General features: G+C 34.6%; 7 protein-coding genes and 1 non-coding gene across 10 annotated transcripts; 3 read left to right on the forward strand and 5 right to left on the reverse strand.

The window, feature by feature from the left end:
• Positions 1-22,128: 22,128 nt before the first annotated feature.
• Positions 22,129-23,005, reverse strand: LOC107934053 (uncharacterized). The gene has a single exon (XM_016866400.2). The coding sequence runs from the start codon at positions 22,922-22,924 to the stop codon at positions 22,406-22,408; it is 519 nt and encodes a 172-aa protein (XP_016721889.2). The 5' UTR covers positions 22,925-23,005; the 3' UTR covers positions 22,129-22,405.
• A 39,568-nt stretch (positions 23,006-62,573) lies between these two features.
• On the reverse strand, positions 62,574-63,127 carry LOC107921891 (uncharacterized). The gene has a single exon (XM_016851714.2). The coding sequence runs from the start codon at positions 63,096-63,098 to the stop codon at positions 62,574-62,576; it is 525 nt and encodes a 174-aa protein (XP_016707203.2). The 5' UTR covers positions 63,099-63,127.
• Positions 63,128-71,114: 7,987 nt separating this feature from the next.
• LOC107939677 (uncharacterized protein At1g28695) lies at positions 71,115-73,061 on the reverse strand. The gene is made up of 3 exons (XM_016873041.2): positions 72,623-73,061; positions 72,147-72,533; positions 71,115-71,829 (listed from the first exon to the last, which is right to left on the reverse strand). Exons 1-3 carry the CDS (start codon positions 72,764-72,766, stop codon positions 71,311-71,313), a joined length of 1,050 nt encoding a protein of 349 aa, XP_016728530.2. The 5' UTR covers positions 72,767-73,061; the 3' UTR covers positions 71,115-71,310.
• An 860-nt stretch (positions 73,062-73,921) lies between these two features.
• On the forward strand, positions 73,922-79,583 carry LOC107934087 (cytochrome c oxidase-assembly factor COX23, mitochondrial). The gene is made up of 3 exons (XM_016866436.2): positions 73,922-74,073; positions 79,047-79,123; positions 79,231-79,583. The coding sequence occupies exons 1-3, from the start codon at positions 73,983-73,985 to the stop codon at positions 79,276-79,278; spliced, it is 216 nt and encodes a 71-aa protein (XP_016721925.2). The 5' UTR covers positions 73,922-73,982; the 3' UTR covers positions 79,279-79,583.
• A 152-nt stretch (positions 79,584-79,735) lies between these two features.
• On the reverse strand, positions 79,736-81,790 carry LOC107934065 (cytochrome P450 714C2). Its single transcript, XM_016866413.2, has 5 exons — positions 81,426-81,790; positions 81,111-81,337; positions 80,789-81,030; positions 80,343-80,706; positions 79,736-80,270 (listed from the first exon to the last, which is right to left on the reverse strand). Exons 1-5 carry the CDS (start codon positions 81,733-81,735, stop codon positions 79,845-79,847), a joined length of 1,569 nt encoding a protein of 522 aa, XP_016721902.2. The 5' UTR covers positions 81,736-81,790; the 3' UTR covers positions 79,736-79,844.
• Positions 81,791-81,913: 123 nt separating this feature from the next.
• LOC107934074 (putative casein kinase II subunit beta-4) lies at positions 81,914-85,904 on the forward strand. Of its 3 annotated transcripts, none has more exons than XM_016866425.2 (5): positions 81,914-82,458; positions 82,861-83,079; positions 84,161-84,270; positions 84,360-84,525; positions 85,381-85,904. In XM_016866425.2, exons 1-5 carry the CDS (start codon positions 82,305-82,307, stop codon positions 85,509-85,511), a joined length of 780 nt encoding a protein of 259 aa, XP_016721914.2. In that variant the 5' UTR covers positions 81,914-82,304; the 3' UTR covers positions 85,512-85,904. The 3 variants fall into 3 exon arrangements, 2 of the variants coding, with proteins under 2 accessions (XP_016721914.2, XP_016721909.2); XR_005906148.1 differs by having other exon boundaries at positions 81,971-82,515; positions 84,360-85,262; positions 85,351-85,904; XM_016866420.2 differs by having other exon boundaries at positions 82,054-82,515.
• A 983-nt stretch (positions 85,905-86,887) lies between these two features.
• Positions 86,888-89,754, forward strand: LOC107934094 (uncharacterized). The gene is made up of 3 exons (XR_005906149.1): positions 86,888-88,208; positions 88,521-88,781; positions 89,126-89,754. It is a non-coding gene; the product is annotated as an uncharacterized protein (transcript).
• Positions 89,755-90,048: 294 nt separating this feature from the next.
• LOC107921903 (uncharacterized) lies at positions 90,049-92,203 on the reverse strand. The gene is made up of 5 exons (XM_016851722.2): positions 92,094-92,203; positions 91,035-91,092; positions 90,918-90,920; positions 90,710-90,817; positions 90,049-90,579 (listed from the first exon to the last, which is right to left on the reverse strand). The coding sequence occupies exons 1-5, from the start codon at positions 92,201-92,203 to the stop codon at positions 90,049-90,051; spliced, it is 810 nt and encodes a 269-aa protein (XP_016707211.2).
• Positions 92,204-110,358: the final 18,155 nt, after the last annotated feature.

Consider the following 110,358-nt stretch of genomic DNA (forward strand, 5'->3'; position numbering starts at 1 on the left):
GAATCAATCATTAGCTTCTGATAATTAAGTTGTACATAGTTTTGAATGTTATAAGAGTTGGTTGGTATTTTTTGAGATACGGAGAACTGTTGAGTTGAAATTAGTTCATAATGTATGGGAATGCAAGATTACTGAGTTGGAGAATGTTTGGGTGAGATGGAGGCTCAATACTCATGATTAACCCTTTGCAGAGTCTAATCCTAAGTTCAACATAATATTACTATTTTTGGGTTGAGTTAAAATCATTAAATGAGATTGAATTTAATATTACTATTATTCTTGATGATATTGTGGTTTTGGGGTGTGCCTCCTATTTTTGGGCAAATCAAAGAAGAAACAAAATTGACATCGCGACAAGGCAATATGCCACATCATGAAGTGATGGCTCTAGTTAAACCCTATTATCTTTTTCCAATTAAACTCTTGTTAGTCTAAGAATAGGTAACAGCCTGTTTTGAGTCAAATCAGAACAGTGGTTTTGAGACCACAGATATGAAGTTGAAATAATTATTTTATTATTATTTTGAGGTCTACAGTATGAAAATATGATTGTGTGAAAATTTCGTTAAGAAATTTTATTGTTTGAGTGTTCGATTTGATAAAAAGGACTAAATCGCGTAAAGTGAAAAACTTGTGTTCTATTAGCCAAAGGTGTTTAATAGCTGTAGATCCTTATGTTGTAATTAGCCCATTTATAAAGTTAGTGGGCAAATATGGACATCTTTTAATGGCTTTAAAGGTTATACATTAAAGGTTAACTATGTAAAATAGTTATAAAATTAAAATTAAGTAAAATAAAACCATATTTTTAGTCCATCTTCTTCCTTAGCTGAAAATTAGAAGAAGAGAGCTCCATTTTTATGTTTGAAGCATTCGGCCATTGACTCTAGTGCATGTAAGTGATTTTTGACTTGGTTTTTAATGATATCTATGTTTTTGATATCGTTGCAGCTTAATCTAGCTAGCCCAGTGACTAATTTGTAAAAATGCTAAAGGTTAAGGTTTTTTCATTGATGAATATAAGTGTATTTTGATGTTTGATCATAGAAAATGTATGCTTGTTGTTAGATAAACAACATTTGTAAAGTGATTTTTGACAAAAATGTCATTTAGGGATTTAATTGAGAAATGTTAAAGTTTTGTGGTTAAATTGTGAAATAAATAAAAAATATGGGCTGCTAGGGACTTAATTAAAATTCAGCTAGCATAGTTATAAGTTAAATTGCATGAATTTGTATTTTTATGAGATAAAGACTAAATTGTAAAAATGTTGAAATATTAGGGGCAAAAGTGTAAAGTTGCCTAAATGTGTATTTTGGACTAAATTGAATAGAGTGATGATTAAATAATTTAATTTTGATTACATTTAGATCAAGAAAAGAGAAATTCAGATTTAGATCGGGTAAAAAACAAAGTATCGGACTAATAGACTTATTTCGTCATTTTTGCAATCGAGGTAAGTTCATATGTTAATAAGCATTTGTATAATTGTGTTTTAAATGCTTTGTTATTGAATTATTTGTGAATACAACTTTGTGGATATGTTCGACAACGATTCAGATATGAGAAATCCCTGTTGAACCTTAGGAATAAATTAGGATACGAATGACATGTCATTAGGGGTTATGTGATTGGGTACTGGTCCGTATGTCCTACTGGTGGCTAAGTTATCCGGCATGTGCTGCGGATTCTCGTCAGCTTATGTGAGCAACACCGTGTAGCTTCGTCATGTACTGGTCCGTATGTCCTACTGGTGGCTGAGTTATCCGGCATGTGCTGCCGATTCTCGTCAGCTTGTGTGAGCAACACCGTGTAGCTTCGTCATGAGTGTCAGCTTGTGTGAGTAGACCCGTTGGTAGCTCGAGAGTGAGCATTATATGTGATATGAGATTGAGATAGCTTCAGCTATATATGCGGCACTTAGGGTGTGAGTTCCTGGGTATCCAATAGTATTTTGAATGGTTCAACAGGTATATCGAAGATATGAAATGATGAGAAATAGATACGTGTTAGTACAGATATGTACGGAAACTATATAAGCATTGAATTTGTAGAAGTTGTGAACTCATGGTTAATTGTGTGATTGAATAGATGTTAACATTGTGATTAAATGTTTTACAGCATGTTATGTACATATTCTTGAATGGTAATTAAATGGTGATCTTTGCTTATTATTTCATATGAGCTTACATTGTTTATTTTTTCGTGTTTTATAGTGAAATCAAAAGCTTTATAGATTACATTGTTTATTTTTCCGTGTTTTATATTGAAAGCAAAGCTAACTCGGATTGGGAGTTGTCGGAGATCGTATAACACTATCGAGCATCTACTTTGGTACTTTTGAACTTGTGTTTTGCTTATATGGTATGTATAAGAATTTGGTCATTTTGGTGTATGGTTTGGTAATGAATTTAGCCATTTATGTTGGCTTGTAAATGTTAAGTGTTTGGTTTTTTATATAGCCATGAGAGTTGGCTTATTTTGGCATATTTGGTTGTGCATATATATGTGTGTGTGTGTGTGTGTGTGTGTGTGTGTGTGTGTAAATGCCCTTTATTATGCATGTGGTATTTACAATATAAATGCTTGTGGTGTGTAACAGCCGAATTTCAGTGAAATTGGAATAGTGGTCTCGGGACCACAAATTCGAACCGAAAAATAAAATGTATTTTATTTTATGGTTCGTATTATTATAGACATGTCATGTGAAAATTTTGATAAGAAATTTTTTTCGATTATGTGCTTAATTACGAGAAGAACCAAATAGCATAAAATGCTAAAGTTAGATTCTAGTAGCTAGAAGGATCAAATAGCTATGGAATTCAAAACTTAAGGTTCTTATATGGTAATTATACCATTAGTAAAAGTATGTAGATATATTGGAATGACTCATCCTTGGAAAATTAAAAAAAGGTAAGAACTAAATTGGAATTCAATTAAATTGATTAATTAAAAAGATGATAAAAGAATTATCATCTTATTTTTCTCATCTTCTTCCCAAAATAGTACATGGAAACCCTAGGAGAGAGAGAAGAAACTTTCATGGCCAAATTGGGTAAAAGCTCCGTTGTACACATGTGTGGCTCGAGAGTGTACTCCCTGAAATAGTACCCCATGGGTACCATTGAATATGAATTGATGAATCTTGATTTGTACATCACGAGTGTACTATCTATGTATCTATCGATATTTCAGATAAATTCAACGAGTAAAAGTTTTTGACATGAGAAGATATGAATAAGAAATGAGTATTACACATATCAGCTTAAAATACGTGAAAATGACGATACATGATAATTGATATATGGAAATATGAAATGACGATATTGTACGTGAAATTTATTTGATGAGTATGTACATCCTTGATTATAGACTTATACACATTGAGTGTACTAATCGTGACCTTGATATTTCGATTAATATGAGTAAAGTTATGATATGAAATTATCTGAACTCGAGATTAATTAGTATGAAATTATACTTGTAATAATGAGATAAATTATGCATGTTGAATGAATACATGTTGTGGAAAGCATATGTGCTTGGAATCTTGATTGTTGTTGAGCTCATATATGTTTTGATGTTATTATGGATTATATGAATAACAAGGGCAATGAGAATGTGTGTAGGGCTTGAGGTCAAATTGATTGAATATGCCTACATAGTTACCTCATAATAGAATGAATGGTAAGTTAAGTACCATGTTATGCAAACTTACTAAGCATTTTATGCTTACTAGGATTAGAAACCACCAAGAATCGTATCCGAAGTCAGAAGCTTTCTAGGATTAGCTGGCTATTATCAGCGTTTTGTTAAAGGATTCTCGATGATTGCTACACCAATGAGTAGATTGTTACAGAAAGATGTGAAATTTGAGTGGTCCGAGAAATGTCAATAGAGTTTTGAACACTTGAAAGCATTATTAACTGAGACACTAGTTTTAGTTCAACCTGAGTCAGGTAAAGAGTTTGTAATCTATAGCGGCGCGTCGTTGAATGGTTTGAGTTGTGTTTTGATGCAAGAGGGAAAAGTGATATCTTACGCTTCCAGACAGTTGAACTGCATAAAAAGAATTATTCGACGCACGATTTAGAGTTGGCCGCTATTGTTTTCGCATAAAAAATTTGGGGACATTATTTATACGGTCAAAAATGTCATATCTTTACCTATCATAAAAGCTTAAAGTATATAATGACTCAGAAAGATTTGAATTTCCGACAACGAAGATGACTCGAGCTGTTAAAAGATTATGAATTAGTAATTGATTATCATTCGAAGAAAGCAAATGTAGTCGCGGATGCTTTGAGTAGAAATCTTTATTTGCGTTGCTAGTGATGAATACACAGTTAACCTTGTCTGATAATGGTTCAATTTTAGCTGAATTAAAAGCTAAACTGTTATTTCTTCAACAATTTTTGTGAAGCTCAAAAGTGTGATAGTGAATTGCAAGCTAAAAGAGTGCAATGCGAGTCGACTACTGATTCAGACTATCAGATCAGATTCGATGATTGTTTGATGTTTCGAGATAGAATATGTGTACCAAAAAATCCTGAGCTTATTCAGAAAATTCTACACGAGGCATACAATGGTTGTTTATCTGTTCATTCTGGGAGTACTAAAATGTATAATGATTTGAAACAATTGTATTGGTGGTCAGGCATGAAATGAGACATTTCAGAGTTTGTGTTGAGATGTTTGGTTTGTCAACAAGTTAAAGCTGAACATCAAGTGCATTCAAGAATACTATAGCCAGTGATGATACCAAAGTGGAAATGGTATAGAGTTATGATGGATTTCGTATAGGGATTACCCTTGTCTCCGAAAAAGAAAGATGTTGTTTGGGTTGTCTTTGATCGACTGACGAAGTCTGTACATTTAATTCCGGTACATACAAACTTTTCACTTGATAAATTAGCTGAATTGTATATTTCTGAGATTTTTAGATTGCAGGAGGTGCCAGTTTCTATTATTTCGGATAGAGATTCGAGGTTTACGTTGCGGTTTTGGAAAAAATTGCAAACAGTTGAATTTTAGTACTGTATTTCATCTGCAAAAGGACAGCCAATCTGAGAGAGTAATTCAGATTCTTGAAAGTATGCTTCGTAGTTGTGTTTTAGAATTTGAAGGTAATTGGAAGAAATATTTACCTTTAGTTGGATTCGTATATAACAACAATTTTCAATCGAGTATAAAGATGGAACCGTATAAAGTTTTGTATGGTCATAAATACCGAACTCCGCTGTACTAAACCAAGATTAGTGAGAAAAAGATTCATGGGGTTGATTTGATTACTAAGACTAAAGATAAAGTGAAAATAATTCGCGATAGTTTGAAAGTAGCTTCAGATTGACAGAAATCTTACGCGGATTTGAAACGTAAAGGCATTGAATTTCAAGTCGGCAACAAAGTATTTTTGAAAGTATCTCTGTGGAAGAAGATTCTTCAATTTGGTCACAAAGGAAAATTGAGTCCGCGATTCATCTGGCCGTATGAGATTATTGAAAGAATAGGGCCAGTGGCATATCGGCTAGCTTTACTGTCAGAATTAGAAAAGATCCAAAATGTATTCCATGTGTCGATGTTATGAAGGTATCGATAAGATCCATCACATTGAATTTCTCCGGAAGAGATTGAAATTCAACCTGATATGACGTATAACAAAGAACCGATCAGAATTTTAGCTCGAGATGTTAAAGAGTTGAGAAAAAAAACATAGCTTTAATGAAAAGTACTTTGGCAACGACATGGTGTTGAAGAAGCCACGTGGGAGCCCAAAGAAGCCATGTGGGAACCTGAAGAAGCTATGAGAAAACAGTACCCAAACCTCTTTTCTGGTAAGATTTTTGGGGACGAAAATTCCTAAGGGGGAGAGAGTTGTAACAGCCTGTTTTGAGTCAAACCGGAATAGTGGTTTTGAGGCCACAAATTCGAAGTTGAAATAGTTATTTTATTACTATTTTGAGGTCCATAGTATGATAACATGATTTTTTGAAAATTTCATTAAGAAATTTTATCGTTTGAGTGTTCGATTTGATAAAAAGGACTAAATCGCGTAAAGTGTAAAACTTGTGTTCTATTAGCTAAAGATGTCTAATAGCTATAGAACCTTGAAGTGGAGATCCTTATGTTGTAATTAGCCCATTTAAAAAGTTATTAGTGGACAAAGATGGACATTTTTTAATGGTTTTAAAGGTTATATATTAAAGGTTAAATAAGTAAAATAGTTATAAAATTAAAATTAGGTAAAATAAAACCATATTTTTAGTCCATCTTCTTCCTTAGCCAAAAATTAGAAGAAGAGAGCTTCATTTTTATTTTTGAAGCATTCGACCATTGATTCTAGTGCATGTAAGTGATTTTTGACTTGGTTTTTAATGATTTTTATGTTTTTGAGATCGTTGCAGCTTAATTTAGCTAGCCCAGGGACTAATTTGTAAAACTATTAAAGGTTTAGGTTTTTTCCATTGATGAATATAAGTGCATTTTGATATTTGATGATAGAAAATGTATGCTTGTTGTTAGATAAACAACATTCGTAAAGTGATTTTTGACAAAATTGTCATTTAGGGATTTAATTGATAAATGTTAAAATTTTGTGGTTAAATTGTGAAATAAACGAAAAATATAGGCTGCTAGGGACTTAATTGAAATTTAGCTAGCATGGGTATAAGTTAAATTGCATGAATTTGTATTTTTATGAGATAAGAACGAAATTGTAAAAATGTTGAAATATTAGGGGCAAAAGTGTAAAGTTACCTTAATGTGTATTTTGGACTAAATTGAATAGAGTGATAATTAAATAAGTTAATTTTGATTACATTTAGATCAAGAAAATCAAAATTCTGATTTAGATTGGGAAAAAATAAAGTATCAGACTAATCGACTTATTTCGTCGTTTTTGCAATCGAGGTAAGTTTGTATGTTAATAAGCATTTGTATAATTGTGTTTTAAATGATTTGTTATTGAATTATTTGTGAATACGACTTTGTGGATATGTTCAACAATGATTCAGCTATGAGAAATCCTGGTTGAACCTAAGGAATAGATTAGGATATGAATAACATGTCATTAGGTGTAACGCCCCCTAACCCTATACCGTCATCGAAACAGGGTTACGAGACATTACCATTCAGTACAGCCCAATTCCGGTCATTAATTAAAATAAATATTCACACACATCCTAGTTTTAAGATGTCATCCCTTTAATGGGCCATCGCGGTCCAATATGAACAGTAAATTCAGTTCGGGACTAATTTAGAATCACTACGAATTTTTAATAAATTTCAAAATTCATACTACATACCGTTGCCAACCATAATTTACTCATTTCATCAATACTTCTACAACCTAAATGACTCTCATAAAACATCCTAGGTACATGCCATTACCAATGCTCAACATACATTACCTCATTGAATTCGGGATCGGCCTGGGATGCTGATTCAACGGTCTAGCCTTAACTTAACCTGTGCACGGAAACAAACCGTACGCTGAGTATACACTCAGTGGTATTTCTATAATCTGAACACTTAAACAATTATAAAACATATTAATTTATATATATATATTGAACTATTCAAACTCAATGAGAATTCAAACATTCACTTCCAACCAATGTTTTGGTCTACTTTAAATTCAAAATAATTTATTATTTTTCAATAGCAATTAATCAATCAGTAATGTTCATTAACTCTCAGAACAATTATTTATTCAGTAACAGTCAGTTATTCAGTAACAATCAAATATTCAATAATAACCAGTTATTCAGTATCGATCAATTGATCGGTTATCCAGTAACAGTCAATTATTCAGTAAAATTAGATATTCAGTAACAATTAAGTTATTTAGTAACAGTCATTCATTCAGTGACAATCAGTTATTTTATACCTTTATTTACCCCTATTAACATGACTCGGACTCAGACGGATACACGGATCCAACCAACACACCAGTACGGCACATAGTGCCTCATCGGCCGAAGCCGGAACAGTAATAGTAACAGTAGCAGTACGGTACACAGAGTACCTCATCGGAACAAATCCGGAACAGTAACAGTAATAGTATAGTAGCAATATTCGACACACAAAGTGCCGAATCGGTAACGGTAACAGTAGCGGTAACAGTAACCAGCACATAAGTGCCTAAAATACGATACATAAAGTGCCTGATCGGTAAAGCCAATAAATCCCGTACTCTTCCAATCCTATGGCATACCAATTATATCCGACTAGCCCGGTAAGTTAATAGGGAATTTAATTCTTATTTCAATTTTACTTAATATTCATATTTATCCCTATTAACAAGACTCGGACTTTGGCGGATATGCGGATTCCAACCAAGCACACCAGTATGGCACTCAGTGCCTGAACACTTCCAAATTCTATGGCATGCCAATTATACCCGACTCAGTCTGACTAGTTAATAGGGTATTTAATTCACTTTTCAGTATAATTTCTATCTTAGTTCAATATCAATTTTAATTCACTTTCTCAATTCAATAATTCTTTCCTTAATATACCATTCCAATAATTACATATATTCACACATTTTCACAATCTCATTCAATTCAATATATATATCTCAATTATTCACATTAATTCATAATTTAATACAATTCATAACCATTAATACATTACTAATTTATATCTTGAGTTACAAAATTCTAAATTAAGATCCGCTAATCTTTCCTAAAACTAGACTTACAAATCTTCTTACCATAAAATTTTCAAAATTTTTCATTTAGCCATTAAATACAGTTTATTCTTTAAATTCACCCCTATTCTGCTGTCTGACAGTTTCGACCCTTCTTCACTAAAAATTAATTATCTCACAGTACAGAACTCGGATAATATTCCCGTTGATTTCTCCTAAAAATAGACTCATTAGGTATTCTAAAAATATAACTTTAAGCCTCTAATTATTTTTCTTCAATTTTTGGTGATTTTCCAAAGTCAGAACAGGGGAACTCGAATTCATTCTGATCTTGTCTCACAAAATTCATTTTATCTCATAATTTACAATTCAATTGCTTATACCGTTTCTTCTATAAGAAACTAGACTCAATAAGATTTAATTCCATATTTTATTCATCCTCTAATTAAATTTATACAATATTTGGTGATTTTCCAAATTTAAACTACTACAGCTGTCCCAAACAGTCATAATACAAAATGTTGATTTTCTACTTTAATTTCAATTTAATCCTAACTAAATTCACTTACTTTTCTATCTTAATTCATACTTTATTTCTACTCTATTTTTAACCAAAATTAGACATAATTATCTATTTTTCATCATAAAACCATAATTTTGAAATTCTTTCAATTTAGTCCTTAAAACATAAAACTTATGAATCAGTTTACAATTCAATCATTATTTCATTTCTAACTTGAATTTCTAACAATTTAGCCCTTAATTCATCTTTTTGTTCAACTTAATCAACACATAAAAATTCATTAACTTCCTAACTTTTGATATAATTCATGTAGTACTCTTCTCTAGAATTCCATAAACATCAAAATTGCAAGAAAAGGGATCAAATTGACTTACCAATTTAACTTTGAACCTTGAAACCCCAAATTTTCCTTTTTCTTGCTTTCTTTCTCCCCCGTTTCTTCTCTGTTTCGTTTCCATTTCATTCTGTTTCTTTAGTTTATATATAATATAATATAATATAATATAATATAATATAAAACATAAAGTATCTTTATTATATAATAATATAATAATATAATAATATACTAAACATAAAAAAAAATTTAGATTTTCTTCACGATAAACCGCCTCAATTTATACCTTTTGTATAATTGCCCTTTTAGTCCTTTTTATTTTCTTTTAATCTATAATTCAACTTTCACACTTTATTCAATTTGGTCCTTTTACTTAATTACTCTTAATTAAATTAAATTCACTTAATTAAACTCTAATTAACCACTCATTTTACTTCGTAAATATTTTTAATATATATTTACGAATTCATTTTTCAGAAACGGAGACCCAAAAATACACTTTTTCGGTAACGGTAAAATTCGGGTCATTACAATTCTCTCCCCCTTTAGAAATTTCGTCCTCGAAATTTTCCTAAAAGAGAGGTGGGGGTTCAGTGATCTCACTGTTTCTTTCGGTTCCCGTATTGTTTCCTCAATATTATGACATTACCGCTCAGGCTAGTATCTCAACCGGCTCTTTCTCATACAATAGATTACATCAAATCTCAATATCCTTTGTCAATATAACATGCAAGAGATTTGATCTCTATAATCTTCTGAGCTTCAAATCATGAAAAATTATCATAAACTTTCTGTAACTTCAGAAGTAAAGCCAAACAATATTTTACCGGTCCGAATTTTCTACAACTTCACATAGCCCAACAGAACAAGAACTTAATTTCTCTTTCAACCTGATCTTCAAAATGTTCTTCCAAGGTGAATCTCTAAGAAATACCATATCACTAACAAAATACTCAATATCCCAACGTTTCAAGTCTATAGATAATTTCTGTTTGTCAAAACTGCTTTCAGTCTATCTCGAATTACTTCCACTTTTCATCAATTTCACGAATCAAACAGCTCCGCATATTCTTTTTCAAAAATAGAGATAATTCCAACTTAGATTCCATAAAAATTCTATCCCATTTCCATTTTGATGTCACCACTGGTTGTAACAGTTCTGAAGATATCTGTACCTAATATAAACATTTATATGCAAATTCAAAGTATTGCTTTTCTTTTCCCAGTCTTCAATACATCTGTCTCAAATCACTGTACATCTTATTCTTCCAGAATGCATAGACATAGTACTACTATAATTTCATGCAAATTCTCCTGTATAAGTTCTAAATCTCTCTGTTCAGCTTTTATTTCTAAATAGCAAACAACAATCATATCCAATCTGAACTGTTTAATCAGAAATCTGTATACTTTATCCATTTAGCCGATAACTCATTATCACATTTCTGAGCTTCGCAGATCTGCTGTAAAGAAGTAAGTTTAACCTTTATCTCAACTAGAATTGAGCAATCATCAGATAATGACAATAGAGTGTTCATAGCTCATAACACAAAGCAAAACTTTCAATTCTGAGTATTCATAACTCCATTTGCTTTTTCCTGGATGATATTCAATTATCAAATCATGATCCTTTAGTGCAAATACAATAGCTATCACTTTCAAATCATGTATCAAATAATTCTTCTCATGTAATTCTAACTCTCCAACACATGATTCATTAGTTTTCTTTCTTGCATCAAAACACTACTATCCCTATAAATCACAAGTTTCTTCACCGGATTTCAGACTAAACCAGAACTAATGCTTCAGTTAACTGAGCTTTCAACTAATCAGAACCTTGCTAACGTCTATCTGATCATTCCAATTCCACATCTTTCTGTAATAACCGACTAGTTTTAGAAAACCTCTTATTTCAAATATATTTTTCATTATCATTTCAGTTACAAAATCTATAGCACATTCAACTTCTTTAATCAACAGTAGTTCGGGCAACTCTTCTGGAAACACATTAGAATTCTCTTGCACTATTGCCACTGATTTAAACCTTAACTTAAATACTTTAATATTCAATACATAAACAAGGTAAATACCATAACCCCTTTCCGGCATATATCTGTGTTGGCATGTTCAATATCACAATAGACAATTAGCTCAATCTTCTCTGATTCAACAAAACATTTCATCATCTTGATCTTGCAACATATTATACTTCTGCTTATAATTTACCACCATATCATGCAGAATTAACCATTCCATTATTGAGATTATATCAAACAGTAAGAACATCAAATCGATCAGAAAACAGTAGTATCATTATCAAACAGCTCCTGCAGATCTTATCAGCCCATAAATACTAATCTGAAAAATTTAATGCTTCAACACAAAAAAATTCAGCAAACTCAACAGGCAAATCTTTAATAGATACTGAACTTATGTAATCATAGGAATAGTCAAACCAAGATCAATTTAAAATAATCATATTAGTGTCGATAAAGAAGAAAGTACCTGTAATGACATCCGGTAGAGATAAATCTTCTCATATACAATTAACATATACCCTGGCTGATGTTGATTCTCCAGATTTTACAGTGAAGTCATTTGTCACACTTCGGCTTCACTCGTATTTTTGGGATTACAGGGTAACCTACCTCTGTTAACTACATTACTCGGTCTTGAACTCTGAATAATGTTTTTTTTTCAATTTTCTTCAAGCAATCACTAAGATAATAATCAGGAGAATCATGTCTAACACATATTCCATTCCTTATTCTATATTCTTCAGCTTCTGTCTTCATTTAAACCATCTTCAAACCATTTGTATCATACAGTTTCTATCGGAATATACCCTCTGATATATTTATTTAATCAAACAAATTCCCTTCATACACAGTTGCAGTTATATGATCCTGTTTAAGCTTCAAGAATTCTGTATGTTTCTGATCAAGAAATCTCTGACTGATATATATATATATTTCAGAACTCATCTCAGAAAATTTCCAAATAACCCTTTCTTAATCACAACATAATCAATTTTTCTACCACTGATAACCTAAATCTTTTAACAGAAATATCATACCCTTCTAACATTTAATCGGTGAACAGAACAATTCATTTACAATCCCGATAATATTCTCTAACCAGATTTCAGTTCTTTCAAGATCATTCTCAACTGTAATTCTCAATTCATCCACACTATATATATACATGTACAGATCATTAACAGCAGATAACTTACCCGTTCAGACAAGATCTATACCTTGAAGCACTTCGGGAACCGAGTAAGAAACAGGAGGGATAGATACTGTAGCAGATACAATTTCTTCTACTCATTGGAGAACATCGGTTATAATTCTAAATAATTATTTATCATTTCTTTTTTTATTATTTCACCAGTCATTATTCAGTAATTAATTACCCATTGAGTTTATAACCAGTGTTGTTGATTCAGTTTTCATCTAATTCAAGAGACTATTCGTCTCCAGTACAAATTTCATAATCAATACCATCGATATTTTCCTCTAACATTTTCACTATAAAACAGTACCAAACAAATATATCAGCATCCGATCCCGACTCAATTTCGACTCAATTATGGCATGTACCTCTAGACTCAATTCCGAGCTCGATTTAGTCCGAGAATCGGCTAAACCTGAATAGCTCTGATACCACTAAATGTAACGCCCCCTAACCCTATACCGTCATCGAAACAGGGTTACGAGACATTACCAGTCAGTACAGTCCAATTTCGGTCATTAATTAAAATAAATATTCATACACATCCTAGTTTTAAGATGTCGTCCCTTTAATGGGCCCTCGCGATCCAATATGAACAGTAAATTCAATTCGGGACTAATTTAGAATCACTACGAATTTTTAGTAAATTTCAAAATTCATACTACATACCGTTGCCAACCATAATTTACTCATTTCATCAATACTTCTACAACCTAAATGACTCTCATAAAACATCCTAGGTACATGCCATTACCAATGTTCAACATACTTTACCTCATTGAATTCGGGATCGGCCTGGGATGCTAATTCAACGGTCTAGCCTTAACTTAACCTGCGCACGGAAACAAACCGTACGCTGAGTATACACTCAGTGGTATTTCTATAATCTGAACACTTAAACAATTATAAAACATATTAATTTATATATATATTGAACTATTCAAACTCAATGAGAATTCAAACATTCACTTTCCAACCAATGTTTTGGTCTACTTTAAATTCAAAATCATTTATTATTTTTCAATAGCAATTAATCAATCAGTAATGTTCATTAACTCTCAGAACAATTATTTATTCAATAACAGTCAGTTATTCGGTAACAATCAAATATTCAATAATAACCAGTTATTCAGTATCGATCAATTGATCGGTTATCCAGTAACAGTCAATTATTCAGTAAAATTAGATATTCAGTAACAATTAAGTTATTTAGTAACAGTCATTCATTCAGTGACAATTAGTTATTTTATACCTTTATTTACCCCTATTAACATGACTCGGACTCAGACGGATACACGGATCCAACCAACACACCAGTACGGCACATAGTGCCTCATCGGCCGAAGCCGAAACAGTAATAGTAACAGTAGCAGTACGGTACACAGAGTACCTCATCGGAACAAATCCAAAACAGTAACAGTAACAGTATAGTAACAATATCCGACACACAAAGTGCCGAATCGACGGTAACAGTAATAATATTCGACACACAAAGTGCCGAATCGGTAACGGTAACAGTAGCGGTAATAGTAACCAGCACATAAGTGCCTAAAATACGACACATAAAGTGCCTGATCGGTAAAGCCAATAAATCCCGTACTCTTCCAATCCTATGGCATACCAATTATATCCGACTAGCCCGGCAAGTTAATAGGGAATTTAATTCTTATTTCAATTTTACTTAATATTCATATTTATCCCTATTAACAAGACTCGGACTTTGGCAGATATGCGGATTCCAACTAAACACACCAGTATGGCACTCAGTGCCTGAACACTTCCAAATCCTATGGCATGCTAATTATATCCGACTCAGTCCGACTAGCTAATAGGGTATTTAATTCACTTTTCAGTATAATTTCTATCTTAGTTCAGTATCAATTATAATTCACTTTCTCAATTCAATAATTCTTTCCTTAATATACCATTCCAATAATTACATATATTCACACATTTTCACAATCTCATTCAATTCAATATATATATCTCAATTATTCACATTAATTCATAATTTAATACAATTCATAACCATTAATACATTACTAATTTATATCTTGAGTTACAGAACTCTAAATTAAGATCCGCTAATTTTTTCTAAAACTAGACTTACAAATCTTCTTACCATAAAATTTTCAGAATTTTTCATTTAGCCATTAAATACAGTTTATTCTTTAAATTCATCCCTATTCTGCTGTCTGACAGTTTCGACCCTTCTTCACTAAAAATTAATTATCTCACAGTACAGAACTCGGATAATATTCCCGTTGATTTCTCCTGAAAATAGACTCATTAGGTATTCTAAAAATATAACTTTAAGCCTCTAATTATTTTTCTTAAATTTTTGGTGATTTTCCAAAGTCAGAACAGGGGAACTCGAATTCATTCTGACCTTGTCTCACAAAATTAATTATATCTCATAATTTACAATTCAATTGCTTATACCGTTTCTTTTATAAGAAACTAGACTCAATAAGATTTAATTCCATATTTTATTAATCCTCTAATTAAATTTATACAATTTTTGGTGATTTTCCAAACTTAAACTACTGCTGCTGTCCCAAACAGTCATAATACAAAATGTTGATTTTCTACTTTAATTTCAATTTAATCCTAACTAAATTCACTTACTTTTCTATCTTAATTCAGACTTTATTTCTACTCTATTTTTAACCAAAATTAGACATAATTATCTATTTTTCATCATAAAACCATAATTTCAAAATTCTTTCAATTTAGTCCTTAAAACATAAAACTTATGAATCACTTTACAATTCAATCATTATTTCATTTCTAACTTGAATTTCTATCAATTTAGCCCTTAATTCGTCTTTTTGTTCAACTTAATCAACACATAAAAATTCATTAACTTCCTAACTTTTGATATAATTCATGTAGTACTCTTCTCTAGAATTCCATAAACATCAAAATTGCAAGAAAATGGATCAAATTGACTTACCAATTTAACTTTGAACCTTGAAACCCCAAATTTTCCTTTTTCTTTTTCTTGCTTTCTTTCTCCCCTGTTTCTTCTCTGTTTCATTTCCATTTCATTCTGTTTCTTTAGTTTATATATAATATAATATAATATAATATAATATAATATAATATAATATAATATAATATAATATAATATAATATAATATAATATAATATAATATAATATAATATAATATAAAACAATCTTTATTATATAATAATATAATAATATAATAATATAATAATATACTAAACATAAAAAAATCTTAGATTTTCTTCACGATAAACCGCCTCAATTTATACTTTTTGTATAATTGCCCTTTTAGTCCTTTTTATTTTCTTTTAAGCTATAATTCAACTTTCACACTTTATTAAATTTGGTCCTTTTACTTAATTACTCTTAATTAAATTAAATTCACTTAATTAAACTCTAATTAACCACTCATTTTACTTCGTAAATATTTTTAATATATATTTACGAATCCATTTTTTAGAAATGGAGACCCAAAAATACACTTTTTCGGTAACGGTAAAATTCGGGTCATTACATTAGGGGTTATATAATTGTGTGCTGGTCTGTACGTCCTGCTAGTGGCTGAGTTATCCGGCATGTGTTGCGGATTCTCGTCAGCTTGTGTGAGCAGTACCGTGTATCTTTTTCATGACCGTCAACTTGTGTAAGTAGACCCATTGATAGCTCAAGAGTGAGCATTATATATGATATGAGATTGAGTTAGCTTCGGCTCTATATGTGGCACTTAGGGCGCGAGTTCCTGGGTATCCGATAGTATTCCGAATGGTTCAACGAGTATATCGAATATAAGAAATGATGAGAAATAGATACGTGTTAGTATAGGTATGTACGAAAACTACATAAGCATTAAATTTATGGAAGTTGTGAATTCATGGTTAATTGTGTGATTGAATAGATGTTAACATTGTGATTAAATGTTTTATAGCATGTTATGTACATATTCTTGAATGGTAATTAAATGGTGACCTTTGCTTATTATTTCATATGAGCTTACTAAGCTTTATAGCTTACATTGTTTATTTTTTCGTGTTTTATAGTGAAATCAAAGCTAACTCAGATTGAGAGTCGTCAGAGATTGTATCACACTATTGAGCATTTAATTTGGTACTTTTGAACTCGTGTTTTGGTTATATGGCATGTATACGAATTTAGTCATTTTGGTGTATGGTCTGGTAATGAATTTAGCCATTTATGTTGGCTTGTAAATGTTAAATGTTTGGTTTTGTATATAGCCATGAAAGTTGGCTTATTTTGGCATATTTGGTTGTACATATATATCTGTTTGTGTGTGTGTGTAAATAGCCTTTATTATGCATGTGGTATTTACAATATAAATGCTTGTGGTGAATGGTAGTTTGTTCACTGGTAATTTGTGTATCATATGTTTGATAAATTGAAATTGATATCCTACTGGTTTTAGGTACAATGATGTTTAATTGAAAGTGACCATTAGAGTGATTTATGAATATGAATTTGGTATGAAAGTGTTTGAATTGTTTTGACACATGAGTGTTTTATGTTTGATGGTAAGGATTTAGCATGAATTAGGCTTGGTTATGCTTGATTTGAATTCCTATTTATGCCTTATTTGGTGTCATTTGGTTTGGTGTAGATGTATGCAAATTTGGGTGGCAAGATGGCTTGGTAAATAGCTTATGACATAGGTGTGTGCCTCAGCTGTGTGTGAGACACGGTCAAGTTACACGGCCGTGTGTGCCCTGGTGTTGAATTAGAAATCAAGTCAACATTCTCCACACGACCCAGCACATAGGCGTGTAACTTAGCCATTTGGCATTAGTCAGTATACCCTACAGGTTTGGAATAGCCTAGCACACGGCCTAGGACACGGCCGTGTGAGGCCATTTCGAAGGGCACACGGGCTGGTAACTTAGACATGTGGTTGGCCGTGTTACCCAAGTCAGTGAGTTACACGGGGAAGGACACGGGCTGGGACACGGCCATGTGATCCCGTTTCGAATGTCCATACGGCCTGTGACACGAGTGTGTCTCTGGCCGTGTGAGACACACGGACGGGCCACACGGGCGTGTGTCCCCTGTATCTTGTAAAAAAAATTTTAAGTGTTCTAGAAATTTCATAAGTTATCGGTTTAGTCCCGAACCAACCCGAATGCATGTTTAGGGCCTCATAAGCTTGTATTAGGGACAATGTGAATGATGTTGAATGATGATTACGTGAAATTTGAAAATGTATGTTTAATTGTGTAATATGTCCGATAATGCTCTATAACCCCATTCCGGCGTTGAATACGAGCGAGGGGTGTTACATAATATTTTAGTCATATTAGTCTATTTAAAAGGTATTTGTAACCCTGTTTAGCGAGTTGACAGAATATCTTTTACGTGAGATTTGATGAAGAGTTTTCAAGAGAGCTTTGTATTCAGGTTTTACGTTTAGTACATTTAGGTTTATTTTCTCCATATTATACTCTCCTTTGTTTACTTATTTAGTGAAAAGTCAAAGCCTCCTTTGCCTGTGGTTTTTATCCTCTTCGAATGAGTTTTACACATAAAATATTTGTGTTTGATCTTCTCTATTTTACTATCTATCTCATTGTTTAGACGGGTCGGTCCCCAACAATGGTGATGGTATCATAGCATTGCTTGTTAAGTATTTATAACCATATAATCGGCTTGGTGAATTATCATGTGTATATATATATATCCTTATTACATTTATTTTTAAAAATTTAAATGATCTATCTATTAATTGGTCGTGTATAAAATTTAAATACAAACTTTAGTATTTATCTTACTTTTATAAAATTAATAATTGAAATTGATATCATGAGTCAAGTAATACCAACTCAATTAAGAAAATATTAAAATCCTATTTCAGTTTAGTCTGACATGGAATGAATTTATAATCATGAAATCAACTCAATTATCATATCATAGATTATAAATTGATAACCCTATTTTTAAAAGAAAAATTATAGGGTAACTATAGAATTTAAAGTTTTATATGATATTTTTATTATGGCATAATGATTTATTTACCCTTCTAACTTTACAAAAAAAAATTATTTTAACTCTCCATTTAATCTTTCGTCTCTTTTAGTTTTTTAAACTTTTTTTTGTCAAATCACTCCAAATGAATGTAAAATAACGTTTGTGAACTTTGTTGATGTGACATACGTGTGAATTGCCATAAGAATGACACGTTAACATTTAATTAATTTTTTAAAATTCAAAAAGAAATTATAAAAAGTTATTTTTAAAAATTAAAATTATTTAAAAAGTAACAAAAATTATAATTTTAAAATTTTTAAAAATTATTTAAATGTTGACTTGTCATCCCCGTGGCTGTCCACATATATGCCACATTACTAAAGTTAACATTCTACTCCATTTTGAAGTGTTTTGACAAAAAAATACAAGTTCAAAAGCCAAAAGAGGAAAAAATTAAATGGAGAATTAAAATAACTTTTTTATAAATTAGAAGTCCAAAAAATCATTATCCATTTTATAATTTATTTCTAAAAAAAATTAACCCATTACTTTAAAACTACAAATTATTATATAATTTCTCAATATGTTGCTCTTTAAATTAGCTTTACTTTTTAAATATAAAATTTATGCTCACATTATAGGTATCACAATTTATAATGTATAACACATACTAGCTTATGATACATTCACTCTCTGAATAACAAAAATATATATTTTTAAAAAATAATATGATGCTTTTTAGAAAAAGTAAATGAGGTATCTAAATATATATATTTGTTTGATTGAAAACTTTTATCTTATAATTAGTTATTTTTCTTAATAGTTGGTGCTAGGTAGAGTTGCTCATGGTCAGGTAGTAAGTTTAGGTTCGAAGGCGAGCCTAAAAAAAGAGAGGACTTGGATAAAAATATTAGGCCCAAAAAATAATCTTGGGTAAAATTAAATCTTGTTTTTTGTATGGGTTGGGTCTTGGGAAAGTTTTTTGGCCCGAACCCAACCAACCCGTCCAGAATATATTATATTATAAAAATCAATTATATTAATTATATTTGTTAAATAATAATTATATATATTTATATTGAATACCTAAATAACCAAACTCAATATATAAAATTTTAAAAACTATATTTAATACAATAAAATATTTATTATATTTATGTTAGTGTTTATTAATATAAATATTTTTTTAATGTGTTAGAAAATATTCATTTTAATATTTTTAGTACATTTAGTGTAGTATATATATTTTAAAATTTATGTCAGCATGGGGTCAAATCCCTCGTAATTTTTCTAACCGAATTGGTGTTTGATTGACTTGTGACACTAACTTAGTCAGGAGCTTAAATAATAATAAGAAATTGTATCACACGTATATGTGTGTGGAAACTACGTATTTACAATACAAAAGTGTATGTAAAAATAACATACAATAAATAATTAAATGTATGGATTGAAACTAATTAACAATAATACATGCAATATGCACATTATTAAAATGAAAAAAAAATGTAACACGCCAAAAATCATAGTGTCATATCAAAATAAAATATACGTGGACTATTGTACAAATTGCCATGCTAACATTGTTTAAAAACTAATGTTTTACTCTTCATTCCCGTTAAAAAAACGAACTCTTTTTGAAAGGTTATTTATCAAGTTTAACTAAAAATGAGTAATAATTAATTTAACAAAAAAAATATAACTAAATTTGAAATTATACCACTATTATTAAACAAAGTATTTCCCTTCACTTTATTATATGATAATCACATGTAAACATCAATTCCATTAAAAAAGGTAAATTCTCAACAACTATATAACTCATTACAACTACCTTAGCAGTATATGGTAAACAACTACAAGACAAAAACTCAAAATTTTTTTAGGATCAAAATTAAGTTATAACTTTTATGGGCAAAAATATAATTTCACCATTATATCTTTATAATTTTAAAAAATTAAATCAAATTTTTATATTTTTTAAGGAGGTGAAATATAATTTTACATTTATTAATTTAAATTTTTTTAAAAAAAAATTAAAGAACTAAATGAAAAAAAAATTATTTTAGGGGGAAACGGGCCCTACCAACTCCTTCTAATTTTATCCCTGGTAATTGAGCTGAGTTAAGCTTAAATACCATCAAGATTGAGCTCAAACTCGACTCATAATTCGAAATTTAATATTTAATTCAATATTAAAATTATATGTTAGTTATTTATTTTTTTGGACAAACACTAAAATAAAATATTACCAAAAAAAGTAATAAAAAAAATCCTTTTATCTTTTTTATTTTATCACAAATTTATTAGTAAGATTCAATATAAAATTTACAATTAAATATATCGTATTAAAACTATTTTAATTTAAGAAAATTCTAAATAAAATGCAACATTTAAAATCATTATAGATTTTATTAGATTAAAACAATTTCATTATGATATATTTGATTGTAGTATTTATTAAATTTCTTACAATTAATAAAATAAAAAAATAACCAGTATTAGTCAGGGGCAGAGCAGGAGTCCTAGGGCCATGATCCCTTAAAATAGAAAATTTTTCATTTAGATCCCTTTATAATTTATAAAATTTTAAATTAATAATAGTAAAATTGCACTTTAGCCCCTCAAAAAAGATAAAAATTTGATTTAATTATTTAAAAATTATAAAGATATAGACTATTAAAATAGTAAAATTGTATTTTTACTATCATAAAAATAAATAATTTAATTTTACCCATTGGAAAAATATCTAACTTCGGGCCCCACCCCTGATATTAATTTTTTTTATTAATAATTATACTCATATTCAATATATATATTATATTTAACAAAATTTTTTAACATATTAATAATTTTATACATAGATTTTAATAAATTGATTCATATATTTCATATTAAACATCTACATTCTTTTATACATATTTGTAATTTTAATTTATTAGCATGTATGATATGGGCATTTATCTACACACAATGATTTACTTGCAGTCGAGAGGAGACTTCAACGATTAATTAAAGCTACCTACCGGTAAGGCTTTCTTTTCTCTTCATTTATTTTGTTGTGTTAGATGATAAGATGAAAGTATATTGAAAGGAGCATTGTACAAGTATTTCATATAATAGAATTTGTAAATATGAGAAATGATTATATGAAATAGGAGCATCATATCATTTTATATATATTTTTAATTATTTAATGATATTTTAATATTTTTTATGTTATTGATATATAATTTAGTAATTTTTTGACATGAACTCTGAACCCTAAACTTTATATCTTAAACTTGGCATTTTAATTTAGGGTTCATGGTTCAGGTTAAAAAATTTACCAAAATTATATACCAATAATATAAAAAAAATTATTGAAGCATCATTAAATAATTAAAAAAGGATACAAGATGACGTAGCACCTTATTTCATACGATTTTTTCTCTAATATAATAATATTATTTTACAAAATAAGTTATGTTTCAACAATATTATAAACTACTAATTATAATTTAATAAAATATTATTACTTACCAACATTATAAACTACACGGCTAAGCAACCCAATGTTAAGATTATGTTTTTTGTTGGGTGCTGTAACTAGATGCAACATGTTTGTTGCTTAGCTTAAAACTACATAGACTACAAGTAGAGGAAGCACACCACAGTGAAACTGAAATACAAGATACTTTCTCATGCTTCAGTAGTCTGTGGTTCAGATTTCTTATTATTAAAGATGACATTGAAGAAATGAATCAAACACCGAAGAAGAATAGGCACGGCAGCGGCGAGAATGACGTAGCGGAACCTCACCGATTCGCTGGGAGTAACAGCGAAAATAGCGGAACCGTAAGTGAAGATCATGGAAATGGTGGCAATAACAATTTCGAGTTGGAAAGGGAAGCCGTGGGTGAGAGAGGTGATGACAAACATGGAGGCAGAGAGAGAAAGGGTGTCGGCGATCAAGAAAACACGGTAGTCTCCAGGCTGGGATGCATAAATGGCTCTGCCTGCACGAACTCCATCTTGCCATACTCCGCCAGGAGGGTTGACACCGGCTTGGAAGGTAACGGAAGCTATGAGGGTTGCTACTATTAACATAATGTTTCGAACATCGCCAGGCTTGTCTACTTTTTCTTTATACCGGAAATTCTTGTACCAGCTCTCGCCTGTGCTTAATCGCTTTAGCACCTTTTTTAAAACGACAGACATTGAAATCCGCTGAGAAGAAGACTGAATTTTTGTTGGTCAGTTTTCTTTTTCTGTTCATCAATTTTAGTCAGTGGTGTATATATAGGACTATCATGCGTCACCTTTATGACGATTGCACAGATGATGTGGTCTGTTATAAATCCTTACATAGATGCCAATGAGCCCATTATGAAGCTCATTGAGGAGGATACTCCTTAACTTATAATTTTTGTTTTACTTGTGGGTTTTATTTTTTTACAAAAATTATGATTAAAATATTTAAACAAAATAATATATATTGTTGGAAAGAAAACGAACAACCGAAACAAAGCGAAAGCATAACCGGTGTTCTTTCTCTCCTTATAACTACTGTCAAAAATTATGGCAAGCACAATAACACAAAATATGTTCTCTAGGAAACTTAATCAACCACAAATCAACTAATGCAACTACAACAAAAATAAATAGAGACACCAATATTTTTACGTGGAAAACCCCTCTAAATCAAGGGTAAAAACCACGGGACTTTAGAGTCTGATAAAGAGCTCCACTATCATCAAATGTTCGAATACAAGATCACAATATCAAGCCTACAACAAGCATTCAACTCCGACAAGGCTAACAATATGTAATCTTTAGCAAAAGAGAGAAAAATGAGAGAACATCACCAAAAACATAGCTGCTGAAAAACGAGTATTTCCGAAGCTACAAGACTCGGATGAAAAATCCGACCGTACAAAGTCAAGAACACCTTATCGCCTAGCTGTTGTCCAAAAATCAGCTCAATCGAACCACAGATGGGCCTTCGATCGAGAGTTGATCACTGCTGCACCAAGCTTGAAAAATTGATTTTTCTTTTCTCTTTTTCTCCAACGAGCTTCAATCTCACTCTCTGTTTTTCTCTTCTTTTAAATTGAGAATTTGACACTCAATAATAATAGAAAGGCTGCCCACATCCCACACATAAAAAGCCAAAAAAAATTGGCTTTTGACAAAATCAAAGAAAGACAAAACATTGTGGCAGAAAATATGGGTTTCCCACATAGTGGGACCCATACCCAACAAATCTCCCCCTCCAACTATGTGGGGAATGCCTCCATGCCGGAGGTCAAACAACATGCTTCAAACTTTCCTCTTGGTAAGGCCTTCGTCAACATATCAGGACCATTATCATTAGTGTGTATCTTCTCAAGCTCTAACAGCTTAGCTTCAAGAACATCTCGTATCCAATGGTACCTCACATCAACATGCTTAGATCTTGAAAAGTTGAGTTCTTACCAAGATGAATAGCACTCTGGCTATCACAATATAGGACATACTTCTCCTGAGTAAAACCAAGCTCATGCACAAACTTCTTCATCCAAAGCATCTCCTTACACGCTTCGGTTGCTGCAATGAACTCTGATTCGGTGGTGGACAATGCAACACACTTTTGCAGTCTCGATTGTCATGCCACAGCTCCTCCTGCATAAGTGATTAAGTAACCTGAAGTAGATCTCCTCGAGTCAATGTCTCCGGCCATGTCTGAATCTGTATACCCAACAAGAACAGGTTTCTCATTGCCGAAACAAAGTTTCATGTTGGAAGTGCCACGAAGATATCTCATAATCCACTTCACTGCATTCCAATGCTCTCTGCCTAGATTAGAAAGAAACCTACTAACTGTACCAACAGCATAAGCCAAGTCTGGTCTCGTGCAAACCATTGCATACATCAGACTACCCACAGCTGCAGAGTAAGGAATTTTCTGCATCTCTTCCTTCTCCTTTTCTGTGGAAGGACAATGCTTAACACTTAATCTAAAGTGCATAGCAAATGGAGTATTCACCGCTTTAGCTTTGTCCATACTAAACCTTTGAAGTACTTTCTCAATGTACCTCTCTTGTGATAACCATAATTTCTTAGCCTTTCTATCACGTGTCAATCTTATGCCAAGAATTTGCTTTGCTGGTCCCAAATCCTTCATTGCAAAGGATTTACTCAACTCTTGTTTCAACTTCTCAATTCTAGAAGCATTCTGACCAACAATAAGCATATCATCAACATAGAGCAAAAGAATAATAAAATCATCACCAGAGAATCTCTTAACAAATACACAATGATCAGAAGTAGTCTTCTTGTAGCCTTGCTCCCCCATAACAGACTCAAACTTCTTGTTCCATTGCCTTGGAGCTTGCTTCAAACCATACAAGCTCTTCTTCAATCTGCACACATAGTCCTCTTTCCCTTGTGTAACAAAACCCTCTGTCTGCTCCATGTAAAGCTCTTCTTCCAAGTCACCATGAAGAAAAGCGATTTTCACATCCATTTGTTCAACCTCTAAGTCATAACAAGCTGCCAAACTCAATATAGTTCTTATAGAGGACATCTTCACAACCGGAGAAAATATTTCTTCAAAATCAACCCCCTTTTTCTGAGTATAACCCTTGACGACCAATCTAGCTTTGTATCGTGGAAATGAATACTTCTCTTCTTGCTTCAACCTGTAAACCCATCAAATCTTCAAAGCTCTTTTACCCTTAGGCAGTTTCACCAATTCAAAGGTATGGTTCTCATGCAAGGATTGAAGTTCGTCTTTCATCGCTTCAACCCACTGATCTTTGCATTCACTCTCCATAGCCTCTTCATAACATTCAGGTTCTCCCCCATCAGTCAAAAGAACATATTCATCAGGAGAATACCTGACAGAAGATCGTCGATCTCTGGAAGACCTTCGAAGTGGAACTGCTGGTGGAGCTATAGGTGCTTGTTGTTGATCATTCACAACATCATCCATAGGAGTATCAAAGTCACCTATAGTCTGATGGTCACATCTAACATCACCATGCACATCATCCTAGATAGGATCTGGTGAAGAGTCTAGGGGAACCGGATTCACATCGATCAAGTCACCACTACCTTGTGAATCCACTTTCTCCGTCTTATCAATGTCATCAATGGTCTGATCCTCAATGAAGACAACATCTCTGCTTTTCACGAGTTTCTTTTGAACTGGATCATAGAGTCTATAACCAAACTCACCATCTAGACCATAACCAATAAAAATGCATTGTCGAGCATTGGCATCCAACTTGGATCTTTCATCCTTTGGAACATGAACAAATGCTTTACAACCGAACACACGTAGGTGATCATATGACACGTCTTTACCAAACCAAACTCTATCTGGCACATCACCTTTCAAAGGAACACTAGGAGACAGATTTATCACATGTGTCACTGTATTCAAAGCTTCAGCCCAAAACGATCTTGGCAACTTTGCATCTGACAACAAACATCTGACTCTCTCAATCAATGTTCGGTTCATTCTTTCAGCTAACTCATTTAACTGTGGAGTCTTTGGTGGTGTTCTCTGATGTCTGATTCCCTGTCGCAGACAATACTCATGAAACGACCCTGTGTATTCGCCACCATTATCAGTACGAATGCACTTCAACTTCTTCCCAGTTTCCCTTTCAACTGATGCTTGAAACTGTTTAAACACCTCAAAGACTTGATTTTTAGACTTCAAAGTGTAAACCCATAGCTTTCTTGAACAATCATCAATGAAAGTTACAAAATAAAGTGCACCACCATGTGATCTTACTTTTATCAGACCACAAATATCTGAATGGACCAACTCTAGCAATTCTGATTTTCTATGAGGAGGATAGCTTCTAAATGAAACTCTTCTCTGTTTTCCTGCTAGACAATAAGCACAATTCTTCAGTGTAGCATTCTTTAAACCCGAAAGTTGATTCTTCTTCGTTAAACAGTTAAGCCCTTTCTCACTCATGTGACTGAGTCGTTTATGCCACAACTCAGTTGAGCTGTCATTCACTGTCACATTCACCGTTTCTCGAGAAGTCAAAGCTTACATCAAGTACAAATTTGAGCTCTTTTTTCCTCGAGCCACAACCAATGAGCCTTTAGTCAGCTTCCACTGCCCCTCACTGAAGGTGTTACAGAATCCCTCATCATCAAGCTTTCCTGCAGAAATCAAATTCAAACGGATATCCGGTGCATGTCTGACATCCTTGAGAGTTAACTTTGTTCCATTGTTACTCACCAAGCTAACATCTCCCATACCAATAACCGAAACCAAACCGTCATTACCCATCTTCAATACCCCAAAATCACCAGGAGTATAAGACGTGAAGAATTCCTTCCTTGACGTGACATGAAGTGATGCACTAATATCAATCACCCAACTAGTCTCGTCGCATGTTAGGTTGACCAAATTCTCATCACAAATAACTAACAGATCTTCACGAGCAACAGTACCAACACGCTCAGATTTTTCATCGTCATTCCGATCGTGTTTATCACCACCACCTTTGTTCTCTTTCTTTCACTTGAAGCAATATTTCTTGATATGACCTTTCTTACCACAATGATGACACTCAAGATTCTTGTATCTCGATCTGACTTGCTTCGACTTTTATATCTTCCCTTTCCATCTTTGTCTCTGTTTCTTCCCCTGTTCTCGATAACCAACACCTCGGACTGTGATGTAGAACCCTGAGATCTTCTTCTAACCTCTTCATTCAACACACCACTCTTAGCCAAATCCAAAGTAATAATACCCTATGGGGCAGAATTAATGAGCGAGACCCGAAAGGTCTCCCAAGAGTCTGGTAGAGTAGCAAGCAACCAAAGTCCTAAAATCTCGTCATCAAATTTGACACCCATACCAAGCAACTGATTCATCACACTCTGAAATTCACTAACATGGTCAGCTATAGACATTCCTTCATTATATTTCAGCACCATCTTTTTCTTCAGCAAAAACAACTTGTTATTGCCTGACCTCGAAGCATACAAGCTTTCAAGGTTCTTCCACAATGTTCGAGCATGTGTCTCCTGATCAATGTGGTTGTAAACATTTTCTTCAACAAATTGCCGAATAAATCCACACACTTGTTGATGCTCAAATTCCCATTCTTCATCACTTTTCAAATCAGGTTTTTGAGTAGTAAAGACCGGAAAATACAAAGCCTTCACAAACAACAGATCCTTTATTTTATTCCGCCAAAGTTGATAATTTGTACCTTTCAACATAATCATCTTACTCGTATTAATTTCCATAATTATCTGACACAATAACCAAGCTCTGATACTAGTTTGTTGGGAAGAAAACGAACAACCGAAACAAAGCGAAAGCACAACCGGTGTTCTTTCTCTCCCTATAACTCCTGTCAAAAATTATGGCAAGCACAATAACACAAAATATGTTCTCTAGGAACCTTAATCAACCACAAATCAACTAATGCAACTGCAACAAAAATAAATAGAGACACCAATATTTTTACGTGAAAAACCCATCTAAATCAAGGGTAAAAACCACGAGACTTTAGAGTCTGATAAAGAGCTCCACTATCATCAAATGTTCGACTAAAAGATCACAATATCAAGCCTACAACAAGCATTCAACTCCGACAAGGCTAACAATATGTAATCTTTAGCAAAAGAGAGAAAAATGAGAGAACATCACCAAAAACGTAGCTACTGAAAAATGGGTATTTCCGACGCTACAAGACTCGGATGAAAAATCCGACCGTACAAAGTCAAGAACACCTTATCGCCTAGCTACTGTCCAAAAATCAGCTCAATCGAACAACAGATGGATCTTCGATCGAGAGTTGATCACTACTGCACCAAGCTTGAAAAACTGATTTTTCTATTCTCTCTTTTTTTCCAACGAGCTTCAATCTCACTCTCTGTTTTTCTCTTCTTTTAAATTGAGAATTTGACACTCAATAATAATAGAAAGGCTGCCCACATCCCACACATAAAAAGCCAAAAAAAATTGGCTTTTGACAAAATCAAAGAAAGACAAAACATTGTGGCAGAAAATATGAGTTTCCCACATAGTGGGACCCATAGCCAACATATATATATGCTCGAATTAAAATATTTTCCGATAGTTTCATCATCATTAAATAGTTTATCTTAAAAAGTTTCGATTGAGTCTTAATTCGATTGGCATGGATATTGTTGATAATGCAGGAGGACAATAAGATTATGCTACATAGAAGTACTTGCCAAAACGGAAAATTCAAATTACTTTAGTACATATATATAGATTATTTTTAGATTTATTTTGATAAAATAAAATTTGTTTATGGTTATTCAATATTATTTGACAAAATTTTAAAGGGGGGCTTTGGAGGCTGAATGAAGCGGATTGCAACTCGCGATGTTGAAGGCGTTTGACAGTCGAAAGCAATTTGTGGCTGCGTGAACTAAGGTTGTGGAAGAATATATATTACAAGTCTGAAGAAAAGTAGATGTTTTTATGCTCAGAAATGTTTTAAGTTTTGTGATTATTAGACAAGTTTAATCATGGGGGTTATGTTTGGGATAATACTGCATGGACAGTGACTTTTTCTTGGTCTGTTAAGCATGTTTAGTTGTTTCATCTTTTATGTTTCTATTTATGAATGTCTGATCTAATTTGTCTTAAGATTACCTACTTGCATTAAAAAAGGAATAATTGTCAAGTTTATTATTAAAATTTTAAAACATGCATGCATGCATGCCTACCTCGATGAATAAGGGGAAAATGTACCGTGAATATGAAGTTATAGCCACGCTTGAGGACATCCAAAAGGAGAGTTCTTCTCCACATCATCTTAATGAAATCCTCGGACATTCCGCATAGGAATTTGTTTACAATATTTTAATTTAACTTATTTTTTAAATTAATCTCGAACAAATTTATTTGATTTAACTTAAATTTTATTTCAATTAAAATAAATTTAAATCGAACTAAGATAATAAAATAAGAACTCAGGAATTTTTTCTTACTCGAGTAAACTTAATTTGATCGAGTACTTACTAGAAGAATTTTCATTCTCTAATTCTCCTATACTAACCATAATAATTAATAACATGCAGTACTCCGATTAAACATTATAATTTAAACTTCCGCAGGATGCTTTTAAAATTGAAAACTTATCTAAATAATTTTTTATAATTTATAAAATTTTAAATTAATAATGATGAAATTGTACTTTTAACTCTCTTAAAAATTATTAAGTATGATTCCTATTTCAGTCAAATTTGAGAAATAATCTTCTAGTTAAACTCTATTTATTTGTTTCAATCAAATACTGATTAGTTTAGATTATTTTATTATTATTTGACCAATGAATTTGGCCTATAAATAGGCTCTTTTACAACCTTAGAAAATACACCCATTAGATATTAGAACTCATAACACATTTAGAGAATTTGGCGTTTACATTTTGAGGGTTCTTTGTTTTCGGGTTTTCAGGGTTTAGTTTTTATCTCATCTTTTGTACTCTTCGTTCTTTTGCCATTATAGTAAAATTATCTTTGCCTGTGATTTTTTATCCTCTTTGGAGGGGTTTTTCCATATTAAATTTGTGTGTTCAATTTCTCAATTTATTCCGCTATTTTTTTTACTTGTTCTTAATCGGGTCAATCCTAATAAGTGGTATCAGAACTAGTTCAATTTTCGTAGATTAGTCCATTCAGATATGGCAGCAACAAGGTTTGAAATTGAGAAGTTCAATGGTGAGACAAATTTTAATCAGTGGCTAGTTCGGATGATGGCAATTCTAGTTCAAACCGGCTTGAAAAAGGTTGTTACTGGGAAAAAGTCTGAGATCTAAATCAAACAGAATGGGAAGAGCTTAATGAAAAGGTATTGTCTGCAATCCAGTTGTGCCTCGCGAATACGGTATTGTAGGAGGTATTGATGGAGAAAACTTTATTCACCTTATGGAAAAGGTTAGAAACTCTTTATGCGACTAAGTCTCTGGCTAACCATTTAGTGTTGAAACAACATCTATTTATGTTTCACATGAATGAAGGTGAGCTTCTTAAAGATCACATCAGTCAATTCATTACTCTTTTAAATGATTTAAAGAATGTTGAGGTTCATATTGACGATGAAGATAAGGCTATGCTATTATTGTGCTCTTTACCCCCTTCATACAAGTCTTCCAGGGAGACCCTGATTTATGGTAGAGACAAACTCTCGTTCGAAAATGTGAAGGGTCATTTGTTGAGTAGAGAAAAACTCGACAATGAGTTTGGTTTGGCTAGAAAGGCAGATAAGCAAGCTTCCGTTTTGGTAGCATCAAAGAAACAAGATAAAAGGTTTCGCTATTGTAAAAAGTTAGGTCACGCCAAAGCAGATTGTTATAAACTGCGAAATAAAAGAGCTACTGAGAGTAACAAGGAAGATGTAGCTGGTGCTAATTTAGCCGATGAAAGCGGTGATGATTTCTTATTAGTGTAACGAGCAATAACTCCAAGCTCACGTCTGAGTGGATCCTAGATTATATTCGAGATATTCTTTCCATATGTGTCCCAATAGAGCATGGTTCTCCACATACAGTTTAGTTGAAGGTGGAGTTGTGCGCATGGGAAACGATTCATCTAGTTTAGGTAATTGGCATTGGTATTGTTAAAATTAGGATACACGATAGGACAATTAGGACACTCTCAGATGTTAGGTATGTACTTGATTTAAGAAAGAATCTCATCTCATTGAGTATTTTACACTTGAAAGGATGCAGAATCAACATCGAGTCGAGCGGCATTAAAGTATCTCGTAGAACTCTCGTTTGGTTAAAAGGTAAAAGAACTGACAGTCTTTATATTCTGAAAGGTTCTACAGTGACCGGTGAAACTGGATGCCCATCGTTCGTTACAGAGTCTAAGTCAACTTGTTTGGAGCGGAAGTAACTTGGTCATATGAGGGAAAAATGTATGACTGTTTCGTTGAAGAGAGGTTCTCTTTTGGATGCAGGTTTTGAAAAGTTAGGGCACTGTGTTCGTGAAAATCAAATTCAGGTTAGTTTTGATTTGGCAGTGTACAAATCAAAGGCTAGAAGTCTTCCAGTTTCTAAGCAAAGATTCGACTCAGTTAATTCCCTGCATGGTTCAAGATAGGCTCGTGGCGGGCTTTGGCAAAGATGGCGTTGTGGAAATATAAATCAAGGAGGAGATTTGTTAAGTATGACTCCTATTTCAGTCAAATTTGAGAAATAATCTTCTAGTTAAACTCTGTTTATTTGTTTCAATCAAACACTGATTAGTTTAGATTATTTTATTATTATTTGACCTATGAATTTAGCCTATAAATAGGCTCTTTTACAACCTTAGAAAAGACACCATTAGATATTAGAACTCATAACACATTTAGAGAATTTTGTGTTTACGTTTTGAGGGTTCTTTGTTTTCAGGTTTTCGGGGTTTAGTTTTTATCTCCATCTTTTGTACTCTTCGTTCTTTTGCCATTATAGTAAAATTATCTTTGCCCGTAGTTTTTTATCCTTTTTGGAGGGATTTTTCCACATTAAATTTGTGTGTTCAATTTCTTAATTTATTCCGCTATTTTTTTACTTATTACTTAATTGGGTCGATCCTAACAAAAATAGTAATAATTTGATTTAATCTTTTAAAAAATATAAAAATATAAACCATTAAAATTATAAAATTATATTTTTACTATCACAAAAATAAAAAATTTAATTTAGAAAAAAAAATTGCCAGCAGGCGGCTATCGTTATTGTCTGATAAGTTTAATTGCTGGTCGTATTGCCCACGTGATTGTACCTCTCTCTTTTTAATGTAATTCAACTCAGCTGGCTTTTATTTCAAAATAAAAGAAATTCGTAATAAATTTTTTTTAATTTTTTTAAGAATAGTTTTTTGAGAAATAAGTAAAATTTTTAAATGATTCGTGAGAAATGGACGTGATTTTTGAAAAATAATAATGATAAATTTTTATTTAATTTATTTTTAAGAAATAAATTATTTACATGACCCTATTAATTTATTATATATATATTTTAATTGAGTTGGTATAACACGAGACACTAAGTCAATAATTTTTTTTATATATAATTAAAATTTTAGATAGTGACTTTGTCGGTGAAAAAAATTAAAAACATAAAAAAATTAAAAGGTGAAGAGTTATTTAGTTGCTAAAAAAGAAGTAATAAAAAAATTAGAAATTCTATTATTATATGAGTACGCGGGTGAAAATAATATATTTAGAAAATAGTGATATATTTAAAATAACATATAATAAATAATAAAATGTATGGTTTGAAATTAATTAATTATAGCATATAAAATATATATGTACAACATTAACATGAAAAAAATAGATTAATTTGTGAGTAAAATAAAATTTAAGCATAAAAACACATCATATTAAGAATACTAAATGGATACAATTGTTTATCACAGTATTGTTATCAATCTTGAGTTAATATCGAGTTGACTTTGACACCAACTCAATCATCTACATTATTAATATATACAATTGATAGAGGTAGTAAAGTATGCATAATACGATAATATAAATATTAAATTAAAATAAAGCTTTAGTTTAGTAGTAAAGTTAATATTTTATTAATGTAAATAGCATGGGCTCAAATCCCACCTAATTTTTCTAACCTAATTGGTGTTTGATTGACTCGTAACACCAACTTAAATAATAATATGAAATTCTATCACACGTGTATGCGTGTGGAAACTACGTATTTACAATACAAGTGTATTTAAAAATAACATACAATAAATAATGAAACATATAGTTTGAAACTAATTAACAATAATACATGCAATATGCACAATATTAAAATGTAATAGTCCAAAAATCATAGTGTCATATCAAAATGAAGTACATGTGGACTATCGCACAAATTGCCATGCTAACATTATTTAAAAATTAATGTTTTAACATACATTCCCATTAAAGAAACAATTGAACTCTTTTGGTAAGATTAATTGTCAACTTTACTAAAAATGAATAATAATTAATTTAACAAAAAATATAACTAAATTTTAAATTATACCATTATTAAAAAAACAATACTTTTCCCTCCACTTTATTCTATGATGATCACATTTAAACATCAATTCCATTAAAAAAGTTAACTACCTTAGTAGTATACAGTAAACAACTACAAAACAAAAACTTAAAATTCTTTTTAAGGGTCAAAATTAAATTGTAACTTTTACGATAGAAAAATATAATTTTATTAATATATCTTTATAATTTTAAAAAATTAACTCCAAATTTTATATTTTTAGAGGGGTAAAGTGCAATTTTATTTTTACTAATTTAAAATTTTTTAAAGGGCCTTAATGGAAAATTTTCTATTTTAGGGGGAGTTGGGGCCCTGCCAACCCCTCCTGATTTCACCCCTAATAATCGAGATGAGTTAAACTTAAATACCATCAAGGTTGATCTCAAGCTCGACTCATAATTCGAAATTTAATATTTAATTCAATATTCCAATTATATGTAAGTCATTTATTTATTTGGACAAAAAAGTAATAACAAAATCCTTTACTTTTTTATTTTATCACAAATTTATTAGTGAGATTCAATATAAAATTTACAATTAAATATATTGTAACACCTCAGACCTGACCCAAACATTATGGCCAAATCTGATGATGTCACATGATAGGGTGTTTGAAAACTAAGTTTCTACAATAAATCCATTTCCGTTTAATTACTTTTCTTATCTCTTATTAAATCCAAAATCCTTACTCGTTTAATCTATTGTTTTAAACATAATTCATTGCGGAAGCTTTTAAAACCGTTTCGAGTAAATCGTGTGTTTAGAGAAAACCTTGTTTTTTTGAAAACTGAGTTTTGCAATGTCTAGCAGTTATAAATCCATAAAAATAGATAAAAAAAACCAAATTTAAGCAAAAGTCTCAAAGAGTCCCCAAATTACATCCAAATAAACCATTATAAATAAAACCATAAATAATAAATTATAAATCGTAAAATTCCAAAAACTGTGATCACCCTCGAGTCCTCCGCCTCACTGACCAGTCTAGGTCTAGGGATTACCTGTGCACATTAAACAGAGGGGGGTGAGTTTACATAGACTCAGTGTGTAATCCCACAGAAAGCAAACAACAGTAAACACAGTGCACAGTCGAAAACAGTATTGGGCCTAAGCCCTTTTCAGTATCAATATTAGTATGCACAAGGGCCTTAGCCCATCACAGTATTAGTAACAGATATACAATATTCAGTAATAAAGTTCTACCCAACCAGCCTCTACACACTATTTCCATCCAACCCTACACTCCATGTGCGGATTAAATCAACCCACCCATCCCTACACTCCAAGTAGTATCGAATACGGCACAAAATAGTATTTTGTAGCTGAGCTACCAGTATATTAGGCTTAAGAGCCTTTCAGTACACTTCCTCTAAGTAAAATCAACCCAACCCCATGCAATACAACATACAATACATGACATGCTAAACCAACCCCATGCAATGCAACATACAATACATGACATGCCATCTCATGATATCAGTACATATAATCAGTAAACGTATACATGCATACTATCATCATGCTCAATATATATCCATCAATCAGTCCCTTCACACAATTAGGGGTCTAAGTAATGCTTACCGACCCTACAGTAGGTTCATAGTTGACTTGGGCGACTCGTGCTACCTTAGCAATTAATTCAGTGAAAATGGGATCACATGCCCATGTGGCCTGTCCGTGTAGGCTCACACTCTCGTGTGGCCCATATGACCCAAATCTGCTTTGGCCCAAAATCCCACACACACGTGAGGTTACCTTTGTGGACCCATACGCCCGTGTAGCCCACACGGCCCAAATTAGTCTAGTCCGTGTGTCGCACACGGCCTGCCTAGCCATCACACGGCTGTGTCATGCACGTAGGGCTTGGCCTCGTATAACACATGCCCGTGTTAGGCACATGGCCTACCACACGGGTGACCAAACGACCGTATAGCATTGATAGTAAGGTGTTCGGCTTTTGTCAAAACCTTGTTTCCTATGCAATCGAGTACACACCTGGTTTCAATTAAAGATAAAACGATCCCCGAGCACTCTAGAGTCTATTTTCGACCATCCAAAAACTAATCTCAATCACTTAAACCAATACCAAACCGAATTGTTAAGAACAGACAATCCCAAATATTTCTAACAATTCATACCTTGAACGCACAATAAAGAAATCGCACTTCCTCGGCACCGATTGAAACCCACAGTCGCCTAAGGGTCTCCTAAACAGATAATTCCATTAATTACCGATTCAAAAATATCAAAACTAAAACACTCTTACCTAACTTATCGAAATAGATGAAATTAATGGCTACACCCAAAAAGACGATTTGAAAAAATAAAGAAAACAAAAAAAGCAGGGGGAAGAGAAGAAAAAATTGGCTGTAGAGAAAAAAGATGGAGGAAAAGAAAAGTAAAGAAAAGAAAAACTGGCAGAGGAGGGAGTTAGGCGTCAGTTACAAAGATGACTTTGGGGAGACTGATTCACTCAATCCCATTACCCACATTATCTTAACCATCCACTATTCAGTTATCAATTACAAAAATAACTCTCCCTTGCCCACATAAAGATTCGAACCCATGACCTCCAGCATACTAACACTCCACCTAACCACCAGACCAGCAGGCCCATTCTGTTGTATACCTACCAACATTTAAATAAAAGCCTATTGGACAAAGTTAAGGCTTTACTCATTAAAATCTAAAATTTTTCCAAAAGAATGGCTTGAACTTGGGACTTCACACACACACCCAGAACATTTAACCACTAAAGTAGATACACAATTGTGTCACACATTCGTAAGAGCAAAAATAAAAATTTTAAGGCGTTACAACTCTACCTCCCTAAAAGAAAATTTCGGCCTCATATTTTACCTAATCATAATAAATAAGGATACTACTAACAAATCGCATCCTCAGACTCTCACGTAGCCTTCTCATTGTTATGATTCCGCCACAGCACCTTCACTAAATGGATAGACTTCTTTCGAAGAACCTTTACATCGCGATCCACAATCTGAACCGGATCTAATTAGTGACCGATCCCACACGCTTTAGAATCTGGTACGGTCTAATAAACCTAGGGTTCAGCTTGCCCTTACGACCAAACGTTAGAATCTTCTTCCATGGAGAGACCTTAATAAAGATCAAGTCCCTCACAGAATACTCAATCTCACGCTTCTTTAGATCAGCATAAGATTTCTGTCTATCAAAAGCTGCCTTTAGATGATTTCGAATCAGTCGAACCTTATCCTCTATCTCAGAAACCAACTCAGGACCCAATATACGACGCTCACTTAATTCAATCCAACATAGTAATGTACGGCACATACAGCTATATAAAGTTTCATAAGGTGCCATCTGAATGCTAGACTGGAAGCTGTTATTATAAACAAATCTGCTAGCGGCAGATAGTCCTCCGAACTGCCTCGGAAATCAATAACATAACTCCTCAATATATCCTCCAGTATCTTAATAACCCTCTCAGACTGACCATCGGTTTGAGGATGGAACGCAGTAGTGAAGTCCAATCTCGAACCTAAAGCCTCATGTAACTTTTTCTAAGACCAGGACGTGAAGCGAGGATCCCTATCAGAGATAATCGAAACTGATACCCTATTCAGTTTCACTATCTTATAAATATAAAACTTCGCCAGCTTTTGCAAAAAATAATCTGTCCTAACTGGGATGAAGTGTGCAGCTTGGTCAATCGATCCACGATGACCCACACTGAATCCTTCTTAGTGGGTGTTAAAGGCAACCCACTAACGAAATCCATCGTTACTCGCTCTCATTTCCATAACAGAATCTTAACCGGCTGCAGCAAACTTGAAGGTAACTGATGCTCAGCCTTAACCTATTGGCATGTCAGACATCTAGCTACAAAATCAGTAACCTATCGCTTTAATCTTGGCCACCAATACAACTCTCGAAGATCTCGGTACATCTTATTCCTACCAGGGTACATACCGTAAGGGCTACTATGCAACTCTCTCAATATAGACTATCTTAAATCAGAATCATTCGGCACACATTTCTGGCCTCAAAAACATAAGACACCCTCAGAGTTCAACCCAAAGTTTGTAATACTACCACTTTCAATTTTTCGAAACCAAATACCCAAAGACTCATCATTTAGTTGTTTACCCTTAATTTGTTCGATCCAAGCTGGTTTAACCTACAGCTTAGCCAACAAACTCCCATCTCGAACAAGCTAAATTGAGCGAACATCACTCTCAAATCTGTCATAGCCCTATGGCTCAATGCATCGGCCACCACATTGGCCTTGCCAGGATGGTACTCAATGGTACAATCATAATCCTTAAGCAGCTCAACCCATCTACACTGCCTAAGATTTAGCTCCTTCTGAGTAAGGAGGTACTTGAGGCTCTTGTGATCAGTGTAAATGACACACTTCTCACTATACAGATAATGCCTCTAGATTTTTAGAGCAAAAACTACGGTGGCCAATTCTAAATCATGTGTCGGATAGTTCGCCTCAAGCGTCTTAAGCTGACATAACGCATATGCTACCACCTTACCATCATGCATCAACATACATCCCAAACCGGCATGTGATGCATCACTATAAACGGAATTCCTTTCCAGGTTCAGGTTGTATCAGAGTAGGAACCCAAGTCAGTACAGTCTTGAGCTTCTCAAAGCTCTCTTGTTGCGCATCAGTCCAAACAAACGGTACACCCTTATGTAGCAACTTAGTTAAGGATACTGCAATCAGTGAGAAACCTTCCACAAACTGTCGGTAATAACCTACCAGCCCCAAAATGCTGTGGATCTCAGATACATTTTTAGGCTGCTTCCAATCCAATACAACCTCAATCTTTCAAAGATTGACCCGAATCCCCTCAGTAGACACCACATGACCCATAAATGTTACTTTACGTAACTAAAACTCGCATTTGCTGAAACTAGTATAGAGTTACTTTTCCCTCAAAATTTGAAGAACAATCTTAAGGTGCTCGTTATACTCATCCTTAGTCCTCGAATAAACCAATATGTCGTCAATGAAAACCACCACAAATCGATCCAGGTAGGGCTGAAACACTCGGTTTATCAGATCTATGAAAGCTGTCGGTGCATTAGTCAGTCCAAATGGCATCGCTAAAAACTCGTAATGACCATAACGAGTCCTAAACGCCTTCTTATGTACGTCAGCCTCCTTAACCCTCAACTGATGGTATCCAGATCAGAGATCAATCTTAGAGAATACTAAAGCTCTTCGAAACTGGTTAAACAGGTCATCGATCCTTGGTAACGGACATTTGTTCTTGATGATCAGCTTATTCAGTTGTCGATAGTCAATACACATCCTTATGGATTCATTTTTCTTCTTAACAAACAGTACTAGCGCTCCCCATGAAGTTACACTAGGGCGGATGAACCCACGATCTAACAACTCTTGAATTTGGGCCTTAAGCTCTGAAAGCTCTTTCGGTGTCATTCGATAGGGAGCGATAGACACCGGAGCTGTACCAGGGAAAAACTCAATCCCAAACTCCACTTCCTGACTCGGAGGTAAACCTGGTAGCTCCCTAGGAAAGACGTCCGAAAAATCTCTTATAGTTTGGATATCCTTTACCATAGAGTCCCTAGAAGCGAAAACACTTACGTAGGCCAAGTACGCCTCACATCTTTTACGAACTAGCTTCTCAGCCACTAGTGCAGAAATTACATTAGATAGGTAATTCCGACGTTCTCCAATCATGACTACCTCATCATCCTCCTCAGTTCTCAAGACGACCCTCTTGGTCGCACAATCCAAGCTTCACAATGCTTGACCAACCAGTCCATCCCTAAAATCAGATCGAACTCCCTAAATGGAAGCTCCATTAAATCGGCCAAAAAGATCGCCTCTTGAAACTCTAACGGTATATTTTTGAATAACTTATTAACCCTTATAGACTGCCCAACGGACTCAGTACAAAAACCTCACTCGTAGCGCTCTCAACTGATAACCCTGATTTTTAAAAACAGAGCATGCTATATAGGAATGACTAGATCTTATGTCTATAAGAGCAAGATATGGTACATCAAAAATAAAGAACGTACCAGTGATGACGTCAGGAGCATTTCTGTCTTCTCGGTGATGTGCCGCATAAACCAAAGTAGGCTGCCTCTCCTAAGTCTGTCTAGCACCTCTGACTGGTACTCTTTGTCCACGGCCGATACCCTTACCACCCCTAGCCGGACCATGGCCCCTCAATGGCTGCTAAACTACCCTCTGTGGCTGAGTAGTACCAGTACCCTGAGCTTGCATCTGATCGACCCTCAATGAACACTCCCTAATACGGTAATCCAATAATCCACACCTCAGACACATCCCAGTCGTCCTTTAACACTTGCCGTTGTAGCTTCTACCACAATCTACACACGGCTGTAGCCTAGTAGAAGCGATAGGAGGCCTAGCTCTAATCGGCCCATCAGTCCTGGCTTTTTTCTTAGGCTTCTGTATCAAACTTGAGGGCTTTGAATCCCTATTATTCTTACCCCTCTTTTTATCTTTGTTTTGGAGCTCAACACGCTTAATATCCTCGACAATCTTTTCCTTCTAGACCAGAATAGAAAAATCTCACTCCCTCTACGGAGCTATCAGAACTCTTAAATTATCTCTGAAGTTACCCTCAAAGAAGACACACCTCTCATACTCCGATACCATCATACCTCGTGCATAACGACTCAATCTTAGGAACTCAGCCTCATACTTGACCACTGATCGATCTCCTTGAGCAAGATTCAGGAACTCTCTCCTACGAGCGTCCACAAAATTGGCTCCTACATATTTCTCCTGGAATGTGGTCTTAAAATACTCCTAGGATAGACGTTCGGACTGAGTGCCCTCCTTAACAGTCAACCACCACAGATAAGCCTCATCACACAACAACGAGACTACACCCTTCAATTTCTACTTAGGCGTGCAATCCAGGTCATCCATAATCCACTCTATGGCCTCAGTCCAGTACTCGGCCACATTAGGGGCAACTCTAGTGGCACCCCTAAAAAGCTTAGCTCTATTGGATGAGAGTCATTTTGTAACCGACCCATAACCCTCAGATCCAGTATTAGGCCCAATGACCCTCTCAAATATCCTTAGCATAACTTGGGACAATGCTTTGCCCCTAGCCATACGATCCTGAGACCCAGTCTCAGTAGCAGGCGACACTGGAGTCTAACTCGTGTCCAGATTTGGCATACTACCCTATGAAGAGGACTCAGCTCGAGTCCCCTACGGCCTCTACCTTGGCCTCTAGTACCCCGTCCATAGATACCTCGTGCGCTCATGTCTATTCGGGTTTATGCTATTATGAATTCTATGAAACAACTACAGTTTTAGTATTTATTAACAGATGTTTTACGTAAAGCAATATCATAAGTTCAAAGTTTGTTTTTTACAATTACAGTCTCTATCAGTTTCAGTTTTAGTTTCACTATAGTTTCAGTAAACACTAACTAGAGTGTTTTCAGAACAAAATTGCATAACAATTTACCAGAATACTTACAGGATCGGAATCGGAGACTCGGTGTACCACATTCTTAGTCAATTCATTTCAAACAATTTGAAAATCAACTATTAAAAACTAAGTTTTTGAAACCCAAATCCAAAGCCGAGTTTTTACAGCCTGGCTCTGATACCACTAAATGTAACACCCCAGACCTGGCCTAGACGTTATGGCTGAATCTAGCGATGTCACATGATAGGGTGTTTGAAAACTAAGTTTCTACGATAAATACATTTCCGTTTAATTACTTTTCTTATTTCTTATTAAATCCAAAATCCTTACTTGTTTAATCAATTATTTTAAACATAATTCGTTCTGAAGCTTTTAAAACCGTTTCGAGTAATTCTGTGTGTTTGGAGAAAATCTTGCTCTTTTGAAAATCGAGCAGTTATAAATCAATAAAAATAGATAAAAATCGAATTTAAGCAAAAGTCCCAAAGAGTCCTTAAATTACATCCAAATAAACCACTATAAAAAATCGTAAATCAAAAATTATAAATCGTAAAAGTCTACAAACTGTGGTCACCCTCGAGTCCTCTACCGCACCGACCCTTCTAGGTTTAGGGATTACCTGTGTACATTAAACAGAAGGGGGTGAGTTTACGTAAACTCAGTGTGTAATCCCACAGAAAGCAAACAACAGTAAACATAGTGCACAGTAAAAAACAGTCTTGGGCTTAAGCCCCTTTCAATATCAGTATCAGTATACACAAGGGCATTAGCCCATTAGAGTATCAATAATAGTTATACAGTATTCAGTAACAAAGTCCTACCCAACCAGTCTCTACACACCATCTCCGTCCAACCCTACACTCCATGTGGGGATTAACTCAACCCACCCATTCCTATACTCCAGGTAGTGATGAATGTGGCACAAAATTGTAGTTTGGAGCTAAGCTGCTAGTATATTAGGCTTAAGAGCTTTTCAGTACACTTCCTCCAAGTAAAATCAACCCAACCCCATGCAATGCAACATACAATACATGACATGCTATCTCATGATAGTAGTACATATAATCAGTAAATATATACATGCATACTATCATCATGCTCAATATATATCCATCAATCAGTCTATTCACACAATTAGGGGTCTAAGTAATGCTTACCAACCCTACAGTAGATTTACAGCCGATTTGGGCGACCCGTGTAGCCTCAGCAGTCAATTCAGTGAAAATGGGCTCACACGTCCATATGGCCTGTCCATGTGGACTCACACGTCCATGTGGGCCACAAAGCCCAAATCAGTCCAGCTCGTGTGTCGTACACGGCCTACCTAGCCATCATACAACCGTGTCATGCGCATACAGCCTAGCCTCGTCGGACACACACCCTTGTTAGGCACATGTCCTACCACATGGGCGACCACACGCCCGTGTGGCGTCGACAGTGATGTGTTCGACTTTCGCCAAAACCTCATTCTCTATGCAATCGAGTACACACTTAGTTTCAATTGAAGCTAAAACGATCCCAGAGCACTCCAGAACCTATTTTCGACCATACAAAAACCAATCCCAGTCACTTAAACCGATACCAAACCGAATTATTAAGAACAGGCAATCCCAAATATTTTCGACAACTCATATCTTGAATGCACAATAACAAAATCGCACTTCCTCTATACCGATTGAAACCCACAGCAGCCTAAGGGTCTCCTAAACACGAAATAACTCCACCAATTCAAGAGTTTTGAAATTAAAACACGCTTACCCAACTTACCAAAACAAATGAAATTGATGGCTGCACCCAAAAAGACAATTTGCAAAAATAAAGAAAACAAAAAGAGTGGGGGAAAGAGAAGAAAAAAATGGATATAGAGAAAAAAGATGGAGGAAAAGAAAATAAAAAAGAAAAGAAAAATTGGAGCACCCACTACCCACATTATCTCAACCACCCATTAATCAATTATCAATTACATATCAAACTCTCGGTCACCAAACTGAGCAAAAATAACTCTTCTTTGCCCATGCAAAGATTCAAACCCACAACCTCCAGCAAACTAACACTCCACTTAACCACCAGACCAGCAGGTCCATTCTATTGTATACCTACCAACATTTAAATAAAAGCCTATTGGACAAAGTTAAGGCTTTACTCAGAAAAATCCAAAATTTTGCCAAAGGCATGGCTTGAACTTAGGACCTCACTTAGGACCTCTCACATACACCCAGAACACTTAACCACTGAAGCAGATACAAAGTTGTGTCTCACATTCGCAAGAACAAAAATAAAAATTCTGGGGCGTTACATATATCGTATTAAAACTATTTTAATTTGAGAAAATTTTAAGTAAAACGCAAAATTCGAAATCATTATAGATTTTATTAGATTAAAACTATTTCAATATGATACATTTGATTGTAGTATTTAATAATGGTAAAATTGTACTTCAGCCCCCTCAAAAAAGATAAAAAAATTGATTTAATTATTTAAAAATTATAAAGATATAGACCATTAAAATGGTGAAATTGTATTTTTACCATCGTAAATATATAATTTAATTTCACCCCCTGAAAAAATTTCTAGCTTCACCCCTGTTATTAGTTTTTTTATCAATAATTATAGTCATATTTAATATATATTATTTTTAATAATTTTTTGACATATTAATAATTTTATACATAGATTTTAATAAATTGATTCATATATTTCATATTAAACATTTAAATTATTTTATACATTTTTGTTGTAACACTCCAAACCCAGCCTAGATTTAAAACCAAATCTAGCGGAGTTACATCAACACATTGAAAACTGATTCAGTAATTATCCAGAAAACCTTCAAAACTTTACTTAATTCGTGGTGGAAAATCTTTTCAGAGTTTAAAGTTGAAAACCGAAATCTGTTTTGTCGACTTGAGTGATTTCGTAGTTACGCGTCAAAAATTATTAACTACTGAAGAATTTAGCAATAACTAAGACGAGCTGAGAAAAAAATTTTAAACCCAAAAGATCATGGACATTTTCACATTATTGCAAAAAAATCTGAGCTCCCACACCCCATCTGGTCCTAAGTCAGACACTTACCTGAAGACACAAAGATAAACCAGTGGTGAGCTATAAAGCCCAAATGTATAACCAACATCAATTACAATTAATAAAATGTAATACATAAATCAGAGTAACACTGAGAATACAATGACGAGTATAAAAGTAGAACGAAGCAGACCAAAAGGCATAACTAAAAATTCATAATGTCCGTAGCTGGTTCTAAAAGCACTGTTGCACCTTTCAGCTGATCAAACAAATCATCGATACATGACAATGGATACTTGTTCTTGATCGTGACTTTGTTAAGCTGTCTATAGTCGATACATAACCGCACTGATCCGTCCTTTTTCTTGACAAACAATATAGGAGCACCCTAGGGAGAAAAACTAGGCCGAACAAATCCACTGTTTGTTAACTCTTGCAATTATGCTTTCAACTATTTCAATTCTATAGGTGCCATTCTATATAGAGCTATCGATATTAGAAAAGTTCTTGGTACTAACTTAATAGCAAATTCAACCTCTCTGACCAACAGTAACACTGGTAACTCTTTTGGAAATACATCCGAAAATTCATAAAAAGACGAAACTAACTCTAATTTCAATTCTGAAGCCTTGGAATAAAATATATTAGGTACGTCTCATAGCCCTTTTTGACATATTTCTGTGATGACATAGCTAAAATAACATTAGATGTACAACATTAGATGTACCATCGAATCTATCTGATTCAACCCAGATTATTTCACTGTTCTGACATCATTTGGAAGAAGGCTTTTTTCGCCTCACTTCCCTTGCCCTTAGCTACAGGCCTACTACTAGCAACTCTGTGTACGGAGGCTTGCACATTACTCTCAACCTCGCCGAAATTAACTTGTTTGGATGACATCTTTTATCTATACCAAAATATAGTTCAATTTGAGTTAGGAGATATCACACTATCACATGTTATAAAGTGGCATGTATTTCTAGACTCCATACATGCTATGTTCAGTCTGAACTGATTAAATCTTAGCTTTAATACCACTAAATGTAACACTCCTAACCTGTCTCCATAGCCAGATTAGGGTTACGGAGTATTATCGATCAATCGAAAAGGAATTATCAATATAACATTAAAATAAATTAATCCCATTTAAAACATATCGAACATGTGCATTTTGTCCCTAAATTGAGCCTTTGAGGCCCTAAAAATAGCTTAAAAGCAATCCGAGACTAAATTGAAATAATTTAAAAATTTTAAGAAAAAGATGCAAAAATCAAACCATTTCAAGTCCAATTCATACCAACTATTCATACCATTTGAGCATACATTTAATGGATTTAAACATCATTCAAACACATATAAACATGTCATTTCATACATTCTAATTCATTTAACCAATATGTCATTCAAAGGCACCACACTTATACCAATACATCATTTACCAAAATAAACCAATATTGTCATATTCTAAGCATGCAAACCTAGTTCATTTAACAACTACATAATACCACAAAAGACCATTTTTAAACCATCACACACATACCAAAAGAGCCATATATACAAGTACTTAAGAATGCCTAAAATGACCTAACCTCAATAAGCATTAAAAGTTCATCAAATTGAAAAATAAACTTCACAAGCATGATCATACCAAATCACCATTAACACATTCATGAAATACCATTAAAAGATCCTATACATGCCATTATTTACCTTGGCCAAAATACTTAAAAACTACCAAAATGGTTGCTAAATAGTGTGATAGGACTCTAACGAGCTTCCAACCAGTCGAGCTTCCTATAATCGATAGAACAAAAGAAAGTAACTACGTAAGCAACAAATGCTTAGTAAACTTGTACAAACTTAAACACAACTTACCATTTCATTAGCACAATTCATAGTTTAAGCACAAAATCATTACCAATACCATAAGTTTAGTATAAGCCTATACAACATCATTAAACTCACAAGTTAGTGCACTTGTCCATGATACAAATGAATTCAGGTATAAGATAAGTAGATTTCCATAGATAAACACATCATTTAATTCATCAATGTTTTCATAAGATCATGATTCATCTCATTTGCATATTTACCTTTTCATTTCCTTTTCGTACCCATTGAACTATCTAGAATTACATCGGATACTCGGGAATGCTCACACATAGTGTGTCTTTCCATATAACCATAACCTTTCTTTTACATTAATGCTCACACGAGCTGTGAAATGGGCCTGCTAACACGAGCTGTGGGTTGGAATGTAAGCTATACAATGCTACTCACAGGAGCTGTGGAGAATCTATAACAAATGCATGACCTCACCCATCGGTAGGACATTCAAGACCACTACCCGAAAATATGAAATCCCTAATGACATGTCATTTGTATCCTAAGAATTCTTAAGATTCAAACGAGACTCGTTATCCATCAATTCATCATAGCATTGATACACTTATATTCAAATTCATTTATATTAAAATAACATAGAAAAAAAATCAATTTAGCTAACATAAAAATGATTATAGTTCAAACAAACTTACCTCGACAACTAAAGTCGTAGTAGTAGAGTCGAGCTAATCCGAAGCTTTAGCTTTTCCTCAATTTAAGTTCGATTGTAGTTTATCTTGATCATGCAATGATGAATTCAAAACGAAGCTCTCTCCCCTTAAACAATGGTGGATTCGACCAACAAAGAAGAAAATGGGAAGATGATAACATTGTTTCATCTTTCTTTACTTAATTTTCTATTTAATTACTAAATTACTATTTACCCTTATCATTAATCAATAATTTTAATAAAACCTTGTCCATGCATATCCACTAACTCTTTAAATGGCATAATTACTAACTTAGTCCATTAGTTTAAAATTTCATAGCCATTTGACCCTTTTAACTAATAGACTCAACTTTTTGGCCTTTTACGATTTAGTCCTTTTCGCCTAATTAACCATTTAAACTTCAAAATTTCTTAACAAAATTTTAATCTGACCTTAATATACTATCCCATAGATATTGAATAAATACTAAAATAATAATTTTCTCATTGGAATTGTAGTCCCAAAACCACTGTTTTTGACACCACTGAAAATGGGCTGTTACAGACTATGGGTGTAACATCCCGTTTTCTGTAAAGTAGGAACAGTGGTTTCGGGACTAAAAATATAAGGTTAAATAATTTATTTTAATATTATTTTGTGATTTAAAACATGATAGTATTGTCGTATAAAAATTTTGTTAAGAAATTTTACCGTTTACATGTTCAATTTGATAAAAAGGACTAAATCGCGTAAAGTGTAAAAGTTGTGTTCTATTAGCTAAAGGTACTAAATAGCTATAAAAATTTAATGAGGAAGTATTTATATGGTAATTAGACCATTAATGAGTTAGTGGATGATAATGGCTTGACAATCTTGTAATTATCAATGTTTTAAAAGAGTAAATAGGTAACTAAGTGAATAAAGACAAAAGGTTAGTAAAATTAAAAGTAAAGTATCATCTTTCTTCCTTCTTCGACAGAAATTGAAGAGGAAGGAAGCTATTTTTGGCTAAGAAGCATTCGTCCAAGCTTCTATTGTCCAATTGGATCAAGAAAAGCAACGTATAGATTTAAATCGGGGAAAAGATAAAGTATTTAATTAAGCAACCGTTATCTCCGTGCGAATTTAAGGTAAGTTCGTGGACTCAAACTTAATTTTATTTTTAATTATGGTTTAAATTAATTAATGTTAAATTAGCTCTTGATATAAAATGTATGCATATTATGGAATTAATGTTAAGGAAAATGAATGAGGAATTTATGGAAGTAAATAATTGTACAATCATCGATATATTTGACTAGTGCTGGGTGCAATCTTTGTTAGCTTATCCGACTAGTGCTAGGCACACAACTGTCGGTTTATCTGGCTAGCGCTGGGCGCAATTATTGTTGGTTTATCCAACTAGAGCTAGGCTCACAATTATTATCGTCAGTATATCCAACTAGCACTAGGTGCAAATATCGTTGGTTTATCCAACTAGAGTTGGGCTCACATTCAATATCGTTGATTAATATGACTAGTGCTGGGCACCGGGTGCCATGTTGCTAATAGATCTTGCGATAAGATTACTTGTGTTATCGAAAGAACTGAAATTTTATTTGGTTAAGTTATAAATTTTATACTAATATTGATTGCTTTTGTGTTTAGCTAATAAATGGAACCTATTAATGGTAAATTGATTTACATGTTGGCACATAGTGTGCAAGATACCCATGTATCTAATATTATTCTAAGTGGTTCCACGGGCACAGTTCTATTACGAGGTTATATGAGTTCAATACGAACTAGTACAGGTATGTATGCAAAATACACGGAATTAGTATACATTTATGACTTATGAATACATGGCATGACCAACTTGGTTGACGATTATGTGTTAAACTTATGGGACAAATTAAGTTGTGATATGCTTTGTTTTAAATTCTTAATTGTGGTTCAATGGGCATGAGAATAAAGAAAGATTGGCAAATGCTTCGATTAGAATTGCTATAAAAGCATGGTAAGGTAAGAGTTTTTGGATGATTGGAATATGTTTAGTCATATGCTTGAAATATGAATGCACATAAGTAATGTGAACTTATGTTATGGTATTTTGAATTGATTTGCTAGTTATTGTGATATTTATAATGAGAGGTTATTGTTGTTAGGCTAAGGCCAAGACATGTTGGATTATTTTAAATAGATTATGCTTATTAATTGAAATGATAAGCTTTATTATTGAATTACAAACTTACTAAGCATTACATGCTTACTTTATGTTACTTTCTTTGTGTATTTAGATATCGGAAGCTCGCCCGGGGTGGAAGTTGTCGAAGATTTCATCACACTATCTATTGGCTATTTTGGTATTTGTGGTTTTGTAATTTTGGTTATAATGGCATGTATAGGTCATTTTGGCTAATGGTAGCCTATATGTCTTGTTATGTATTTAGCCATTTGATTTGGCTTGAAAATGGTATATGTTTTGTTACGTAAACATGTGTAAATATGTGTATTTAGCCATATATGTGTTTGACCATTTAGGTAGATTTTGGAAGTTTAATTGATATATTTTAAAGAAGCCAATTAAGGTGCCTATTAGTATCATGGTTGAGTGTGATTTTATAAGATGTTATAAGCTTTTTATTTATTGGTATTGAATGTCTAATTATGCCATGATTATATGCAAATTGAGACGCTTAGGTTGGTACCAAGTTGGGTGAGAAATATGGCTTGGAAAATGGCCTATTTTGGTCCACACAGACAGAGACACAGGTGTGTGTCTCAACCGTGTGTGACACACGGCCTAACACACGAGCGTGTGTCTTGGCCGTGTGACCCTTGCACCTAATTAATGTAAATTAAATTGTCCACTCGGCCTAGCACAAAGGCGTGTGTCTTGGCCGGGCATGTGGCTTGGCCGTGTGACCCAAGTCAGAGAGTTACACAGGCATGGGCAAGGGTTGGGACACGGCCCTGTGCCTCACATCAAATACCGACATGGCATGAGACATGGGCATGTCACTTGGCCATGTGAGCCACACGGCCTGGCCACATGGGCGTATGTCCCCTGCACTTAGGAGAAATTTTATGATTTTGCAAAAAATTCTTTGAGCTTCCGGTTTAGTCCCGACTTGATTCTAATCTTTATTTTGGGCCTCGAGGACCCATATAAGGGACTTTATGATTGATTATGAATGGTTTTTGATTTGAATGTGAAATGAACATGAAATGTCTGTTTGTTCGATTATAAGTCTGGTAATGTTCCGTAACCCTGTTCCGGCATCAGATACGGGTTAGGGGTGTTACAATGAGTAGTTCTAGGCATTATTTCAAAAAAAATAGATATCATTAGAACTTATATTGAAATTGTTCAAAATATTCCACCACATGAATTTGATTAATATTCTACCTCATGTTGAAACTTTATTGTGACAAATGGCGACAATAAAATTATGCTACATAGAAATACTTGCCAAAACGGAAAATTTGAATTGCTTTAGTATGTATATATAGATTTTCTTTTAGATTTTTTTTTTAGATAAAATGAGCTTTGTTTCTGGTTACTGAATATTATTTGACAAAATTTTAAAGGCTTTTATAAAAAATGTTTCTAAAAAGCAATAAATTTTCAAGAACTTTTAAATTATTTTCACTATTTTAAATATATATTTATATTATAAAAATAAAAATAATTATTTATTAAATAAAAAATAGAACTTGACTCGATTTCAAGTGATTGTGATTTTCAAAATTGCATTTAATAAACCATTTAAGCACATCAATTCTTGTCATTTTTCAGTTTTTTAGCTTTTCTTACTTGCCTTAGTTTTAAGATATCCTTATATTCTGAAATCTTGACATTGTTATAAATATAAAATTATTGACTTAAGATAATTTTTTAAAACCAAATGAAAAATTTTAAAATAATTGCTTATGATTGTTAGTACCATATTTATTTCTATCCATAAACCTTGAAAATTAACCTAAAATCTCATATTGCAATAATTTTTTTTTAAAAATAAAATGACGACAAGGGTTAACTCAATTTATTAAGTAACATCACAAATTACAGCATTATGAATTTCCGACGAATATTTCATTTCGAAAAAACACATTTTGGCCTCACTGTACATTTTTTTACAAATCAAATGGGCTACAGAATTACAATTTCATCTGATCCAAGTTAATTTGGCCGAATTAAAGTTGTTGAACTCAGCTATGCATGTCTTAATTCGCATGCCTATTAAGGTGACGTCAGAAGCTAAGTTCCTTCTCCTATTAACCAGGCCCACGTGATCCATCTCAAAAATTACCTTTATTTTCAATTTGCCTGCAATTTTAGTGTGAGTTTGGATGGGCGGTGCGTTTACCTGCGGTTAGTGTAAAAACAGCGGTGGCGGTGAGATTAGATACTGTAGCGATACTGTAGCGTGAGACAAAAAGTAAGCTAAACGCACCGCACCGCACCCAATCGCCCATCCAAACCCACCCTTAATGCTTTCTTCCAAAGCCACGCACCTTGCCTCTTCCACTGACAACCTTAACCCTATAAAGCCCCCACCACCTCCTAAAACAAAGCCCTCATCATCTCTAGCAATTGCCCCATACCGATTCCATTTGTGAAAGTAAAGGCTCATTTATAAAGTTGTATATCCAGAACTCCTTATTAAAGGTGCTAGCTCTTTCCTAAATTATCTTCGCCTCCTCTTCTTTTCCTCTGAAGATGAAATTGTTTCTATTGTTCCAACAGTTCCATAAAATCACCATGAGATTAGCCATTGTTCTTTTGTCAAGCATTCTTATCATATCTTCCAACCAGTCAATACAGTGATCATACTTCTTTGAAATAATGCTGTCAGACCATCCACCTAAAGCAAGAACCGCACGAGATGTCGGGCAGTTTTTTAATGCGTGTAGCAGAGTTTCAATTTCAGCTCTACACCTTGGGCATCTCGTGTCAAAACTGTGTCTAATAGAAGCAATATTTTCGTTCGTCAGGAGGATTTCATGCCCCACACGCCAAGTAAAGACATGAATCTTCGGTAATGTATCAAGCTTCCATAGAGCTTTCCAAAAAATTTTGTGCGGGCCATACCTTATTTCTTTCAACTGCAACCATGAGTAAGCAGACTTTGAGATAAATCATCCATAAGGGTTGTGGAACCAAATAACTTTATCATCTTGGCCCTCGTCCCCTATTGGTATGTTGCAAATCTTATTACCCCAATCAGGCCCATACACTTTTAACTTTCTAAACATTCCAGCTTCTTCTATCCTCAAGCCACAGGTCTTTCATGCTCATCACATTTTGGTTGAAACTGTCTCCTCTAATTGTTTCCCCATTTAGATCTTCCATTCCCTAGTTGTCAGCCAGGATATTTATCATTTCTCCATTCCCCACCTACCACTCAAATCCGTCTTTAAGAACTTCTATTGCTGCCGCAATACTCGACCAGGTAAAAGAAGCTTTGTCCACTTTTTTGGCTTTAAAAAAATTACCCTCAGGGAAATATTTCGAAGAAAGTACTTTAAAACATAGAGAATCTTTGTTGTTTATAAGCCTTCATACTTGACGCCCTAATAAAGCCAAATTGAAAAATCGAACATTTTTAATTCTAAGACCTCCCATGCCCTTCGGTTTGCACAGAGTCTTCCAAGGGACCATAGTCCAAAATCTGCCTTTATCTTTTCCTGCCCACCACGTTTTACTTAGCCTGGCTTGGATATCCTAGATCACTCTTTTGGGAGCTAAAAAAATTGACAGCACATACGTTGGTATAGATTGGAGAACTGCTTTGATGAAGGCTTCTTTGCCACCAAAAGAGAGCAACCTCTTGGTCCAGCTATTGATCCTGCAAGACAATCTATTATTAGTCTATTTGAAAGCCTCTATTTTCTTCTTACCGATTGAAATAGGAAGGCCCAAGTAGTTGTTCAGGTTTTCTACCACCGTCATGCCTAGAAGATTACTGATGTTGTTTCTTTGAGCTCTAGTAGTGTTGGGACTAAATTGTAACATTGACTTCTCGAAATTAATCTCTTGTCATGAAATGTTGGAAAAAAATATTAAGCATATTAACCAACATTTCAACATCACTCTTTTTATTTCTCACGAATAGAAGTGCGTCGTCAGCAAAGAATAAGTGATTTATCCTAAGCCCATTTCTACTGGCTCGGATTCCACTTAGGATATTATTATCCTGAGCTTGGATGAGCATTTTCAAAAATGCTTCCATGTAAAATAAAAATAAATAAGGGGAGAGGGGGTCCCCTTGACGGAGACCCCTCTTGGGGGTGATAATATCCAATAAAATATTATTACATTTAACCATATATTTAACCGAACGAACGCAATTCATAAATTTGACAATCCACTTCTCATTGAATCCCATATTCTTCATAATTGTTTCAATAAAGTCCCACTCAACGTGATCATATACTTTGCTCATATCGAGCTTGACAACGAACCCTTTGTTAGGTCCGTTTTTAGAACTTTTAAGATAGTGAATGAGCTCATGTGCAATTAGAATATTATCATGTATCATTCTCCCCAGCACGAAGGCGCTCTGATTTTGACTGATGCAGCTAGGAAGAACCACTTTAAGGCGATTGGCATAAGTCCTCAAGATGATCTTGTAGACAAACCTGCATAAACTAATAGGACGGAAATTAGTAAGCTCAAATGGGCTCTAGTTTTAGGAATTAAAATGATCATAGTTTCATTAAGGTTAGAAATATTTTTGTGCCCATTAAGAACATCCAAGCAGAAGTTAATAGTGTCGCTTCCCACAATCTCTCAGTGATGTTTGAAAAAATTTCCTGAGAGTCAGTCAATACCAGGAGCTTTATTTGGGTCCATCTGCTTAATGGCCTGGTGGACTTCATCCTCTGTATAATCCCTCGTAAGCCACTCGTTTGTCTCTCTGGTCACACACTCCCTAATATACCCCATCTTATGTATATTAACCCTTTGTAACACCCCAAACCCGGCCTAGAAGTTAGGCCCGAATCTGGCGCGTCACATTGAAGTGTTTTTCAAAGACTATGTTCTCATTGAAAACCCTTCTTACTACTCAAAACCTCTAGCCATTTTAAAACCGTGAAACGTTAATTCCCTTAAAACCGTACTTGTTGCGGAAGCTTACTTTTAAATAGTTACGGAAATGAGATATTATGAAAACCAATTGTTGTTTTGGAAAACTGTCTCTACTTCTAACAGATATTAAGCATACTAAATAAATTTCCCAAATAAAAAGTTAAGAAAATAAAGAGGCCCTAATACAACCCTAATCAAAAACCAAAGTGCTTAACTAAATAAACGAAATAGAAAAACATGTGCAGTTGTGTGGTCGTCTCCAACTCCATTTGCGACACCGATCCACCTAACGCTGGGGATTACCTACACAGTTAATAAACGGGGTGAGTTTACGAAAACTCAGTGTGTAATCCCCTTACTAGAGTAACAGTCAGTAAACAGACAGAATTCAGAATCAGTCTGGGCCAGAGCCCATTACAGTAACGGTACAATCCAGTTCAGAGCATACGTGGGCCAAAGCCCGTTACAATATCATTTGGGTCACAGCCCATAACAGAATAAATTGGGTCTAGCCCATCTTAGCCTCAGTTGGGCCGAAGCCCACATCGCAATAATATCACAATAATATCATACATGCAATGTTGTGCAACCCACCCCAATAATCCAACCATTACACACCAACTCCGTCCCCCGGTACACATCATGTGGGGATATAAATATCGACCCACCCATCCGATACACATCAATGGTAGCCCGGTTGCGGCACTACCTTCATTGCAGTAAGCTGCTAATCAAATATTAGGTTTAATAGCCATCGGTGGATCCACGGTCGTCAAGCAACCATGCGATCCTCATATACTTCCTTCGTTCCATAATTCTCAACCCATGCAATATGTCGTGTATGTCATGCTCAATCATCACACGTGTATGCAGAATGGCCATACTCAGTAACAGTAAACATATATTAAGAATATATCAGTCATACAACCATAGTCAAGTCAATTAAAACGCAGTCATACATTCATAATCAAATCAGTCAAATTCAAAGTCTAAGTCAGTTATTTACCCTCAAGGGCAAAACAATTATTTTACCCTATAGGGGTATGTCGGTCATTTTACACTACAAGGGTATTTTAATAATTTTACAAATCAGGGGTGTTTCAATAATTTTACAAATTAAGGGTATTTTAGTAATTTTACAAATCGATGGTATTTCAGTAATTTTACAAATCGAGGGTATTTCAATAATTACACAATCGAGGGTATTTTGATAATTTTACAAATCGGGGGTATTTCGGTAATTTTACAAATCAAGGGTGTTTCGGTAATTTCTCTTTATTATGGGTTTATTACTTATATTGGCCTGTTAACAAGTCCTCGTTGGCTAAAGTGAACAGATACTATGCACCAAGTAGGATTCTAAAGAAGAGGAGGTGAGTTATTAAGACCGCTTAAGTACCAAGCTCTCCCTAGATCCAATCCTAGATATGCATATACCCATTGCCACACCTTAAGCTTATGACTCGTCCACGGTCGCGATTAATTAATTATTTTAGTTTTATGTCTGTTTGAGTAGTTACCAAAAACTAGGTCCACAACCTATTTACTAAACACTAACAGATCCACACTTATTCATTTGACCCCTTTAGGCCCAATCTCGTTCACATGGCCCAACAGGCCTAATCACATTCATTGGCCCATCAGACCCAACTACTTCCCACTTAACAGTTAGATTTACACAAGCGGGCCCACAGGCCCATCAAACCCATTCAGCCCATCGAGGCCCAGAACAGCCCCAGCACACGAGAATGCTCATGGCGGCTTTCTGCTTTTGTCGATTTCTAACAAAGAAGGGCGTAAATACACACCTATTTATGAGAACGTGCCAAAGTCCATGATCACCAACCTTAGTACATCCTGCATTGGGTCTTAATCACCTTTTTCTTTTTCATCAACTCATCTGGTTCGCTCTATTTAAAGCCAGCTTCTTACCATTTCCCATGCTAGCTTCCCGATGTGGGATTACTTTCAGCTCTTTTTATGTCATATTTTATCCTCAATTAAATATAAGGTTTATAGGCCAAAGTTTAGGTTCCTTTAAAAGAAAAACCAAAATAAATTGCAAGAGCCAAGACTTGAACCCAGGCTCCCTTGGAACCTTAATGACGCTACAACCATTAAACCACAAGCTTCCTTATGTCATTTATTTACCACAATAATTTAAAAGGCCTTCATCCAAGCACCCAGGGTTTTATATCACTTATTACAAAAATTTTTGCTAAAGCCCAGGTTTGAACCCAAAATTTCTCCAACACTTCTCAAGGCCATTAACCACTAAAGCAGACATTTAATTGTATTATTTCCTTGTACAATTAAATGCTTATATACAACCTCCTTACAGACCCATACTAAAGGCCCAATACTTCTAGGCCCAAATTCGAGGCGTTACACCCTTTGACCTTTTGACCGAAACCATCTCAAGAAATAGTTTTTGGCCACTTGGCTAATGTCCTTGCTATTTGTCACCCAGTTTCCTTCCATATCTTTAAGCTTCTCTATAATATTTTTCTTCAACCACCTAATAGCTTTAGCATGGAAATATCGAGTGTCCGATCCCCCTCCCTTAGCCATTTTGATCGAGACCTTTGAGCCCATTAACTTTCTTCCCTAGGATAAAGAAAATCAAGCCTTTTACGAGTTTCCTTCAAAGTCCTCACACTATCCCCTCTACTAGTAGAGTCAATAATCAAATTGATTTTTTTCTCCAGTCTTCGCATTTCACTCTTCAATTTTCCATATTTTTTACGCTGCCAAAGACCAAAAACTGACCTAACCCTATCCAACTTATCCCTATAATCCGTATCAACCCTGTTCCATGCATTACCTATAATATTTTTTGCTTCCCTATCACTCGCCCAGCACAAATCAAATTTGAAACACATTCTAGGGTCATTAGAGAAATCTTTTGGTTTATGACCCCATAAGTATAGGAGAATTGCATCATGATCGGACTGGGTTTGCCTCACCGCTTTTGTAGCCATATTGCAATAACAATTATTCAAACTAAGCTAGGGTTTAAAACATTATATTATATACAATGTCAAGATTTTTGGTTTCAATTTACATTGGCCTTGGTTCTATATATATATATATTAAATGACGAGTTATTAATCCAAATTAAAAAAATGGTATATTATATACATATCCTTATCCATATTTATAATTATACATTTCCATGCGAAGAACCCACTATTACTTTATTTATCAAACTTTATTTTTTTAAACATTAATTTCATTATAGATTTTTATCTTATCTGATCTTTTTAATACAATACCTAAAACTATCCATAGTTCCTCATTAACCCTTAAATAGAAAGATGATACGCTTCAAGATACTAAAACACATGTCCTCCTACACAGACAATACCAAACCTAATTTTGATTTTACCTAAAATTGTGAGGAGATTAAAGTTAGAAACCATTAACTAAACAAAACTCACAACCCAATGTTAAGATTATGTTGTGTCTTGAGTGTTGTAATAAGATGTAACATTTTTCTTACGTTAAACTACAATTCCAGGAACCACAGTGAAACTGAAATACAAGATGAATATATAATACTACTTTCTCATGATCATTTTAATTCTCTAGATCAGATTATTTATTACTTCTAAAGACAGCGTTAAATAGCTGAATCAACCCCCGAATAATAGAAGGCACGGCAGCGACAAACATGACAAATCGAAAATTCACCAATTTGTCGGGAGTTACGGCAAAAACTGCCAAACCGTAAGTGACGATCATCGAAATCGTGGCAATAATAATTTCAAGATGGAAAGAGAACCTGTAAGTGAGAGAGGTGACAACAAGTACGGAGGCGGAGAGAGCGATGGTGTTGGCGATCAAGAAAACATAGTAGGCGGTAGATTGGTATGCATAAATGGCATGGCCTACACGATTTTTGTCTTTGTCTTCTTGCCATACGCCACCAGGAGGGGTGACACTAGCTTGGAAGGTAATGAAAGCTATGAGGGTTGCTACTAATAACATAATGTTTTGAACATTGCCAGGCTTGTCTACATTTTCGTCATATTGGAAACGTTTGTACCAGCTCTTGCTTGTGCTTAAAAGGTTTATCATTTTTTTGATTTAAGCAATGAAAATGATACTTAAGTTTTTGGTCATCCTTTTTTTGATTTAAGAAATGAAAAGGATACTCAAGTTTTTGGTCATCGATTCAATATATATAGGTGCTACTTTAATGGAATTGCATGGGTCAATCAACACGTAGGGAAGTTCTTTTATATGAATAATTTTCAACCCTTTACTTTTGAGTTGAGTGGAACTATTTCCATACATGAAATATTAAGGTACTGTTGTGACAACCGACTGGTTGGATTACCTTTTACTAATACAAGCCATTGTAGTATTCAAATTACATTACTAGTCACTCAATTATTGGTAAGCTTTTTTTGTCATTTAACTATGAAAAGTTATAAAATGCTCACCCAACAATTCAATTTTTTTTATTATGTAGAGAACTTGACAGCTTTTAAAATTGACAGCATAACAACTTTAATCCTCAACATTTATACATTGTGTGATTTTAGTCTTGATTCTAAAAAATTTAACTCTTCAACATAATGTGTAAATGTTGAGGGTTATATTTTTTTTAGAATCAAGATTAAATTAACACAATATATAAATGTTGAGAATTTAAATTGTTATTATACCTTTTAAAAGCTAGCACGTCATCTTCCCGTTAGTCATTTAATAGTTGGTGACCAAAAAAGGCAAAATCAAATAGTTGAGTAACCATTATTGTAAGTTTTCATCATTGGATAACCAAAAAGGAAACTTACAAATAATTGATTTATTTTCTTCAACAAAAATAAAATAAAATTTTATTAATAATTGACAATCAAAACTTAGCAGCCTAATGTATTGAAGATTGTGTTATGTTTGAGTGCTATAATAAGATGCAAGTGTCACGAGCCGTAGATCAAAGCCCGTGAAGAATTCATAGACTCATCAAGGTCAACTAATTAAACAAGACTCATTTAATTCACTTGAACTAGCCTATTCATGGAGCACATGGAAAAACTCATCTACTTGAAGTCTTGTGGCTCAGTGAAATAAAACAAAAGTTACCAAGGTAATTATTGTAGGCACTATATCAATCGTTGATGTAATTTGATCTGTACCTTTAGATCTGAGGGAACTCAACTATAAATAAAGGTCTTCCCTCTTATTTGTAATCATTCCATTGTATTTTATTCTTTGAGTTTAAAATATATTTCAAAGTATTTACTCAATCACTTGGTGTGTACTGCTTTTTCGTGACTGTTCAATTCTTTCAAGCTCCTTTATCTTTTCAGTTTACTTTGGTTATATTTAGATGCCTTAAAAAATTTAGAATTCTAATTTTTTAAAAATAAAATTAATTTAAACGAATTTGAAATAAAAAAAATCGCCTAAAACCACCCAATTTTTCAAACTGGTATTCTAACCCCTAGAAACAAATTGCAACGTGTTCCTTACGTTAAACTATTACAAACTGACAATCAACCCTTTGACTTTTGATTTGAAGGGTGTAGGTGAGTGGAATTATTTCCAAAAAGAAATATCATGCTACTTTCGTGACAATCAAATGGTTGGATAAATTGTTAAAATCTGAGACAAATTACGATGCTGGGTTTAATAATTTTCTTGTACTTGTTTTGATTTGAAATAAATAGTTAATTATTAATCGAGCTTTAACTCGATTGGTATGTATATTATTATAAATATAGGAGGACGTGAGGTTAAATACACTTCAGCGCATTATCTTTCTAATTATTGGTGGGGAGAGATTATACCTAATTCTGAACATTTTATTAAATAGATAAGATGTAACGACCCGATAGTCACGGGTATCGAAAAGTATATTTTTGGGTATCCGTTTTCGTAAAACAGATTCATAAATATTTTTAATAAATATTTACGAAGCTAGTTGTGTGGTTAATTAGGTTTTAGTTAGTTGAATTAGTTTGAATTAAGGATAATTAGGTGAAAGGACTAGATTGCGTATAGGGTAAAAGTTGAATTATAGAATAGAGAAAAATTAAGGGACTAATTAAACAATTAAACCTAAAATTTACAAGTCTGTGGTAAAAATAAATTCCATGTGTGCAAATAATAAACATATATTTAATAATAAATTATATTTACTTATTCTTTAAGTGAACGTTATTATATTTTATATTATAATATTATATAAAACATAAAGAATAAATAAAGGAAACAAAAGAAAAAGAAAGAAACAAAAATGGGACCAAACAGGAAAAAAGAAAAAAGAAAAAAAAAGGAGAATTAGGGATTTTAGGGTTCAAACTCAAATTGGTAAGTCAATTTAGTCTCTTTTCTTGAAGTTTTTTATGTTTTTAGAACTCTAGCATAAAACACTACTTGATTTGTGTTGAAATTTTAGAAATTTGTAGATTTTTATATGTTGTTCATGTTGAATAATTGGAGTATTGGGGGTTAAATTGATAAAATTTGAAATTAGAAATCAAATAGGGATTGAATTGTAAAATAAATTATAAGTTTTGAGTAATAAGGACTAAATTGGGAAATTTTTGAAATTTAGAGTTTTATAATGAAATTAGAGAGTTAAGTTTAGTTTTAAGAATGAAAATATAGAATAAATTGTTAAGAAAATAAAGTTAGTTTTGGTAAGGGACTAAATTGGAATTTGGGCAAAAGTTGAATATAAATTGAAATATTCAATGTGAGATTTTGTGTATTGATGATTTTTAATTGTTTCAATTTCTGTAGCTAACTTTGTGCCGGAAACCTTGCCTAAGAAGGGAAAGGAGAAAGTCGACAAGGAATAGCCTGAAAATTCTGGTTTGTATTTCTATAATCCAAATTTAATTATTAAAATTATTGTATTTTGATTTCTTGTATATGGTAAGTATGAAAGGTGAGAATTATTGTGTTTACAATTGAGATGGATTGATTTGGTGTGTGATGAAATTGATATGAATATGTGATTATTGTGAAAATTGAACATTGGATATTGTTATACTTGGAAAGTGAATTGAAACCCTATTAACTATATCAGGTTGAGTCGGATATAGTTGGTATACCATAGGATTGGAAGAGTTCAGGGATACTTCGACTTCGAGTCGATGAGACATTGGGTGTCAAATTATTACTACGGATAAATTCGATGAGGTACTGGGTACCAATTTACTTTTGCATAGCCGATGAGGCACTGGGTGTCAACTTATTGTTTCGAATTATTCGATGAGGCACTAGGTGCTAAATTGGTGTGTTTTGGTTGGATCCATGTATCCACCAAAGTCTGAGTCATGTTAATAGGGGAAAATAGAGCAAAATGTACTATGAATGGTATTGAAAAACATTGAATGTGGAATGAAAATGAATTGTGTATTATATTGAGAAAAGCTAATTGAAATAGCAAGTGATGAAAATTGGAAATGCCATGAATGGTATATTTATGAAATTGATTATTTGAATGATATTTGTTATGGTGAGATTAATTATATAATTATGGTCATTGTATGATTTAAATGTATATTTTATATTAATTTACCTTTAAGCATTCGGATTATAGAAATATCACTGAGTTCAGACTCAACGTACGGTTTATTTTTCATGCGCAGGTTAAGTGTTAAAGTTTATCGTCAATTTAGCATCCACAACAATCCCGATCTCAAAAGGTGTTGATATATATATATATATTTCTTTTTGGTATTGGCATGTACTTAGGGTGTTTTATGTTTGTCATTTTGGGAAATGAATGTAAATGATATTAAAGATGATATTGGTTGCTTATATATATACACACACATATGTGTTATGTTAAGGCTATAAAATAGTATATTTTGGTTGATGAATGAATGAATGATTATGACAAAGGCAAAATTTGGGTTGAAATTGGCATGAATTTAGAATTAGCTTGAATAAAGTTTTAATGTATTGTTTTGATAATAGATATGAAGTATTGATGAGGGAACATTGATTATGCCATTAATTTGATTGTTTTGATATGTTTTAGATGTATCTGAATTTGTTTTGGATTGATTGAATGTTTGGCTTTTTGAGTTGCTTGTTGTTAAAGATTGCAGGGTATGGTAAACTTGTTGTTTAAGGTTCATTTTGAGTCCACACGGCCAGACACACGGGCGTGTGACTGGACCGTGCGAGACACACAACTAACACACGTTTGGTCGTGTGTCCCCTGCAACTTTAAAATTTCAAAACAGCATGTTCAGGTAATTTCACACGGGCAGAGACACGAGTGTGTGTCTCAACCGTGTAAGGCACACGGCCTAGTACATGGGTGTGTGGTTGATTGTGTGACCTAAGTCAGAGAATTACATGGGATCGGACATGGCTTGAAGCACGGACATGTCTAATGGCCACACGAAAAATTCTTAGAGTACCCGATTTGGTCCCTATTTGTTCCTAACATATATTTTGGGCCTTGAGGACTCAAAAGAGGGACAATATGATTAAATTATGATGTGTATGTTAAATGATTATGCAAATGTTCGTATTTGATCTAAAAAGTACAGTAATGCTACGTAACCCTATTCCGACGACGGATAAGGGTTAGGGGTGTTACATCAGATATAATCAAAATCTAAACAAATAATTAATTAATGAAGCCATTTAAACCATTGACTAATAAAAGCTTAAACAACCCAATGTATTGAAAATTGTTTTCTGTTTCGAGTGCTGTTACAAGATGCAAGTTGCAACGTGTTTCGTAAATGAAATTGAAATACAAGATCAATAGTTCAATACTACTTTGTCAGAATTCTCTGATTCAGGTTTTTCATTATTTTCAAACACTATGTTGAAGAGCTGAATGAAAATCCGCAATATATAAGGCACAGAAGCGGCGGCTATGACGTACCGAAACCTCACTGATTCGTCGGGAGTAACGGCGAAAATTGCGGAACTGTAAGTGACGATCATGGAAATGGTAGCAATAACAATTTCGAGATGGAAAGGGAACCTGTAGGTGAGTGAGATGATGACAAGAATGGAAGCGGATAGAGCTAGGGTGTTGGCAATTAAGAAAACATAGTAGACCTCGGATTGGTATGCATAAATGGCTCTGCCTGCAACATGTCCGCTACTACTATCTTGCCATACTCCACCAGGAGGGTTGACACCAGCTTGGAAGGTGACGGAAGCTATGAGGCTAGCAACTACTAACATAACGTTTCGGACATCGCCAGGCTTATCTCTGCCTTCTTCATACCGGAAACACTTGTACGAGCTCTTGCCTGTGCTTAAACGGTTTATCATTTTTCTCTAATCAAGACAACAATATTGGGTTTTTTTTTAATCATCAATGTATATATATAGGAAGCACAATGGCCTTGGATGGGTCGGTCAATAGGGAGGAAAAGCTTTGGCATACGACATATGGGATGAAAACAAAACAAAAAAAAAAAAAGGAAGGATTCTCGTCTTACTCTACGAAGAGCAGGCCCAAAGCACTTCACCAATGCATCTGCCAAAGAGAGGGACGCACATGCATTGTATTCTCCGCTATATCTAATTATATTCCTAGTGTCATCGGAGAGATTCAATGGTGGGCATAAAAGGAAAGCTCACAGCAAATAAAAATCAATGTTTAATTTAATCCGGCACAAACTCAAGGTTTATTGAAGAACATGATACGTTCAACTATTACAATATTGGTGATATATCTAAAGCAATGAACTATTATGGTTACTAGGTGATGTCCTTCGCTATACACAGAAAAATTGGTGATATTTATATTACTATTTTGAGAGTTTATGAGGCAGCTTCTGGGTAGTCTATCAACTTTCAGAAGTCGTGGATCTTTTTCATTGCCAATACCAATCCCATTGTCAGAAATGATGTCTGTCAAATTTTGGGTGTTACCTCCTCTCTTGATCATGGAAGATATCTTGGGTTACCTCCTCTTATTGGTTGTAATAAGAGCCAAGTCTTCTCTTCTTTTAGAGAAAAATTGAGTAAACGGTTTGGTGAGTGGAAAATAAGTTATCTAAAGCGAGTAAAGAAATTGTTCTAAAAACTATGGCTGAAGCCCTCCGAATTTCTTGCTACGACATTTTTGTCGGTTTGGTATTTATGCTATGAGGTTTGCACAACTCTTGGGCGAAGCTTTGGAAGCTGGTGTTACCTCTAAAGATTTGGAGGTGTGGGAGTAATTTTATTCCGTGTAAGACTCGAGTGTTGGAGAAGGGCTTAAATGTGCTACCAGCGTGTGGGGGGCAGCTGAAGATCTGGATCATGTGCTCTTGTGGTGTAATAAAGCTAAAGAATCCTGGAACCTTAATGGTTTAGAATGTCTCAAGGGTCGTTTCATGAGCTTTTAGACAGTTATCTTCAGTTGAAAGATGCGAAGGTCTTATGTTGATGGCTGAGTATAGCGTGTAGCATTTGGTTTTACCGGAATCAGGATGCTGCTATCCCGATTATCCAGTTTGCTGATTCGTTTATGGAGGCTTGGCAAGGTGCTCGTAGATGGTCGAAATGCATCCACCTCAACAGAGACTGCTGCTACTAGCTGGTGCAGGCCACCTGTAAATTGGTTTAACACTGATGCGGCATTGTTTGATGACAATTCTGCTATAGATTGGTCGGCCATTAAAACTTATATTTAATACAATAAAATATTTATTATTTTTTTAATATAATAAAAATCAACCGTATAAAATTTTCGTTATCCTTCATATGAATTCCCATACATGTACGGGAGATTTTAAAATTTGATGCGTTTTTTCTATGATTTAATATTTTTTATGTTCATTTTATAATATTTATAATTATTCTTTTTAATAATATTATTTTTAATATTTAAATTTAAATTATTTTCCTGTCTTTTCACTATTTGTTAGTATATTTCATATTTTTTTATTAAACATCATCTTTGATCAATAAATGATGGTGAAATGTTTTGAAAGATTGTGATTATAGATGAGATTTTTTAAAATTGTTAATGAAAATAAAGTAAAGATAATAAAAGAAGATAAATTATTAGGGGCGTTCAAACTGTTAATCGATCAGTTAATGGAATTAAATTAGTATTAATCGAATTTTTTAATCCTTTAATCGTTAACTGAATCAAAATTTTTCAAAAAAATTAATGAATCAAAATTTATATATATTTTTGTTAAAACAAGTATAAAACAATAAAAATAAATAAATCGATAATGTTCATTTGACCGTATTAACCGAATTAATAATAGCCTAATACATATAATGTATAATATTATTGATTAAGTTTTACTAATTCAATTAATTATCCGGTTTCGAACCGAATTAACCGTTGACTAAAATTCCAAAAACCTTTAATCGGCATCCGACCGAACTAGATTGGTTAATTGATCGAGTAACTGATTTAAACCAGTTTATTCTGTTAATTCGATTTTAACCGAAGTTTGAACACCCCTATACCTACCAATTATAAGTGAATTTTATTTTTTATCAATAAAAAAAAGCCACTCACCTTATGGCAAAGGAACGCTTTCACCAGCAACGTGATTCTTGGTGGGTCAAGGATGGTCCCATCACCATCTACGGTGTGGTGTATACGAAGTCGTTACATGTTGAACAAGTGATTTCTCCACAATCATGATTATTGGAACCCACCATTGTTTGAAAAGTCAAATGGGGTGGGCACCGAAAGTAGAAAGTAATATTGGTTGGCAAGTTGGGTTAAAAGTTGGCATGGGATAATTGCAATTTTGGTCCCTAATTGTATAGGGACATTGCAAGTTGATCCTTGAACCTCAACTATAAATAGGCCTAACCATTGCTTACTTTCTTCATCCCATAATTGCCATTCTCTACTTAAGGCATTATTCTCTCTCTCTATTTGTAAATTTCACTTGTAATTTTTGGAGTGAAATATATTTGGTAGTGCCCGAGGACGTAGGAAAAATTTGCTGAACCTCGTTAAAATTCTGGTGTTCTTTATTATTTGTTTTGCATATTTTGTGAATGTGATTGTAGTGATTTATTGTGCTATTAAATTACGATAGAGGGATATTCTGGCTAGGAAAGACTTGGTATTTAAGTGATCTTCGTGATCTACCTCTCTTTCTTGGGAATTGAACTTAGTGTGATTTTTCAGTATAATAATTTTACTCTTTCACACGCTTCCGCGCAACAATTGGTACCAGAGCCAAGTTCGTACTTGGGGAATATGACCGTTTACGATACTATTCATGTATACGGCACTATTCACGTATACGGTACTGTTTACGTATATGGCACTATTCACGTATACGGTACTGTTTACGTATACAGTAGTTGGGATTGAGGAGAAAAATGGCAGCAGCATCGTCATCAGCAAGGACTACTGTGACAAATGTAAAATTTGAAGTAGAGAAATTTGACGGTACCAATAATTTTGGTATGTGGCAATGTGAGATCCTGGATGTCTTATGTCAGCAAGAGCTAGATATAGCCCTTGAAGAAAAACCTGACAAGATGGATGACAAGGAGTGGGCCAAGATCAATAGACAGGCGTGTGGTACAATCCGCCTATGTTTGGCCAAAGAGCAGAAGTACTCTGTCATGAGGGAGACATCAGCGAAGAAGTTATGGGATACACTAGAAGAAAAGTTTCTAACGAAAAGTCTTGAAAATAGGCTTTATATGAAAAAAAACTTTATCGATTCACGTATGCACCCGGTATGTCGATGAATGACCATGTGAACTTATTCAATAAAATTTTAGCAGACTTGCTAAATTTGGATGAGAAATTTGAAGATGAAGACAAGGCATTATTGTTGTTGAATTCCCTTCCTGATGAATATGATCATCTTACCACCACATTGCTTTATGGGAAGGACACGATCACATTTGATGCAGTCTGTAGTGCGCTGTATAGATCTGAGACTCGAAAGAAAGATAAAAGAGATCACAGAGATACAACCGCAGAAGTCATAACAGTAAGAGGTCGTTCACACAGCAGCAAATCTGGTAGAAGGGGAAAGTCCAAAGGGAGACCCGCCAAAGATGAATGTGCCTTTTGCTGTGAAAAAGGGCATTGGAAAAAGAATTGTCCTAAGCTACGAAAGGGCAAGGCTATTTCTAATGCATGTGTAGCGGAGCATGATGAGGAGTCAGACTTTAGCTTGGTTGGCATGGCAATGGCATGTCAAACGGATGAGTGGATTTCAGATTCAGGATGTACTTACCATATGTGTCCTAATAAGGACTGGTTTTCTAGTCTTAAAGAGCTAGAAGGTGGAATTGTTCTTATGGGCAATGATAGTGCTTGTAAGACAATGGGAGTGGGTACAGTCCAATTGAAGAATCACGACGGCTCAATCCAAGTCTTGACAGATGTTCGCTACGTACCTAGCCTGAAGAAAAATCTCATCTCATTAGGTGCCCTAGAATCTAAAGGGCTCACAATCACTTTGAGAGATGGATTACTAAAAGTAGTAGCTGGGCAACTGACGGTGATGAAAGGCACAAGAAGAAATAACTTGTATTTTTTAAATGGAAGTACAGTTATTGGATCAACATCAACAGTTTCTACAAAAGATGTAGATTCAGAGGCTACCAGATTATGGCATATGCGATTGGGACATGCTGGTGAAAAAGCTTTGCAGACATTGGTGAAGCAAGGCTTATTGAAAGGTGCAAATTCTTGCAAAATGGAATTCTGTGAACATTGTGTTCTGGGCAAGCAGAAGAGGGTAAAATTTGGTCCAGCAATTCACAATACGAAAGGAATTCTGGACTACGTTCACAGTGATGTGTGGGGACCTACCAAAGTAGTTTTTTTGGGAGGTATGCACTATTTTGTTACTTTTGTTGATGATTATTCAAGAAAAGTATGGGTGTATCTAATGAAAAGAAAAAGTGAAGTTTTGGATGCATTTCTGAAATGGAAGAAGATGGTGGAGACTCAGACTGGTCGAAAGGTCAAACGACTTCGATCAGATAATGGTACTGAGTACAAAAATGATCCATTTCTACAAGTATGCCAAGATGAGGGCATTGTGCGACACTTCACTGTTCGGGATACACCACAACAAAATGGGGTGGCAGAACGAATGAATCGAACTATACTGGAGAAAGTTTGATGTATGTTGTCCAATGCTGGATTGGGCAAAGAATTTTGGGCTGAGGCAGTTACATATGCGTGCCATCTAATTAACTATTTGCCATCAGCTACAATAAATGGAAAAACTCCTGTGGAGATGTGGACTGGTAAATCTGCTACTGATTATGATTCTTTGCATGTATTTGGTTCCACTGCATATTATCATGTAAAAGAATCTAAGTTAGACCCAAGAGCAAAGAAAGCATTATTCTTGGGTATAACTGATGGAGTAAAAGGATATCGTCTCTGGTGTCCTGATACAAGGAAGATTGTTTTCAGTAGAGATGTGACTTTTGATGAATCAACCATGTTGAAGTACAAGGATTCACAAAAGGATGACAAAACCAGTAGTACTTTGCAGCAGGTGGAGCTTGAAAAGGTTAACGATGATCCAGCTAATATTAAAGGGACAAATGATGAAGAGGTTCCTACCCAAGAACCTCTACAGCAACAAGATTCAATTGCATATAGAAGGTCAAGAAGAGAGATTCGTAAGCCTGCTCGCTTTGATGATATAGTGGCCTATGCACTTCCAATTACAGATGATGATGTTCCTTCTACTTACACAGAAGTAATAAGTAACCCTGATGGTGTAAAGTGGAAGCAAGCAATGAATGGAGAAATGCAGTCTCTTCATAAAAATAAGACCTGGGAGTTGGTGACACTACCCAAGGGAAAGAAGGCAATTGGATGCAAATGGGTATATGCAAAGAAGGAAGGATTTCCTGATAAAAATGAAATTCGATACAAGGCTAGATTAGTAGCAAAGGGTTACGCTCAGAAAGAAGGAATAGACTACAATGAAGTGTTTTCTCCAGTTGTGAAGCATTCGTCTATTCGGATTTTGCTAGCCTTGGTTGCGCAATATGATCTTGAACTAGTTCAGCTTGATGTGAAGACCGCGTTTTTACACGGTGATTTGGAAGAGGAAATCTATATGACTCAGCCAGATGGATTCAAGGTTACTGGAAAAGAAAATTGGGTTTGCAAACTGACAAAGTCGCTTTATGGATTGAAGCAATCTCCGAGGCAGTGGTACAAGCGATTTGATCAGTTCATGAAAGGGCAAAGGTACACAAGAAGTAAATTTGATCATTGCGTGTATTTTCAGAAGCTACAAGAAGGAACTTTCATATACTTGCTCTTATATGTTGATGATATGCTAATAGCATCTAAGAGCAAAGTTGAGATTGAAAGATTGAAGACTCAACTCAATCTCGAGTTTGAGATGAAAGATCTAGGAGAAGCTAAAAAGATTCTCGGCATGGAAATATGGAGGGATAGAGCTCATGATAGAGTTAGCTTGTCTCAGAAGCAGTATTTGAAAAAGGTACTACAGCAGTTTGGCATGAACGAGTAGACAAAACCTGTAAGTACCCCGTTGGCTTATCATTTCAAGCTTTCTGCACAACTATCTCCTTCGACGAATACAGAACGAGAATACATGTTGCAAGTTCCGTATTCTAATGCAGTGGGTAGCTTGATGTATGCAATGGTGTGTACAAGACCCGACATTTCACAGGCAGTTAGTATAGTGAGCAGGTATATGCATAATCCTGGAAAAAGACATTGGCAAGCTGTGAAATGGATTCTACGGTATATTCAGAAGACCGTGGATGTTGTACTGTTCAAGCAGGATAATACACTTGGTAAAGGTGTTATTGGGTACGTTGATTCTGACTATGCCGGTGATTTAGACAAGCGAAGATCAACCACCGGTTTTGTGTTTACACTTGCTGGAGGACCAATAAGTTGAAAGTCTACACTACAGTCTACAGCTGCATTGTCAACCACAGAAGCCGAGTACATGGCTGTAACAGAGGCTGTAAAGGAGGCTATTTGGTTACAAGGTATGGCTAAAACCTTGGGGTTGGTTCAGGAGCATATTAACGTGTATTGTGATAGTCAAAGTGCTATTCATTTAGCAAAGAATCAAGTCTATCATGCACGTACAAAACATATCGACGTACGATTCCATTTTGTGCAGGAAATTATTGAAGAGGGGAAAATTTGTCTTCAGAAGATCAAGACTGCAGATAATCTCGCAGATATGATGAACAAGGTGGTAACAGCAACCAAGTTCGAACATTGTTTGAACTTGATTAATATCCTGCAAGTTTAACAGTTGAAGAAGGCACTATCAAGTATTGTTGTCAAAAGCAGAAAGAATTGTGTGAAGATAAGATTATCGTAATCAAATCTTCAAGGTGGAGATTATTGGAACCCACCATTGTTTGAAAAGTCAAATGGGGTGGGCACCGAAAGTAGAAAGTAATATTGGTTGGCAAGTTGGGTTAAAAGTTGGCATGGGATAATTGCAATTTTGGTCCCTAATTGTATAGGGACATTGCAAGTTGATCCTTGAACCTCAACTATAAATAGGCCTAACCATTGCTTACTTTCTTCATCCCATAATTGCCATTCTCTACTTAAGGCATTATTCTCTCTCTCTATTTGTAAATTTCACTTGTAATTTTTGGAGTGAAATATATTTGGTAGTGCCCGAGGACGTAGGAAAAATTTGCTGAACCTCGTTAAAATTCTGGTGTTCTTTATTATTTGTTTTGCATATTTTGTGAATGTGATTGTATTGATTTATTGTGCTATTAAATTACGATAGAGGGATATTCTGGTTAGGAAAGACTTAGTATTTAAGTGATCTTCGTGATCTACCTCTCTTTCCTGGGAATTGAACTTAGTGTGATTTTTCAGTACAATAATTTTACTCTTTCACACGCTTCCGCGCAACAATGATGGTGGAGGGGACTAATACTTCAGATCTGGGTGATTAGCAACAGTGTGATTGGGAGTCGAGATTTGTGCTTTAGTGGATGCGTTGCTTGGTTCGGGTGGGCCGTCGCTAGAGACGTGGACCTTATCTAGTCTACTATTGGGAGGGGCGACAAAGTTTTTCTTTTTAAGAAGCTAGGTATTTCAACGATTTCTTTGATTTTCAAGATTAAGGCTTCACAGAGGTGATTAAGTTTTTCTTTCTTTTTACTTTGGTTGTAAGTAAGAGGTAGAGGCTGTTATCTTTTTTAGGATTTTCTTTAATTTTTAAATTACAATCTGTATGATACATTGTGGTTTTCAATAATATATAAACACAATTTTTATTTAAAAAAATTATATGCAATTAAGGAAAGAAGCCATGCTAGTAAGAGAAGAGGGAAAAAGCGTATGCTATGCTGAATATATATAAATGGGTGCATTTATGGTTGATTTAATGATTTTCTCTATAAAATACATTTAGAAGGTATTCTTTTTTTTTAATTAAAGTCTAACGTGACAGATGAATTGGGTAACATTAATTAAATAATGCATCCAACAATTTCCATTAACATATTATAAAATTAATTAGAAAGGCTTGGTGAGTTGCAGTTATGGTCAACCATGACTTCATTGCCAAGAATTCAAGCATTCAGTGTGTGCTGTCCATTTAAAATCCAAACCAATCCTGTCAATAATCTCAGGATGTTGAAAGACGGCGGCTTTAAACTGTTTCCAATCACGTAGCGCCGTCGTTAAATCTCTGAACTTTGCCTTTGAATTACGACAACAGTTGGCATGCATGGTGGTTACGGCCGTGATGTCTTTACTGTCTTGACAGAAGCCACTAAAATACCTAGTTTCCAAGAACTTTACTTTGAGATTCAGTTTCTGCAACAGCCCACCACGGATTGGGTCTTGCAATACATCCTGTTCTTTCTTTCCTGTCGAGTTATTCTTCTGAGAATACCATGTATGGAACAATGAGATGGTTTTGCTGTTGGATCTTATGTAATAGAAACCTGTGTTGATATATTTGTTTTCCGGTCGGGGGTCGTCGTTGAATGTATCGACGCTGATTTCTAGATCAGCCTCTTCGAGTGGACTCAGTCGTAGAAATGGATTCCTTAACCACATTACGTCTATGTCCTGATAAAATTTTTACACACTTTCGTAAATAAATAAAGTGTCCAATGAATCGTTTACGAATAACTTATTTTTGTTTGTTTCTTAATCTTTTAGATGAATCAATATGAACAATAAATATTTATTATTATCAAATTAATGTGTAAATTAAGGGAAATAATTGTATGAAATTGTAATTTTATGTTATCTATATCTTTTTTGTAAGAGAAAAATAAATCAAATTTTTACAGATATTAAATTATAATTTCATACAATCTCTTCTCATAAATTAAATGATGTTAAATATATAATTAGGGTTTTGCTGATAAAAACAACCGTACCGTAAATATGAAGTTATAGCCACGCTTGAGGATCTCCAAAAGAAAAAGAGTTCGTCTCCACATCATATTAATAAAGTCCTGCGACATGTAAACCTTCTCTCCCGCAAAATCCACACCTTCCGTCACCAATCTGTAACAGTGCAACCGCCGAAACTGACATCGTTCGTAAGCCGTTTGATCGACGGCGACGAGCAGCAAATGTTCGAGCAATGGCCTAGTATTTTCTCCTACCCAAAAGCTTTCCAAGAAAAGATCGAGCATCGTCGCCTCTTCATTAACACTTCTTTCAACATAAGCTTTGTTGATCACCGCAATGATGACCGTCCGGTTCGGCATTGAAGCTTTCCTTAACGCTAACTCAAGCTCATCTTTTGCTCCAATACCAGGCTACAACATAACAAAACAAAGAGAATTCAACGTCAAATTATTACATGCATGCATGCTGTAATTAAAGATTATAAATTTAAAGTTCTTACGAAATTAGAGGGTGAAGAGTTGGTTTCATTGTAATTCCCCAAAAAAGGGCTTGAGAACCATACGAAAACGTACACAGCTATAGCTACGAGGAGATAAATCATTACATGGCTTCCCGGAAAAAATTGCTTTGAATTATGATCCATGTCTGAGAAGATGATTGTAATTTCTTGACGGTTGTCCGGGCAGAATTTGAAGTCTCGTAAATGGAAAATTACTAGAAAATTTTCGACGTTAGAGTGGATCAGAGCTAAACATTTTGCTGGAGTTAAAGTCGATAAAATAAATTGAAACCCAGGAAAAGAACAAACTCAAGATTTTTAATATGAAATCCTAAAATAATTTCATTTTTCATAGAAGTTTCGAAGGAAGCTATTGTTCCAATATCCCTTCTTTGTTTTATTTGTAAATAGTGAAAGTTAGATGATTGGTGGTGGTGGCGGCGGCGGCGATCGGAAGTGGAGGTTTTGGATTGGGTTAATATTTATGATTGGGAGTAGGGTGGCGTTGGATCTCTCTTTATTTTACTGATTATGCGTATTGTTAGGATTAGAAAGTTTGTAAACATAGATAGAAATCGAAGGCTTATCTTCTTAAATTAGTTACTTCTCCATATATTTCAACTATACTATAATAATAACAATAATAATAATAATAATAATAATAGTAAACTACTAAAATAGTTATTTTTGTTTGTTTCAACTTATATTTTAGTTATTAATGGTGTAACGGTTAGCTGAAGTGGCACGTTAAATTATCATTTCAAACGAAAAATTTAGGTTAAATTCTACAATTGGTCCCTATATTTTTTTCATTTTGAGTAATTTAATTTTTTTCTTTTATGTTCTTTTAATTTTTATTTTATTTTCCATTCTCTTCTGTTTCTTACTTCTTTGTGAATGAGAAGTCAGCTTTGAAATCGTTCGCCCTACATCCAACCCCGAGTATATGCTTCAACAGGAATCACGCACACAAGAGTAGATTGAATAATAGACGTCTAGTGACATTTTAGCTTTCCTTCTCTTTTCAAGACCTATTTGAAAGAGAATAACGTAGTTTTTTTTATGTTTTGCATTTGTTAAAATTAATCTATAAGCTCGTCTCACTCTAAAATATTAAATTGTTCAAAAAACAAAAGTATAGAGATTAGTTTTAATACCTATATTATTATTCTGGTTTTTTTACAGAAGAGTTTTTCCAATTAGTTGTTATCTTTGTTGGCCCAAAAATGTTGTAAGAAATGGGCCAAAAAGTTAAAACTGGATTTGAAATGAAAATGATCCGGCCCATTAGCCCAAGAATTGCTTTCTTACCTCATACGATGGCTCCAACTTGTTTGTTTCCCTGGAAAATACAGAATCAATGGCATCGAGAGCTGCAACACCGCCTTACCCCAGTGGTGCCAGGATCGCCGATTCTCCATGCTTCCCAAAGTACACCGCTTCTCTCAAATGTAAGCTATCTCTCTTAATTCTTCAATCTCTATTTTTGAAACAATTTTGTTTTCGATCAAATTGAATCATTAAAGCCCGAAACTTTACTTTGCTTGAATCATAATATTGTCCTTGTCTTACTTCAATATAGTTGTATTATAATTTTCTTGAAAGGAAAGTTAATCTAATTTGTCTTTTGAATTAAAAATAATAGTTCTTGAAATTTTCCCTCTATGCTACCTTGTGGCAGGTTAATTGAATGAAAGTGGGATTAATTAGATTGTGTAACAGACTAAAATCAAGAGAAAATAATTTTATGGGAAAAGAGTAGTGTAGAAAAAATTGATGTTAAACAAATATAAGGAAGAGATAGTAGAGAAAATTGCTTTTGAATATTTTCTGTTAATTTTAATTCAGCACCTGTTTTACATATATAAAGGATGTCGTACTTGACATACCTTGAAAAATCAGAAATTGATAAAAACTAACAGTAACAAAAATCAGCAATTGGAAACAGCCAAGAAAAATAATAGCTGTAATGAAATGACATTGCTAATGGATGTTTTGGAGTATTTTAAATTTGTCCTGCAACAGTACTTCCTCCATTGAAGCAATCCTTGTTCTCAAGGATTGAAGTGTGGATATTTTTGTTGAAGGTCTTGTAATATCTCCCAAGAAGCATCCTCTGGAAATGAATTAGTCCATTCAACAAGAACTTCTGTCATGGCCCGATTCCCTCCTTTTGTCATCCTCGATCCAGTACTCGAGTAGGTTCCTTAACAATAGTACCATCATCGGCTGTGAGAGGTAATTGTGGTTGTGCAATCTTGCTGCCAATATGTTTTTTAAGCTGTGAAAGATGAAATACAGGGTGAATTTTAGAGTCTGGTGGTAATTCCAATCAATACGCCACTTGGCCAACCTTGCTAACAACCTGAAATGACCCATAATTCTTGGGAGCCAATTTCATATTCCTTCGATTATGAACAATATGCTGCCTATAAGACTGGAGTTTAAGATAAAGCCAATCACCTTGCAAAAAATTTCTCTCACTATGTTTCTTGTCAGCTAGATAAAACTATGATCCACCGAAGCAACTAAGGATTCACCTACGAGCTATGGTAAATGGATAGGAGGGGGTTGCCCATGGACAACTTTGTAGGGAGTTGCTTGTTTAGAAGAGTGGTATGATGAATTATACCACCATTCAGCAAGGGCCAGACAATGCAACCATTCTTTAGGCTTCTTGCCGGTCATGCACCTCAAGTATCCCTCTAAACTTTTATTGACAATTTCTGATTGATCGTCGTATAGAGGATGGAAGTGCCTTCCAACCAGGTATGCACCCCATTTCTTGATTGGCAACAACACTGCCATCATCTCTTTTTCATATATAGATAGTGCTTGATGCTATAGACCCAAAGCTTTACTAAAGTAGGTCATCAGTCGCCCTTTTTGGGTAAGCACAGTTCCCACCCTCAAGCTGGAAGCATCATTCTCTACAATAAGTTCCACATTGAAGTCAGGCATAGTTAGTACAGGAGCTGTAAACATAACTCATTTGAGCTCTTGAAAAGCATGTGTGGCTTTTTCCGTCCAATTCCATCCATCTTTTTTTAACAAAGCAGTTGAAGGTTGTGCAATTTCGCCATACCTCATAATGAAACGTCGATAATATCCCGTTAGCCCCAAGAAACCTTGTACATCTTTCCATTGGCCAATCCTTAATACAGTTAACCTTCCTCTCACCCATAGTAATTCCCCCTCTGCTGATAGCATGGCCTATGTAGTTCACTTCCGTAGCCCCAAAGCTGCACTTACTGGGTTTTACATAGAGCTGGTTGGATTGAGGAACATCCAACACCTATCGAAGATGCTGTAAATGAGTACCCCTATCAGGTGAGTACACCAATATATCATCAAAAAACACCAGTACAAATTTTATAAGGAATGATTGAAAATTTTGATTCATTAAACTCTGAAATGTGGCAGGAGCGTTGGTTAGACCAAACGGCATAACCAAAAATTCGAAATGCCCTTCCTCCATTTTAAAAGCCGTTTTGTGGATGTCGTCCTCAAACATTTGGATTTGATGATATCCCAAAAGAAGATCCAACTTTGAGAAGTATGTTGCATGTACTAATTCATTGAGGAGCTCATCAACAAGAGTTATGGGAAACTTATCCTTGATGGTAAGTTCATTCAGTTCCCTACAATCAACACACAACTGCCATCTTCCATTTTCTTTCCGTACCATAAGCACGGGTGAAGCAAAGACACTGCTACTATTGCGAATAATACCAGCTTCTAGCATTTGCTCAATCATTTTCTCCAATTCATCTTTTTGTATACTAGGGTACCTGTAAGGTCGAAGCCTCACTATTTTTGTTTCATCAATCAAGGGTATACGATGGTCTTGCAATCGAATGGGGGGCAGCTTAGTGGGCCAAAAAAAAAAAAACATCATCATATTCTTGAAGTAATGTTTCCAAAGTGAAGGATTCAGGGGCAGCATTTGACTTCACTTGGTTGTGAATCACCAACCAGAAAATAGGCACATGGTTGTGGTCTAGTACTAGTTAACAACATAGAAACTAACTTAGCCTTGTGTTTCGAATTAAGCATCTCTATCTTGTTCAAATGAGCTCCTTGCAAAGTCACCCATTTTGAACCCATTTGAAATTGCATCGTCAATGCTGAGAAGTCCCATAAGATAAGGACTTAGATTAACTAGCCAATGTACCCCCAATACAATGTCACAACCTTAGCTACATTGCAATCCAAAAAGTTGTGAGTATTGCCGTTATCGATTAGTACCACTACTTTCTCTTAAACAAAGTAGCAGAAACTCGCATGGTCTGATACCCAGTAGTACCCTAAATCGCATGCAAAGACAAGATTGGTTGCTCATTGCCATCCCCTTCGGATCCTAGTAACTTTGGTGAGACTCAACAATCAGCAAACAGTTCCTGCTGCCCCTTATCATCAATTCTCTCAGCATTGAGTTGATATAACTGTGATTTGAGGCACTTATGGCCTACAGTGTATTTAGTGCCACACCAATAGCAGAGGCCTTTTTTTCTCCTTTCTTCCATTTTAGGAGTTAATGGTGATTGACAGTAGGATGAGGTAAAGTGGTATTGGGTTTGGTGATATTAGAGGTGCTTGGTTTTGCAATACTAGTTGGTGAGGTAGAGCTAGTTTGTGAATATTTTGGAGTGGGTAGTAATGGAGGTAAAGTGGGTGTAGTTGGCTTTAGTATGGGCTGTGTATAGGTAGTGTGATAGGGATGAGGTGAATTTGGAGGTCTCGAATAGGTAGCAGGGCTGCTTCTTTTAATGGAAAGGTGTATTATAGCTTCCACTTGTTTTGCTAGGTGTAATGCCTCATTTAAGTTTTTTGGTGTAAACAATTTCACAGAAGGTGCAATATCAAACTTCAAGTGTTAATGAAAATACTGAGAGCATAAGGTTTCCAGAGGTCCAACAAATTCAATAAACTTAAAAATTCATCATGGAAGTGATCAACAGTACATGTCTGTTTCAAAGCAACTAAGTCAGCCATGGGGTCCTCATATTCACTGGGAGCAAAGCGATCACACATTTCAACCAAATACTTAACCTAACTCAGGTTCTCCATTCCTCCTTGCGATTTGACAAAATAGTGATGCCATTGGAGTGCCTTTCCGTCTAAGCTCGACATTTCTGTTCGAACCTTAGATGTTTCAAGTACCTGTTCTGCCTCAAAGAACTGTTCCAATTTTATCACCCAATTTTTGAAATCATCCCCAGAGAAACAAGTGCCCATCGACACAAGACTGACCAATCGTAACTGGCAGTGCATTGGGTTCAATTGAAAATGGTGATTTTGCACTAGTTCCAACTCCGGTCACACTAGATTCTGCTGGGCTTTTACCTTTATCAGAGAAAAGATCCCCTTGTCATCAAGTCGAGAAACCCCTTGAGCTCTGACTTAACTTCAACTTTCAGGTCCTCCAACTTTTTGTCAGGTTGTTGAACCTCTTGTTTAATATTAGCCACATCTTGTTGTTTTTACCCAAGCTCTTTCTGAAGTTGTGTTTTTGTCATGGCTGCCAGGAATCAAAGGCACTGAATACCACTGTAACAGATTAAAATCAAGGGAAAAGAATTTTATGGGAAAAGAGTAGTGTAGAAAAAAATGAGGTTAAAGAAATATACGGGAGAGATAGTGGAGAAAATTACTTTTGAATATTTTCTGTTAATTCTCTTTCACTACCTGTTTTACATATATAAAGGGTGTTGTACCTGACATACCTAGAAAATCAGAAATTGACAAAAACTAACAATAACAAAAATAAGCAATCGAAAACAGCCAAGAAAAATAATAACTGTAATGAAATGACATTGCTAATGGACGTTTCGGAGTATTTTTAATTTGGCCTGTAATAGTTTGTTGCTACTTGATTTATATAATCTAGAAAGAAAGGAGATAATTTTTTAGATGTAATGTAATGTAACCTGGTTAAATCTTGTCTTTTACATTGTCGTTCATGAATTATGGCAATGTTGGAGCTTTTGGCAACTCTGGGTTTCTTTAGCATGGAGATCTTATTATGGAGTTGAATAACTATATGAAAGAATTAATTGTAAGCAATGCACATATGCTTGAAACATGGATTCTTTTTTGTTATTTGATGCTATTAGGGATTGAACCCCAAGAATCCAGCATTTACCAGCGGTAAGACATGGCTTTTGGCTTGGAACATGAATATCAGTGATACCTTTCTAAGATAATGTTTGTTACCTTTTGCGGAGTAGATTGCCATTGGTTTCTCGAATATAGTGTTTACAGCTTATTGGATCACTCTTTACACATGAAGTAGGGAAGAAAAAGCATGGAAGCTTCGAAGCAAATATGATTCTTTGTCATCATTAACTAATTCCCATTGATGTCCTAACCTTTTTCTTTTTAGATAAAGGCCAATTTTTAATGTTGAAGTGTTGATCTTCAGGTCTGGAAGAATATGGCTCCGACAAGAGTAAATGCCAAGAACATTTTGATGTTTACAAGGAATGCAAGAAAAAGGAGGTATTCCATTTTCTTTTTCCAATTGTTGTGTATATTCCATTTGTTTGTAAATGGCTATAGTGCACTGAGCATTACATATTTTTTGCTTTTTCCCCCCTTTTTGCCAGAGGGAGGCTCGTTTGGAACGCAACAAGAATCGGTCCTTGTTCTCATGAATCCCTCAAGATTTTCTTCACTATTCGTATGAAGCTGAAGTTATGAGTTCGTGGGGGGTTGATAATTTTCTCCTGTTGAGTTGCTATAGAGTTAAACCGATACTCAACATAAACTCTGTATAATTGTTGACTACCTTATGGAGTATAGAAATTCAATACCAATGTTCTTTATTGTGTGCAATAATAGCAACTGTGGTTCACTTAGCTATGGCATGTATCTTAGAATTTCTGTTTCAATGTAATGAGAAGTTTAGACTTTAGTATCAATTACTTATGCAAAATAATCCCAAATCGTTTTATTTTAAGCATTTGGTGCAAGTTTCTTTAGTTTCTTCCCTTCTTATGTGGAGATTATTGTGCAAAAAAGAAGTCAAATTCTTGGAATCTGCTGTTTCCATGAACTTCTATGTTTGAATCTTGATGATGGCTTCATCTTCTACTAATCTGGACCTTTGAATTTGTAAAAGTACAACACAGATTCTATAAAAGCAATAATACATCAGGTCATGATGTTTGTACTTGGAGACATACTCCACGTTTAGGCTCAAAAACCTTTTAATAATCCCTTAAACCCTTTTTATGAGGAGACGGACTCCGTGTTCTGGCTGTATAACCAGCCTGAATGCAGGGGAGTGAACATATGCCGGTGATAGAGAGAAGCAAAACTTAGATAAAAGCAGAGATAGAGCCACCTTCAGTTCTGCCATTGCGAAGTGTTGTCCAGTGCATATTCTAGCCCCGATGCCAAACAGCATGTAAGCCTGTGGAACCTTGCAAGCCTCAACAATCCCATTAGCAAATCTTTCTGGATTGAACCGGTGCGCATCGGGACCCCATAGCTGAAGAGATTGTTGTAAAGCTGGGATTGGGATTTGGATGTTCATGTCTTTGGGGATCATGATGCCTTTGAAATCAATGTCTTCCAACGCTTGTCTTATCACAAAAGTTGCAGGTGGGTATAGGCGTAATGTCTCTAGAATCACCATTGTGAGCTGCCAATCGGGAAAACAATCATTAAACATAAATGGATGATCGATGCAAAGCTTGTTGTTACATTGACATACCGTCTTCATGTTTGTAAGTGCATTAGCATCCAGAAGAAATCCATCTTTACAAGTTTCAAGAACCTCGGCACGAACACAAGCTTGCCAATCTGGAGATGCAGCTAATAACATCAAGGTCCATGAAAGTGTACTAGCTGTGGTTTCATAACCAGCAAAATACATGTTTTTGCAATTGTTCACTATGAACCTCTCCTTAGATAGTCCTTTGTAATCATCATAGGTCTCAGCACCGTCGAGTATCATCTGTAAAAGATCCTTCCCGTGTGTAGCCTCCTCGGTGCAATGATTCACTACACTCAATATCAACGAGTCAATTTCTTTCTCTAACTTCCATATCTCTCTGTTGTTTTTACTTGGCAGGTACCTTCAATATTTTGCAACAGCAAGTTCATATATGTATGTATATGTATATGAAGTTGAAGAATGAACGTGGTGAAATTATATACCTCATACCAGGAATCCCAATGTAAGTTTTAGCCATATCCATTTGCAGTGCTTTTAGCTTTGAGAATATTTCTTCCCCTTTGGAATAATTGCTGCCAAAACAAGCTCTCGAAATTATATCAGCAGATAAGCTTCTCAAATCCTCATCAACTATAATCTCTAAAATGCCTTTCTCCCATTCAACTCTACTCTCCCAAGATTTTAGCATTGAAATCGTAGCATCCACCATTAGGTTCACCATTCCCTTTATAAGCATTGATATTACACGATTGAAATGCTTGTAAAATGAAACATGAGAACATTGAAAGGGTTGGGGTACCTTACCTTAACCTTGTCAGGAAAGAACTCAGGAGCTATGATTTTCCGTTGGTGTGACCAAATGGGGCCACTGGACGATAAAATGCCTTGTCCTAGCAGAGGTCCTCGGTCCTTAGTTAGATAGGATGGCTTCCCTAAGCTTAATGACTTGTGTAAGCCAATTTCTTTCAACATTTCCATATCTGTTGTGCAAAGTAGTTGCAGGTTTCCAGTTGAATACAAGAACATAGACCCTGTCACCACAAAAGTGAAAATTTTACATCTGCAAACTATCAAATACTGCAAAAAGACCCCATTTTTATTGGGAAGAAAAATGCCTACCATATTCATTTCTCCATTTGTCTAAGTAAGGATATAGAGTGGGAAACCAGTGATGAGAAAAATACGGTTTGAGATCCTTGTGAGCAGATTTTGCAGTAGACAGTGCTTGAAGTTGGATCCTTTTCATTTCATGGATATTCCCAGATAAGAAAGAAGGGCATGGTCCTTTGATTCCTTGGTTTTGAAGTTTCAATCTAAGCTTTTTTGGCTTCAACAACACGCCATTGTAAAGATGAAAAAGCAACCCCACAAATCCAGTCAACACAACTGATAAAATCAACAAATTTAGCCCTTCTGTTTTTTCCTCCATTTTCCTTTCATACCTGCTTCAATCTAAGCTCTCCCCTCTTTCCTAAAACTCAAATTGTTAAAATATACTCTACTAGTTAATCAATGACAAAGAAGGCTTGAAAATGACATTTCTTTTTAAACTTATTTTATTTTTGCTGTTTTTATAATGGCTTGAGTATGGGCTTGGGCATTGTCCAATGGAATCCTAAGGAATTAATTTAATAAAAAGAATCTGCCAAGAAAAGAATTGAAAAATGGAAAAAGGAAATGGAAAAGGAGAGAAAACATTACAAGCACCAAGCTTAAGCCAAGCCACCAACAAGGACAAGAAAGACAAGGGAGACAGAGCACCTTGTGGAGCTCGTGTATCCTTCTTTCTGATTAAGAAACCCTAGTTTTCACCGTCTCTAACCAGCCCCTTTTTTATTCTCCATTAATCGCCGCCGTTTCATCCTCCCATCTCCTCTGTAAAACCCCTTATTTCTCGAATCTAGGGCTCCTTCTCGTCTCCAAAAAAGCTTGAATTTTTGTATTAATATCGAAAAAGTTGGGAGCTTTTGGAATTTGGGTTGTTAAAAAAAAGAAGTTATGTATAGTCATAGAGATCGGGAAGGAGGGCCATTGGATCGGAAGCGCATTAGTGATGTGCTGGACAAGCATCTAGAGAAGTCGCCCTCGTCGACTTCGAGGGGATTGAATAGCAAAGACAAAGAAAGGTCCTCCGTTCCTTCAACTTCCACTGGTAAATCCCAGCTTGATCATCGCTCTGCATCGCTTTCCAAAGCCAAATATTCTGATGGTTAGTGCATTTCCATGGGAAAAAGTGTTTTATTAATCTTATCCATTTGCAAAGCGCATTGTTGAAGCCAAAATTCTTGGGATTTTGGCTTGCTGAAAATAGGTTGTTGGTAAAGTTGAAGTTTGTGCCATGTCCTCATAAGCTTTGTTTTTTCTTAGAACTCTAATGATAAAATCTTAGTATTAGCATGTTTTAGCTAGTTATAATTCCTTTCTTATAACCTTATTGTCATGTTTTACATAAGCCACAACAGAAACTATTTGGAACGTCAATAATGATTGATAAACAAGTAATTTAAATTTGAGATTCTTCTCAATGACCTGTTATTACTGTTCTTGATTGCAGAGGAATCTGAAACAGACTGTGAAGAATCTGATGTTAGTGGTTCTGATGGAGACGACACGTCTTGGATCTCGTGGTTTTGCAATTTACGAGGCAATGAGTTTTTCTGTGAAGTTGATGATGAATACATTCAAGATGATTTCAATCTTTGTGGCTTGACCAGTCAAGTTCCTTATTACGACTATGCGCTGGATTTAATATTGGACGTTGAATCTTCTCATGGTAAGCATTTCATTGACATGGATTGCAGCATATGAACTTTGTTTGATTCAGTATTCACTCGTAGTATGCGATATCATTTTCCTAATTTTAAACCTGTCTTTAGTAGATGTTTTTGCCTACTTGATTCATAGATACATAAAATCTTGTTCTTGGTTCTTCCTTGAGTATTTTGTCCCGGAAAGAATTTTAGATAGCCAATGGAAATTTTCTGGGAAATAAGGTGTGAGACAAAAAAGTATCATGGAGCTGTAAGCATTTCATTGACATGGATTGCAGCATATGAACTTTGTTTGATTTGGTATTCAACCGTGGCATGCGATATCATCTTCCTAATTCTAAACAGCTCTTTAGTAGATGTTTCTGCCTACTTGATTCATAAATACATAAAATCTTGTTTGTGGTTCTTCATTGTGTGTTTTGTCCCGGTAAGAATTTTAGATAGCCGATGGAAGTTTTTTGGGAAATAAGGTGTGAGACGAAAAAGTATCATGGAAGCCCTAGGAGTCGGATAATAGGCAAATCAGTCTCTATATATTAAATCAAAGAGCAAATTAGACCCTGTACATTAAATCAAAGAGCAAGCTAGTCATTTCTATTAAAAATTTCATCCATTTCTACTATTAAAAACCGGTCCCTGTATGTCAGAATGAGGTATACGTGGCCCACCACATGTAACTTTCTGGTTATTCTGTCAGTCACGTTAGTTTTTATCAATAGAAATAGATGAAATTTTTAATAGAAATGACTAGCTTGCTCTTTGATTTAATGTACAGGGTCTAATTTGTTCATTTTTTGAGTATAAATGCACAATGCCATTTGACTCCTAGTATAAGGGCCTTCATGGTACTTTTACCGGCATGAGACAGCTAACCTTTGTAGCATTTCCAAAATCACAAGCTCATGTTTTTAAAAAGCGTTACACTGAATGAATTGAGGAAGTTGATTGTTGCAATTGGTTTAAAGCTTGTGTTTGTATAGCATTTCCAACCATATAGCTTGCAGTGATAATGTTAGCATTTGCTTTTCACACATTTTTTATTGCTTGATATCATTTGTATCATCTGTCTTTCGGATTTTATAGGTGATATGTTCACTGAAGAACAGAATGAATTGGTTGAATCGGCAGCTGAGATGTTGTATGGTCTTATACATGTTCGTTACATATTAACTAGCAAGGGAATGTCTGCTATGGTAAATTTGCTGTTATTTAACTTATTCTTTCTTTTTGCTTTATGTTGAGTTTGTCATGTTTGAAGCTCTGCTTGCAACTTCAATTTCAGTTGGAGAAATACAAAAGCTATGACTTTGGGAGATGCCCAAGAGTTTATTGTTGTGGACAACCTTGTCTCCCAGTTGGTCGGTCAGATATTCCTCGTTCAAGTACGGTGAAAATCTACTGTCCTAAATGCGAAGATATATATTATCCTCGATCCAAGTATCAAGGAAGTATCCTTTCTATTTCATCTAGAATTTTAACTTTTTATTATTTCTTCCTTGAAATTTTCTAATTTGACTGGCTTTGAGGACTAAAATACCTATAGTTTTGTTTCTCTAAGATGGTACACTTGTGAAATAAAAACACATATCCTACCAAGACTACTTATGTTTTGGACTACCCTCTGTCCTGCATGTGTTTGTATGCTGTAAAAGAACCATGGTGGCCCCTATAGTAAGAGTTAGATTGTATTTTGCCTCTTTTACCCAAAAAATGGGCAAACTAGTCCTTGTAAATTAGATCAAAAAGCAAATTGGTCCCTCCTATTAAAAATTTCATCCCATTGTATTGTGAAAAATTGTCGTGGCTGACAAAATAACCAGATAATGACATTTGGTGTGCCACATGTACTTCATATTGACGTACGGAGACCAAATTTTAAAGGTAGAAACATGAGATTTTTAATAGAAGACCAGATTGCTTTATAAAGGGACTAATTTGCCCATTTTTTGACTAAAGGGGCCAAAATGCAATCATGACTTTTTTTTTATCTAAGTGGATTAATTTGGTGGATTGGAGTAGTTGTGCTAATTTTATGATGACAATCAGAATTGGCATTATTTGGATGTATGTATTTCAATACATTCTTTCCTTAATCAGTTTTTAACTTCTCAATCACATCCTTCCCCTACATTTGATGATTGGGTTTGGTGGGTCAGAAGAGTACCTACATTAGTGGGAGACACCGGTATATATATGTGCATATGCATATGTAGCATAGGTGGAGTTTAACATTGGTATGACTTGTTTTATTTCATGTTTGCTTTGTTGTTCAGCATGGTTATGATTTTCTTGACATTAACAAGATATGGATGGAGCTTATTTCGGAACGACATTTCCACATCTATTTCTGATGACGTATGGGCACCTAAAACCACAAAAGCCAACACAAAACTATACCCCAAGAGTTTTTGGGTTCAAGATCCACAAGCCCTGAGATCATGTAATATTTTCTGTAAGTTGTTTTGAGCGGGATGACGATTTTAACTTGAGCCTATCATGGCCTAACATGCAAGCTGAAGTGGGATTCCATAAAAAAAAACAGGTATGGGAATGAAGAAATAGCAGAAGGAATCTGTCTACAATTAAACTCACAGAGCGTTTGAAAACATAATTTACTTTTTTGCTTTTCATGCGTTGTTGTTGGGGCGGGGGGGGGGGTTCAGGATCTGTTTTTGTGGTTTAGCTGAGATATCCTTTCCACCCTTTGTTGACTTTTGACTACACATTTCGCCTTTTTCTCTATATATAACTCTAACAAATGAGCTTCCTCTGGATTTGTATTCAATAACCAAAAAACAAAAACAATAAGAAAGCCAGTTATATGATATATTCACTGTTTCATTGTTCTGTAGTGTTTTTTTATTCTTGTTGTTGTTTGTATTATTCCTACGTTTTGGGTAAGAGTAAATTATTGTCACACATATAAAGAGTTCTTGACAAGAATAAATCATTATTACATGTATGTAGTAAATAATTCTTACGAATCCAATAAACCAAACACGGGAGCTGGTTGTCATGTTAATTGTATTGCATGTTGAGTCGCATCGTATTGAGAGAAATGAGTAGCCCTTATTTGAAGGGAGTTGGACGAAAGAGTAGGAGAATTATTGTTTATATTAATTTAATAATTTAAAGAAATAAACTCTATTGTTAAATAATCTGGTATATATATATACTGAGACAAAAACTATAATAACAAAATTAGATTAATGGTTTAACAATAAATAATTAAAATTAAGGATTGTTTTTTTTTATTCAATACAATTACTAGACCAAAATATTATTTTTTGAAGGTATTATTAAGGTGGTACTTTAATATATGTACAAAAAATATAGTTTTAGAATGGGTAAAAGTATCATAGAAGTTATATTATGAGTTAGACCGTAAATTAGTTTCTATATGTTTGATAAATTTTTATAGAAAATTTAATTTACTTTTTTATCATTCTCTATTGTTGAAAACTGACTTATTACAGAATTTAGATAACTCGAAATTTTGCAATAGAAAAGTAAACTTTTTGAGAATCTTCTAATTTTAATAAAGAGATATTACAATTATATGATGATTTTTTAAGTAGAGTTATGTGATTTTATTATTTTTCTCGTTTATTTCTGCTAAAAAAATTAACATATTACATGAGGTGTGCTATGTATAGTTTATGCAGTAATTAAATCTAGGATTTGATTGTTTTTTCAAATAAAGAAATTAACATCCGATAGTTTTACAACCCATTCATCAAAAACCTAAAAAAAGGAGTGGCATTTTGAGTAATAAGAGTTTAATTCAAAGGGGGATTCAGAAAAAGGAAAAAGGTCGGTCTATGGGTTTAAAATTAAACCAGAAATTCCACGCTCCTCTTTTGAAAAAAAAATTCCCAAGAAAGGCTTCTCTGCTTGAAAAGCCAGGAAAGATTAGAAATAGAAGGAAAGGGTGATTGAGAGAATTTCCCAATTCGATTCCGAAAGGGCTAAACTCTTTTTTATTAGCAAGTGTTATTTGTACGTATGTAATGCATCACAAGAAATCTGAACTTCAGATCGGGAAAGAAAGCAGCGGTGTCTCTTCCGATTTCAATCCTAAACCCTCCACCGTTCATCATCATCAACTCCCACTTCATCACCTTCAGAAGCATTTTAATTACCATCATCGTTTACAACAGAAATCCGATGCAACAGCGGCGGAAACGGTCACCGTTACCACACCGATTTCGGTTTTCCCTCAGATAATTACCCAGAACCCTCCAGAAAATGGCACAATTGCTCCTCCGCCTCCTCCATCTTCTTCCTCTTCTCCGACCCCTTACAAGAGACCCCTTTTGACCCAGACGCGTTCTCTTACCAAATCCCCTACTTTGTACCGCTTTACGACGCCCCGTCATTTCAATTCCCAAAATACCACTTCTTTTTTTTCCTTCTCCATTGCTGCTAAATCCTTCGTTTATAGGATTCTCCGTCGTTTCAAGAACCTACGTCGGCTCCGAGTTCACCTACGTTTAATCCTTCTTTTATCTCTTCCTTTCTTCTACTTCTTAGTTTCGCACCCAAGCCACTCTTTTTTACTCGACTTCCTATCCGCTTTTGCTTTCTCAGCTGCCCTTCTTTTTTCCCTTAACCTTGCCCTCCCACGCCTCCCTTCAATTTGTTTGTTCATATCCCGTTCCTTTCCAATTAAGCTCAAATCGTCATCTTCATTCTCAAGGTCTCATTTTCCAGTGTTATGGTCCGTTGGATCTCGACCAAAATCCGAAAAGAGAGCAAATTCGGGGTGTTGGGTTCAAGTTTATAGCAACGGAGACGTTTATGAAGGGGAGTTTCATAAGGGGAAGTGTTCAGGGAGTGGTGTATATTACTATTATATGAGTGGACGATACGAGGGTGATTGGGTGGATGGGAAGTATGACGGCTATGGGGTTGAAACGTGGACTAGAGGAAGCCGGTATCGTGGACAGTATAGGCAGGGTCTTAGGCATGGATTTGGGGTCTATAGGTTCTATACTGGGGATGTTTATGCAGGAGAGTGGTTGAATGGGCAGAGCCATGGCTGTGGAATTCATACATGTGAGGATGGAAGTCGATATGTTGGGGAATTCAAATGGGGAGTCAAGCATGGACTTGGACATTACCATTTTAGGTAGCATAAAGATTGGTTTATTGATTTGTTATTGTTTATATCTTTCTTGGCTTATGCTAGGAATAGTTTTTAGTTTCTGTTTGTTGCTTTAATTGCCGGTTGATTGAGAACTTTGTTCATTTTCTGCCCTGTTCTTACATGGTTGGCTTGAGTAGCAGATAGGTACAACATAGGGAAGTTAGTTTATGTTTAAATAAAGCTTTGTGATGTCCGGGTTGCCTTTGTCATTCAAAACTAGCTATATGTTTCTTGCCATAGTATTGTCTTTAACCAACTCATTCTGGATATGAACCTTTTGATTGTTTTATTTAGGAATGGAGATACATATGCTGGGGAATATTTTGCAGACAAGATGCATGGATTTGGTGTCTATTGCTTTGCAAATGGCCATAGGTACGAGGGGCTTGGCATGAGGGTAGACGACAAGGGCTTGGAATGTATACATTTCGAAACGGGGAAACACAATCTGGACATTGGCAAAATGGCATTCTTGATGTCCCAAGTACACAGAGCACTTCATATCCCGTATCTCCTGTTGCTGTTTATCATTCTAAAGTGCTAAATGTGGTGCAGGTACTTATGCTTTTCTGCTTTTAACTTCCACTGGTATTTCTTTTTAAATATCAATGAAGAGGTATTTGGTGCAGTAGAGGGGGAAAATAATTGCTCAGCCTTGTGTAATTTGTATATAATATGTATTGTAGAAAATGTGTAGAAGAAAGGCCTAATACTTTTAGGCCTTGTGTCACTTGAAAAATGCAAAATTTTCCGTGGCTTGTTTTGTTATTATGAATTATGCCCTTGGATGCGATGCAATTCGCCCTTACAGTTTTCATCATTTTCCCGTCGTATCAGACGGAATGTGACAGTGTGAAACTTGATGATGATGACTTATTTCTTGTTTATGTTATGAGCAGGAGGCTCGAAGGGCAGCAGAGAAAGCTTATGATGTGGCGAAGGTAGATGAGAGAGTAAACAAGGCAGTAGCTGCAGCTAATAGAGCAGCTACTGCAGCAAGAGTGATAGCAGTTAAAGCAGTACAAAAGCAAATGCATCATAATAACGGTGACAGCATTCCCATTGTGTGAACTTTCTAACAATGGCTCATTTACCTTTGAAAATGCATTAGATAGCAGCAAGGGATTGATGGCTAATGCGACTTTACTTTCAAATAGCTTTGTGTTTTATACTGTCATCTACTTGCAGTCTTGGTTCTTTCATCAATAGACTGCAGTTTTTAATTTGCTTGAACGAAGGGTAAAAGAGTGTTCAATCCATTTTAACATAAAAGCCTGTATACATGCTGGGAAGAAAATCCTTTGCATTGAAGAGAAGAGAAGAGGTGGAGAAAGATGGTGATGGTGATGGTGATGGCACCTTTTTCTAATTATTTTTTTGCTTTCCTTTCTTGTTACGGTTTTGTAAAGATGAGTTAAGATGTATAAGTGCTGGTGGGCAGGTGAAACCTCATCCAGTCAATGTTGTATTTGAACTTATTTGGTTCTTTCAATGAAGAAAATCATGCTATATGCTATGTTCTTTTAAAGTTATTTTTAATTAATTTTAGCACATGAATTTGCTCAGGTTTCATTCAATGTTAAAACACACCAAGATCAACCCTATAATGGTGCTTTGTGATTTAAGTTGTAGGAAATGTTCAAAGGAGGAAGAAGATCCTCAACAAAATATACATGAGTTAGAAACTGGACACCACTGAGTTAAGTCCCAACCCTTTGGCAATGCACCATTTTCGACATAACTAGAATCATAAATCTCCATATTTTGGCGAGGATTTTGCTGGCATGGTATCCCGGTTCCTCTGTTTACCAGCAAGTTTTTTTTAACAAAGCTCCACGAGTGCAACTACATGCTTCCTTGCCAAGATGATCCTGTCCTTGCCTTCCAAATACTTTGAGTTGGAAAGAGAACAAGCACAGAAAGGGCACAAGAAGTTGCCCTTATCGTCATATCTTGCAGTAGAACCCAAGCAGCTTCTGTGAACCGCGACTGCAGAATCACTAGAACCACAGATCAAAACCTTGCCGCTTAGGTTACACTTGACACATAAGTTCTGTTTTGTAGGGCCAGCTTTCCCAACAGGATTTTTACTTGGTCTGCTCTGCGAACTTAAGAAAAGACTCCTCTTTATGGCAATATTAAGCCGCTCATCTTCATTTTCATATAGCTGATCCATACAAGGATGCTCAAAGGTCCTTGTGGCAACATGCACATCTTCTTCACCTTCACCTGCTTGAGAATCATGTCCCAAATGACAACCGTCTATTTTATTAACTTTAATAGTAATTCCTGACTCATCTTCCATCTGCTTATCACCATGCAAGCAATCAAACTTCTTTATATCACCTTTCAACTGTTTGAAAAAGGGTCAAGAAAGTAATGATAAATAAATAAAAACATGAGCGCTAAAAGAAACTAAATGAATGAAGATTGATACCCCATTTCTCATCATTGCAACAGAAACAAAGACATGAAATTCTGACTTGTTCTAATGAACATTTAGGTAAGAGGGCCTTTTTATGCATAATAAAGGGTTGAACATCCCATCTCAAAAGCTCGGGTCCAGCCTTTTTCAGTTTCGAAAATGAGACCTGATAAACAAAGACATTTGTAACTTGCAATGTATTTCAAAACAACCTGAAGTTCATAAAGCAATGCTGAGATGGGAATATGAATGGTGTATAATTTTACCTCCTGCAATATTTGTTGGAGAACTGAAATATCAAACTTAACTCTTGAATCAGGAGGAGCAACATGTCAGACACCATTTTCAGGGACAATTAGCTCCTCTAAACATCTTAATGCGACCCTTTCGGTTGTATTTTTCCCTGATTCATCTGGAGATACTGGAGCCGATTGATCAAGTCTGAAAGAAGAGAGAAAAAGTGAGTCAACAAACATCAACAGATTTATATTTGTCCATACCGGGTACAATCGAAAGATGTAGATGGGGGAAGCTTGATAAGTATTCAATGCTCCAAAGCAAGGTAAGGCAAGGACCGTCAAAGCGAAAGCTGAATATCGGACCTCGTTTATCCATAAGAACATTGAAGTTCAATACTGTAAGCAGGCATTTGATCTACCTATTATTAAAACAACGCATTTTCAAGAATTTGAACATCTACTTTCCTTTTTCTATAATTATTAAAACAATGAATCCAGCACATCGGAAACGATACACCTTTATAAATCTAAATGGAGCACACTCCAGATTTTCAAACAATACCGGAAATCTTGGTTCCCTTTGTCTGTATATATTAAAGAAGTAGAGAGCTAATATCAGCTATCAACTTCACACAAAATACAAAATGATACGGGTTAAATCTAAGATATGAAAACTTAAAAGAGGAAAAGGGGCAAATGGTGCATTTTAGTTTGAATTAATGAAAAGGTGCGCAACAAGCTTTAATGAAAACAGGGCGTTTTTGTGTAGCATCCATACCGTTAGTTTTAACAATTTTAAACTGTTTTTATTTCTTTTCTTTTCCAGATATTTTCAGTTGTATTTTGGGTGGGAGGTTATGCAATTAGTTATCACAATTTTCATTAAGTTTCTCCTCTTTTCTTTCTTTTCTGATTCTCTCTCTTTTTCTTCTCTTGTTCCTCTCTTTTTTGGTTTTATGTTTATCAAAGGTATCAGAGTTTCAACATTTCTCGATGGCCGAGGAGGGTGTTACTATGCGGTTATAGAAGGACGTGGGTGTGTTGTAGTAGGAGATGATAAAGGTCCAAGAAGAGTTGTCTCAACTTGATGCTAAGGTGGAAGTAAAGCTCAAGGCTCAGCTATAGGAATTCAAGCACGAGTTTAAGTGTGAGATGCATTTGGAACTTCATAACCTTTGTTAGCAATATTTTGGCAATTCAAACTCTTCCAACAACGTAACAACAACACAAACAAAAGGCAAAGGCATCTTGGGAGGGCCACCACCTGGATTTCCTCCTAAGGACCCTTTGGAGGTGCCTCTGCCATTAGTCATTATTGGCGTGACTAACTTGCCTCAATCCTATGATGGAACCTTATTAGACCGTTCATATAGACTATATTGCCCACGATTTGATGGATCTAACTTCAGAGGTTGATGGTCAAAGCTTGAACAATATTTTGTGGTTGAAGGAGTGGCTGAAGTGACAAGATTTGGACCATCATGATGCATTTGGAAGGGAGAATTTTGGACTAGCATCACTTCTATGCCCCAAAACACGGAGAGCTTCACTTGTTGGATTGGGATTGTTATGCCCATAGTATGAGGGAACGGTTTGGATCTAGCATCTTCAAAGATCTTACAGCTGAGTTGGTGACTTTGAAATAATAAGGGACAATAAAGCAATTACATGATCAGTTTGTCAGCCTACTGAATCAATTGCCACTTCCTGAACCATATGCCTTAAGTATCTTTGTAAGTAATCTAAAACTTGAAATTATTCAATACTTACAATTGTTTATGCATCAATTTCTTGTAGAAGGGTTTCACATTGCTAGGCAAGCGGAGAGCATCTTAGGTCAACCTCTTAAAAAGGGATTCTTTGTTAGCTAAAGTTTCTTTTTTTTTGAATGAAAAGACTGATATTATTAGCACAGGCTCGAAGTGCCAGGTGGTTACATCAAAATAAAGCAGAAAAGACAAATATCACTGGAACAAGTAAAATAATAAAAACAAACAGCAAGAAAAACAAAAAAGAAACCGACCAAACGTCTAAAACCATAAATGCTCACATAAAAACATTCTAAAAACCAAAAAACAAAAAAACAAAACCCACTCTAACCTTCAAACAAAAAAGAGAACATCCACAAATACCAGCTAAAAACAGCTTCCTTCTCCTTATAAAAATGATTCAGATTTGAGAGGAAAACCCAAGTGCTTTGAAACCAGTCATAGAGATTCAGAGAACCTTCTCCACTACAAAGAAAACTGTTAGAATTAAGTGACCCAAATTCTTATTTAAATAAAATACGATGGAAAATAAAATAAAAGTAAAATCCATATAGAACTAGACTTCTTTTATTTTATTTTAGAATAAGGTTTTTTAAACCTTATTAAACTTCATCTATTTTATATTGATTAGGATAAGGTGTTTCAATCCTACTAGAATATGGCTTTACAAGCCTATAAATAGACATAGTCTATTCCTCTTGTATTGATTCAATTTTTCGACATAGTGAATTTTCTTCTCCTCTGCCCGTGGTTTTTTCCCGAAAGGGTTTCCACGTAAAATTTGTGTGTTCTTTATTTTTATTTTATTTTATTTTATTTTTTCTCAAATTAGTATCAGAGCTTCCGGGTTATTCATCTCGATCACGGTAATGGCGTCTTTGAAGTATGAAATTTCGCTGTTGGATCGCAACACCAGATTTGTATTGTGGCAGATTAAGATGCAAGCAGTTTTTGCGCAGATGGATCTGGAGGATGCCCTGCTAGGGATAGATAAGATGCTTTCGACATTAACAGATGAAGAGAAGAAGCATAAGGATCGAAAGGCGTTAACACAATTACATCTGCATTTGTCCAACGAAATTTTGTAGGATGTGATGAAAGAGAAGACTGCTGTTGCATTATGGAAGAGGCTAGAACAAATATGTATGTCGAAAACTCTAACAAACAAGTTGCATATGAAGCAACGTCTTTATGCTCATCGTTTGGAGGAAGGTGCGTCTGTATATGAACACTTAACAGTGTTTAAAGAAATTCTCTCAAACTTGGAGGCCATGGAGGTTCAGTATGATAAGGAAGATCTAGGGTTGATTCTACTTTGTTCGTTGCCCCCATCTTATTCAACCTTTAGAGACACGATTTTATATAGCTGCGAGTCTCTCACAGTTGATGAGGTTTATGGTCCTTTAACCTTGTATGATAAGATGAAGCATCTTGTGGTTAAACCCGACTCTCAGGGAGAGGGTCTCATTGTTCGTGGGAGACAAGATCGGAATGCTGATGATGATCATGGTAGGACACAGGAACGAAATCCTCGTGGTAAATCTAAAGGTAGATCGAAGTCTTCAAACAGAGGTAAAACTTGTAACTTCTGCAAGAAGAAAGGGCACATTAAATCTGAGTGCTATAAGTTACAAAATAAGATTAAAAGGGAGGCTGCGAATCAAAAGGGAAAACAACCAGAAAATTCCGGTGAAGCTGATGTTGTAGAAGATTACAGCGATGGTGAACTTCTAGTTGCTTCTATCAATGATTCTAAGGTAAGCGAGGAATGGATACTTGATTCAGGCTGCACCTTCCACATGAGTCCCAATCGGGATTGGTTTATAACTTATGAAACAGTATCTGAATGTGTTGTTTTGATGGGAAATAATGCTTCGTGTAAAATCGCAGGTGTTGGAACAGTTAAAGTTAAGATGTTTGATGGAGTTGTTAGAACATTTAGTGAGGTACGACATGTTCCAGAATTGAAGAGAAATTTAATTTCGTTGAGTACTCTTGATTCAAAAGGGTACAGATATACAGCTGAAAGTGGGATTTTAAAGATTTCCAAAGGTTCCCTTGTTGTGATGAAAGGGCAAAGAAAAACTTACAAGTTATATGTTTTGCAGGGTTCTACTGTTACTAGTGATGCAACTGTCGCTTCCTCTTCCTTGTCAGATGATGATATTACTAAACTTTGGCATATGCGCTTACGGCATATGAGTGAGAATGGCATGGTAGAATTGAGTAAAAGAGGACTTCTTGATGGGCAAGGAATTTGCAAACTAAATTTTTGTGAGCACTGTGTTTTTGGGAAGCAAAAGAGAGTTCGATTCACTAGAGGAATCCATAACACGAAGGGAATATTGAAGTATATTCATTTTGATCTGTAGGGGCCATCTAGAGTGCCTTCGAGAGGTGGAGCTAATTATATGCTAACCTTTATTGATGATTTTTCTAGAAAAGTTTGGGCGTTCTTCCTGAAGCAGAAAAGCGATGTGTTTTCCGCAGTTAAGTCTTGGAAAATTATGATTGAAAAATAGACGAGAAAACAGATAAAATACCTCCGCACAGACAATGGCTTAGAGTTCTGTTCTGATGAGTTTGATAGATTGTGCAAGTCAGAAGGGATCATGAGACACTTGATAGTTCGTCATACTCCACAGCAAAACGGCGTTGCAGAATAAATGAACAGAACGATCATGGAGAAGGTTCGATGTATGTTGTCAAATGCCAACTTATCGAAGTCATTTTGGGCAGAAGCAGCTCTACTGCATGTTTTTTAATCAACCGATCTCCATCCGTTGCAATTGAGAAAAAGACTCCACAAGAGGTATGGTCTGGTAATCTTGTTAATTATTCTGATTTAAAGATTTTTGGGTGTCCAGCGTATGCTCATGTTGGTAATGGAAAATTGGAACCGAGATCCATTAAATGCGTTTTTATTGGTTATAAAGCTAGTGTAAAAAGGGTATAAGTTATGGTGTCCTGAAAATAGAAAAGTTGTGATTAGTAGAGATGTTGTTTTTGATGAAACTGCTATGCTACCTAACTTATCTCTTAAAGAATCTTTCAATAAAGAAAATCAAAAGCAGGTGGAGATCAGATTAATACAAAGTCAACTCCTCAAGCCAGAATAAAAGTTGAGAATAGAGTTGCTTCTTCACCACAATACTCTATCACGAAAAACAGAACTAGAAGAGAAATTAAACCTCCAAAGAAGTATGCCGAGGCTGATTTAGTTGCTTATGCTTTAAATGTGGCTGAAGATATAAATGCAATTCAAGAGCCATCTAATTATTCTGAGGCGGTTAGCTGTGAAGACTCAGAAAAGTGGATGTTTGCTATGCAAGAAGAGATGGAATCACTCCACAAAAACTGAACATGGGACCTTGTAAAACTTCCTAAAGGTAAAAAGGTTGTTCGTTGTAAATGGGTGTTTAAAAGGAAAGAAGGGACTCTAAGAGTTGAAGAACCCAGATATATAGCAAGGCTTGTTGCAAAGGGTTACAGTCAAATTCCAGGAGTGGACTTCACAGATGTGTTCTCTCCAGTTGTTAAGCATAGTTCGATTTGAGCTTTGCTTGGTATTGTGGCCATGCATGATTTGGAGCTTGAGCAGTTAGATGTAAAAACTTCATTTCTACATGGAGAACTTAAGGAGGATATTTACATGCAACAACCAGAAGGTTTTTGTAACACCCCTTACCCAATACCGTTGCCGGAGTCGAGCATGAGGCGTTACTTGACTTAACTTAAAAGTTCGGGGCATAAAAATTTACTTTCAAATTTAATTTCATCATTCATAATAAAGCAGTCCACCTGTACAACAGTCACTAAAATAATTATAATTCAAGCTACGAAACTCTAAATTTATATCCGTAAATTTTCCCTAAAACTAGGCTCATATATCTATTCACCATAAATTTTTTCAGAATTTTTGCTTTATCCAATTAGTACAGTTTATTAGTTGAAGTCTCCCCTATTTCACTAATCGACTATCCTGACCACTCATCACTAAAATTTAATTATCTCTTATTAAAGGCTTCATATGGTGATTAAACTTATTTCTACTGAAAATAGACTCATTAAGGAATCTATACATATAAATTATAACTCATAATTCCTTCTGTACAATTTTTAATGAATTTCTAAAGTCAGAACAGGGGACTTCAAAAACATTCTTGCCCTGTTTCACTAAAATTCAAATATCTAAAAGTATATAATTCTTTTGCTTACTCAACTTCTTTTATATGAAAGTAGACTCTTTCAGCTTTAATTTTATATCTCACTCAACTTCTAATTCTATTTCCACTATTTTTGGTGATTTTTAAAAGTTACATCAATGCTGCTGTCCAAGAACTGCTCCATTGCAATTTTTTTAAAAAAATTCAATATAACCCCTTTATAATTGTCTAACCTTCCCTGCAAATTTCAAATCACAACCAATTCCAGTATTTCATCTACTTCATTTAAATACTAATTAAGTTCAACCAATCAACCATTTCAAACTAAAAACATGTATATATTTCGATATCTAACGCAACCATAACATTCAAATTTACTTTTACTTCAATTCCCTATACATGCCATATAAATCCAAAAAGTTGCTTAACATAAACTACCGGAGTATATCTGGATAGTGTGATTCTTGATGTAGATCCGATCCTCCGAATGTATAAATACGTTAATCTACAAAAACAATAAACACACACATGTAAGCTTATAAAAAAGCTTAGTAAGTTCATAGGCATAAAACTAAATCTTACCAAACACTTGTACACTTATACAATATACACCATTACTAAATTTACCTGTCAACCACAATCTTTGGTGAGTTCCTTGGTATAAACTCACTACTACTTATTCTTTTACCATAATTCCTTTGGGCCCATTTGTCACTTACCATCCTTGATCAAAATTAAGGAACGGTTACGGAAAATTGAGTACTTCACTTTCACTTTGACATATGACCTCTTATCACCTGTCCTTGATCAGATAAGTGTAGCTAGGCTACCACTTATCACTTTGCCACTTGATCAGATAAGTGTAGCTGAAGCTACCACTTATCACTTTATCACTTGATCAGATAAGTGTAGCCACTTATCACTTTGTCTCTTGATCAGATAAGTGTAACCACTTATCACTTTGTTTCTTGATCAGATAAGTGTAACCACTTATCACTGTAACCACTTATCACTTTGTTTCTTGATCAGATAAGTGTAGCCACTTATCACTTTGTTTCTTGATCAGAAGTACTCAAATCCGGTGTTCCACTTAATTTGATCATTTATTCGATTTTCACATTTTTATTTTATTCTCATTTCAACAATAAATACATTTCATCATACATTGTATAATTCATGAAATTAACATTTAATCATTAAATTTCAGCCATATGAACTTATCTGGATCGATTTGCAGAATTTGTAAAAGTTCAGGGACTAATCGGCTACTTTTTCTTTTCCTCGACTTGTTTCAGGTTCTCGATCTAAAATGCAAATTTATTCATTCATCAGCATTTAATTCAATTCTAATTCATTTCACAATTTATGCCTTTAATTTTCGAAATTACACTTTTACCCCAAACTTTACAATTTTTACAATTTGATCCCTACTCAATTAACCCCTCAATTGATCTAATTTTTCTCAATTAACACCTTTCCAACTATTTTAGACTACTACATAGCCTTTCATACTCAAAACCGCAACACCAAACCTTAATTCCCAACTTTTTCACAATTAGGTCCCTAAAATCAATTTCTATCAAAATTACTTAATAAAATCATCATATAACAAAATTAAAGCTTCAATTCCATGTTTATTCATCATAAAAATCCAACACTCATCAATGGTAACTTTCAAAATCAGCCATGGAATCAAAAACTAATGAAATAATTAGTTGGACCTAATTGTAAAAGTATCAAAATCACAAAAATTAGAAGAAATAATCAAGAATTAAACTTACGTGATTTCAAAAATATGAAAAACCAGCTTATTCTAGACCTCCTATGGCGTTTTTGCTGATAAATTGTGAAGACATCTCTAGATTTTTCACTTTTGTCTTTGTTTTAAATGTTTAATTTGTTAAGTTTCCAATTTTGCCCCTGTTTCTCCTTACATTCTGCTGATTTTTTTTACCCAACCGTCCAGCCCATATAATTTGGGCCTAATTGCCTTTTAAATCCCTCCACTTTAGTCACTTAAGCTATTTAATCACAATTTAACAAATTTTACACTATTCCCAATTTAGTCCTTTTTAGTTAATTAACTATCCAAACGTTAAAATTTTCTAACGAAACTTTAATACCAACTCAATGACACTCTATAAATATTTATAAAAATATTTATGGCTCGGTTGAAAATCTTCGAGGTCTCGATACCTCTTTTTTTTATTTTAATTATTTTAATATTTATTCCTAGTACACTATTCACTATTTCAAAAATTTTCCTAACTTCACATTTAACTTATACTTACTAAATTTATAATATTTTCTACTCGTTTGTCAGATTTAGTGATCTCGAATCACCATTCCGACACCACTAAAAATTCAGGCTATTACAGTTTTATAGTCTCAGAAAAAGAGAACTATGTTTGCTTGTTGAAAAAGTCCTTTTACGGTTTGAAACAGTCACCAAGACAGTGGTACAAGAGGTTTGATTCCTTTATGACTTCTCATGATTTCAAAAGAAGTAGTTTTGACAGTTGTGTTTACTTTAAGAAAAACAGTGATGGTTCTTTTGTGTATCTACTTCTTTATGTTGATGACATATTGATAGCAGCAAAAGACAAAAGAGAGATAAGAAATGTCAAAACCCAACTAAGTAAAGAATTTGAGATGAAAGATTTAGGACCAGCAAAGAAGATACTTGGAATGGAGATTATCAGAGATAGAAAAACAAGTAAATTGTACCTAAATCAGAAGGGGTACATTGAGAAAGTTCTTTGCAGGTTCAATATGCAGAGTGCTAAGCCTGTTAGTACTCCTTTAGCAGCCCATTTCAGACTTTCATCAGTTTTGTCTCCACAATCAGTTAATGAGATTGAGTACATGTCACATGTTCCATACTCTAGTGCAGTGGGATCTCTCATGTATGCTATGGTTTGTTCACGTCCAGATTTATCATATGCAGTCAGTGCAGTTAGCAGATACATGGCTAATCCTGGTAAAGAACACTGAAAAGTAGTTCGGTGGATTCTAAGATACTTACGAGGTACTACTGATGTTTGCTTATAGTTTGGAAGAACTAAAGATAGAGTCATAGGGTATGTTGATGCTGATTTCGCTGGAGACCTTGATAAAAAAATATCTCTCACAGGTTATGTCTTTACAATCGGAGGTTGTGCAATCAGTTGGAAAGCCACTTTGCAGTCTACAGTCGCTATGTCTACCACTGAAGCTGAGTACATGGCGATTACTGAGGCTTGTAAAGAAGCTATTTGGTTGAAGGGACTCTTCAGTGAACTCAATGAAGACCTTCAAATCAGCACAGTATTTTGTGATAGTCAGAGTGCCATCCTTCTTACAAAAGATCAAATGTTTCATGAGAAAAAAAAAACACATTGATGTTCGGTATCATTTTGTTCGTGATATTATTCCTCGTGGTGATATTATTGTAAGCAAAATTAGTACTCATGAAAATCCTGCAGATATGATGACTAAGTCACTTCCTATAACCAAGTTTGAGCATTGCTTAGACTTGGTTGGTGTTCATTGTTGAAGTTAAACCTTTAAGGGGTTTTATGGAAGAGGTGGAGAACTTGTTTATTGAAAGTTCGCGATGAAGAACTTGTTCATTGAGAATTTGTGTCAAGGTGGAGATTGTTGGAATTAAGTGACCCAAATTCTTATTTAAATAAAATACGATGGAAAATAAAATAAAAGTAAAATCCATATAGAACTAGACTTTTTTATTTTATTTTAGAATAAGGTTTTTTAAACCTTATTAAACTTCATCTATTTTATATTGATTAGGATAAGGTGTTTCAATCCTACTAGAATATGGCTTTACAAGCCTATAAATAGACATAGTCTATTCCTCTTGTATTGATTCAATTTTTCGACATAGTGAATTTTCTTCTCCTCTGCCCGTGGTTTTTTCCCGAAAGGGTTTCCACGTAAATTTTGTGTGTTTTTTATTTTTTATTTTATTTTTTTCACACAAACTATGACAGTCTTTGATTTGTCTGCATCCAGCTCCTCCAGTCCCTTTCCACAGACCACGTTACTGAAGCTGAAACTCCATCAACCCCAAACTCAGATCTTTGGCTTCTTCGCCCTTCCGCTGCCAAGGTATGGGCTACATCATTAACAGAACGAGGAACAAAAAGGTAAACTACCTTTTCAAAATAATGTTCTAAATCTCGAATGTGATGGATAATAGGTCTGAGGATCGATTTTTCTTCTACCCTTGCTTGTAGCTTTTTGATAACTGTCAAAGAATCCTCTTCTACGACTAGGCACCAGAAACCCATCATTCGCGTGAACAGTAACGACCTTTCACATGCCCGTGCTTCAATAATGAACGCATCAGCAACATCCTCTATCAGATAAGTTTCAGCTCCTCTAATTTCACCTCTAGAATCTCTGGCTAAAACTGCTATTGTAGAAGTTCTAGAATCTCTTTGAAAGGTAGCGTCAAAATTAATCTTGATGAAACTCAAAACTGGAGACCTCTAATGCCCTTTTTCTCAGAAAACCATCAGAACCATCGAGTTTCTCTTTGCAAAGATTTACTTCCTGAACATAACCACGAATGAACCCAAGCACTTCCTGCAGAGAAAATTTGGCACATTCATGAATCAATTGATTTCTCCTATACCACATGGTCTAAATAGAAACTGCAATAATTTGTTTGCTTTGATCATCTGCTATTATAAAAGTTTTGACAAAGTGAATCTTGTAGTTGGAGGTGTTATCAACAGGAGCAGTTTTAATTTGAAGGGAAGCCCATACACCCTGAAGAAGACTACAAGACCACAACAGATGATCAATGTCTTCTGACGTTTCTTTGCAAAGAGGACAGACAGAATCATTCCTCAACTTTCTTAATAATAAATTACTGTAGTGAGGCAAATAATTGTTAAGCAATCTCCAGATATGTATTTTAATTTTCTCTGAGATGTTAATAGACCACAAAGACTTGTAAAAAATCTTGTAGATATCAGCAGTAGAGTTGATGTAGTTGATGTTCTGTAAGTAGTCAGTAGCAAGAACTCTATAACCACTTTTCACTGAATACTCTCCAGACCCCTCATACTTCCACACCAGCAAATCCTCCGTTTAAGTCTCAGAAATTGGGATGGAAATAATAGGTTGCGCCTGATCTTCATTCACAAGGCTATAAATAAGTCCCTTATTTCAGGTGCTTGTCTCAGATTCAATTAATTGATTTACTGTCGTCCATCTTGGATTTATACGTTACCCTGACATTCTGTTGTTTTCCACTCCAGGCAACCAAGGATCATTCGAAATGTTTACCTTAACGCCGTTGCAGATTCTTCACAAAACTCCATTAGCAATCAAATCACGAGCGTTGCAAATGCTCCGCTAGGTAAACGAAGTGTAAGAACCTATCTTGGCTGATAAAATATCTGAATGTGGATAATAACGAGCTTTAAGGACTTTGGCTAAAAGACAATTGGGCTGGGATAAAAGGCGCCACACTTGCTTTGCTAATAACGATTTATTAAACAAATGCATATTTTTGAAACCCAACCCACCAACACTCTTTGGTTTACACAAAACATCCCAATTGCTCCAATGAATACCCTTCAGCGATTTATTATTAGCCCACCAAAATTTATTCATAATATCTTCAAGCTTCCTACACAAGAGTTTAGGCAATTCAAAACATTGCATTGCGTAAACTAGGATAGATTGTAGGATTGATTTGACGAAAAATTCTTTTCCCCCCATCGATAAGTAGCGTAAAATTTAACCATCTATGCGTCTTCTGAACCGGTCAATAAAATTAGCAAAAGACCAACTCTTCTTACGTCTAACCATCATTGGCAACCCTAAATATTTCTTCGAGTTTGAAGCAACCCTTACTCCCAATGTAGTAGTGATGCTATCCTTGATATTGACATTAACATTAGCCTTGAAGTATATCAAAGATTTTTCAAAATTCACCCTTTGGCCGGAAATTGTCTCATACTCCTTTATAACATCACCCACCACCTTAGCCCCTTCAACAGATGCGTCCCCAAAAAGAATACAATCATCCGCAAAAAATAAATGGTTTATCGAGAATCTTTCTCTTCCAATAGGAACTCCCCTCATCAACCCATTTTTCTTAGCTTCTTCAATAAGAGTTGAGAATCCAGTACAAACAAAAAAGAGATAGGGACTAAGAGGATCACCTTGGCTTAAACCTCTCGAAGGTGAAAACCATTCATTGTTCGACCCATTAAGATTCACGGAATAAGAAATCGAGCAAACACATCTCATGACAAGAACAATCTAGTCCGCATGAAACCCTAAATGATTCATTATTCTATCCAAAAAATTCCATTCAACACGATCGTACGCTTTACTTATATCAAGTTTCAGCGCAAAATTCCCCTTTTTTCCTTTCTTCTTCATTTTTAAAGAATGAAGCACCTCATAAGCAATAAGAACATTATCCAAAATATGTCTTCCTAGAAGGAAAGCCCTTTGAGCTTCATTAATACAACTTCCCAAAATAGTACTCATACGATTCACCAAGACTTTCGCGATAATTTTGTAAACAACATTATAAAGGCTTATGGGTCTAAATTGAGAGAGATTTTTCGATTTATCAACTTTAGGAATTAAAAAAATATGGGTTTTATTAATGGTTTCAATCTCAGATTTACCATTCAAAATAGATAAGCAATAGTTAGACATTTCAAGACCAATAATTTTCTAGTACCTTTGAAAGAAAATTGCTGGAAATCCATCACTTCTGGGGGCTTTCAATGGTTCCATCATCTTAACAGCACATGCGATTTCCTCCTCCGTAAATTGTTGAAGTAGAGAATCATTCATATAATCAGTGATTCGTTTTTCCACCAGCCCAAAAACATGCTCATCTGCTCCAATTTCAAAGGCCGAGAATAAATCTTCAAAAAAATTCGAAGATAGTTTTAACATCTCCTCTGTTATATGAGCCCTTGTGCCATTCATCCATTCTAATTCATTAATTCGACCGCGATTCTGCCGTTGAACAACCATTCTATGAAAAAAGCTGATATTTTTATCTCTATTTTTCAGCCAGTTAACTCGAGCTCATTGCTCCCAAAATAATTCTTCCTGATCAGCCTAAAGATTAAGTCCCACCTGTACATCTGTAATTTCAGCAAGAACTTCATAAGTTGGCTCCCGATCATAAAGGCAATTTAATTTTTCCTCCAGTTCCAAACGACTTCTCTTTGATTCTCTAGATCTGATTCTGCTCCATTTCTGAAGATGTTGTCCAAGACCCCTAAGCTTACCAGGGATACTTCCAGCTGTTTCTCCCCAACTTCTTTGAATTTCTCCCTCCAAAGAATTATCCAGACACTAACTAGCTTCAAATCGAAAAACATCTGAAGACGTGTTTTTCCTCTGATTTTCAAAAGTATCCAGTAAAATCGGGCAATGGTCTGAGAATGAATGATTAAGTGTTCAACTTGGTAATTAGGACAAATATTAATCCAATTCAAAGTCGCAACACTCCGGTCCAGCCTATCCCTTATATTTGTAGAGAACAATGTATCGATGCCATAGCCCAGCTATGGTCTTATACGGGCGCACATATCACATCTATTTCGTCAAATTCATCATGTCTATTGAATGAAAGCACTCAAAACTATTGTTCCTACTAATTTGCACTTTTAGTTAAATATCATTTGATAATTAATACAATTTGATAGTGTTCATCTACAATAAGATACCTTAGTAATCATAATATTTTCGTAATAAAACATTAAACTTTTCCATATGAACTTACCTAGGATGATTTGCAAAAGTCGTAGAATTTTCAGGGACTATTCTGTAATTTCTCATTTCCACGATTCACTTCGTTTTCTTGATTTATAATTATAAAATCATTCCCTCATTAGCATCTAATTCAATTATATTCTATTTCAAAATTTATGCTCTTTAATTTTCAAAATTACACTTTTACCCCAAAACTTTCTAAATTGTTACATTTAGTCCCTGTTCAATTTATTCATCAATTGAACTAATTTCTCTCAAATAACACTTTATTTAAACATTATAATCTATTTCACAGTCTTTGACACGCAAATTTTCAACATAAAACCCTAATTACAACAACTTTCACAATTAGGTCCTAAAAATCAACTCCTATAAAAAATCTCTTCCTAAAATCATCATATAATAAAATTAGAACCCCAATTCCATACTAAATCATCATAAAATTTCAGCTCTTACTCATGGAAACTTTCTAAATCATTCATAAAAGCAAAAACTAATGGATTAGATAATAGGACCTAGTTGTAAAAGTCTCAAAATCACAAAAATTACAAGAAATAATCAAGAATTGAGATTACATGTAGTAAAAATATGAGAGACCAACTTAAGAAAACCCTTAATGGTGTTTTTGTTGGAGAGGATGATGAAACATAAAGAAACTTCTAGATTTCATAATTTAATTCAAATTTTAACTATTAAATTTTAACTAAATTACCAATTTACCCTTAGTTCACACCATTTCTTAGCTAATACTCACCTAACCGTCCAGTCAATTTTATTTTGGGCCAATTTGCTCTTTGAGTCCCTCTTATTTATTATTTAAGCTATTTAATCACTTCTTATAGTTTTACATATTATTTAATTTAGTTCTTATTCTTAAATTAACTATCAAAATGGTAAAATTTCCTAACGAAACTTTAATACTAACTTATCAACACTCCATATATATTTTTAGAAATATTTATGGCTCAGTTTATAAATTTGAGGTCTTGGTACCTCGTTTTTTCATCTCATTTTATCTACAAATTTCCTTTAATTCATAATTTCACTAAAAAAATATTTCTAAAACCACACTTAAATTTTACTTATTAATAACTAAACTCACATGTCAGATTTAGTGATCCCAAATCACTATTCTGATATCACTGAAATTTGGGCCGTTACACTTTTGCTCAATTTGGATCTTCTATGCAATGGAGCAACTCTGTGGCTGGGGGATCTGGTGGCTCTAGGTGCATTCTAAAGGGCTGAGTCCAACTGTTATGGAAGGCAAGTAACAAAAAGGGGTTGTGTTTTTGGTACGGAGCCAAGTATCATAGTGGCCCAACTCTACCAAATGTTGTTGGAGTCTCCTTCTGAGGAGGATAGGGATGAATTTCAAGAATGTTTAAAGCAATTGGAACTTTTTTGGAGAGGGTGATCAACCCTAAGAACCTATCTTATCCTTTTAGGGCTAAGGTTGGGGCAGTTGAGGCCATTTTTCTAGTGGATTCAAGGAGTACACATAATTTTGTAGACACTTGTTTCATAGCTCGATTAAATTTACCAATCTAGCAACAATAGCAATTAAGGGTGATTGTGGCTAATGGTAGGTGTTTGTTTACTAAGGGCACTTGTAAGGGAGTTCGATGGGAGACTCAGGGTTCGATTTTTACTACAGATATTATGGTTTTACCCTTGAAGGGATGTGATGTAGTTTTGAGCATACAGTGGCTTTTGTCTCTTGGGTTAATTAATTAGAATTTTTTTAGTCCATGACCATACAATTCTCCTCCAGTGGTATTCCTTGCACCAATAAGGGTATCCTCCATGGTCATATTTAGGTGATGTCTACTGGCCAGTCTACTAAGTGTCTGTCTATGGCAGGCCAAGATTTGGGACCTTGTGTCAGATCAGGTCACTTTGACAACAACTCCTGTAGTATATCCTGTTGAATTACAATTGGTTCTGGATAAATTTGCTAATATATTTAGAGCTCATCCTAGCTTACCTCCATTTAGGTTCCAAGACCATAAAATACCACTTAAAGATCAATGTGTTGTGGTCAAAATTCAACCCTACAAGTACTCAACTATGCAAAAGGATAAAATGAAAAAAAAATGATTAAGGGGATACTTTAATGTGGTATTATCAAGGGCAACAATAGTTCATTTACCTCCCCAATTTTTATGGTCAAGAAGAAAGATGCCAGTTGAAGATTGTTTAGACTAGACAACTCAACCAGTTGACCATCAAATATAGATTTCCTATTACATAATTGAGGAGCTTTTGGATGAATTAAGGAAGGTTAGATTTTTCTCCAAAGGTTAGAGTTTTCTCCAAGTTAGACTTGAGATCTAGTTACCACCAAGTCAGAATGTGTGAAAGAAACATTCACAAGACTACCTTGAGACTCATGACGGTCATTATGAGTTTTTGGTGATGCTCTTTGGGCTCACCAATGTTCCTTCAACTTTTTAAGGATTGATGAATGTCAATGTCAAGCCACTTTTGAGGAAAATTATACTAGTTGTCTTTGATGACATACTTGTGTACTTCACTTCTTGGCTTGACCATTTGCTACATCTTAAGGAAGTGTTTCTAATTTTAAGGCTGCACAAATTGTTTGTTAAATAGAGAAAATGTTGCTTTGGTACTAACAAGTGGAGTATTTGGGGCATATTATCTCCAACGGAACAATATCTATAGATCAGGCTAATATCGAGTGCGTAGCCAACTAGCCAGTTCCTACATCTATCAAAGAATTAAGGGGATTATTGAGACTTTCAGGGTATTATCAAAGATTTATCAGAAACTATGGCTCAATGACTTAACCCTTAACAAGTTTACTCAAAAAGAATGCTTAGAACTGGATTGATCAAGCCACTGTTGTTTTCTAACAACTTAAGAGGCCTTATGTTCAGCACCAATCTTAGCTCTTCTTGTCATATCTCATTTTTCAATGGTAGCAAAAAAATGGTTTCGAGACCACAAATTCCAATATGTGAAGTCATGTTCTATGGTTTAGTCAATGTTTATGAAGTTACATTAATGTCGCATTAAGTTTTGGTGAAGAAATTTTAATGTTTACTTAGTTAAATTAAGAAAAAAGGACTAAGTTGTAAAAGGTTCAAAATCTGGACATAATTGAATTATAATGATTTGATAGCTTAACTATCAAATAAATGAGGACTTATGAAGTAATTAGTCCATAAGATTTTGGATAGACGGTTAAGGGCCTTTTTAGTTATTAATTTATAAGTTTAATTCTAAAGGTAAAATGGTAATATAATAAAACAAAACTAAAGAAAACTAATTAAAATTAGTATCATCATCTTCCGCAAGAGAGAAACTGAAAATTAAGATGCTAAAACACCAATTTTATCAAGCTTGAGGTTCGACTATGTTCATTGCTTGCATGTAAGTATTTTCCAACCCGTTTCTTGTAATTTTTATGTTTTTGAGATCATTACAATTAGGCCCAACTAACTTGTACCTTTGTTTTTGAAACTAACAAAGATTTTAGATGTTGTCCTTGAAATCCTTGTTATTTTTTATGTTAAATGATGATATTGAAGTGTCAGTTGTTGATTAAAAACTAGCTTATTAAGTAAATTGTTAGTTTTTGAGTAAAGGATTAATTTGATTAAATATTAAAAGTTATAAGAAATTCTTGTAAATTTTGAATAATTAAGGATTTTACTAGTTTTTAATAAAATTTGGCTAGCCTGGGATATTTGGGAATTTTATTAAAATTGGAATATTGAGATTAGGGACTAAATTGTGATAAATGTAAAAGTTTAGGGAACATATGTAATTAATGAAAAGTTAAGGGTCATATGCGTTAAATTGGGTGTGAAATGTATGTGAATTTAATAGATTGTATTTAATTATTATATAGATCCAGACTTGAATCAAAAAGACAATAATTGAGGAAAAGGGAAAATTGTGAAATAGCCCTGCATGTTAACCAGAAGTGAATCGTAGGTAAGTTCGTAGTGACTTGTTCTTATTGTGATTATCATGTAATTTATGTTGCTATATTATTTTTAGTTGAGTAATTGGAAGACATGTTTATATACTCCGCTGAATGTTGCAAAATGTTAAATAGATAGGTAAGAATTGAAGAAAATATTATAAGAGTGTTATTTGAATTGTGTCAAGTCTTTATATGAATGAGGTGAATTGGATTGTGATTATGGAAATGATAAAGTGCTTTTTGAATGCACATACGTGCCCCTGTTTGTACTTCGGTATCCCTGAATGCACATACATGCCCATGTTTGTACTTTAGTACCCCTGAATGCACATACGTGCCCCTATTTGTACTTCGGTACCCCTGAATGCACATACATGCCGCTGTTTGTACTTCGGTACCCCTTGAATGTATTATAATGTCTCAGTATTTCACCATTTATGCTTTCGAAACTTTGAGTAATTGCTTAATATGTGAACCGAGTTTAGTCATATTTAGAGTATATGTTATATAATATCCTTACTAAGCTAAGTAAGCTTACGAGTTTCCTTGGGTTGTTTTGTAGATAATCATTGCTGACTTTTTGGAAATATCAATCAACTAGCTCACACTATCCATCTAAGTCAATAGTTTTTGCATCTTATTTTTGGGTAGTGGCATGTATATATATATATATGAATATATGAGTTTTATGAATGTTGAAAGTTATAGTTAATGAGTGAGATTTTTGGTTTTCTTATAGTATATTTTGTAATGATGGAACAAGTATGTATATAATGCATAGATGAATACTTTGATGTGTAGTTGTTGAATGATGTCGTTTAGAGTTGCAGTGTGAGCTTTATTTTGTAATGACATATATAGGGAGGTCTTTTGATTGTTTTTGTGACAATGTTTTGGTATATGTTTTTGTTTAAAGCTTTTTTTTTTAAATAGCTAAATACTAGTTCAAATATAGCAAAATTTGGTATGTACGTGAATCATGAATGTTTGATGCTTTGTTAATGTATTGAAAAATATAAATGTGGTACCAATGAGAGTACACTGATTCAGCACTTAAGATGATTGTTTTGACATGTTTTGAGCATGTTTAATTATGTTTTGAGTAGGTTAAATGGCTAGCAATTGGGTTGTTTAGTGTCCAAGTAAGCATGATTTGGTAAACTTGATGTTTAAGGTTCATTTTGGTATACACGGCTTGGGACATGGGCTTCCATACAGTTGTGTGCCATACACAGTCTAAGACATGGTCTGCGGCACGGCCTTGTGTATCAAGTCAGTGAGTTACTCTGTCTCACACATGGCCTACGACACGGCCATGTGATCTAAGTTAGTTACACAGGTAGAGACACAGGATGGGACACGATCGTGTGTCCCAATTTTGAATGCTCACACGGTCTAGGTTATGTCACACGGCCTGGACACACAGCCGTGCAACCCCTACATCTCAAATTTTCATGTTTTTCTCAAAAAAAAATTAATTTTTCTCAATTTAATCCCTCATTGTTGCTAATGTAATTTTAGGGTCCCGTAAACCCGAATAAAGGCCCATGTGCATATTTATTCTATGATATGATATATGTTTATAAGTTAATTGAATACTTGTTATGGAATTAAGATAAATTGTTTTGTTTGGTTCTGTAACACTCAGATCCTTAATCCGGCAATGGAGACGGGATATGGGAATTACATTTCTAGACTTCCAGCTGAAATTTTGTGTAAACACTGATGCCTAAGGATATAGAGTTGGGGCAGTGTTATAGCAACAAGGTAGACCAGTAGCTTTCTTCAGCAAAGGACTTGGAGTGAGGCATCAGTCA

This window comes from Gossypium hirsutum, chromosome A12 (genome assembly GCF_007990345.1).
Source record: "Gossypium hirsutum isolate 1008001.06 chromosome A12, Gossypium_hirsutum_v2.1, whole genome shotgun sequence".
Taxonomy (NCBI): domain Eukaryota; kingdom Viridiplantae; phylum Streptophyta; class Magnoliopsida; order Malvales; family Malvaceae; genus Gossypium; species Gossypium hirsutum.

Coding starts and splice junctions, on each gene's coding strand:
- LOC107934053 (XM_016866400.2), bottom strand. CDS start 22,924: ATGTCTGTCGTTTTAAAAAAGGTGCTAAAGCGATTAAGCACAGGCGAG.
- LOC107921891 (XM_016851714.2), bottom strand. CDS start 63,098: ATGATAAACCGTTTAAGCACAGGCAAGAGCTCGTACAAGTGTTTCCGG.
- LOC107939677 (XM_016873041.2), bottom strand. CDS start 72,766: ATGGATCATAATTCAAAGCAATTTTTTCCGGGAAGCCATGTAATGATT. Junction 72,534..72,622: donor ACTCTTCACCCTCTAATTTC/GTAAGAACTTTA, acceptor GTTATGTTGTAG/CCTGGTATTGGAGCAAAAGA. Junction 71,830..72,146: donor GCTATAACTTCATATTTACG/GTACGGTTGTTT, acceptor AAATTTTATCAG/GACATAGACGTAATGTGGTT.
- LOC107934087 (XM_016866436.2), top strand. CDS start 73,983: ATGGCATCGAGAGCTGCAACACCGCCTTACCCCAGTGGTGCCAGGATC. Junction 74,074..79,046: donor GTACACCGCTTCTCTCAAAT/GTAAGCTATCTC, acceptor GTTGATCTTCAG/GTCTGGAAGAATATGGCTCC. Junction 79,124..79,230: donor AGGAATGCAAGAAAAAGGAG/GTATTCCATTTT, acceptor CCTTTTTGCCAG/AGGGAGGCTCGTTTGGAACG.
- LOC107934065 (XM_016866413.2), bottom strand. CDS start 81,735: ATGGAGGAAAAAACAGAAGGGCTAAATTTGTTGATTTTATCAGTTGTG. Junction 80,707..80,788: donor ATTGGGATTCCTGGTATGAG/GTATATAATTTC, acceptor AAAATATTGAAG/GTACCTGCCAAGTAAAAACA. Junction 80,271..80,342: donor CACTTACAAACATGAAGACG/GTATGTCAATGT, acceptor CCCGATTGGCAG/CTCACAATGGTGATTCTAGA.
- LOC107934074 (XM_016866420.2), top strand. CDS start 82,305: ATGTATAGTCATAGAGATCGGGAAGGAGGGCCATTGGATCGGAAGCGC. Junction 83,080..84,160: donor GGACGTTGAATCTTCTCATG/GTAAGCATTTCA, acceptor CGGATTTTATAG/GTGATATGTTCACTGAAGAA. Junction 84,526..85,380: donor TCGATCCAAGTATCAAGGAA/GTATCCTTTCTA, acceptor GACATTAACAAG/ATATGGATGGAGCTTATTTC.
- LOC107921903 (XM_016851722.2), bottom strand. CDS start 92,203: ATGACTAATGGCAGAGGCACCTCCAAAGGGTCCTTAGGAGGAAATCCA. Junction 91,093..92,093: donor GTTGTTACGTTGTTGGAAGA/GTTTGAATTGCC, acceptor CTCTTCTTTCAG/ACTTGATCAATCGGCTCCAG. Junction 90,580..90,709: donor CTAAATGTTCATTAGAACAA/GTCAGAATTTCA, acceptor TTTTTCAAACAG/TTGAAAGGTGATATAAAGAA.